General features: G+C 48.9%; 3 protein-coding genes across 3 annotated transcripts; 2 read left to right on the top strand and 1 right to left on the bottom strand.

The window, feature by feature from the left end:
- Positions 1-11870: 11870 nt before the first annotated feature.
- Positions 11871-38660, top strand: FAM53B (family with sequence similarity 53 member B). Its single transcript, XM_074159097.1, has 4 exons — positions 11871-12105; positions 15108-15159; positions 22054-22781; positions 38331-38660. The coding sequence occupies exons 1-4, from the start codon at positions 12037-12039 to the stop codon at positions 38658-38660; spliced, it is 1179 nt and encodes a 392-aa protein (XP_074015198.1). The 5' UTR covers positions 11871-12036.
- A 4335-nt stretch (positions 38661-42995) lies between these two features.
- Positions 42996-132334, bottom strand: LHPP (phospholysine phosphohistidine inorganic pyrophosphate phosphatase). The gene is made up of 7 exons (XM_074159052.1): positions 132192-132334; positions 118614-118801; positions 118050-118203; positions 114474-114537; positions 113211-113303; positions 104345-104436; positions 42996-45414 (listed from the first exon to the last, which is right to left on the bottom strand). The coding sequence occupies exons 1-7, from the start codon at positions 132305-132307 to the stop codon at positions 45324-45326; spliced, it is 798 nt and encodes a 265-aa protein (XP_074015153.1). The 5' UTR covers positions 132308-132334; the 3' UTR covers positions 42996-45323.
- Positions 132335-135783: 3449 nt separating this feature from the next.
- On the top strand, positions 135784-137860 carry NKX1-2 (NK1 homeobox 2). The gene is given in 4 exon segments (XM_074159127.1): positions 135784-135866; positions 135868-135947; positions 136052-136213; positions 137268-137860. Coding segments are annotated over 4 exon segments (918 nt in total).
- Positions 137861-141570: the final 3710 nt, after the last annotated feature.

The raw sequence follows: 141570 nt of genomic DNA, 5'->3' as shown, positions 1-141570 counted from the left end.
GTGTGTCACCAGTTTTGGTAATTTTCTGAATTAATTCTTGCTGGAGCGTGTCTTTTGGAAAAGCCATCCAGTGCTGAGAGAAAAACGGAGGGAGGGCTGAGAACCCACCGCAGTCATTTATTATGCTGGTGATTTATCGCAGTGATTCTTGTCCGTGCTGTTGGGGAAAAAATTGCACTTTGCCTGAATCTGCGTAGTTTCGAGGTCCCGCAGCACTGGGTGGTGTTACCTGCTCCCTCTGAAGGACCTGCTTGGCATCTCCTGAGGGTGGCCAGGTCCCTCCTGGGCAGTTACCGCTCTGCATTCCCCCCATCTTGCCCCATACCCATGTCTTCAAGCCCCTCAGTTACTCCTGGTGTCTTCTCCAGACCTTATTCAGAGGTGGCAGAAGGCTTCAGATCCCCGTAGCGGCCGCGGAGTGCAGTGCAAAGTGGCAAAACTGTCTCTTCTCCTCCTGGAGATCCCCAATTTATCCAGCCCACGAGCCCCGATAATCCATTGCACAGTGGAGGAGTGGGGGGACATGTTCCTGCCTTTGAGGTGAGTGTCCTTTAAGAAATTTATTTTTTTAAGGCATATCTTAACATCTCAGTTCAGAACTGTGCTGGTTCCTTCTCTCCATTCTGTATCGTCAAGTTGTTCTCCTCCGTATTTAACGCTCTGCCAGTGTTGAGTCACTTACACAGCACTGATTTTCCTGTTTCCTTCCCAATTACTGCCAGAAATATTCTGAGGCAGAAGGTGAGAGCCTGGTTTCTGCTGCAGCCAGTACTGCCCGTCGATTTGCACGTCCATTTGTGATGGGTCAGTTAAATAGTTACCCGTTTCTCTGCTCTTTAAACCAGTCTGTTTGACCAGCGCTCCCTTTTACCGTCAGGGAGACATCGAGTGAGACGAGAAAGCTCTTTTCTTGCTGGAATTAATTGTGGTTCCCGACTCTCCGTCCTTGGACTGAATCCTGCTCGTTTTGCCGGGGCCATCACATTTACCACCCTGTCTTCTGCCTGTCCTCCGGGAGCGTCGGCGGCGATGGCACGGGAGGCTTTTTGGCATGATCTTCCAAAATTTGAAGGTGTAAATTACTTGGAGCTGTTGTTTAAGAAAGATCTATATGTTCTGCCTGCTGGTTAATATCGTCCCAGATTACTCTTGACAACAAACTTGACCGTATCATTTTACTTTCTCCTTAGGGCAGCGTTGAAGTATGTATTGACCATTTCTCCCTTTTCTGCATCATTACTGCCCTTCTCTCCCACTTCGGTGTTGTCAGTGGGACTTCTTCTTGTCCTTAAGGTCTATAAAACCTCTTGTATCCTGTTTTCTAACAGAACCTGGTGTTTAAGTCGCAGTCTCGTGCATTTTTAAGGTGGTGCTGTGATTTTCGGGGACTTCATCATGATTTGCAAATTCTAGGATTCGTTAATTCCTTCACTCATTAGTGTAGCAAGTTGATAGGTATTCTTCCGTGTGATGAAGGTGGACATTTTTGCTGCCCTGTTTGTACTGGGAAATCGTTCAGATTTGCGCACTGACAAAATACCTGGCACGGCACCTTTCCCCATGGCCTGCTGGCAGCTTCAGAGCCAGGATGGGATGCAGCATTTAGGTCAGTTCTCCTTGGGATGCCTTTTCAGGAGGGGGCTTTGTGATTTGTTGGTGCCAGGGCTCTGTCCTTTGGGCTTCCCATTTCCACCGAGGAATCTATTTCTCCTCCTGATTTTCACCTGTGGGGTGGAAGGGATGTACAGAGAATATTCAAAGATGGAGAATCTTGGGGTGGAAAATGCAGATTTTTAAATTTATTTATTTTTTCCCCTTTACTGCATGTTCACACTGTCGTAAATGAGCTCGAGGAAGGCTGAGCAGGACAGAGTTTCTGCCAGCCCAAATAAAAGCGGGGACTGTTTTCATTTCCACTTACTTCTAGATAGACTTGTTTTTTCTCTCGTCTCCAAGACGGGCTGCAAAATCCGGGCTTTTATGGGTGCCAAACCATAGCGGGGCTCATCCCGCTGCGTGGGAATTGGGCCCCTCCAGGGAATGAAGCATCCCAGCGTTAGGAAGGTTGTCCTCTGCGGGTGTTACTTCTCCGTCTGAATGATCGCCTGGGGGGTACCTTGCTTTGGGACAGCCAGGAGCCGGGTCACAAGGAGCTGTACCCCAGGCTCACAGCAGCACGGGGGGAAAATATTTCACTGCCTGCCCCCGCCCCCCCTCCCAGGAAGGAGCCAAACCTGCAGTAGTTTTTGGCTTTACGTGCTGCTGACACCTCGCAGGAGCTGAGCGTGTGTTACAGCAACAGATTCTGTATTATTCCCGCCTCGCAAGCGTCTCCCTGCGATATTAAAAACACCGGCTGAAACTCAAATCCAAACCCTGAATGAATGACTCCGTGGAAAGGCTGCCGGGCGCGTTTCGGTGCTGCTTGGGCTTTGATTTAAATGGGTAAACATGGTGAGTGGGTGTTTGCTTTGACTCCTTCCTCCCAGCGAAAGGCTTCCTTTGAGGGAAGGTGAAGCCTCCAGCACCATTCCCCGTCTCAGCATTAGACCATTCTGCCCGTGGCTTGGTGTTGGTGATGCCTTCCCTGTGTACTTGGGACCCGTGCTGCCAGGCTTGTCCAGCAGCAGTGGGAAACCCCTGATTTCCCCGAATATCGGGGATCCCATGTGCCCAGGGCTCTGCTCACAGGTATGAATAACCCTCGCAGAGCCTAATTTCTCCATCTGGATGCGATGTGGTCATCCCACCCTGCTGGGATGATGCTGCAGGACATCCTTGGCTTTTGAAGGCATCTCCCCCTGCTTGTCCCAAACTTTCAAGCTCTGTTACCCCTCAAAGCTTTCCAAAATCACCTCCAGCTTTGACTGTACCAGGTTTATGTGTTGGAAATAGCCTTGCCGGGCAGCGGGTGGTCACTGGAGGAGGCAGGGTGGTTGCAGCCCATCCTCTCCTTGCCCTGTTGCCTTAGGAAGAGCCCCCTCATCCTCCCCATGCATCCCCCCATCTCCACCAGAGCTATCGACACCAGCTCCTTGGCAGCCCGTGCACGTAGGAGCCGTCTTCTGGTAACAGATTGTTATGTATTTAATGAACCCGAGGAAAAACAAGAAATCTGAAGGCTGCGGGGCGATACAAGTTTGCTGTTCAGTCTGCCAAATTCACGCTAATTCAGACAACTCACAGATGTTTGGCTCCTCATTCTTTGAAGAGATTTATGTGAGGTGCAGGACTCGGAAATTTATTCCCTGTGTCGGGGAGAAGGAGGTGGCAGCGTGAGCAAAGGTTTCCCGGCCCCGGAGGACTCCTTCCCTATCTCCATGGATGCATCGCTGCTGTTCCTTCCCCTTGCCAGTGCGATGTTGATGGCAACGAAGGGACAAACAGCAGGGAAATGTGCCTTTCAGTCACTAGGAGGATTAATAAAGGCTCCGGGTTCATCTTTCAGGAGCCGAGGAGCTCTTTAAAAGCTATTTCTCAGCTGAGGAATCAAACCCCAGAGATTGCCCAAGAGCAGAAGTACTTTGGTCTAGTGCAAACAGAGGTCTCAGAGGGTTTGCAGGTGACAATGGGCACGTGTGGTACCCTGTGTGGGCACAGAGACTGTCCACTGAAAGCATTTAAAACTCTTAAAATGTTGCCTACCTAGTTCAGGTAGATAATTTCAAATTTTGGAAGGTCCTAAGTGATCGTTTTACTGGCCTTCACGTGAAGTTCTGCAGTCTTGGGGTGTTTATCCACAAAGGGGCAGTGGTAGGAGATGATGCAAAGTCCGGCAGTCAATGCATACATCCAGTATTTCCCTGCTTTAAATTCAGGTATTTCTTTAGGGGCTGTCAGCCTCTGCCGATTCTCCAGCTCAGCCTTGAAGAAGGGAGAAATGTGACTTGCAAACAGTACCCAAATCTGTTCTGGGAACAGTCATGGTGTTCTCCTGGCCCTTGGCAAGCTTCCCTTAATTACCCTACGAGATGTCCCAGATCTTGTTCCTGCTTGGTCTGTGTGGTGGATTTCTGGTGGTCACTGATGAGTAGAAGGCATTTTGGTCGGCTTTTGCAGCTGCAAGATGTGCTTCTTGCTGAGACCCCAAAAGCAAGGGAGCAGGGAAGCCCGGGCTGGCCAAGAAGTCCCCCCTCATAACCCTCAGAGCTTTAGTATCCGGCTGTAAGTAGGTGGACGTCGTGTTACAGAGGTAGGTATTAAGATGGGTTTATTGTGCTATTTGAAATGGTTTATGGCTTGAGAAGTGAGTCTGTAAAAATGGCACGGTGGGGCTGTGTTTACTGTCTCCGTCTCCGACATTTCAGGCTGTTATATGGGAAAAGAATCTAAGGAAAAAACAAGAATTGTTTTTTTGTGTCTGTTTACTAGAGCAGCACGCTCCAAGCGGTAATTAAAAGTAAACCTGGACTCTGCTGGCTTGTTCAGCATCCCTCGTTGTGGAGATTAAGCAGCCAAAGCAATTCTCAATTCAGCAATTCCTCAGCTTTTGGGAGCGTGGCCAACACTCACAGTGTCTCACAGACCATTGCGAATTCTTGTAATAAATCTCACAATTGGGGGAAGGGGGAAAAAAAAAAAAAGAAAAGCAGAAAGGTGAGATGGTTCGTTGGACCAGCAGGCTGGACTGCTGCTGCCGCTTCAGCTGCCCTCCTCCAGAGACATCCCTTGGTCCAATATTTCCAGTATTCCTTGGAAATATTACTCAAAATTAGCAGCAGTCCCCTAATGAGGGGATTAGGCAGTGATTACAGGTTTGCTTAAAGAGAACGTGCCATTTCTACAGTTGTTGGGACTAAGAGCGTCCTGTAGGATAAGTCTATATGGCCCAGATGGCGCCGTGCATTGGCAGCGTCTGTCCCCAAGCCAGCGTGGCTGCTGGGAGGGCTGCGTTCCTGTGGGAGTCCCCTGGGACTGGTCCTGCTGGGGGAGGAGGATGCTGGGCTCATTGGGACTGAGCTTTGCTGCAGTGGGTCTGGGCTAAACTGGTCCTGGTGTTGCGATGTGCTGGGGATGCCCCCTCAAACTGGAGCAGCTTGTCAACCTGGTGGCCAACTAAGGAGTGACTCCTTTGAAGGTTCTCCACGTAAATTTATGTGTAGGCTGAATGTGCAATCAAGAGGTATTGAAGACCCTGTATTAGTGCTCAAAATATGTGTGTTCTTCTCTTTAACTACTCTGCATGAGTTTTCGTAGGGCGAGCTGGGTCCTGTGTGGTCACTTGGCACATCTGATGGGCACCTCTCTGCTGGGGACCAGCAGTTCGTGCCTCTCGCTTGCCAGTTGCTCTTTTGCAATGACTAATTTTGCTCTCTTCTTTTCCTTTTCAGTTGCCAGGGAGGAAAAGGCAAAGTCACTGCCAGCACCATTTTCTTCAGGCTAAGATATTGAGACAAAGCCACCTCTGCCCCTAGTTTGTCCCTTCAGTCCCTTTCTGCTGCTGGTGTGCAAGGCAGTCTGTCCCCTGCCGCTCCTCTTCCCTCAGAGCATGGGGCCAATAAACCTGATGTGTTTTACTCAACTAGATGGTGTGTAATTTTCCTTAATTGCTCATATTTCTTTTCAGTGAGAGCTTGCACGGTGATGAGGTCCAACGCAAACATGCAGGTCTGTATGTGAGCTTGGACTCCAGGCTCTCCCCAGAGGCTGGGGGTGTTTGGACGTGTGGTTTGGGGCCAGGGTGCTGGAGACCCTCTGCCTTGAGTGACTTTGTTGACCACGCACTTGGAGCCAGGGTTCGGATTGAAATAAGAGGTTTTAATTTGCTTAGTAATTAATTTATGGTTGTGGGCAGGACCCTGGTGGTTGTTCCTGGTAGCAAGGGTTGACCTCCCTAAGCCAGCCTGTATGACATCGTATTTTCTGTTCCTAAAATTCCTATTTCCTCTGTTCTGGTGGTGGTCTCTTGAGATGGGTGCTGTTGTGGTAAACCTTGGGCTCCTTCTGGCTGTGGATTTAATTAGCGTGGCTGTAGAGGTGGGTTCCATCCGAGCTGTCCTGCATGGGCAGGTCTGCAGCACACGGGAGTGCTGGGCTGTGCCGGTGAGAACCTCCATTCGTGCGTCAAGCTGTTGGTTGTAAGCAATGAGGTGATGCGGTTCTGGAACCTACGGAGCGACACTCAACTTCAACACAACCCGTTACTGCTTTCCCCTTTGCTATGCCGACCGTTAAAAATATTAAGCATAGGCAAGTCTTTCACTTATTAATTACTGCTGAAAGTGTGTTTTTATCTTGTTAGCCCTGGCAAAGTCCAGTCTAGTTGCAAGCAGGAGGCAGAGGAGGAGGTTTCTTTATTCCTTATCTTTGGTTGGTCATTTCTGAGGACCTGGAGCACGTGGTGAGCCCAAGTCCTTGCCGGGCAGCAGGGGAGCACCGTGCAGGACGCGTGGTCTCCTGCCCTGGAGTGCTTCTCCTGCCCCTCAGCAGGACCATGCTTGCCCTTCCAGGAGCTGGGGAAGACCCTGTGGAGGAAGAAGAGGTGACTGCAGGCTCAGGGCGAGCTGTGGCCTTTCTACTCCGAAGGCTGGGCAGCCTCTGGGGCAGCTCTTTTCCTCTAGACGGAGTCCCAGAGGATGATCCCGATGTGGCTGCATCCGTGGAAATTTTCTCCTTTGAAGTCACGTGCGCTGACTCATGATCCTGTTTACTCAGAACTAGTCCACGGGGCATTTTCAGAGCGTAAAGATTCCTTCTCGCGCCCTGAATGGCATCTTTCACATTTATTGGAGGTTTTTACCCCATAAATAAAATTGATGCTTGCTAATGACATGGAAGAGTGAGACGCTGAGCAAGGCTGCTTGAGAAGGGGGTGCAGGAGGCAGATGACTGCCTGAGCCAGGAAATGAGCCTACGCTGAGCTACATGCAAATGATAGGCTTCAAAGATTCTCCCAAATTAGTCACGCAATAAATCGACAAATTGAAGATGTACCTCTTGGCGTTGTCGAAAGCACTGATGGTGAGACGGGCTGTGCGACGAGGAGAGTCAGTGTAGCCCCCAATCCCTCCTAAGAAGCAGAAGGATGGGAGGGCACGGTTTTTAGTTTGGGTAGAATTTGCAGTGTGGTTCTCTGTAGAAAGCCTTAAACCCCACAATTTTCAATTGCAGTAACCAGTTTTGGCTATTTCCCCCCATTCCCTGTAAGTCACAGCGTTTGGAGGGAGTTTGGCTGGCTGCTGTGTGTCTGGGCTCTGCAGTGGTCTCTCTGTCTGCACGGAGAAATCAGGATGTGCGTGTCGAGGGGGGGGGGCAGAATTTCTGTTTAATTGCTGAGAGGGGGAGGGCAGCTAAGCCTTAGAAAAGTGCTCAGAGTTTGACCCGGAGGGATTAGGTTTGGTTCTTCAGACATGTGGGTCTAAACTGTGTTAAATAAACTCCATGATCGTGGCAGCTCTTCGCTCATCCCGTAGTTTTCTGCTCAGAGGAGGTGAGGTTGGCGTTTCCCACCCCCAAGCTGCATTTATGGCTTTTTTTCTCGGAGACCCATCTATACCAAACTGCTGCTTCTCTCCTCGGTTGTGTTTGTTGCTCCTTTGGTGGAATTTGCAACTTCTGAACCCCCCTGCCCTGGGATAAGCCTCGAGGCAGTGGGTGCCAGAAGATGCGCTGAGCCAGGAACTTTTCTTGCTCCAGCCCTTCCTCCATGAAGCACCTTGTGCCTTCGTGTAACATCGGCCTTGGCTCTCCGGAGCCACACGGCCAGAATTTGTGGTGTGGCGATGACAGGGAATATTTTTTGCTGAGCCAAACGTGCTCTGGGTTGTACCACGGTGTTTTGGAATGGTGCTGCTGGTGGCGATGGAGCCGAGTCCGCAGCTACGCCTGGGCTTGGGTGTTTGTCCTTCCTCCGCTTTCAGAGCTTGGGAGGGATTTGGAAGTGGCTGGAAATCCTCCACCCGGAGAGGGACGGGCAGCTCTGGGTTTCATTCCGAAAGTAAAGGTCAGGAATGCTTCCCTTTTCCTCCTGCAGGGATTTAAACAAACTTTCTGGGCAGTCAAAAGGGCGCCTGAGCACTTCTCCAGGCAGCGCTGGGGCATGGGGTAGGAAGCAGGGTCCTGAGTGGCTCCTTGTTTTTTCACTGAAGGCTTTGGGCAGCAGAGTTTAAATATTCAGCAGGGGCAGGTGATTTATATTCTGAGAGCGATCCCTCCGTGCTGCTTGCAAGGTGTATCTGTGCAGAATACGGCTCTGGCTTCTCGTTCTGGTGTGCCCTTTCTGCCTGTAAATAGGCTTTATGTCAGCGTGTGTGTCTGGAGATGGATTATTGGAGCTGGGTGGGGGTTGAATGTTTTCTGTACCGAGGGTGATGGTCCCACAGCAAGTGGAAATCTATGTGATGCTGGTCCTCAGTCGTCTTGATGAGGAGTTCTGCTGGGGTCAGATATACGGGTATGTGATATTGGTTACTGTTCAGGCTCCCTTCATCCCTTCATTCAGGCATCCAACAGTTTGCTAAATTCCAAGGTCTTTTCCATACTTTTCAGTGTAGCAGGTGAGCAGGGTATGGATGTAACTCGGCAGCTGGATGGTGCATGAATGGAGTTTGCTGTGGTAGCTCCAGTCATGGTGGGGAGTGGGACCTCCCTGCAGGGAAGGGCTGTTTGCCCGTGGTGAGCAGCTCTGGGACTTTTCTCCTTGCTGGGACTGTCCAAGGAGCTCATCTGTTCACAAACGTTGCCTTTCAAGCCCATGGGTGAAAGTTGGGTCATCTGATTTACTCTTTTGGCAGTGTAATTTTTTTCCAAGCCCAACAGGCAGTTGTTGATCCCAGGAGACCGTGTCCATCCCAGTGGCCATGGCCCAACCTTGATGGCAAGATGGAGATAGTTCCTTTATCTGATTGCAAATGAGGAAATACATTTCTTAAAATAATTAATGGTCCCCGAAGAGTATCTTTTTATTAGCGTGTGTGTGTAAAAGCCTCCAGTCTATAAATACACCCCAGTTTCCTCCTCAAAGTCAATAGGGAGAACATCCCAGCTCGGCAGAAGCCTTTCTGTCCCCCAGCACTCGTTTGCAGGGAGAGGACATGACGGGGCAGGACCGTGCCGGGTCACGCCGTGCGTCAGGAGCCCCGGCAGAGCAGGATGGGGAGCCAAAGATCACATTTCACCGGAAAGTTTTTCCTCTTTATTGCAGTTTCTCGGCGGGGATGGTTTCAAAACCCAACCAAGCGGTAGATAAAAAAACCCGGACCTAAAGATACGCCTCGGACCCGACGTTGGGTGGTGTTAACTGTCAGTTTGCAGGTGTTTTGTGGCATTCTCGTTAGGGTTGTGTTAATGGCAGGAGATGGGGTGGAGCAGGGAGAGGGGAGGTGCGAGGTGGTGTGTGCTGCAGCCTGTCCGGCTCGGGCAAGGAGCCCCTGCCTGTACTTGCCGCCGGTCCTGCCTGCTGGCTGCCCGCACGCCAGGGTGTGGGTAGGAGCCGGCTGCGGCGACGTTAATCATTACCTTAGGGAAAGATAATTATTCCTGGAGAAATCGTACCCTGTTAACGAGGAACCGTGCTTAACTGCTTTCGTGCTGCTCTGAACGCTTGTTTGATCTCCCCTCTCCGAAGCTGCTGCCGAACCGGCCCCGGAGTCCAGCCCCATGGCAAGCTCTGCATCGGCAACAGGGACAACCAAGTCCGGGGCAGATAAAAATATAAACTTTGGGTGTTTTTACTCCTTGTTCCTGTGCTTTTTCTATGGTGTGGCACAGGGGAGCAGGAGGGCACTGCCAGCTCTGCTCCAGGGGCTTCTCCAGCACTGGGGGGAGGCTGGAGCCTCCCAAAGAGCCACCTGCCCCACATCCTTGGGAGGGCTTTAAACCTTTAAACCCGGCTCAGCTCCCCCAGCTCGGAGACACGCACCGGGATCTGAGCACCTCCCATCCCTGGGCTGTTCACGAGAAAGAAAAGGAGATGGGGTGCTGTGTGGCTGCCATGGGTGCCACGTGTTGCTTATTTTCTCCGGTATTGCTGTTTCCGTGTTATTTGGTCCTCACTTCCACGCATGTTTCCTTTGTCCCCATCTGTCCCCTGTTACGTGCAGCCCTTTTTGGGGAGCATCCCCTTGCCTGGTGTTTGTTCAGAGCCCAAGGTAAGCAGCCATCCCCCCTGAACAGGACCTCCAGATTTTGCTGCGTACAAATATATTTGATGCAAAGACTATCAAAGTAGATAAATGTAAAATTCCCGTGGAGCTTATTAACAACTGTACAGTGATTCCTGGAAAACAGCTTGTCATCCCCAACCTGTCCCCAGCAAGGGCTTGAGGAGGCTCCTGAGCATACCCTTGGGGGGTCCACGTGCTATAACAGAGGTGTCCGAGCTGCCTCCAGGATCACTGGGGGGGGTTTGCAGCCCTCTGGTGATGGGCATGTTGCTGTGTTAATCAGCTGGTCCTCCAGCCACCCCATCCTCCCTTGTGTTGTGCTCTCCTTGCACGAACCCAGGCCATCCATACTATAAATGTGGGACCTCACAAATTATGTGTCATTTTGGTGATCTGAAATGCTTTACTTTTCTATTTGGCAGTTCCCATTTGGTTGTTGGGTTGCCCAGAGGTTTATGATGAAGCTACCAGTGAATTGTATATAAGCCCGCCGGTGTCCCATTAAGAAGCTGGAGACTGCACCAGGTGCCCTTGGGAACAGTAAATCTTTGGGAAATGTATTGATTCCCAATCCTGGCTTTGCACTCTGGGTGAACCTTGTCCTCACAAAATAATAGAAGGTGATTTTTCTTTACCAGCCAGCTGGCCTTCAAATGAGCTACTCATAACATCATCGCAAGGGCTAATCCACCTAAACACGGAAAAGATGATTTACGAGCTGGGAAGAAAAGCCGTATCAGTTTGTAATGAGGTTTAATACTTAGGCATATCCTCAAATATTGTCATTGAATGTTGCAGTTGGGTTTTGACTGCGCGTTACAAGATCAGCGTTTCATGCTCTTGGGATCATGCAAATGGTGGTTTTGTTTGCATTAACTGCAAGGCAACAAAATAGGAAAACGGGATTAGGGGAGTGATTTGGGGAAAACACTGATTTCTATAATCAGATTTGAATTGCAAGCTGTCTGCTTTTGCACGGGAATAAATTTATGGGAGAGGATGCCAGGAGGTGAGGCAGAGCTGGGCAACTTCTTGTGGGGTCTGTGGGGGGCTCTATGAGCTGGGTTGGCAGCTTGTTTTTTAATATGTGCTCCTCATTGTGTGGTCTTTAACTTTTCCTACTTAAAACTACCTGAGAAATAGGTAAGGATCAAGACTTGTAGTGTGTCCCTTAGGATTTCAGGGTAGGGAGCACTCTTCCTTGCAGGCAACTCTTTGCCTTGTTTTTTTCCCCAAAGGACTCTTCATGGGAATCGGGGAGTAGCTAGGGTGGGACAGGGGTATCCAAGAGATTTCACAGCCTTAATGATGCTGGAGAGGCTTTTTTTCCGCTGGACATCTGCTCCCCGTTGGTCTGGGGGCAAGGGCTTCTGTGAGATCAACCCCGAGGCTTTAACGAGCCCTTCTTTCAAAGCCTCAGTATCTTCAATAGAGGGGATATGAGTTCTCCTTTTCAAAGGGAGAATTCAGAGGGAGCTTTGTTTATTTATTAATTTATTATTTATTTATTTATTTTCCTGAAATGCTTCTGTCCCTCCGGATTGCCTTGTGTACCTTACGTGCTTCCAACAGCTCCTGCAAGTGCCCGTCCCGTGAAACACATCTCTGCTGATGGGGTGCAGGGGCACACCAACAATATTTAAGAGTCTAAAATAAATACTCATATGGAGTAACCGCCGTTGGGGTGTTTTTTGAGCAGTACTTGCCTCCCGCCATCCCCCCCAAGGTGAGTCCCTTAAAGCTGTTCCTCTTTCTTTCTGTGTGCAGGGAGTTTTCCACGCTCGGAGGCTGTTCCCAGGCATCCCCCGAGGAGCTGGTGGAGCCGATCCTTTCCCGGGGGAAGATGCACTGAAAAAAAGGAGCTTTGCCAGACCCCGGCTGCCGGTGCCCTTGGCCTGGACCCTGATGGACTCCGAGGCAGGACTGCATTACCATGGTGATGATCTTAACCAAAACTCGGGAAAACAAAGGTGCTGACTCCGTAACATGCAGGACTGAGCTGGTAAGCTTTGTGAAATCTTCATTCAAAACTCTTTTGCTGCCCAGAGCTTTGCCAGAGTTTTATAATGTGGGGTGGTTTTTTTTCATGCTGCGGGGCCAGATCTTTAGATGGTTTCTGTCACTGATTTCTACCGAGCTGCATTAATTTCCAAGGGGCAGGCGATTAGTAAATGATTGGAGTCGTGTGGCTCTTGCATACGTGAATTTCAGTAAGCACACAATGGAATAAACAGCAGAAAAATATAAAATCAGCATTGGGAATGACACGGGTGAGAAGTTGCTTCACCAACAGGGAACAGATGCTCATCATTAATAGGAGGATGAGCAAGTGGGGAGCGAGATTAAGTGGGAGATGGCGAAGGGCAGTGCTGTGGTGCTTAACAGTCTCGCTGGCAGCCTGGAGGGATGAAAATCCAACCACGCTGAATGAGCAGGCAACAAAAAAAACCTGAATCAGTGGCAACAAACAGACTAAATGATGCTACAAGGGGTGAGCGAAGCCATGGGGCTGAGCGTACCCATGGTAGTGGGAAATGAGGGGCCACGCATTGTTTGGGGGCGATGCTGGAGCAAGTGAGATGGGGGGAACAGGGCGGAGATGGGGGATGCTGGAGAGCCGTCTGAGGAAGCCCAGAGCAAGGCTGGTTGGGGATATTTGCTCCTCTGCCCTCCAGGAGAGATGGTCACAGTCCGAGAAGAAGTTAGACCAAAGGGCTACTCCTCGCGGGGTGCGCTGAGAACCTCAGATAAGGGCGTGCGGGAACTGGGCAGGAAGCATCTGGCAGGGTTGGCCATAAATGGGCATTTTAAGCATTACAGAAATATAAATGCTTAAGTTTGCTTCAGGATGATGAACTGTCCGGCTGGGCTTCCCGGGCAGATAGCGCAGCGTGCCGGGGCGAAGGCAGGCTGCCCTGGCAGTGCGCAGTGGAGGAGAAGACAAGCAAGCCAGAGGCAGCCTTAAATCCTGCCTTAAAAGGGTGATATTTGGGAAGGAAAGGATATTGATATATTATAAAAAAAAACATCCTTGCTTTTGGGTTGGCTCCTGCTGGGAAGGCGGCTGCTGCTCGGGACGGCGAGGGGGGGAACCTGAGCATCCGACGCCGGATCTGTGCCCCAGGAGGTGTGCGGAGAAGGGGGAGGGGAACTTGCTGCCAAGAGGTGGATGAGAAGTAGTTTCTTCTACTACTGCCATGGGAAGGGATGGGCACTGGGGTTGTCCGACGGTGGAGCTGTAAGGAGAAACTTTGCCCTCCTGTGTTTGCTGAGTGCCTCCGGCAGCTGTGGGGCTGGGTCAACAGTGGAATGATAGTCCTGGTTACACAGGCTGAATTGCCGGGCTGTTAAATTGGGGCAGATGTTCATGAGAAGTCTGATCCACCAAGGAAAGCAAGAATTTTTCCGTTGACTTCATGGGAAAAGCCAAAAAGGAAAACCTAAAGGAAATAAATGTCCAAGCTGTGAGACAGTATTGCCCACCAACGCTCGACGGGCTCATTTGGTTCAGTTCCCAAGTTGGTGTTAGATGAAACTCTTACGAAATGGTAATTACACTCAATATGAGACATACGTCATCTAAAGACGTTCCTCTCTCTCCTGCCTTTGCAGGCAGTGGCTGCTCTCCGGGGCTGGCATGCAGATGGGGGCTGGCACAGCCACTGCCTTCTCCAGGGCTTGTCCATCGCTTTGGCCACTCTTTGGAGACAACTCCCTGCCCTCACTGTCCGCTGATTAATTCTACCTCCTGCTTCATAAGCTGGGGTCATTAATTGTACCTTCAACTTCATAAGTTGGGGACATTAATTCAACCTGCTCCTTCATAAGGTGACAGAAATAGCCTGACTTCACCTAGAAATGTGGCACGTGCTTCAAAAAAGGTGACCAACCCTGATGTATCTTCTCCCCATCTGCACCCCATCATTGTTTTCAGCCTCCACATCCCTCTATATTCAGTATTTGCAATATGCTGTACACGAAGTGGGATCTTTTTGTTGGATTGCTCCGTACAGGCAGGTACAGGCGTTTCGGTATGTTATTAATATTGTCATGTGAGCAGGCAACGTGTAAAGCACGGCTCAGGAGAGAAGATGTGAACGTGGTGGCCTAACGCCAGCTAAAACACAGCTATGGCAGCGCAGATGAGCAGGGAGGTCATGCTGGTGCTTCCCCCAGATGGTGTAAAGCCTCGGCCAGAGGGGATGGTGTTGCCAGGAAAGACACTTCAGGAGCAGAATATGGATATTTTGGGGGATAATAAAAGAACAATTAGTATGAAAGCGTGTTTTTGCAGACATAGCTGAAATGGCATGTAGCTGCAGATGACATATTGATTTATTGTATATAAAACTGTCCGTGGCCATTTTTAGAAGTCTGATGATGTTTCTTACACTGTCAAGAGGAAAATTCTTGGAAAAAAACAATCAAAAATTATTTTGGAGCCATATACTGGCATTTTCCCCTATTTTTAGTGCAAATCAGCACAATCCAAACGCAGACTCCCCAGAAGTCCTGGGGTGAGGACACTTTGCCTTAGAAACACAATATATGTTTAAAAAAAAATACCCAAATAGCTGCTTTGTACCTAGACAGGAGGCCTTAATGGGCTTGGATGGGGTTCAGATACCACTGCTGCTGCTTCCTTGCCCAATCCAGAATTACTGCTGAATTGCAGCTCCCGGTTTAGTTTCTCTGGTATTTTGGGTCCTAGAGGTGGGGACCTGACTGCAGCTATTCCTGTGCGTAAGGACTAGGTGCAGGAATCATGATCTCCAAGCTCAGGCCTCGACATCAACTCTCTGCAGTGTTTAATTAAATTTGATTTCATTGAGGGAAGATGACCAGGTCTGTCCCTTGGTCCCTGCTGAAAGGGGACTGTGGTGGGTGCCCGAGGCTCTCCTCCCCACCGGGTGCCGTGTGGCTTTGCCAAGGCTGGAGGCAGGGTGGTTTCTGGTGCCCTGGTCGAGTCTGCGAGAAGTGAATAGTTTTTCTGGTTGTTTGCAGCACACTCCAAAGATGAGTCAAGGACCTACCCTCTTCTCTTGTGGCGTGATGGGTAAGTAACAGAAACTTCTGTCCGTATTTACTCCACCTCCGCTCCCGCTTCCTTATAGCCATGGGCGGGAGGATGTCCTGAATAGCTGGATCTCTCCAAAAAACGCTCCCCTGCAGACCCCAGGGTGAGCATCCACCCACCTGCCCTGCAAGGTGGGGATGGAGGAGGACCCACCCCACCACCCACTAGTAGTGGCCATCACGCCCGTGCCACCCTCCTTCTCAGAGGTGGGTGTCCTGCCCCGTTGCCATTGCTGAGGGAATTGCTTGTCTCCTCCTCCCTCCTCAGTGCTTTGATATGTCTGCTTATTTTTAAAATAACTCGTGCAGTTGAGATTATAAGCATTTTGGGTCTGTGATTGTGTTTGAGTATCCAGCCCATGGCCGTGGCTCTTGACTGTTTGCACGATGCAAGTAATAAATATCAGCATTATCACTAAAATGTTCTACAACTTGGCACAAAGTGTTTGGGCAGGCCTCAAATAATAAGGAAAACATCTTTTTTTTTTTTAGCCTTTGACAATAACCATGGTATAAGATGTTTAATACCTTTCACATCAGAGTTTGCTATCAATTTTTATGCTGAACTGCCACCGGAATTGATGGGGGATTGGTGCCTTGGTTGGTGATCCTGAAAACCTGATAGTGCTGGAGGATGTGCCTTTATATTCTCTTCTTTGGGTTTTGTAAGGGGGGGGGCAGGCACTAGGCAAAGTCTCAAAACCCAATTAAAATTGTAGGTCAAGTTTGAGCCAGGCTACTTGGTACGAAAGCCAATACTTTAGAGACAAAGAGGCTTCCCCTTTTCTTCATGGACACAACTCTCATTAGTGTTAATGGGAGCCGAGCACACGCATTGAGGGGAGATATTTCCCAAGCTCTCTGATAACTCCAGTCATTGCCAGGGGCAGGGGAAGATGGAAAGCATTTGGATTTTTTCAGAGGAAAGTCACAAGCTTCAGAGTCAAGAAGGGGTAGAGACAACCCGGTCCCTTTCTCCTGCCTGTCAACTATGAGTGAGGAACAAAGACACCCCATCAGATGGTCTTGTCTTGCGCTGTGGCACTGGCAAGCTCTTCAGCACATATGAAGAGTCTGTGCCTAATTGAAAAGCAACTTAAGAGCTTTTCAGTCATCGTTAAGAGCTTTTACAAAGCCTTCTGCATCTTTGTGGTGCTGCGCTAGTCTTCCTCGGCTGCCAAATTGCCCTCTTCTGAGGGTACTGAGTCGTACCTCGTTGAGCACAGCCTGTCATGTAATGGTCTTCGTCATGCCCAGTCAAGAGGAGCCAGGCTCTCCAGCATGCCAGGGCATCGGTTGCCTTGGGTTTAATTTTAGGCATGTTTCAAAAATTCTCTTCTCGATGTCTCCAAACGTGGGCTGGGATCACAGACCAATCCAGCATCAAAACTTGCTCTACATGTTAAATAAGTCCCATGGTTATAAAGGCACCGAATGTGAAACTGGGGGAATATTTCAGGTCCAAGGGCCAAGCCCCTGTCGGTGGAGAGCACCGAGATAAATTAACACAGTGAAGTTTGGACTGACAGTGCAGCCAACGGGAGGCAAAGAGGAGGAAGGCACGTTCATGGGGGGTGATGCCCCTCAATGGCATCCTGAAAGCACCCGCCTGCTGCTCTACCTCCCGATGCAGGGCTTGCAGGCCTTCTCTTTCTGAATTTCCCGGGGATTTCGGTGTTTTTTTGGAAAGCCACCAGTGCAGAAACAACATCTCGGTGCATGTTCAAGCACAGTCGATATGCAAGGAGAAAAAGCAGCTCAGGGAAAGCCAAGGAGGCGTAGCTGGAGAGGGGAGACCTCGCTGGGGGATCGCGTTGAAGAGCAGGGCACGTTTTGCTGTTGAGGTGGGGAATTTCCTTTTCCCTGTGCCCTTGGTGTGTTTATTCTCCAGCGGTAGGTTTGGGGGCTGTTGTTTTCCTTTCCTGATGAAGCAGAGCTCTGCGCATCATATTTTAATCTTATTTGTGCGATGGGAAGGCTCTATGGCACTGCCGTCAGCTAATTACAACCATTAAATTTGTTCCACATTTAGAAATCATCTCTCGAACATAAACAGGGGGCAGTGGAAAATGCAGGCTGCCTTTTCCCCTGTGCACGGAGATCGGGAGACCGAAATTCGACTTGGACAACGTGGGGGAAAAAAGGGGAATTGGATGCGCACCCGCGGGAAGAGAAGTGTTTGGGTTAGGATCCAAACAGAGTTTATCTGCCAAAAAGGAGAAGAAAAATTGATTGAAACCCCTAATTGCTTTACAAGTTGCCATAATAAATTATGTATTAATGTAAATTATTTCACGGGAAAAGAACGTAGAGGAAACTTGAGCAGAAGGATCATGCATTATGTATAAAAAGGAACTGTAAAAATATTATAGCAGCACATTTGTGTCGCTGTAGTTAAAGTTGTGTCAGCGTTTTGGTTTTACACCCTTCTCTGTGGTTATGAATGTGGACATTAAAATTTACTCTGTGTCACCGGAGGAGCACAGCAGTCGTTTAAAAAGCCTGTGACCATCCCAAAGCTGCCGAGGTGCCTGGCGTGATGCTCCTGCAAAACCTGGAGCTCAGCATTTGGAAACCTGGCTGGGATGCTCTGAGGATGGAGCCCGTTCTCCAGGGGGATGCTGTGCAAAGCTCTCGGGGGTATCTGGAGGACAACACCACTCTCCTTGATTTTGGGACTTGACTTCAGCCCGCATGCCCTCATGCCCTGGACCACTGGGCTTGTTTGAGGCCGTGAAGGTTGCACAGGAGAACAGATGGACATTGTATGGGTTGGTTTTGCCTGAAAGGAAATTTAGGAGTAGATAGTGGTGCTGATGGTGTTTGAGCAGGATCTCGGTGGTCGCAGGGTGGGTTGAGCCCTGCTCGCATGCAGGCATCTTCTGGCTTGTCCCTGAAAATAGGAGAGGGGGCGAAAATAACCCAGGTGAGGATGGCTTGGCAGCCAGAGCCTGGGACATGCCGGGGCTTGTTGCCACTTACCCAGCCCAGCAAGTCCTGCCAGCAAGGCACTAGCCTCGGGTGGAGAGCAAATGCTGCGACGGCCACTCTTCACCTGTACCCTGAGTGCTCTGGCTCTTTGACACCCAACATCTCTCTCCTGGAGCATCGCTGGCAGGGCTGCTCCATCCTCCCTGGGGTCGACGGCCATCAAACTGTCCCAAGGCTAGGCAGGGCAGTGGAAAACAGAAATAGTTCAGGTTTGGGTCCCCCTGAGGCTGGGCAGCCTGGACACTGGCAGCTGTAACCTGAATTTAATGCTGCTTTGCGCCGGTCTGAATTTCTTGCTGCTTCGTGCCTGGTTTGCAAGAGGTTTTAGGCTCCTGCCGCCGCGGCCAGAAAGGGCAGGACAAGAAATTCAGTCCTCCCCAGGCTGCCGATAACACCCCTCTGTGTCCTGGGGAGCTGGAAGGCTATTTCACAACCAGAGAGATGCCAGAAAATTCACGGCACGTTGCCTCACCCTGGAAATGCAGATTTGCAGATTAAAACGTCTCGGAAGAAATTTGCTGGGTGTGCTCATCAAGTGACTCGAAGTGTTTATTTTTGCGGTTTTAAGTTAAAATCCAAAAGGAAGATGCTATTTCATCTGAGGACGCTAACAGCCAAGAAGGACCTGTTTAATCGGGGGAAGAGCCCCTCGTGCCACACTTACATCATGCTCTGGTTCTAAATGTTCTCCCACCGTTTTTCCAATAGGAAAAGGCGAGTTTTCCAGCGAAGCAGCTCCCTCGCAAACCGGGGGGTTCTCATGGTGGGTTTTATGCTGGAACAAATTACTGCCTCGGGGTAAACAGAGTTGAGGTTTGTAATGTAAGAAAATTAATACACGCTTAACTGCAGCGGTATTAATGGTTCCACTGCAATTATCGTTATCAGCGTGCTCAGGATGTGAATCTTCATCTTAAAAAATTGAACCGAAAACCAGCTGTTTTTCCTCCATAAGGCTTTCCCAAGTCCTTTAATTACACCCTCAGCCCTTAGACTGCCCCATTTTCAATTTGTTTCAGGGCGGACTGTTTTCTGTTTGCACTGGAAAAAACCTATTTTCTGGGTTATCCGGCAGTTTGGGACCGATCGGGGGAGCTCGGGGGGGGGCAGGCTGTGCCAGGGTCCCCTCCCTGCCCTGCCAAAAAAACCAGCTCCCACGGTGCAAGGGGAAAAGCAAATAACCCCAAGATGGTGCTGGGGATAAAAGTGTGATTACTGGGGTTTTTTTGCAAGGTTTGGAAGATTTATAGCTGTTTGTGCCGAAGGAGGGGTGAAAGAGGAAGGTGTCCCGTATCCTCCTCACCAAGGCCTTTTGTACAGCGTGACGTCTCCGGTCGGAGGATGGTGGCAGCTTGCCATGAAAAATCAGCTTCTATTTCTGTTTCTTTTGTCTGCTGACTTGACCTAAGGAATCTCTCCGCTGGCAGCATAATAACGGGGGGGTCGGGGGGGGAAATAATAAAGATCTAAACATAGATGTAGTTGTTTAGCGCGGGTTTCTCGCTTTTCATTGTGTTTATTAAAATGAGGATGGCGGGAGCTGAAATGCTGGGCGGTTATTGAGGGCAGAGCCAGGCTGGTTGCGGCTGGAGCTGTTAAGGTGGCAGCTGGATGCAGGGAGAAATGGGAAAACTGGCCAAAAATGGTGTAGGGGGCCCCAAAATCTGACCTCCTGACTTGAAAATGAGCCTTGGTCGGAAGCGTTCTGCACCGTTGCATCTCCCCTATCAGGCTGGTACCTACAGCTGCGGGCTGGGTATGGCTCGTAGTTCATCCTTCAGTCGCCCGAGTAGAAAAACCCCAAACGCCCTAAAAAAAAAGTACTGCACGATTTAGATACGATCACCCAAAACTTCACAGCGACGGTTAGCCAGCACGGTTTGCCTCTGCTCACAGCAGCCGGCGGCACAAACAGTCAGCAGAGGAGCTCTGTCGGGTGATTACTTTTTTCCATTGCAGCCGCCGCCGGGGTTGTCCTACCATGGTTTTCCTGTTGAGCGTCAACAGCGTATCTGCAGAGAGCCCCGTTCGCCCGCACCGGGGAGCCAGACCTTGATGCTGCTTTGCTTTTCTTCTCCTTTTATTATCAGCGGGACCGTGTCGGGGAATGAGATCGTCACCCTTCATCCTCTCTTTGGACACGGTCACCAGGGAGATTCCTGACTGCAGCTGTAGCCGGGTTTGCAGTCTTCCACAGCCATATACGTTTCAGCCCGTGGACTTTGGAGATGCAGGTTTCTTGGAGTTTTACCCAGGCACCTCAAAACCCACCTGATAAAAGGGAGATCTTTATGCTGACCCCGAAACCACCCTCTTCTGCTGTGCTGCGTTGGAAGGCTGTTAATGCCAGCCAACTTTGCAGGGGGAGGAAGCAAATTCCCATGTAAACAAGCTGAATGAAAGAGAGGGGCAGAAAAGAAAGCCAGCCTGTTAAGTGATATGTTCCTTTAAATAAATGCTTCAATGTTATGTTTAGTGCAGAAATGCAAACAATTGGCTGTGCAAGGTACAACGGGGATTTTCAAGGCAAGCCCGAAGAGATGCTAAGCCCAGGTCGCTGCAGAACAGGGTGTGGGTACCTGGTTCCCACAGCACCTTGCCTCTCCTTGTGGGTAACTGGGCAGGGGAGCACCTGGCCACAGCACCCAGGTGGTCCCGCATTTGGGGGACAGAGGGGAGACGGGAAATGAGCCTCACAACAGGGACCTAAGAACAGCATCTGGCAAAGAATCGCTGGAGGTTTATCATGGGGGTTGGGACTAGAAGGTCTTTAAGGTCCACGGTTTAAGGTCCCTTCCAACCTAAACCATTCTGTGATTCTATGATCTTAGAGCTTATGGTGTGCATCGACTTTTGTTAGAGAAAGTATCTTTGGGTTGGTTTTGGAGAGATGCTCAGAGCCTTAGTAGGGATACAGTTTTATTGGCTTCATGGAACAATACTCTCATAGCACTTGGCTGAGAGCAGGACAGCCCAATGGGTGTTGGGATGGCTTTTGGTTTCCCGTAGGCTCTGATGACCTGTTGGTATTTCTGTGCCACAAAGGGCAGCTCGATGCCCGGGGTGCACTCCCCTTTCTGGTAGCACCATCCCAACCACTCTCTCTGATCTCTTTGCTGGTATTTTGTCCATCTCACCTCAGCAGTGAAGAAGAGCTTTGTGCTCTTCACTTCCAGTTTGTGTGAACCTCTCGGGCAATTTGGGGGTCGATCTTTTCTCCCAAGTAACAGCTGATAGAACAAGAGGAAACAGCCTCAAGCTGTGCCAGGGGAGGTTTAGGATAGATATTAGGAAAAATTTTTACACTGAGAGGGTTATCAAGCATTGGAACAGGTTGCCCAGAGCAATGGTGGAGTCACCATCCCTGGAGGTATTTAAAAGACAGGGAGAGGTGGTGCTGAGGGACATGGGTTAGTGGTGGTTTTGTCAGTGTTAGGGTTGATGGTTGGACTTGATGATCTGAAAGGTCCCTTCCAAGCTGGACAATTCTATGATTCGGTTATCAATTGTGGAGCCCAGGAGAAGCGGCACACATCTGAGACACGATTTAGCACAAGAGATAAGGCAATGGCCACGTTGTTTTATAATGCTGCATTTCCCTTAGCTAGTACAATCTGGATATTCAAAGGCATGTTTTTATCTTCTTTGAGCAGTTTTGCTCCCACTGTGATTATCATTTTGTCTCTCTCCCCATCTATGCTGCAGCAACCGCTCTGCTGGCAGTTCGGAAAACCATATTCCAAGAGTTAATTAATTTGTCCTGGAAAACATCCCATATGCTACTCTTTTTGTTTATGGACGTAGAAAGCAAATCGCAGAATTAATTAATGCTAATGCCTGTGTGTGTGTGTGTGTTGTGTTTTTTCCCTCCTTTCTCAACCAGAAAATGACAGATGGAGAGATCTCAGCAGGAAATGTCCACTTCAGCTGGAGCAGCCGGGCACCAGCATCTGGGACTGCTTGTCGGACAAGGGCGAGGAGGGCTCGCGCTGGCCAAGGGAGACGGCCACCACCTGCTCCGTCACCAACCTCATCAAAGACCTCAGCCTCAGCGACCCCCACGGCAACCCCGTGGCCCCCCCCAGCAAGCGCCAGTGCCGCTCGCTCTCGTTTTCCGATGAAATGTCCGGCTGCGGGACCTCCTGGAGACCTTTAGGCTCGAAGGTTTGGACCCCGGTTGAGAAGCGGCGGTGTTACAGCGGGGGGAGCGTGCAACGCTACTCCAACGGCTTCGCCACCATGCAGAGGAGCTCCAGCTTCAGCCTGCCGTCCCGCTCCAACCCCCTCTCCGGCGAGCATCCCGCCCTCGGCAACCGGCTGGGATGCCAGCCCAGGAAATCGGCAGCCACCGGCAGGCAGGGAGGAGACCGGGTGGACATGCAGAGGTCCCTCTCCTGCTCCCACGACCGGTTCTCCTCCTCGGAGTATGGCCCACCTTCAGCGAGCAGCACGCCCGCCTCCACGCCGGAGCTGGGGCGGCGTGCCGGAGGGCTCTCCCGGAGCCGCTCACAGCCCTGCGTCCTGAACGACAAAAAGGTGGGGGTCAAGCGACGGAGACCAGAGGAGGTCCAGGAACAGCGGCCCTCGCTGGACCTTGCCAAGATGACCCAGGTAAGAGGCAGGCGGTGGCAGCCCTGCAGCCGGCGATGCTCTTCTCCGCTTTGCTAAAATTCCTTTAGCATCCTCCCGAGGTGGGCCTGCGGTGGGCAGAGTAATGCGGGTGCTGCAGGGAAGAGCATCCTTCTGACCCCTTCCCCTCCAAATGGATTTCTCTAATAAATTCCCGCATTTCTGTCCCGTGCCGATTTTTGCATGCTGAGTCCACCGTGCCATTGTTTCCTCCTGGCACGCATTTCCAGCAGGAATAAGTTAAACCCCATGTTTTTGAGTTCAGGAGAGAGGAGCCCTGGACCTGCTGTGGCGAGGTAAAGGCAGCCCCCTGAGGCAACCAGCTCTGGCTCCGTCAGGAGCCCAGTTCATACCTCCATGGGCTTTACTTGCTCTTAGCCTCTGTAATTTTCCACTCTGGAGATGTTATCACATTTCATTTTCAGTTGCAAACACAGAGCACAACCTCCCCTCTTCAATCTGCCGCGCGCAGCCAGATAACAGATCTGAAGTGTGACTCGGGGAGGGTTCTGCCCCCCCAGTTCCTCTCTCCGGTGAGACCAAGTGACGGGATTTTAGCGAGAGCCAAAGCGAGAGGCTGCACTGAAGGACAGTGAGAGCAGCCTTTCCATTTCACTCTCCTAAAATTTCTCTTTCGGCAGTTTTATGATTCAACATTTCATTAGCATCCTCTGTCCCATCCCCTCCTCGCCCACCAGACCGGGCTGGGTGGCCGAACGCCCGGCGGTTGCCAGCACAACCAACCAACAAGGATCTCCACAACCAGGATCCAGCCCAAGGAGCCTGTGGAGCATCCCTGGTTTCCAGGGAGGAAACCCAGCCAGCACCCATGGGAGCGGGTGGATTCCTGAGGCAGGGATGCGCTGCTGGCCGTGGGGCAGCAGGGCTGTGGCAGGGTGGGATTAAAGCAAAGCCGCACAAGGGCCAGGGTTTTCGTAGCTCTTTGGTTATGAAAAGCCGTTCTGGCAGGCTGCTCGCCGCGTGGGAGGACTGGCACAGAGGGACGAGCAGGATGAGGCAAGTTACGGGGAGCATTCTTGCCTTTGGTGGGGCGGGCTTTCAGGGCGTGGGACACGGTCAGAGCCCTCCCCGGGATGGGAACACCGTGAAAAGCAGCTAATTCCTCGTGGGCAGTCGAAGATGAGGGGGATAAGCATGCTGGAGAAAACCCCACAGGTTTGGGTGTTCCCCCAGGCTGCTTTTAATGCCTCTCTAGGAACGAGACTGGAAGGTTGGGTGAGTTCGGACAAAGAGCTGAAATAATGGCAAGGTGTCCACGTGGCCACACGTCTCCTTTAGTCTGGCTTTATATGGGGTAGAAATGGCTTGTGTGTGATGGTCTTTGTGATTCAAAGCAAAGGAAAACCAAAGTGTCCAAACCGGGCTTTCCAGTACACCTCAAAGCGTTCACTTTACAGATGGGGAAACTGAGGCACGGGCCCTGCCATGAGCCCCTGGGCACCAACAGCAGAGCTGGGGACCGAGCCCAGGGGTGCTGGATCTGGCTCTGGCACCCGAGCGGTTAATTTTTTGCTTGTGCTGGTAACCACATGTGTTTATAGGCCTGAAACCTGGTGCCATAATCAAAATAAAAATAATTCGACCTGAAATAAATGTTTTCTTCATACCAGGAGGGATATTTAGGCCAGGCAGGAGGGGAGGGAGCCACTCCTGGAAGCAATTACATGGCCACATAACTGGGCTAATTAAGAAAGAGACCTAAATGTTAAAGTTCTGCTGGGAAGGAAAATGCATGGGAAAACATGGCCTTTAATTCCTCAGAATCCTGTTTTTGTCTCTTCTGTCTGCAATTCCCATAGCTCAGAGAGGGGAGGTGGTCCCATATCACCCCCCTTCTTATTTACTCCTACAGCACCAAACCAGAGAGGCTTCAGCTTTGGGCAGAAACCAAACCATGAACATGGTTGTTGTTGAAATAGCAACAAATTTTAAAAGCCACAGCACCATGAAAATCCTTCAGCTCTTTTTAAATGCCCGGCATCGCTCTGCTTTGTGCCCTCTTCTCCTTCAAACTGGGTATAAACCCAGCCCGTTGTACTCAAGCGAGGGGGTGACGAAGTGTCATTTAATTGTCCCCGGTGTCCAGAGGCAGGTGAGATGTGAAGAGGCTGGTTCCAAGCAAGGAGGGTTTGGGTACCAGGGGAGCCGCCTGGCATCTCCGACCACCCTTGTGCCCCTTAAAACGAGGACATCGACCATCCTCTTGTTCCGGTGCAGGGCTTGGCTTGCTTTCCAACTTCAGCTTCTTTTTATCCCTTTCCACCTGAAGCTCAAGGAGGGCAACATCCAACCTCTGAAATCCCAGCGGTCGTTCTGACAGCGTGTTAATTAATCTCGGGACAACGCAATCTCCTTCCTAGGCGCAGTGCTCTCTGTCTCCCAGCTCCAGGGACCATGTCTGTACCAGCAGGATGTGATCAGAAGTAGTCGGGGATCAGATTTTTCCGTGAATTGGGAGGTTTCTCAGAGGGCTGGTTTTCTTTTTTGGATGTGGGTGCACCTAAAAAATATGGGAGATGAGCCGTGTTGCACGGTGGCTTGGACCCCAGCTGTGCTGGCGGGGCTGATTTCGGCAGGAGTAGGTGGTTTCACCCTTTGCAAGGCACTGGTAGAAGCTGGCTGGGCATATTAGGTGAGAAAAATGGATTTTCTATAAAAACCCAGAGTTTGCTAGAGATGCTGTGTGGTGGAGAGACTCCTGCTTGGGTTTCCTCTCCCATGGTCTGGTGTGATCCTTCTCCAAAGGGTGCCTTGCTGTGGTGGTGACCTGGGGACTTGCCATCTCCCACCTCCGCGTCCGCCGCTTTCTGATATCTTTGTGTCGACATTTCCTGCAGGATTTGGGGTGTTGTGTGAACGCCTCGCGGCAGAAGGAACGCTGGGTTTGGTGGCTTGTCTGAGTCATCCACGGGAAGCCGAGCCGTGGCCAACCCTGATGTTGGCATGTGTGTGCTGGCTGAGCAGATTGCTTTCCTTCACGCGGGCTCTGGGGAGCTGCAAGGGAGACACAACACGTCTGTCACACGGCGACGGCCGCCCCGAATGAGAATTTGAAATCATCCCCAGCACTGGCAAAAGGAGCCCTCGCTATCTCTTGCCCGGTCTGTTTCCTGCCTTGTGAAATTTTGCTATGGTTGTTGCTGAGAGATTTTAATTTGTGTTAACACGTTTCCAAACACAGCTATCCTTTCTACAGATTTTTTTAAAGTGAATTATTTATATATATTATTTATTATACATATTATTTGTGTATCTAAATACATATATAATGTACAATATAATAATATTATACATATTATTTATGTATCTAAAATTTTATATATATTATATTTATATATATATATATATATATATATATATATAAAAAAAAAATTTTAGATAGGGCCACAAAGATAATCAGAGAGCTGGAGCCCCTCTGCTGGGAGGACAGGCTGAGAGAGTTGGGGGGGTTCAGCCTGGAGAAGAGAAGACTGCAGGGAGACCTTAGAGCCCCTTCCAGTCCCTAAAGCAGCACCAGGAGAGATGGGGAGGGACCCTTGATCAGGGAGGGGAGCCATAGGACAAGGGGGAATGGTTTTAAACTGGAAGAGGGGAGATTGAGATGAGATCTCAGGAAGAAATTCCTGAGGGTGGTGAGACACTGGCCCAGGTTGCCCAGAGAAGCTGTGGCTGCCCCATCCCTGGAGGGGTTGAGGACGAGGTTGGATGGATCTTTGAGCAACCTGGTCTGGTGGGAGGTGTCCCTGCCCATGACAGAGGGTTGTAACTTGATGATCTTTAAGGTGCTGTTAAACCCGAACCGTTCTATGATTCTATGATATGTATTTATTTATTTATTCAACCCCAGCCATGTTCACAGCAGTAAACCCAAGCAGGGGTAGACCTGACTGGAAACGGAGGATGGTCTTGTAGTGTTTGGAAATACAATTTACCATGGAAAGACAGGCACAAATGTCTTTGTAGTGTGTAAGCCATGGCTTATTATATAGTATGGCGTATAGCATATGGGACAGAGAGTAGTTTCTGTAGAACAAATAAGGTGATTAAACTACAACATGCCCTTGCATCTCCCCAGGGTTATGTAGAGCTCCCAATGATTGTGAATTCACCATGAATAGCTGTCTGCCCTGCGGGTGGGCCGTGACGGATGGGCGAGGGGGTACCCCCAGCAGTGGACACCAGCTTAGGATGGAACACTGGGTGTGCTTGGCAAGGAAGAGTTATAGAGAAGACTTTGTGCCTGAGAGACGCCTGTTACAAGAAGGGTGCTGAGATGCTGGAGCTGGGTACAAGGGACTATTCATGTTTCTCGCTGGCCGCCCTGGACAGACAGCACCATTCATGGGGTGACTTCACTGTCTTCTGAGGAGCACGTGCCTTTGCAGGATAGGGTCATCTACACCAGGAATCCCAAGAGCATCCTCCTGAAATGTGGATGGGTGGTTCTGGTGTTTTTCAGGATTAAAATCAGCTTCAGCCTGGGCTGGAGATCCAGAGGAGTGGGGTGGCTAATGGGGCTCTCCTGATGGCTGGTAACCAAGCTGTCTCCTGCCTTGTTTTCCCTTTCAAATTAAGGAATAATGGCCGTTTCCATGCATGAAGGAACTTGTACGCTCCCAAAGCTAAAGCAAACATCCCACCAGCTTGGAAATGTTTCAGGCTGGTCTTGACGCTGAGCGGGGAGAAGTTTCAAACTGCAGGATGGGAGAAGTGACCTCTCCTCTCCGACCACCCAGCTCTTTCCTCGAGGGGTAAAATTCTCTACATTTTCACACAAGAAGATTTTCTATTTAAATTTTGGCAGCTTTCAAGCTTGCTGGTGAGGGCAGGGGGGGTGGCAGTGATCTCAGTTGGCGGCAGCACCCACTCAAGCTGGTGGCAAATATTGCCAAAAGGTAGCGACAGGCGAAAAACTGGAGGTTTTAAATTCCAGACGTGTCCCAGGAAATAGTTTGCTCTTGATGTAACTTCTGAGACAGATTCCAGCTTCCAAGCCCCAGTGTTTTTTAAATAAACACGAATGAGAGCCTGCAAAGGTCACTTTGTGGCTTGGTGGGAAAAAGCCTTGGGTTCAGGATCAAAAGGAGATGACTGGGTTCGGAGGGTGCAGAGGACCTCAGAGGCCGGCTGGTTTTAACTTTGGTGAGACTATTACACATGCCGCCGTCGTTATTCATTGCCTTGGTATTTTTTTAATTTAAGAGCACAAGTAGTTGAAAAAAAAAATCAAGTCAGTATTGGAAATGAGGTTCATAATGATGTTTGCTCCTGGCATGAACTGTTAATGGGCTTTTTTTTCCTGTCCCTGCTCCTTTGACAAACAAGTCTCCATATTTGTTGAAGTATAGCAAACCTCCTCTCGGCTGGTGTCCACCAAGTGGCACTCGTTGAGGTTGCCCGCTGGTACAAGCCCAGGTTGCTGACGTCCTCCTGCCCATGATGCCAGGGAGGTTGCTTATACACTGCGAGGAACTTCATCCCTGAAGTATTTCTTTCGCCTTCGGAGATGTTTTACATCAGTTTTTCTCTATTCTGCACTAAAAATGAAAGCTTTTGTTGGGTGTCATAGATTGGCCTGGTCCAAGAGCTTTATGCGGTTCAAGTGCATATACTTTTAATGTATAGAGGGCAATATGTTGAGAGGAATGGATGCTTTTGAAGTTATGGCACTGGACTGGACCTCATATGCATCAGCTATGTTCCTGCCTCCTCTGCAAATGTCCTTCAAGCAGAGCTTCCTGCCTGTTTCCCAAATGGAAAAATGAAGGCAATGCATTTTTTTCACCTACCCCTGTCCATAAGCTCCTGAGGCCATGGTGGGATGTAATTTGGGTGCTACCCATGGCAATAAAACCTTGCTCTTAGGTAGCAGGTCACATCGCTGCCAGAAGTAGCATGCAACGAAGATCCATCTCCCTATAAAAGGCTGATTTGTTGGTGCAGCTCTGGGGTGACCATTTCAGGCAAGGTACTTCGGTATAGTCAGAGGAAGCTTGTAGGAGGTGATTTATTGCAGCAGGCTCTATTTTAGTTACCCGACAGAGCTTTTAATAGCAATAATGTGTAGTGCAATGACATCCATTGTTTTGATTTTACAGTTGAAACGGTCCCATCTGCCCCAGTTATGAAGTTGTGACTCATCAGACACAATGGGCTGAAAATAAATTCAGCTGTGGAAGCAGAAAGGGGGCCATGGCCAGGGATGTGGGCATTTCTGCCACGAAACCACTTTTCCAGCATGGGCTGGGACTTGTGTGTGTGGAAGGGCTCCTCTGGCAGCATCCTTCGCCTGTGCAAGGGGTATCTGAGTGCTGAAGGGTTCCATGGTACCCAGGGACCATCCCCTGCCACCCCCTGCTCCTGGCTCCATCCCCTGCTCCCAGCTCCATCCCCTGCTCCTGGATCCATCCCCTGCTCCATCTCCATCCCTGGCTCCATCCCCTGCTTCATCTCCACCCCCCACAGCGTCCAGAGATATGGGGTGGGGTATTGCACCCTTGTTCGCACTCACATGGGAGGACAGGGCTGGAAACACACACAAAGCTTGGCAGTGTCTGTCCCAAACACACACAAAATCCGATTGTGTCCCCAAGACACGCAACTGATTCACTGCGCGCTGTTTAACCATCTGGTGCCTGGGCTTGTACGCTGCACGGACCCAAAAACCAGCTCTTATAAAGCACTGAGATTCATCCTTGAATGAATCAACGTGCCCCAAAGTGGTGGCCAAAAGTGGTTGTTCACGTTGTTTTTTAAAAAAACACCCAAACCCCAGCACTCCAGGAGGTTTCTGGGGTTGCTGCTCCCTCCCACGGTTCGGGTGGATACACGGTGGCAGGACTTCCAGACGGTGGTCGGGTTTTTCTCCCCTTGAAGGTGTTTTCACATCTTCTGCCAGAGGGTGTCGGAGGCATTCAGAGGCTGGAGCAGGGTGCAGATTTTGGGTCTGCGGCAAAGCCCAGCGTGGCGGTGGGAATGGCTCCTTTGGGCACGAGGTGACATGGCTGTGGCCTCCTGGGGAGCCGGTGGTTCTGTAGAAAATATTTTTTCAATGCAAAATTGTAGTAGTGATGGTCAGCAGTTACCTGGGAGTCTCTTGCCTTGAAAAACTCTCCCAGAGCATTTCAGAAAGCAGCGCTAAGGAAACCAGGAGGGCAGCTCGGTTTCCTTTTCAAGGGAAAGATGCTCAGGGGTAGCCTGAAATGGAACTGGTGTCAGAAAAGCCATGTGTCCTTCAAGTCTGTGTTTCATTTGCAGGAAGCCACGGTGCTGGGTGCGACGGTGGGTGCAGGAGCTGTTATGGGTACATGACTCCAGATTACTTACTCCCCTCACATTTTTAATCCGTCTATGATTCTGTGATGCAGAGGAGAAGCGAAAGGCTGGGCACAGAAGGGCTGGGCAACCTGGAAATACAGAAATAAATAACACAGTAACGGCTCGCGGGGCTGCTTAATGACCCGTCCGAGCAAAGGGATTTCTCCAGCTCATAGCGAAGGGCTCGGTGTCTGTTAGGGAAAATATGTGCTCTTGGCAGGAAAGGAGGATTTCCTCCAATTATTGTTGGGAATGGGAATGGGCTGGGAGGCTGCCCTGGGACCGAGCCCCCACGCGCGGGATGCTGTGGGATGCTCGAGCCCCGGAGAGCATCACTGCTCTCTGATTCCATGCATAGCCTGCTGTATTTCTCCATGATTTCCAGGATCTATCTCTCCAGCATCTCCCTGGGGCTCCAACACCAGAGGGATTCCCGTCGCTGGGTCATACAACAGCTTTTTCTTTTGCATTTGGGGAAACCCACTAAACATCCTCAGTGTCACTGGGGCAGCTACAGAACTCCAAAGATGAGCAAAACTGTGAGTAAAACCAAATTAACTCTACAGGCTCCAAGGCAGCGTTAATACTAATGACTTAAAGCCTCCTTCTTGCTTTTTTTTCTGGTTTGTTTGTTTAATATTGTGGTGTGAAGCAACTTGGTAGGATAATAGATATTTCTGAGCCTGCTCGTGAAAGCTGTTTTTCACACCAAACAGAAGAAAAGCAAAATTATCTGCTAAAGCTGTAGATTTTCAATGCACCATCTCAGCGCTAGTGCCGGTTGTTGCAAAATTAGAATTGGGGCAATGTAAATATTATTCTTTATTAGCCGGGAAGGCAGACCCTAACAACAAGGGCAGCATCATGGTACCTGCCGGGGAGCCATCCCCTCCGTACAGCGGATGCTGCTGCAGGCGAGGTCTGCAGCACCCTGGCCTGCAAATTACTCAATGCCTCCATAGTTAAAATTTTTAAAAAAAATAAAATAGCGGATGAGCTTGAGCTCCTTGACGTGGCAACGGTGTGTATAACCCAGCTCCCGCTCTGCACCAGGCACACGGGCTCCGTTTGCATCTCATGTACCCCATAACTGCCTCCTGTGTTTTCCTTCCTCGGGTATTTCAGTCATTTCTTTTCCAACACTTCATTCATCGCTCACAGGCTCTTTCTGCGGGGGGAGAGGGTCGGTGTGAGACCCATGGCCTCCCCCCCCCGATGGCAATGTTGATTTTGGAAGCCGATGCTGCTGAGCTGCAGTGGTCGCCAGCACTGCTCGGGGTGAGATGGCCACGTCTCCCGCTTTTTGAGGAGGCCAAACAGCACTGAGCGAGGGGCTGGTGAGACCTGTCTGGGGTATCTCTACTGTGCTGAAGCTCAGGCCCGTTGGCAGAGCTCCTGAGATGCTCCTCACGGTGATAAAAAGGAGAGGTTGGTTATTCCAGCCTCAGGGCTGAGCTTCTCCAGCTCCCTCTCCATCTCCCTTCCTCCCCTTCCCGCTCACCGGGAAACCAGCCTTGGGGACACCAGCCTGGGGATGGAGCTGGAGAAGATTGTGAGTGCCTTAAAAGCAGTGGCGAGTGTTGAACCTGAGTGATGTCTCTGCCTGGCCTGAATAACAGCAGCTGCTGTAATGAAGTTCTGCAGAGCTTTAAAACCAAAGGGAACCCCTTATCCAGTCTCCAGCGCCCTTCTGTCCTCCTTGGCAGCACAGATGGCTGCTTTGTGTGACACGAATGCCAGGTAGGACTTTGCCATGATGCAAATAACCAAAGTGGCAGATAATGACCCAGGTTGAAGGTGTTTTACAGGAGATCATAGAATCATGGAATAGTTTGGGTTGGAAGGGACCTTAAAGATCATCTCGTTCCAACCCCCTGCCCTGGGCAGGGTCACCTCCCACCACACCAGGTTGCTCAAAGCCCCATCCAGCCTGGCCTTGAACCTCTCCAAGGATGGGGCAGCCACAGCTTCTCTGGGCAACCTGGGCCAGGCTCTCACCACCCTCACAGCAAAGAATTTCTTCCTGAGATCTAATCTAAACCTCCCCTCTTTCAGTTTGAAGCCAGTACCCCTCATCCTATCACTACATGCCCTTGTAAAAAGTCCCTCCCCATCTCTCCTGTAGCCCCTTTAGGGACTGGAAGGGGCTCTAAGGTCTCCCCAGAGCCTTCTCTTCTCCAGGCTAAACACCCTCAACTCTTTCAGCCTGCCTCACAGCAGAGGGGCCTCCTCTGGACCTGCTCCAACAGGTCCATGTCCTTCTGCTGTTGGTGGCCCCAGAGCTGGAGGCAGCATGGGGTGGGGGTCTCCCCAGAGCGGAGCAGAGGGACAGAATCCCCCCGCTTCTCCCTGCTGGCCACGCTGCTGGGGATGCAGCCCAGGATGCGGGGGGTTTCTGGGCTGCCAGCGCACGTTGCCGGCTCATGTTGAGCTTCTCATCCACCAACAGCCCTAAGTCCTTCTCCTCAGGGCTGCTCTCAATCCATTCTCCACCCAGCCTGGATTTGTGCTTGGAATTGCCCCGATGTTTGCCTCGGGGAGTGATTTAAACCCAAGCTGGGCTGAGCAGCCCCCAGCGGAGGTGACTTTGCTGGATGGGGATGGGGAGGGCTGGCAGAGCCGCATCGTCCCCGCACGGAGCAGCACCGCTCGCCGCCCGCTTCCCCCTTTCCTTCTGGCACCGGGTTTTTATTTTCAGCTTTTCAGCTTTATAGAGCGACTGTAGCCCAGTGTGCTAACGGGAGGTGATGACAGCTCGGTAGGTAGGGCTGGTGGTGCTGACAGCTCGTAGCGTTACACCTTTCCCAGGAAAATTGCGGCAATCACCTGGCAGGGTGGAAAAAACCAACAACAAAAAAAGAAGTGTTTGCGCAAAAGCCGTGATCACCGCGGGGATCGCGGTCCTGCTAATATTTATTCTAGCAGATCTGCTGGGTTTGCAGGGCCGTGTTTCAGGGAAAAGCTCGCAGCTGGGTATTTTACGAGGGGAAGAACTGTTGCTGAGGGATTCCTCCAGCTTGCTTGCTTGCTGGCGGGGCTGCCAGTCTCCAGCCTCCGTCCCCCGCGGGGACACATGCTCAAGGGGAGGAAGAACCTGTGGAAAAGGATGGATGTGGCTTTCCCAGCTTTTAACCTTGGTCCCCGCGTCACGAGCATGGTGAGATGTAGCCTGAGCTTGGTCACCACCGCGCAAGAAGGGCTTTGCTCTGGAGGTGGCTGCCAGCCCTGCGGCTCCTTCCAAGTGGCCAAAGGTTTCTTATTTGTATGTTTTGATGATTTTTCAGCCTCTTGCTTTACCAACGTCTCATTTTCTTCCTCTGCCTGAGGGATTGCCCAGTATGTTGGGGAGAGTTGGGGGAAGAAAAACCAGCACCACAAGCGGTCAGAAATGGGTTATTGTGAATAGAGGTGTTTTGGGTGGAAGGTACATTACAGACGCTCGCTGGATGAAGTCAGGATGGGCAGAAGCATCTCCCAAAAGCCACTTGTGTCAGATCTGGGAGGGTGTCTGAATTCTCACTGTTTCCTTGAGACTGACAGCATTTGAGATGCTGGGTACCCCTTTGGGCCTGGAGCTGAAGGACAAGGTGGTGGAGAGGCTCGGAGGGGACCCAGGGCTGCCTGGCCATGGGGAACAAGCGCCGCATTGTGCCACCAGAACTGCCCTTTGATCAATATCAATAGGGGACTTGACTGCCCAGATTTGCCAGCTCAGCACTTCAGCACGCGCTAAATTCACCCAATAAATAAAAAAATGAGCAAAAAAACTCCCAATGGGTTGAGAACAGAAGCTGTATTGATGGTGGTGGCTGATCCACTGCTGCTCCATGGTCAGCGCACACGAAGGTGGCTCAGTTCTCACCATCTTGAGATCACCCTTCCCCAAAATGTTCATCCCCACCCCCCTGCAGTGCCATCCTCTCCCTCTGGGAAGGTGAGACGTGGGATTTTGTGACAGCCAGTGCCTGTGAAAACTTGCTTTCTGAGCCGAGCACCAGCAAACGTGCGTCAGAGGGAGTCCCTCCGCCTGGTACCCACACATGGCCTTCCTCCACGAGCAGCCGCTGCAGCGCGGGAAGGTCGGAAGGGTTTTTCCATCCTCTTGCAGGGAAGGTTACAAATATCCCCTGGAACAACTCAAGGCTGTTTCGTGGAAAACGTTGGGTTGCGGCATGTGTGGATTTGAGCAGGGAAAATGAGGCTGTTGGCTTGATTGCCTTGCCAAAGTCCAATAAAAATGCAAAATTTCCCTTAAAGTCAAGTACATTCATGGTTGTTCTCCGAGACGTGTCCAAGCTTGGAAGCACTTTTTGTTTGGATGGGAAGAGCCTGCCGTGGACCTGTTCAGTCGCTCTCCAGGTTGCATACTCCTTCATTCATCATTACAGGCATCGCCCATCTCCTTCTCTGAAAGCGCCGTAGAGCATCTTCCATCCTCGCAGGATGCTCTAGCCCACCCACAGCAGCCCGGCATGCCCGCGCCTGGGTACCGAGCCCAGGGAAGGGCTGGAGCCAGGAGATGAGCTTGATTAGCAGAAGGCAAAAAATTAACCTTCTCAGAAGTGCCAGAGTTTTGTTTGTAGAAGGGATTTGCACTTCTGAGAGGGCTGTTGACTTTCAGGAGACGTAGGCTTTCAAGTGCCCAAATCACTGTTGGAAATGCGCTTGCAAATTTTTTTTTAAGTACTTAGAAAATACTTCTCCTGTGTCCTCAGGCCTTCTCCGAGTGCAGTGGTAATTACAAGTTGTCCATTAACCACAACGTGCAGATCTCTGCTTGAAGCTGTTACGCGTTCCGCGCCCAGGAGAGAGACCGCAATGGAGAGGCACGGCTTGTATTTAAAAAATGTGAGAAGGATGACGCGGGGACTGGGCGCAGTTGAGTTTTTAAAGGACAAGTGGCTGCTTTTTCACATGGGCTTGGGCGTTTGGGGAAGGTTTCAGGGACTGAAGGACACGTGGAATGTAGTGTCCGTCCCCCCCCCACCTCCCAGCTTGGGCAGTGGCCAACTTCTCCTTGGGCAGCAGGAACTTCTCCTTTCAGATCCGACAGCCTCTGCGTCATCTCCTGCCATGACTCGTTTTACCGTGGTGTGTCATTTAGCGCGGCGCCCAAAGCCTCTCAGCGACGCGTGGCCAGCGGGTACCAACGCAGCACAAGAACCTTGGATTTCCTAAGAAACCATTGGAGTGTGGAGTAGGTGGGGCTTTGACCCGCATCCCTCAGTGGGGACGTAAAGGGGTGATTTTGCTTCATTTACAGCCTGGGGCAAGATATTTTGGTGGAGTTACTCCCAGCTTACCTGGATTTGAAAAAAAAACAAACCAAAAACCTCAAGCAAATGTGCATAAATTCCCTGGGAACGCTGCTGAGGATGTTTGGATGAAGGCTGTGTCTCCAGGCTGTGTGTTTGGTCCTGAATTGTGCCACAGCAGACGCCGGCAGCAGTCCTGTCCCTCCATGTGACCGATGCTCTGGTGGGTACCGACGCTCTCCTGGTTACTCCGGCTTCCATCTGGCCCAGGCTCTTGGAGAGAGAGTGTGATGGAAGCAGCACCAGGGTTTGCCTTCCCAGAGGGTGTGATGGAAACAGCATCAGGATTTTCCTTCCCTCGGATACATGAGAGCAAGAAACCCCAAGAGCTCTCCTGCACCCTCCTGTTATCCCAGGCAACCCAAAAACCATGTTAGTTTGATGACATTTGTCTAACCTGTATCAACGGGGCCTGGTGATGAGGTTTCGCGGCTTTCAGAAATTAGCAGCGCTCCAGGATCTTCACTGGAAATACAATACACCCTCCTGCGCCCCCCATTTTGTGTCTTCGGCCCATTTTCTATCTCCCCACTTTTCCTAAACTGTTCCTCAGAGGTCACCTGGTCTGGACTTGCCACCTTCCTGCTGCTCCAGGCTCGCAAAGAGCTGCTGGTGTCTGTGTTTGCAGATTTAACCCCACCAGAAGGGCATTTCAAGAAAATACTGACTGATGCCAGGTGCCTGTGAAGCCTCTGGGGAATCCCACCTGGTCCGTATTTCCACCCAGACGTGAGCTTACACCGGTGACTTACCATGGAGTGTGGTTTTTCCTCCTTTTGAGTAGTTTTTCTTCATGTGCCCATCTCCTATAGAGAAAATAGAAGCCACGCATGGTCTTCTCATCACGGAGGTTTCAGTCAACACTAAAAAAAGGCCTTCCCGGAGATAGGGATCTTTAAAAGCGAGGAATCTCCTAACCCGGAGCCCTGGCTCGTTATGCTTCAGGTTTCCTACTGCTCGTAAATCCCACGCCAGGAAAGGCAACTGTAAGGAGCTGGGGAGAGCGCCGATGCTTGTGTGCTCATACCTATTTATTGGTGTGGTTTCTGAGGATTTTGGGGCCACAGATCAGGTGAGCATCTCCAGCAGAAGATGCCTTCCCCCAGGTATTTATGGGATGGACATTCAGGCCCGTTTCGTGGGATGTGGCTGAGTCAGGTGTCTCTGAAGTGACCATCACACGTGGCTCTTGTGAGAGGCTTGCACAAGCTGCTGAGATGCTCCACGGTCTTCTCCTGCTCCGAGCAGGCTCTCTGCCCCGCAGCCAGCGGGATGGCCACATTATTTCCATTGGCATTCCCTAATTAGGATTTAGTTTGCTCCTTTAAAAAACAGCCCGGGTAAAAGGCATGCCCCGTCAGGTAAGCACATTTGTGGTCAGACGGCATCTCCGAGAGGTTGTGTCTGGTCGGCTCTGAAGGGTTTGAGAATTCCTGTGAGCTCCTCGTCACCCTTGGAGTTTGAAATCGTTTTGAAAACGTGACAGTAGATAAAGTAGATCAAGTTTTTTCATGGCCAAGACAACCAGCCGTGGGGCCTCTTCATTAGCGAGACAAGGGACAGAGAACTGACCTCGCGTGGTCTTTAAAAGGGAGGACAGCCAGGAGCCATCACAGCGGAGGGTTCAGCAGCACACGAGCTCCAGCTGCTTAAAGAGGGGGCTGAAGTTTCTCTTAAAATGGAATTGTTGAAAACATTCATTTATTTTTGGCAGAACAGCTCTGTGCTGCCTTAGACGTGGGACTGGGAGGTGCGTGGGGTGGAGGTGGTGATGGGGCCGATCTGGACCAGGCTGGGGGTGTTTTTGGTGCCATTGCCCGTTGCAGGGGCAGGAGAGGCACAGGAGCTGAGGAGGGGGAGGTCGGGGTTTGCGGAGGGTGCCCAGCTCCCAGGGACCAGGTGGCCAAGAGCTGGGGGCTTCTGCTGCTCCACTTGCTTTCTGCTGGGATGGGGGGGCTCACAGGTTTGGGGGTCAGAGGACTCTCAGCTCGTCTTGTAGCTCATCACAGCTTTGGCATTCCCTCCAGTCCATGTCATAGAGTCATGGAATTGTCTGGGTTGGAAGGGACCTTTCACATCATTGAGTCCAACCCTTGACCTAACACTGCCAAAACCACCACTAACCCATGTCCCTCAGCACCACCTCTGCCCGGCTTTTGAATACCTCCAGGGATGGTGACTCCACCACTGCCCTGGGCAGCCTCTTCCAAGGCTTGATAACCCTTACAGTGTAAAAATTTTTCCCAATATCCATCCTAAACCTCCCCTGGCACAACCTGAGGCCATTTCCTCTTGTCCTATCACCTGTTCCATGGGAGGAGAAACTGACCCCCCCGGCTACACCCTCCTTTCAGGGAGTTGTAGAGAGCGAGAAGGTCTCCCCTCAGCCTCCTTTTCTCCAGGCTGAACACCCCCAGCTCCCTCAGCCGCTCCTTGTGAGACTTGTTCTCCAGACCCCTCACCAGCTCCGTTGCCCTTCTCTGGACACGCTCCAGCCCCTCAATGTCTTTCTTGTCGTGAGGGGCCCAGAACTGGACACAGCACTGGAGGTGGGGCCTCACCAGTGCCCAGTCCAGGGGGGTGATCACCTCCCCAGTCCTGCTGGCCACACTATTCCTAATACAGGCCAGGATGCTGGTGGCCTCCTTGGCCACCTGGGCACACTGCTGGCTCATGTTCAGCCGGCTGCCGACCAACACCCCCAGCTCCTTTTCCACAGGGCGGCTCCAGCCACTCGGCCCCCAGCCTGGAGCGTTCGTGGGGTTGGTGTGACCCAAGTGCAGGACCCTTGTGGAACCTCATGCCAATGGCCTCGTCCCATGGATCCAGCCTGTCCCTCGCGCCTCTCTCAGCTGCCTCTTTCCCTTTTCCTCCGCAGAACCGCCAGACTTTCAACAGCCTCACCTGCCTTAGTGCCGGGGCCGAGGAGGGCTCCCAGCGGCTCCCCGGCCCCCAGCCATGGACCACAGCCCCCCGCTCCCCGGAGGTGATGCCGGGCAGGACCCCCGCCTGCACCCCGGTCCCAGAACCATCTCGCTCCCGGCCCCAGGAACGCCAGGCCAGCAGGGACGACCTCTCCTGCGAGGAGGAGGAGGAAGGCGGCGGGAAGGAGGAAGACGGGAGGGCCTGGCGGAGCGGCGGGGCGGGCGCCGAGAGCCTCTTCCAGCTGGACGGCGAGATTGATATCGAGCAGATAGAAAACAACTGAGGAGGGAAGAGGGTCCTCTCGCCCCGCCAGGGTCGGGGGGGGAGATGCCAGCAGAGCCGTGGAGGGGTCCCCACCGCCGGGTTTGCGGGGTCCCACCACCGGTCCCCTCCTGCCAGCCCGGGGGGGGGGGACACGAAGCAGCTTTGCCAAAATTTCATCAGGTATTTAGAGCAATTTGTGTGCGCGCGCGCGTGTGTAAACCTTGAATTTCTTCCTAACTACTGTAGCCCGAGATCACCCAGGCGGAGGGAACCGCCTGCCCCACCGGGGGGGGGGGACACCAGGCGCAGGGATGGCCCAAAAAAACCCCTCGCATTTAGCGAGGAAATGGCTTTTTGCAAACGTAGAGTTGCGGCTGATGGGGCCGGTCACGCTCCCCCCGGTCCCGCCTGCGCTTGGCTGGAAGGGGATGCACAAGGAGAAACCACCAGCCGTGGGGACTGGGAAAAAGTGGGGGAAAACCCAAATATTGGGATGTGCAAACCAGGGGCGGCTGCGGCTCCTCTGCTCCTGCCACATCCCACGTGGCCCCCGCACCCCCCTGGCTCCCCACCTCCCCGGCAGTGCCGTGAGAAGGAGATCACAAATGAAGCGTTTTGCTTAAATTTAATAACGGTAAGAGCTGGATTTTTACTTTTTTTTTTTTTCAATTTTCCTGATGAGGAATTAAAGGGACCCCCCCCCAGCCCAGCGCGGGGCGGCATTCCCAGCAGCGCTCGGCGGGCGCTGCCCGAGGATGCTCAAATGCCTTTCTTCCCTGTTTTTTTTTATTTTCCTTCCCAGTCCCCTTCCTCAAACCCATCGGGAAAAAGCCCCGATCAGGCTCGGTGCCACCCTCGCTCGGGTTCCCAACACCCCATTTTGAGCGGGGCCAGGCCATTTACCCGTTTACCAGCCGCTGTGCCCTCTTTGCTACCCGAGGCACGGCTGCCACCCTCCTTTTTATCGCTCTGTCTTACTGTGAAGGGGCTGCGCCCCGGGCCACGCCGCGGGGTTACTTGACAAAATCAGCCGGCGAAAGGCTGAAAATCCAGGTAGCAGCACTGAAAACTTTTCCTGTGCCTTTTTTTTTAAGCACGGATAAAGTGGTGACCATGATGTTTGTACAATAGGAACTCCCTTCGGTAAAAATAAGCTGTCCGCTTCCTAACAGGTTTAGAAGGACACATATATTCTTTTTTTTTTTTTCTCCCTCTTTTATTTTTTTTTTTTCTTGTTTGTTTGTTTAAAGCTCTAGGAAAGCTGTACGAGTGGCTTCCAGCATCTTCTGCGGGTTCCCTCGAGCTCGGGGTTTACTTCCTGAGCTCTGCAAAAGCGAGAAAGGGAAGAAAGTCATTGATAACCAACGGCAATCGAAGAACGTGACATTTTTAACGGGGTTTGGCCCCGCCGTTGAGTCCGTAACTCGGAAAGGGCCGAGAGCCGCTGGTACAGGTTTCGTTCATCATTTCTGGTTCTGTTTAGTGCACTTTTCTCTGCGGTGGTTCGGGATGCGTGTGGCATCTCCCATCACGGTGGAACCCATCAGCTGTTATATAGCTTTATCCCTGTCCTGGCACCGCAGGGGTTTTGCTGGTGGCAGTGGCCACCTCCAGGCCGGGCGCTGGCAGGCAGGGCCAGCCCCAAATATTTGGGGAAGGGGACAACCAGGGATGTCTTTTCATTTTGGAGAACCTTCTGGCTCTTTTAAAGTGTCGCTTCCTGCATCGTTGAGAAGAAAATACACCCTGGCTTCATTTTTAGCCCTCCTGGAGTGGAAGGTGCTGCCTGTCTCAGCCCTTTCAGGAGGGTCCAGTGTCACCGGCGTTGTCCCAGGCTGTGGCCACCCCTCGGGTCCGTGTCCCTGCAATCACAGCACGGTTCTCGGCTTTGAGTCTTCCTGATGCTCAACACCTCCCACCCCACCACCACCTCCCCGGTCTCGGGGCACAGAGCTCCCGCTGGCCACAGGCACCTCCTCAGCTGCCGGCTCCCGAGTGACCGAAAAAGGGCAAATTCACCCAAATCCATCTCCGGCTTCTGCCGCAGAGCTCCGGGCGGGCTCTCCCATGGGCATCACCGGGGCTGTAATTCCTAAGGGCTTCTCTTTTCTTTCCAAGGGCTGCTACCGGTGCCATGCTCACTGCCCCCCCGTCTCGGTAGGAAGGTGACCAGTGGACCACTTGCCCAGCCGTACTGGCCGTAGCCGTAGCATTCCGTTTACATACAGCACAACCCATTTGCCTTATTAAATACGCTTCTCCAATGAGTCATGGCCTTATACTGGGCACGTAGCGTAGGCACAGACTACAGTTAGCGACGGTTTTGAGGCCACGGTGGTGTCCTGTTGGGTATTTGGTTGTTGGGTTTGTATGATTTCATGTACTTATTCTCAGTTTAAGAAAGCCTTACTTTTAAATTTTTTTTTTCTCTCTCTCTCTGTAGAGGTAAAACATTTGTGGATTTATATATATATAAATATATATATAAATAAAATAATTAAAAAATATTAAATATAATATAGTATGTGCCTCAGATTCAGGGGACATCCTGTTGATTGTAAAGTCAGAAAGTGGCATTGGTCCCCGTTACCCTGTGCCCGCAGCGGGAGAGCAGGGCATCCCCCCTCGCCTCGGGGGACCTGCTCTTGGTTTGTAAAGGACTTTACCTATTACACGGATGCTTTGGAATCCCCCTCCCTCGCCTGGCAAATTCCTGCCGGCTGCCGGAATGTGATAGTAAAGTCATATGCAGACAGGGGATGTTTTTCCTTGCGAGGCGGCTAAAACGGGCTCGTTATTGGGAAGAGACTCGGTGGTTTGTCCAGGGCATGACCCAGTGGCCATTTCGGGATGACAAGGAGCTGTGACAGCAGCAAAAAGGGTTCATCATCCTGAAAAAAAAAAATAAATAAAAAGGATTTTAATAGGAAAAGTCTTGGCACGCGCCCGGGGACATTTGCTGTGTTATTTGCAAGTGCAGCTCTTCGAGCCTGTTCTCTGAGATTACATGAAAAAAAAGACAAAAGGAAGTATTTGTAAAATAGATTGTAATTTTTCCACGTTATAGCAGAGCCTGTTGGGCTCATAAAGTTGTGTTTCAAGTGCGTTGTTTAAAAGCTCCTGGCTGACCGGGCGGACAGACGGACATAGGATGTTAGAGGATTGTAGCCGGTTCGTGGGTTTGATGTGCAAGAAAGCGAACGAAGAGGCTGGCCAAAAAAAAACCCCATAAAAATAAAAAAAACCCAACAAAAAAAAAAAGAAGAAAAAGAAGAAAAAAAAAAAAAAAGCCTTCTGAAGCTATGACCTGTAGTAGCCACGTCTCGCTGGCGATTGCACAATGTCAGCGGGACGCGCGTGTCCCCGGGGAGGGGCTGCCCGAGGTGCCCCCGCCGGTGCAGGCTGCCCGCTCCCACCCCCTCCGTGACTCCATTGCACTAGAGCAGCTCAGTCTCAGGAAATTGCTTGTTACTTTTACTGTGTAAATAAAGCTTCCTGGTTCAATAACACACACACCCCCCACACACCGGGGTCGGCGTCTCGCCTCTCTCTGCTGTCCCCGTGGCTGGGGTGGGGGGCACTGGGGACACCCTTGGGAGCGTACCGGCCGGGTTGTGGCAGCGGGTTGGGGTTTGATGGGGCAGAGCTGGTGCGGGTGCAGGAGCCCCACGGGCTTCTCCTCTCCTTGGCATCTCCATGGGAACTGGGTCCCAAAAAATGGGTGTGGGTTGGGAAAGCCCCTGGGCTGGGACCCCTCCATCGAGGTGTCCATGTTAGAAATAGTGAGGGTGTCCCAGCCTTGGGACAAAAAAAATGGGCATGGGATGGAACTGGCTGATCTTTAAGGTCCCTTCCAACCCAAACCATTCTGTGATTCTATGATTTAAGCGCCTCCTGCTTTGTGTTTAAGGACAGAGATAATGTCCCACTCCTTAAAAGAAAATCCAAACCCGAGCGAGGCGAGAGCCGACAGCAGGGGAAAGGCACGGGGGGGTGTCAAATAAATTCTTGGGGAAACGGGGCTATATCTCCCTACGGCCTCTGTGAACCAGAAAGGAAAACGGCTGCGTTTCCTCGAGTGAGCAAACAGTTTAAAAAGTTTCATGACAGATGGCAGGATGTTTATCTGCCTAAACTTAATCAGCTTGCAGCGATAGGCTTAGTGTACCAGAACAAAAAGGAAGAATTATAGGATAAAAAAGAAATTCTCGGTGATCCTTCACAGCCCCAACGTTCGAGCAGGGTCTGCGGCATCCTTCGCGTGCGCCCGGGTGCACGCACTGCTGTACACTTTGGCTGAACCGCTACCCAGAGGATAAAAAGATACAAAAACAGACCCAAAAAATCGCACTAAGGTCATTTTCCCAGATGTGGTTTATTTTATTATAATTTAATTCCTAGCCCCTTTCCCCCCGCTGTCCCCAAGGGGTGCCGTGCAGCTCAGCAGCCGGTTGAAAACAAGGGTTTCCAGCGCTCGCCGGCTGCTCCAGGAACACGGAGCATCCCTTCGGTGTCCTTCGGTGACCGGGGTCATCCTCAGCTGTTGGGACTGCTGGAAACATCCCTGGAATTATCGTTCATCTCCCGCTTGCAAATGCGAAAAGCAGTAGCTGAATGCAGACAGTGGCCAGAACACGCTGCCTCATCATGTGTATACATAAATATACATATAACACATACATAACTGTGTACCTTTCCCTGGTCCCATGGGAGGTTTGAAGCAGGTTAAGGCCCAAATAGTTTTATTCCACTCCAGTCTAAAGCACAAAGTCTTGCCCCAAAACCCAAGGGGGCGCAGAGCTGCTGACACGCTGGTTAAAAGGGGACTTTTGCCTATAAAAGGGTGACCCTTGGAAACACTGGCAAGCGTCAGTGGCAGCTCGTTTTAGCGATGCTGAGCCCCCTTTAAAACAAAAAAAAAGGACAAATCTGAGGCCTGATGCTCAAATGGAGCTTCACTTTCCAGCCCTGCACAGGCTGAGCCCTCCCTGGCAGCAGGACGGGGCTGAGCTGGGGCCAAACTGATGCGGTGGGTGCTCGGTGGGTGCAGGATCGGTCCCATGGGATGTTCAGGGAGCAGACTGGGTTTGTCCCATTCAGGCAGCCGCAGCCATGAGGGAGTGGTGTACCAGGTTTGGGTACCCAGCGGAACTGGAGGACAGCTTAGCAGTGGCTACCGAGAAGGAAACAAAAGTGGCTGAACATTTCCGCATAACATTTATCAAGCAGAATTTATAGTCGTGGCAGGAGGACTGATGGAGCTGGTGCTTTACACAGAGTGGTTCCCAGTCGGGACTGGAAAATTAAAGCCGGGAGCGGCAGAACGGGCTGGAGCCAAGCTGCCTGTGCTGGCCTTCATGGCAGGGCCAAGCATCCCTGCCGTGCCGTGCCAATCCCGACTGGAACACCCGCTGCCGGGTGAGCTGGAGCTGCATGGGGCACGGCTGGGATTTTAACAGGAAGAGGCAGGAAACCTGCGTGTCCCCCCCAGCAACGTCAGCCTGTGAGACCCCCATGGAGGGGAGGAAAAGCCCATCGGTCCCACAGCCCTCGCCAGCTTATTGACAGGACAAGGGGGAATGGTTTTAAATTGGAAGAGGGGAGATTGAGCTGAGATCTGGGGAAGAAATTCTTTGCTGTGAGGGTGGTGGGACACTGGCCCAGGTTGCTCAAAGAAGCTGTGGCTGCCCCATCCCTGGAGGGGTTCAAGCCCAGGCTGGATGGGGCTTTGAGCAACCTGGTCTGGTGGGAGGTGTCCCTGCCCATGGCAGCAGGATCTAGATGATCTTTAAGGTCCCTTCCAACGCAAAGCATCCTGTGATTCTGTGATTCCAGGCAGGGAAAAGCATTTCGGATCCTCTGAACGTCCCCGCCAGCACTGATCCGGCTGAACACAATGACAGAGGGGCTGGATCTACCGGATGGGGTTTATTCCCGACATGATGACGTGGTTATTCCGTAACATGCTGCGGCATAACTGCATTCCCGAGCCCTAACCCAGACAGGGGCTAATCACGGCAGAAACACGGTTACCGGCTTGCCAAGGGCACAGGGGCTTCTCCCCCTCCCCAAGGGTTTTCCTGCCACCCACGGCCAGAGGCACACAGGGGACCCCACAGAGCAGGGTTCCAGGGCTTGGTGGCCTCCATCACCCCTCAAGGACATTTCCCACCCCATCTCAGCCACTCCAAAAGGCACAGAAAGGGCAAGTTAAGCAGCAAAGCTGGTCCACGAAGGGGTGCCGGGTGACCCGTTTCCCATCCAGGGCTGGGTCCCTGGGGTGAGCAAAGAGTTAAAGGGGGCAGAGACACCCCCCCCCAGCATTGCTCGGGGGGAGGCAGAGGCCCCTCAGCACCCTCCGGGCTCCCCTTGGGCAAACAATCCGGGGAAGAGCCTGGCCATCCTGGGAGAGCCGGTTTCAGCTGTGCTGGCAGGGCCACGGCACCGAGGGGACGACGTTCAAGACATGCCGGAGGAGAGAAGGTTCGCTCTTCCCTTTGACGAGGTCAGTAGATCGTTTTAGTACCGTTAAGTGAAATATTTAGGCTTGTGGATGCTCACCACCCCGGGCAAGGCTGGGTCTGGGTCCGTTAGTGTCAGATGAAGGTGGGTGAGGATGGAGGGGCTGCACGGGAGGCCTCCTCTTCCTCCTTCCTCTCCGTGGCCCACAGCGCCATCGGTTTTACAGCTGCTGGAGGAGGATGTCAACTGCTTCGGCGAGGTTGTTCACATACGCGTCAGGCTTCACGTGGGGGTGGTTTTCATCGCAAGGCCTGCAAAGGAGACAGGAGGGCATGGCTGAGCACGGACGGGCTCCCAGCCACCCAACCAACCCATGTCCCCAGCCGTCCTCATAGAGCCCAGGGCAGCACCGAGGTGGCCCCAGATGGAGCACCCTTGGGTAAGCCTGGGTCTCACATTCCTCCCTTTTCTGTTTTTTCCCCTTTTCCCTTCTCTCCCTACCTCCCCCATACCCAGCTCTTTCCTGGGTGCTACAGTAGATCCCATCTCCTTGTGCAACTGGGCTGGGCAAAACTTTGCAAAGCCTCGTATGAAGACAACCTACATCGTTAACTAACCCAAATTAATGCACTGCATTTTACACGGCACTTCTTCATGCAGGCAGTAGCAGACAGGATCGCTGGGAGGACACTTCACTGCAAGCCTAGGATCCCACAAATAATTATTCTCCCACAGTTTTTCTCTAGAAATAGGTAAAGAAAATAAGGATTCAGTTCCCATCTAGAGACACTAAAGGTCCATACATAGAACAGGAAGGCTCTGTCAGGGTTTAATTTTGCAGGACCACCATCTTCTTGTAAATCTAACCATGGTTCTTTCAGACACTACCATGAAAAGGGTCAGACTCACCCTCCACCACGAGTCACCACCCCAAAGCAGAGCGGCTCGGAGCCATTTTTTTGCCAACGGTTTAATTAGAGGTACTGGCCTAACGAGGCGCAGATGCACAATCCCGTTTTACTGATTCAGCAGCATGGCTGGTGGGGAGGGGGGGAGCAGATGTGGGAGGCAGAAATTTTCCAAACCTCGTGGTCCTGTTACGGCTCTTGGGCTGAGAAACCCAACAGCTGCTGAAGAGAAAACATATGTATTTTATACGCTTAATGGTTTTCCTTTGGGAAAGAGATGAAAGCCCTAATGTCCATCTCCCAACTCTCTCGCTGCCTGTAAAGGGCAAACCTGTATTTAGCACGGGGCCGTTTTCTCAGCAGGGAAGATGCGTTTCCCATCAGATGCACAGGAGGCAGAGAAATTATTATTATTTATGATGTGCAGAATTTGGTGAACACTTGTCTGTACAAGTACCAAATGATTCCTCCAGTTCCAGCACCGAACTCCCCCAAGGGCTATTTCCTTCCCGTTTATTTTTCAGCCGTGCTCTTCAGGTCCGAGTACAGGAGCTCCTCGCAAAGGCACGGCCTCCCTCGGGAGCCCACACTGCTCAAGATTCTACCTGCTGCAAAGTTACGGTGTGCAACCAGGAAAAATAAAAGACACTGCTATTCAGCTTTCCTGGCGTCACCTGCGAAGCCATGTCTGGCACAAGGACGATGGCTTTGTGAAACAGACTCTACGTTGGTGCTGGCTGTCAGGAAAGCATCTTAGTTAAAAGGTGGGAAGTTATTCCATGGGTCTTTATTTAATTACCCAAGTTCTATCTTGTTACAGGGCTACGGTGCAATAAGAACAGTAATTTATGATGCTTTTTAGGTTTTCCTTAACTGAAGAAGAATTTAGGTTGCTGAAACTAATGCAAGTTATAATATACAATGGAGAAAAAAACCCTTCAAATAAATAAATAAATAAATAAATAAATAAAGCAAGTAAAAATCCAGTATGTATTCATCCCTTAGGTGGCGATTATTACTCACCCCCTGATTTAACTAAGAGGCTTTTATGAATACAGAAATACCTTTGGGGAGCATATATATATACACACACACACATATATACACACTAGTGACACCAGCCCCATGTCACCACACTGTCCCCACAATGGCCATCCCTATCCCTGGGCTGGAAAGTGTTCCTTCTTTCAGCCCGTGGCACATTTTGGAGTTATATTTTTGAGACATGTCATGTGTCTTAGGTTACCTATACGCCCATCGCTGCTAAGTGGGGGGAAATGCACTAAATAAAATTGTCTGAACTCTGCAGGAAAGCAGAGAACTGGAACAAAACACACTTCCCTGCTCCCTTGCCTTCTCCAAGGGCAGTGCTGAGGAGCTTTTCTTCCTGTCAGTGCCACCCCAAGAGCTGTTTCATGTGGCCTCTTCCTTTGTCTCGCAGAACGCTTTGGAGCACCCACAACTGCACACAAATAGCCAAGCGATGCTTTTTTCCTCCCCCCTCCTCCTTAGCTCAGTACTGCTCTTCTAAGCATCTGTCAAAAGGGAACTGCAAGCACCAATCCCCAAAGATACTAATGCCAAGAAGCAATGCTCCAAATGCAGCGGAACGACTCAGGAGCCCAAGTCTGGGTGCCAGAAGAGAGGCAGAAGGGAGAGCTGTGCCATAAAACCTCCGGGTGAGCCCAAGACGCTGGAGGATGAGCCCTTCTTCTGCCATCTGAAGAGACGTGGTTCTACTCCAGCCTCTCTTGCGGGGGATTTGGGCTGTTTCCCAGGAGAAACCCCCAGTTATTGCGAGTTTTAAGATGCCCTTCAGTAGAGCACTGCTCTGGAGCTGGGCCCTGATGTCCCAGGTGTCACTTTGGTGCGTCAAAGCCCAGGGCCACCGGGTGCATGTGGGAAACCTCAGCCAAGAGCAGCTCTTGCTCTCACGGTTTCAGTTTGTCTTCTCTTCCAGGGACTGTGACCCTTTTTGCATTGCCATCACAACAGCAGGTCCCAAAACTGACAGCAGAAGTTACTTTTTAGTACTTTTCTTTTTCATATTCCAGAAATAAATAAAAAAAATCCTAAAAATATCTTTAATTTGCTGGGTCAGTTTGAAGAATAAACTTGCATCGAGCTCACTTTAAGACAAACTCCTTCCGATTCTTTTCTTTTTTTACATGGGACTCTGGTTGCAGAGAAGAACATAAATCAAAATGACAGAAAATTATATTCTGCAGCTGAATATTGAGCTGTCAGCAGTCTTGGCCAGCACACAAACTCGCTTGTGAAAAATCAACTACAGCCTTGGGAAATGCTCTCTTCAGCAAAGCAGGACTCCTTGGAGTGGCTGAGCACCACCAGAACATTTTCCAGCCCAAGTTGGCCATGACAGCCTCCTGCTCCCTCTGGGAAATGTGGCACTTCATTTCTGCGTTGCCTGTTGGTGGCCACTTTGCTGGTATACGAAGAGGTCGGGGAAAGAAATGGCTTAGCACAGGGAACCTCTGAAATCCGGGGTGGTCCTTCTTGGTCTCTACTGTGTTGTGAGGGCCCAGGGATACGTGATCTGTGCCTCTGTGCACGGAGCAACGGTAGCAGAGTATGTTCTTCAAAAGAAAAAGCCATCCAAAACAATCCGTACATTACAACACATTAAAGATATGAAGTATCTTTAGCATGATGCAACGCCGACAGAGTTCTTGAGGCTCGGTAGTTACTCACGTCCATCAAATCATCCTCAGGAGATGACTAAACATCCTCCTCTCCCCAGGACCATTCGTCACTGTCAGTGCTGCAGGAGCTGAGCAGCTATCTATAGTCCCGTGTGCTCCCAGCCAGATCCTACGCCCATACTAAACTGGTTAGTTCAGATCAATGCTTCACTCTGAGACATCAAGGAAGCAGCCGGGAGCTGCAGGAAACTGGCTCTGCAGTTTTAACTCTTCACTAGGTCACTTGGTAAGAGGAGCTCCGGCGTGGTACCAGGGCTACTGACTAGCAGAGAGTGATGGCTTCCTCCTGGTGAAGCATAAAGCCAAATCCCAGGTCATAAGAAACCGTGAAAAATCAACTTCTGCAAGAATAAGAAGGTTCCCTTACTCTCTGGGTCAGATTTTCACTTGGATAGGTCTGTTCTGACAAGCACAATTCCCTACACAGACTCAGCTACCAGGCACGGTCTTGAATTGCCCCGACCTGCAACGTCATCTTCTGCAATGGTTCACCTAGATGCAGTTAAGTATCTGTGAGGGACGAAGGGATCTACGCTGGTTTGCATAGTCCTTTGCAGGAACTACTGGGAGTCTTTAAAGTGAATGAACAAATATTCTGCACCAAAAGCAGCGTGGCCAGCAGGGAGAGGGGTGGGGATTCTGCCCCTCTGCTCTGCTCTGGGGAGGCCCCCCCCAGTGCTGCCTCCAGCTCTGGGGCCACCAACAGCAGAAGGACATGGACCTGTTGGAGCAGGTCCAGAGGAGCCCACGAAGATGCTGGGAGGGCTGGAGCCCCTCTGCTGTGAGGACAGGCTGAGAGAGTTGGGGGGGTTCAGCCTGGAGAAGAGAAGGTTCCAGGGAGACCTTAGAGCCCCTTCCAGTCCCTAAAGGGGCTCCAGGAGAGATGGGGAGGGACTTTTTACAAGGGCATGTAGTGATTAGATGAGAGGTAATGTCTTCAAACTGGAAGAAATTTAGATCAGATATTAGGAAGAAATTTTTCACACTGAGGGTGGTGAGACCCTGGCCCAGGTTGCCCAGAGAAGCTGTGGCTGCCCCATCCCTGGAGGGGTTCAAGGCCAGGTCGGACAGGGCTTGGAGCAACCTGGTCTGGTGGGAGGTGTCCCTGCCCAGGGCAGCAGGATCTAGATGATCTTTAAGGTCCCTTCCAACTCTACCCATTCTATGTTTCTATGCAATAGATGCAGAAGAGACCATTGCCAGGGACAATATAAAAGGATGTCCCTAAAAACACAGACTTTGAGCTAACCCTTTTATTTCCCAAACCAGTTGGGATTCTGGGTTTAGTCTGTGGGTCAGGGTGGGCAGAGGATGCTCCTCGCAGCCAGCTCCGACCAGCGCTCTCAGAGGGGACCTGTTCTGCAAAGGGAACTGGAGCTGCAGAAGAAAAACACATGGTTGGATGCCAGGGGTGTCCTGTTAAACTGGGAGCCAAACACCCCACCGGGAACAAAGAGGTCTGAGCCCCAAACCCTCACGTCACGCTGTCCTAAGGAACTTCACGTACCAGTTGGAATGACTTTCTCAGCGCCTCGCTTGTGCTCATTTCCAACAAAACATATGGAGAACAAAAAGGAAACAGCTGAATTACTGCGCGGACTAAATATTTAGCAGATAAAAGCCTGCGTGGAGGTAGCCGACACAGAGAGTCATGGCCACGGGGATGGAAACAGCCCCAGAATCCAGCTCAACCCGAGACCTGTTGAAACTTGACTTCAGAGACTCCCCAGGAGCAGATGGGGATTGATCAACGCACGATTAGTATCCCAGGTTAAAATTAGCTTTTGCATAGTTCTTTAAAAATAGGGGTGGGGAGGAAAAACACCACGCAGGGCCAAAGCAAGGCACCAAAGTTAATTTGAAAAAGACAAATGATCTCACATTCCAGCCTGCAGAGCCGCAGTCATTTGGCAAACCTGATCAGTAGCGCAGCATGTCCCACCATCCCTGACCTTTCCAGCAGCACGGCATTCCAGGAGACAGCAAACCCCATCCCACCAACTCCCTCTCTGTTTGTACAAGGGACCTCTGTGCCACCACACAGGCTTCTCACTACCCCCCCGGTCAAACAGCATAGACTCCTGGCTGCATAAAACCAGATAAAAAACCCTTGAAATCATTTCTCCTGAGATCGTATTCTTCAGGGGCTCTTACCATGGCTGTAAAATATGTGAGACAGAGTTTAACAAGATTTTTTTTATGAGGAATGTAAACAGACACTGTAACCTTTGCTAGTTTCTTTGGACAGATGCAATAATTTTACTCGGTGCCACAAGTGAAACTCTCTTTTTTTTTTTTTTTTTTTTTTGTGAAACTTGCAATTAAATCAGTTTGGCACCGATAACCCAAATAAATCACAGTGAGCGACAGCACCCTGATGGGCAGCTGATGAATGGCTGAAGAGCACGTTTCCTGACGTTACGACGAGGGACAAACCTGCACCGAAAGCCAATAAAGGCACCCCATGTTGGAGCAGGTCCCAGAACTTCAGGGAACCCCGTCCCTGGACCCCGTATCTCATGTCATGCCCAGATCACACCCAGAACAGAGAGGCTTTTGTGGTTAAAACATGAGATTTTGGAGAGCTGCTGTGCATGACCCAGGGCAGAAGGTTTGCCCTCACGAAGCAGCCAGCACCTTCCTTTGCTTTGCTTTGCTGTCATCATTTGGGAAGATGCTTTTCTTCAGGGAGGTGGCCACCATCAACAGAAACTCCTAACCACAAGCCATGCGGCTGAGGATGCCTTCTATGTTGCTGCAGAAGTCGGTGGCCTCTGGAGATGACCTCCCCATGCCATCTCCTCCTGGCCATCACGCCTGCCAGAGCTCCAGGAAAGCAAACCCACGTCAGAGCAAACCTGCATCCCCCACTGCTCTTCTCTTGCCTCCCGGAACTGTGCACGCAGCTAATTGTGTTTAATTGCGACTCATTTAAATTCAAGCATCCACAAACAGGTAAAAATTAACAGCCAAATTGTTTGCTGACATCTGAAGGAAGTCTGTGGGCTTTCTTCTTAATCATTCCCACTTATGTTAAACTGCTACTGTTTTAACTGAGCAGAATAAACCGGCTTAGGGACAACACTTCTCCAGGCAATAGACAGGAAAATGCTGAGATTGAGGGGACAGGGAGTTATCTTCCTGCATAAATTACCTTCAAAAAAAAAAAAAGCTTGGCAAATGCTAGTAAACATTCCCAAGATCTTTGTTTTTCTGAATTTCAAGGCACTTCCTGGGGTGAACACTTGTACTTTCCAAATGCACATGTGCTGAAAATTTAATTTGGAGTGCTGTGGTAATTTGTTTGTTTCTAATCAGTTGGCTGTGTGCTGATGTTCCAACCAGTGAGCTCACATACACAATTCCAGAAATAACTGCTTAGAAGAGGATGCTGCGAGTACTGGTAGGGCTAAAATAGGTGCATGGGGGAGCACGTGGTTTGCTCTACCAGGTCTTCCACCAGATCTTCCACCAGGTTTTCTACTAGGTCTTTTTAAACTGGCACTCACAGCGCTGAGATCCGATGCAGGACATCGCATGGGGGAGCAGGGAGGAGATCAGAAATGGTGATCATAACCGCACGTTCAGGGAGAGCAAACAGGGCTTTGTCAAAATAAAGAAGTAAAAGGAGCAGAAGTGACCAGGACAGATCACAAGCTGGAGGCCAGCAGTGGCAAACTTCTGTGGATTTTGCACGTAAAGCTTGGGAAAGGGGTCAACACAAACATTTCCAGTACTTCTCTTCGCAGGCACGACCCTTCCTTGTGCCAGCTGCAAGTTATCCCTTAAATAATCCCAATTTTTGCCATTTCTGCAGGATATACCACACGAACTGGCCGTTGCACATACAACGCCGAGGAAGCGGATGACGCAGGCAGCTGTTCTCCTCCACCCATCCCTATTTATTTTCTGTCTCAGGAAATACAGCGCATGTGAACGCACCAGATTAAGAGTTTTGGAGATTAAAAGTCCTGAAAGTGTTTTCACAGGCTGTGGATAGGACATATACAGATTCATCCACATACTCTGCAAGTGAGAAAGAGGCATGAAGAAAGGCAGGATGACAATGGGGAGATGTGACGCGAAGTTCTGCCGTCGGGACAGAGGGTACTATTGACTAAATGCTCTCACCAGAGCATGAGATTTTAATAGAACTGACTTCTTTCCACCACCTCCAAAACCCCTCATGCAAAAATGCACTGGAAAGTCAAGCTGGTTTGAACAAATATTTGAACAAGCAGAACACTGGTGTTCAGGCATCTGGGCAGCAATTTTCCTTGTCAAAACTGCAGAGCTCACTCATCTCGTAAAGCAAAAGCAGTTCAGCAGGCGCCAGGCATTAAAAGCGTGCGTACCAGCGTTACAGTGGAGCAGAGGGAGCAGCACACATACCTGTTCTGGTTTTGGACTGGTTCCCAGCCTGTCCCTGAACACACACAGCCTGGGGACAGCCAGCGTTGCAGGGAGGGATGAAACCTGGTGGCCGTCAGGATGGTGGGACACTCAACCAGCTCCTTTGGCCACATGGAGCTCTGGTTCCTTCTCTGCCCATCCTGAAGGTATCATATGGGCTCTGAGCTGAGACCCGAGCTGGTGCCATCCAACCTTGAATCCAAAGGTTAAGCCATCATGGCTCAAAAGTCAGTCTTGCTCTGTGCTTGGGATGATGGATACTTGATTGGACTTCTCCAAGAAGCCTCAGGTAGAAGGGGGGTCCTGACTGCCTTCCTTAGCCTCACAGAAACAGTCTTAATCCATCTCATGCAGGGAGGGCATGTTGTGAAGGAAGTATTTGTAATATATGTGCAACAAATTCTGTTAGGCCAGGTGATACAGCTAGAAGAAACAGACAAACTTTTAAGAACACAAAATGTCTCACCAGAGGGAACGGGAAGCCTCCACAGAGGTGCACATTCACCCCTTGGTCACCTGGGTTTCCCTCATCACGCTGGTCCAGACCCATTTCACCCAGCGTTGTCTGTCTGAAAGCAAGATGCTGTGCTCAGGCTGGTCATCTAAACCTCTTCAGGAGCCTCCTCCGGAGAACCAAGAGGTCCTCTGGAGGGGAAAGGGAAGGGTATTCATGCCATGTCCATCCCATCTTCTTAGATAACAAGTCTGGATAGGAAATATCCTCTGGAAGGGATCATTTTTTCCTACTGACTGTATTTAAAACGGATGAAGAGCTCATACCCCAGAACCAGTTCTTTGACAGTCAGGGGTAGGTGCAAAGAATCTGGTCCAGCTTTTAGATAAAGTTTAAGGAGATAAATCCCATCTCTTATGTTACTGCATGCTGGAAACGATCTGTGTACGCTGGGTGTGTTTGTGTGAGTCTGATGGCCCCTGGGTTGGATCGGGGTGGACTGGGGCACAAGAAGCTCCACACTGTACATACGGATGCACCCAGTGCTGCAGTGCAAGTACAGCACAGCTGCTTTCCATAAAACTCTCCCTCTCCCCCTCCAAAGTTAAACGCACATTTGCTGTTTACTGAGAAAATTTGAGAACTGCCCTTGCTTTGCCAAACTATCCCCTCTAACAAGCACCGTGAGACTCAGCTCTGCCTGCTTGGATTAATTATTGATGACCTGCATGGCTTTGCCAAATGACCTTACTCAATTCAGTAGAAAATAATTTTTAAATGCCCCTGAGAAAGAATTCGGACATAAATATTTTCTTTGTGCATATATACAGACGTGCATCTTAAATGCAATCAATGCATTAGCTATTAACGGGACTTAATACTGCAGGAGAGTGGGAAAGATTAATTTCAAGGGCTGAATTTGAAGCTCTGTGGCGCTCAGGCACCTTACTCTGGTAGGTGCTTTTAAAGCCCTTAACCTAAGAGAATATTTCATTGCTTTCCTTTAATACATTGCTTACAAAATCCATATGAAACACGTAAAACAAATGCTGGCTTCTGCATTTGCAAAGCATCGCATGGAGCTTTAAGTTGCACAACTCTGGCAGACCCAGATACCAGCAAGAAAGGAGCTTTGCAGATTATAAAAGAAAGAAGTCTTAATTTCAGATTTCGAATGCTCGTTTGAAGTTTAATTTAAAAAGTATCAGGCCAAAGTTGCACCGATAATGTAACCCTATAAACAAGACACTCAAAGATATTAAAGAGACTATTAAAAGACTATTTCTCACCAAACAAGAATCTGAGCTACCCTGAGGAGAATAATATTTGTCTTCAGATGATGCTCACTACATCAGTCTTAATTTTAAATGTGAATGAAACTATGAGACTATCTGTGCCACTCCCAGGAAACCCAAGCAGACAGACACACATGGAGCCAAAGGGCAGGAACAGCCAATTCACGCACGTGTTGGGAACCTGTCCCTCCCTGCTCCAAAACCTTTCTCATACGAGAAGCCAAAAAAGCACCTACGTTGGAAAATAAAGGCTCTCCATCTTTGGCTGCAGAGTTGCTCAGCCTGGACAAGGCAATGACATGGTCATGCAGCAACCCTGGCACAGCGGGACCTCTCCATGGGGTCTCCATTATATATATATATATAAAATATATAACTGATATAATGAAAAGGAATACATATTTGGACTAAAGGCCAGGGTTCAGCCTCAGCTTTGAGTCAGTGCATTATTTGTGCCTTCTGAAAGGGCTCGGAGCCACCTGAGCAGGCAGAGCCCACCAAAATAACTCCTCAGAAAATTCTGCCCCTTCTAAAGCAGAAACTTTGCTACAGTTATTCCAAATTATGGCTCACTTACTGAAGCCAATGAGATCTTTATAATCTACTCTTTGGAAGTTTGCATGCTGTGAATGTCTATCCACCTTCACTTCCATGATCACAGTGCCAAGGAGATGAGACTTCATTTGCCCAGGGAATATTTTTACCAATATCTTTTTTACCAATATTTTACCTATAGGTGTATCCACACAGCATCGTTCACATTGAAGGCAATGAGCTTTTGGCCAAGGGAGTATCCTTTTCTATCTGCATGGTGCCTACAGCAACGCAGCCTTCACTTGGTGACGTTGAACTTCTACCACAATGTAATTTTCTTCTTTTAAATAACGCATTTCCATGGATTATTCTGAACTTCTTCCAGTGGCTGTTATAAAAGCGGGGATTGCACGAGGAAGGGAAGGGGCTCTGTGCATCTCCCAGACAGCAGCTCCTTCTGCTCCTCCGGCACACATCTCTCCAAAGGTAGTGGCCCACAAAGCTATTTATTTTTCCGAGCCCGCATCAGCTGCCCAAAGGGATGGAGCTGATCAGCAGCTTTGCTTTTTGCTTTGTTTCAGCGATGAGAAAACCAAGCCCGTCCAGCAACTGAGCAGGTACTGAAGTAAGCCCTGTGCCTGCAGCCTATGGGCTACCGCATGGGGCTGTTGGGCTCTTAAATCCAACAGAAACAATTACAATCCCATACAGACCAGCAATAGGAAGCCCACATTGGATCCCTTTTCTTTTTTAATCGGCAATGGCGATCTTAGGCTCGGCTACCTCCCTCCAGAGAAATGCAGGATGTCCTCTGTTGATGACGTTGACAGAGATGGGACATCGTTCAAAGAATGATGACATGCTGCATTTACAGACCGCGCTTCGTCCAAGTATCTCAAGCTCTTTGGAAGAGCAGCAGGAAACGTGTAGCAGCTCTGCCCTGGAAACGTGCTCACTGCAGCTGCTCAGGGAGCTGGCAGGGACGGCCGCGGCGTCTTCCTTCTCCTCCTGGCTCTCTTCCACCTGGTCCGGCATCGGGCAGGAGATGGGAGGGAGGGAGAGCATTTTTCAAGGTGTCAAACCACATCTACATTTGTGCTTAAGAATGGATTACGGCAAGTATGCTAAGCTGACATTGTTAGTGTAAGGATTAAATCCCCGGTGCTCCTGGCGCTCAGCCCTCTGCTCGGACCAGGAGAATAGTCCAAGGTTTATACCCACTTCCTTCCAGCCTTGAGTTACGGCTCTTCAGACGAAGGCTGCTGGTGTGTCCAACCTGCTGTGAGCTACAGCCACACACCTGGTGCAGATTCAGCGCGAGCCCTTGGCCCCGCTGAAGTCTTCCAAGAGGTTTGTTAAATACTAAGTCCCAGTCCAGTCAGCGGCGATTTTCCTCTACATCGTCAAATAAATAATCCCAGATTTGAAACAACTGACTGATGAGATATTTAAAAGCTGGGCAGATGTGGTGCTGAGGGACATGGTTCAGTGGTAGTTTTGGCAGTGTGAGGTTGATGGTTGGACTCGATGATCTTAAAGGTCCTGTCCAACCTAGACCATTCTATGATTCTACGATGAATACTTGGGTTTGAGCAGTAAAGCATTTGGTCTGTGTCCCGCACTGAATTTACACAGCCTCCAGCATCCTCTTCTCCATTGATCCCTGGCTGCCACTTGCATAAACATAGTGGCTAATAAATACTGTGGCCACCTCCAAATAGCTTCTTTAAATTAGCTTGTGTGGGACTGCCTAGGTGCTTCCCATGGCAGTTTATTGCTGGCTGTTACTCACACGTGCAAACCACAGCCCGAGACCACATAATCATCAGGACTCCAACATTACTATTTCCACACCGCACTTATCACACTCAGAGCAATGTCACCAGGCACCACCGCAGCCGTCACTTTGTTTTCAGACCCTACCACATCCATCCTCGCAAGGCTAAGATGGTTTTGAGTCAGTTCTTCATGAGCTCCAAGACCTAGAGGCCAAGGATCACGCTGTGCAAGGTGCCCAGAAGAGTTGTAAAGGAAAAGGGGGGTCCTGGGGCAATGACACTCCCCCTCCAGTGCAATGCATGATGCAAGATTCTTCCATTGCAGGTGTTTGACCTCTCCCAAGGGAAAACTGGAAAAGTCTTGCAAGTCATGGGAGAGCACTACAAATGGCCTCAGAGCACTCGTAAGGCTATTGCAGCAGCTCAGCTTCCACTCTGTTCTACCAGCTCAGGGACGGTACTCAGTGTTTCTTAGGATCAGACTGAACTTGGTACAATTCTTCAGTGTTAAATCAATAAAAAAGTCTTACAGTTTTAAAACAGAGGAGGAGAAAACCCAAATAAACAAGAACAGTGGCATGGAGACTGCTTTACCGTCTTGGTATCCGTAGTATTTGCTTTTATCTGATTATTTCTGTTGAGACTAGTTTCCTCCCTTTGCATCAGCTTCAAGTGAAGAGTAATCCTTTGGAGAATGAAAGGCCCATAATACTGGTTTCAGCTGTGGACCTGCTGCTTCTGCAACCCAACCTGGCTTGCAATGAAGTTTATTTACATAGCACGCTTGATACCTTTGAGAAAATCTACTACTTAAAATACTTCAAAGGATCACTTTGTACTGGAGGTGGAACAGCCAAGAAGACTGTATTCTCTGCACATATTACTAAATTCTTAGAAGGCATCTTAGGGTGGGGATATCTGTGAAGTTAAAAACAACCCAACAAACCCAATCCCTTTCAAAGTTCATTCAAGACAGCACAGAGAAATCTGTGGAGGGCCAGTCAATCCTTTCTGCTGGCTTTTCCCCGTCTACAATGAAGCTGTAGCTTGAAATGTAGGCTTGGTGTTTGTGTGTGTTATGTAGGTATGTAAATATAAAAAAAAGAAATTCTTCAAACAAACTAGTCAAGCCCTTGTGTGGAAAGGACTTTACTAGATCATAAAGAGGGAGATTTCATCTTCATTAAGTAAAGCATTAAAGGAAATGTTCTAACTTACAGCACTATACATTAACGCTCGGCAACGTAAGGGGTTTAATTGCCTGTTACTTTCCCACCATAAATTACTACCTGCAGCTAATGGAAAACCTTCCTCCAGAGCTGCTCCTGCACCTCACTCCCCTTTCATACATTCACGCTGGATGGAAACAGCAGGGCAGCCTGGACTTCTCCAAAGCCCATACAAATGGGTTTGTCTTGAGAAAGCAATGACCATTTAAGAATATTGCACGTATTTGGTACAAGCTGTTTGAGTAGTTGACTATATATGCAATACTCGCAGGTTTTACAGCTGCATACATCTGAATTTAATAATTAGCCAGTAACGGCTGAAGATGTCCTGTAGTGACCTAATGCAACAGTGGGACAGGATGTCTCCATTAACACTCTTTTGTTTGCACCTGGACAAAATCCATAACCAAATACATGCACAAAAATTTTTCACTCCTAAACACAAGTTTGGGATTTTCCTCCAACCTTCAAGTCCTACCTGTGTCTTCTTTCTACATCCTCTTGCATTTTATAACATCACTTTAAAAAAAAATGCCTGAGATGCGCACGTGCCCCCAGAACAGCTACATCCTGGTGCCTGCAGGGAGGCATTGGTGGGACCATGCTTTCCTCCATGTTCTCTCAAAGTCCTGCCTCATAACAAAGTCCATTGGCCAGCTTCGTTCCTCTGTAAAGTCATGTGTGAAATCCTCTTATGGGTCACAAGAGCGGGTAAATCTCGAGGAAGAGTGATTACCTCCAACCCAGGCTGAAGAATCCCAGTGTGAAGAAAAAGCGCTGAAAAAAACCCCTATCTAGGTGTCCTTCTGCTGCAAAAACCTAACAAAATATTGATTCAACATCCAAAGAGGGGGCTGAAACCCACAGGTTATGTAAATCCTCAAACCCAGGGGTCTGCCATAACTTTGGTTATGCTTCAACAAGTCATCTTCCAACCTTCCCTTAAACAAAGTAAAAACATCTATGTCTTAAAATAGCCCTCTGAAGTCACCAGGAGGATAAGCTGAGTTTTCTCTCTTGGGCAGTAGTGAGTTGCCATTCCTGGGTGCCCCATGGGTGTGTATTTCCCACGTGCCTGTACTCAGAGTGCTGGATTTCTAGACAACATGCTTTTGATACGGACTCTGATACGATTTGGTTGGTAGTTACCTATGCTTGATTAGTCATTAAGTCAGTTCAGACAAGCTCCCAAGGCACCGCAGGCAAGTTGCTTCCTACCTGATGGGACCCATGGGAAATAACACCCTCAAGGTGAAGTTATTTACAGAAGAAAGACATGGACCTGTTGGAGTGAGTCCAGAGGAGGCCACAAAAATGGTCAGAGGGCTGGAGCCCCTCTGCTGGGAGGACAGGCTGAGAGAGTTAGGGGTGTTCAGCCTGGAGAAGAGAAGGCTCCAGGGAGACCCTATAGCCCCTTCCAGTCCCTAAAGGGGGCTACAGGAGAGGTGGAGAGGAACTTTTTAGCAGGCCCTGTTGTGATGGAACAAGGGTTAATGGTTTTAAACTGAAAGAGGGTAGATTTAAGCTAGATATAAAGAAGAAATTTTTTATGCTGAGGGTGGTGAGACACTGGCCCCGGTTGGCCAGAGAGGTGGCGGATGCCCCATCCCTGGACATATTGCAGGTCAGGTTGGATGAGGCTCTGAGCAACTTGGTCTGGTTGAAGATGTCCCTGCTCACTGCAGGGGGCTTGGACTAGATGATGTTTAAAGATCCCTTCCAATCCAAACTATTCTATGATTCTATAACATTTATGCAGAGTAAACTGTGGTTTTCAGGCAATTATCAGCAGATCATAGTAAATATCATGGTGAAATCATGCGCTACTGAAAATTATTTGCTGATGAAGACAAGCCTGCTAAACCATGCGACCATTCACACACACAATTTTAATAGCAGTTGTTTCCTCCCCAGGAAAGGACACCACCTTCGATAGAGTGATGTCTCCATTGCCGTGTAGCTAAGGCAACCCAGCTCATTTGCTCTCCAAGCTTGGTAGGCTTCCAGAAGACAATGCAAGGCAAACCCACCCACTTGATAAGCTCTAACGAGGCTGTAAAATGCAAGCACAGCTGGGAGCTGCAACCTGTGCTGAGCCAGCCCTGAGCCCAACCTCTGTCAGCGCCGCTGCCGGGGTCCCCCCGGAGCCGGGCAATAGCAGGGATGAGCACCGCAGGGCTACCGGATCACGGGCTAGCCAGCCCCAGCCCCTCAGCAGCCCACCTGCACCCACAGACCACGGGGACTGTGCTACACAGGGACCATCTCGCCTTCCTGAAGGCTGTCCTCCACAGGGCTGCTGTTTCTAGGCCATCAGCATGATTGAAAAACAGGCAGAAAAACGAACCTTTGGTACCTTCCTAAGCTAAATTCAATAGCTCCTGCCCAAAACAACCAATAGATGTACAGAGACCACCTCTTTTCAGCCGACTATATTCTGCTGAGACATTTATACTATCCACCCAGCAGCCATTGCCATGCATTACTGCACAGGAGGAATAAAACACTATTTAAGGTAGCCCACAGGTATTTTCAGACCACTGCCACCCTGGCACACTGGCAGAGGTGGGCATCAGAGGCTGGAGACAGCAACTTCACTCAGGGTAACAGGGCAGGTCGCTTGAAGAAGCAAGAAAAATTACCCATCAGAGAGATGCAGAAATACAAGGCAACAGGAGATACTATTTAGATATAAACCCAAAACAACAAGCCAGAATCCCAACCACTTTCCCAAAGGATTAATTAAGGCATCCTCCTCCCAGCCCCCATTCAGAAAATCTGGCTGGAAACTAAGTAACAGCAACTGTTTACCCCATTAAAGCTCTGCAGGGAATAAAAACAGCCTCCTAGAGCTTCCCACAAATTCGGGCAAGATAAACATCTTTGTCACAAAGCGTGAACCTCTCCGCTTTTATTGACAGGGACAAGAGAAGCGGCAGAGAACGGGAGCTGCTGAACCCACCCTCTGATTAACAATTAAACACGTGGAGAGGGGAAGCCTCTGGGCAGAAACGCCCTCCCCATTGATTCATAGAAAACCTTCTCACGTAAATTAGCCATCCCCTTGATTTTAGTGCTCGGGCATGCCCTTGGCGAAGGGCTTCGAAGTCTGGCGGGGGTCCAGAGGGCTGTAGGTAGGCCTGTGTCCCCCCTCGCCACAAGCACGTCCTCCCATGGGGACAAGCCCTCAGGGTCACCCAGGATGCCTCCGGGATGCCACGCTGCACGGGATCCCTCCCTTTGGCTTGAACTCGCTTAAGAAATAGCTAAGGCACCCTGGTTTTGCGGGCACGGGAGGCACGTGGGGCCCGTGCGTGGATGCCTGGGAGGTCCCCAGCTTCCTCGGTTGCCACGGGCTGGGGTCCAGCAACACCCACCTCGGCCAGCGATGCCGTCATTGACGCTGGTGGATGGAGGCAAGCTCAGAATCGGGTATTCTCCCCACGAAAGGCATTACCTAAAACCAAAGGGCCATTCGCGTCACCAGCCCATCTCCCTAATTAAAAGCCGTGAGGCTCCGAGCTCTGTCTGAGCCAGCGATCCATCCTCCCGACACAAAGTGCCTGCAGAGACGTTGGCAGAATTCGTCTGACGCTGCCGAGGGCTTCGTTTCGCCCCCCCCCAGACCTCCTTCCTCCTTCCCCCTGCAGAAAAAAAGCTGTGATTGAAAAGTCCTGGTCCTTGGAGGGAGCGCTGGTTTTTATCAGACGGTAACGATGAGTACATCATGAAATCATTTAATAGTTTCTCATTAAATGCCTTGCTGGTGAGCAGGCCTGATTTATGAACGGTTTGCCGTGGGTATAAATAAGCGGCGCTTTGCTTGTAACACAGCTGGTCAAGAAAATGAATGTTTTGTTTTCCCCAACCTTTGTACTCTCCCTTCCTCTGCTACTATGGCAAAGCTCGAGGCGCGTAACCTGACCGCTCTCGGGGAGAGGACACACGGCCGAAAGCCTCGCACGGGCTCAGCCCACAGCGGAGAGTCCAGCTGGCCCCATATATATATATTAATATATATCTATACACCTCCCTGTTTCAAAACAAAACCCCAACCGAAGCGCTTACCAGCAGATTCACCTCTTTTGCATTTGTGCTGGAAGTCTTGCTGGAACTGTGTATCCTGGCAAGCTCGGGTCCAAGAAATACTGATATATTTAGCACTGCTGCTTAACTTTCCATCTTTAAAAGCCCTTTTTCTTTTGCGTCCAGGGAACAGGACAAAAGCCACTCCAGCCAGATGAACATCCGTCTTCAGAAGAGAGGAAATATGAGGCCATTGCGACACCAGACAGTGGCCAGAGACACTTTTTCATGCTTATATTAACCATGGCACCTAATCCTAAGCAAACACTTCATCAGTTGCATAATGTTTTTTTTCAAAAGACCTTTTAGTCCCAGCACAAGGTGTACGCTGTGCGTGTGACTGAGCGCAGGGAAAATTGAACTTTCAGGGTAGGCAGATGTTGAGGAGGCTTAGGAGAGAGTCGATTTACACAAGGACAGAAGGGAGGGCTTTGCAATCATATGGTTCACATCTGGAATTTACAGGCATGATAATTTTATAACCCTCTCCTTACAGTTTTGAAGCGGTGCAATATTGTCCTTCGCATCCCAGCCTGAGCGATGCTTCCTCGCTGCTGCAGGACCAGGGCTGCAAGAAGCATCCTCCCGCGTCTGACAACTTTATGTGACGCCGGGACTGCACACCCTGTTGTAAAAAAAAGCTCTGGAAGCTTGGAGAGCCAGCGAGGTGCATACGGGCACTTGCATTTCAAAACGCAAAGTCTTAAAATCCAATAGGAAGACCCAGTTTCAGTCTACTTCTGCTCACAGCAAGTCCCTTGATGTCTCATTCAGAGACCCTTCTGGTGGCTTTTATGGTATATATGAGCCTTTCTTCATAAAAGCCACGTTCTAACGAGTTTATATATTTTTTTGCTGGTTGAAACTAAGAAACCTCTTACTCAACCAACAATTTTTCATGTGTACATAATACGCGAAGCTGTAAAATCCCTGCAAGGAGAGATCCTCAGGCAGGACTCAAAGCACTGAGACAGCCGAGAACAAAACAATGTGGAAATCACCTCCGACCATAGCAGGAAATGTGGAAAAGATTAAATCTCTTTTAAGATTAATATTTTTACATTTCCACAGACACAGCCCCAGCATGGCCACAGCTGTGTGCCCCTTCCAGGCACTAACTTTGTGCGTGGACTCCCAATCTGCCCGAAACCAAACCAGCAAGCTGAGTTTAGCCACATAGCTGGAATCTAAACCCAAAGAAATCAAGAGCATTTCCTTGGGAGGCAACACAGATTTTGGCAACTGCTGTTGAGCTTTTAAACATTTGAAAGTAATTGCTAATACACAAAGAAACGGGAATCGAGGAGAATTTTCCCCAGGTTGGAGAGCAGCATCGGTCTATTGAAAAGCCAGGCTCAGTCTCACATGCCCTACACAGATGTCCCCGAAACAGGGACAGACACAGACACACAGATGCACTAGCATTTGTGTTACTCATTTTGAATGTCTGTTCCTCTGCAGAGGAAGAAAATTCATATTCAATTATCTCCCTTTAAAATGATACATAAAGCAGGAAGACAATGTCTTTCGATAGGAAAAATTTATTGGACTAATTTATAGGGTATATTTATTCATAAGACAAATTTTTGCTAGGCCTGGTGATGAATCAAGATGAATCTGACCTAATGACTCTGGCTCTTCTCTCCCACTAGTTCCTGTCTTGATAATTAAGAGGGATTTAATTATTTCTTGTAATTTAGTTATGCAAAAATATATCAATTTTGCAGAGGTCATTAACTCCAGGGTTTCCACCGAGCCATGCTGACTCCAAGGCTGATCCTGAGTTGATGCAGGTCCAAACCTCATTTTTCCTGGTATGATCCAGTGTTTCATTTTATTGCTGTTTGGGTTTATAAGAGATGAGGGGAAGGAAGAGAGGACATGGAGAACTGACCCCTGCCTCTGACACTGGTGTGTGACCTCAGGTACGTCATTTCGCCTTTCATGTATGGGTTTCCACAGCTGAAACATGAGAATAATACTTTGCTCATTATAAAATTCGGTATGAAAAAGCCAGATTTAAAGAAGAGTGAGGTGTTTCCAATGTCTTTAAGTGGGGATAAGACTTAGTGATGGATGAATCTGTGGCTAAGCCCTCAAGCAGGGGCTGGAGGATGGATCAGTCACAAACTGGGAAGATGCTCTGGCCAGCTGGGAGTCATAAATGGATTTTGGCATCTACTTCAAGAGTGTCAGGGCTTCACCTTTGACGTCTCAGAGCCTCATCTGTAAACCAGAAATAGCGGGATTTCTATCTTTCCATTCCTTCTCCCAAATACAGATTTTGTGTTCTTCAGGCACAGACAGTGTCTTATCTAAACCGCTTGGTAGGAACCTGGAGGAATTACTGAAAGGCAATGAAACAATCCTACAAGCACCAAAACTAGAAATGAGAGGAAGGAAAATGAGAGAGCAGGAGGGAGAAGATGTTTGTGAATCAGCGCTGAGCCCTTTTGGGCTGGAGCAGCCCAAAAATTGTGGGCACAGCAATTCCAGTGAGCAATTTGTCCATAAAGTATGGGCCAAATTCTGGCCTCTACCACCCATGAGCAGCTTCCTTTGACTTGAGTGGGAACTGGTCCCACGCAGCTGAGAGCAGGATTTGTCTCTCCGTGTGAATGTCTTGTAGGAAAACAAAAGAGGGAGGAAGAGACCTCTTAGATAATCATCACAGAAATGATCTTGGCCTTTCTAACACCGCATGTAACTGATAAAAAAGCCCTAGAGCTGATCTCTGCCTCATGACTGGATTTCTGCCAGCATAAATTTGGAAATTTGGGTTGTTTGCTTGTGTGCAAGGATGTTCCCTGCACAAAGTTTCCAGATAAATATGTATCTGAGAAAGCAATGGCCCTGCTTTTCTTCCAGTGCACCAAGTCTTGGGTCTGCAAAGCCACATCCCATGAGTGACTGCAGGGCTCTGTGTAGCCATCGTGGTCGCCCCACGGTAGATGCTGAAGTCAAACCCCAAAGACTTGTGCTTGACACCCACGTTTAATGATATCTTTGTGACCTTGCACAAATCAATTAATCTATATCGCAACTTCAACAGAGCAAAAATAGCCAGCCTTCAACCGCTGGAGACCTGGGAATGCAAAGCAATGCACTGAAGAAAGAATGCTCTGAGCATCACCTGAGCATACTCCAAGTCCCCTGTTTCCCACCTGACCTGTCCTGTCATTTCCATGTTCCCTCAAGGCTCCAACATGCTTTAGAGATGTCTGAAGGGTTAGGATTACGATCACACCAACCGTTCTCCTTCCTTCTGGTTCACCTCCTCCTGTGCAAAACCCCTGGACCAGCAACAAATCAGTGAGTTCCCCCTGGACAGGGGGATGGGAGCAGCTACTCCTGAGAGCCAGTACTTACCCTCATTGCCGCCAAGGAACCGCACTGCTGCCAGGAATTAAAAGTAGCCAGCCCTTCCTTGCTTACTGTAAATATTTTGCAGAAGGTTATTACAGCCCATTTCAATCCTCCACCCTGGAAAAAGCTTGTTGCTCCTAAGGCAGGGGCAATCAGACTCCTTCTTCCAACATCTCCAGCTTCCCTTTGGAGTCCCTCTGGAGAAACCCTTCCTCCAGCCTTCAAAGGACCATGACCAACAGTTTGAGAATCCCTCAGGGAAGCGGTGGCTTTGGCTGACAAGAGGTGTCCAACCTATGCTGGAACAGGCCAAGCCTCTTCTTGCCCAAACAAGTGACTCACAACAAGCAGCCGACGCATAAAGAGTTAAAACGAAGAGTTCTGCTAACACTTAAGCGTTACAAATCTTTTCAGTTACAATAAATTATTCAGGAGATGTCACCCTCCCATCAGCACCATCTGAGCTACATTTTTAATAGTTCTGTGTGCTGAACACGTTCTGTTATAATATCAGTGATACCACGGCTGCGAGACGAAGAAGGGGGAAACACAAGCACACCATGGAACATGAAAGACTGAGCTGCTTTCTCTCAATGGCCACGAAACACGTGCTGCCCAAGGCGGAGGAGGGAACAGTGGTGCCAGTTACGTTGCAGAGGAGTAAAACCAACAGTAAAACCTCAGGAATCACAGAAGCCTCTTTTTTTTTCCTTCAGAACCACTACCCTGCCCGAAGGATAATTCACCCACCACCTTCCTCTGTCTTAGGTCTTAGGTGAAGGAATCCATACTGTGGCTCCACCAGATTTTTCCAGACATAAGCTGGAATCAGGGTCTACCCTCAAGGTAGCTGGGGGTGTTCAGCCTGGAGAAAAGGAGGCTGAGGGGAGACCTTCTCGCTCTCTACAACTCCCTGAAAGGAGGGTGTAGAAGTCCCTTCCAACCCAGGCAATTCTATGATTCTATGATTTCAGCTCCTATGCACTCCAGTCATGTCCACCTCCCCAAACCCTCCTCCCTCCCGTCCCCGTTTCAGTCCCAGAACATAGAGGAGAGGAAGAGGACCAGGTTTCTCACAGAGAAGCTGTTTGGGGCAAGGTAACCCCAAGACAAGGGACTCTTGTCCTACCAGTCAGGGGAGAGTGGCTATTCTGGAGTGAACCCAGATTTCCATGCTTCTTACTTCTGAACAGGAAAACAATTTTGCCCCTAGTATTTTCTGCCTGCAGCTTCACCTGGTTCAGGTTTTAACCAAGTGAGAAGGAGACAATGAGTATCTGCAAGGCTCTTGTAAATCAAAGGACAGAAAAGGGACGGGGATATGGGAGATCCTCAGCCTTCTCCAGCAGCGTTGGTGTCAGACTTACAAAGCGGCATGTCAAAACTGAACTTGTGAAGAGCAAACACCACCTGTGTCTTCTCTCGTCTCACAGGTGGGAACACCCACCAACACAAGGGCAGCGGCAGCTCAGTGGGTCTGGTTTGCTCTCAGGCATAACTCGCTAAGGTTAATTGGGGTTTGGGGTGTTTTGCTGATGGTGGTTCACCTAAGACAGACTAAGAAGTAAGAGATGGTTGTTCAGGTCAAGAAAGCAGCATGTGGAGGATGGAAGAACGGACCAAGATTTGGCAGGCGTTATGGAAAAAAATGCAGACTCTTGTTCATCGCTCAGAGGTAAAGACGAGCATGAGGCGTGAAAGCGCTCTGGATGCCCACAAACACTCCCACTATTCACCCCGCCATCTCCTTGGGACTTGAAAGAATTCTGCAGAGCCAAAAAAAAAATGCTGCGGTCACTTACGAGTGGGCTCAACAACTGACTAACCAGCAAAGAAAAGCCCTACGTGCCCAGGCTGGAATGAAGAAAATTCAAACATAAATACGTTCAAGTATTGCTTGAGTTCCCCGGGGAGCGGCAGAACAAACGTTTGCCAGCACGGTGACTTCTGGGGGTGAAGCACGTGCCCAAAGGAGAACCGAGTGACGCCACCAACCCGAGGGAACGCAGGAAGGGCACCAAAGCCTGAATGTACAACTGAGCTACAACCTCAGAGACAACAACGCTCTCTACCATGTGAAAAAGAGAACAGCAGCACCCTGCGATAAAGCCAGAACTCCATCACTTTTTCCATTTTGATTTATGCCTGCTTCCTCAGCTGCAAAATAGCTTAACTCCACTCACCTAGGGCAGACAGATAGGTTTCATCTGCCAGGGTTTCCTATCTCATAAACTTGGGCGCGAGGAGGAGGAGCTGGCCCTGTGGCAGACGTCGTAAAGGACGATCAGCATCCTGGAGAGATGCCGACCAACAGCAATCGATCACCCGGACCGGAGCGCCGAGGATACAAGCGTAGGCTGAAAGTCAGCTATTGTGTGGATGCACCTACAGGGGAACACTTGGTGGAATAAAGATAACGAGGAAAACAGGAAGCCGGAGCCTGTTTGCCCAAGGACAGTGATTATAATAGTGTCTATCTTTATAGCATACAATGGACATTCCCGCAAGACTGTCACGTGCCATGAGGAGGAACATCTGCAGAAATATCTTTCTTTGGATGCCTGGGAGAGTGAGGAATCCTCATCCCATCAAGTGTGAGGAGATGACCTAACGGGGTTACAGGAGAGATGGAGAAGCACTCTTGATCAGGGAGGGGAGCTGTAGGACAAAGGGGAAAGGTTTTAAACTGGAAGAGGGAAGATTTGCATGAGATATTAGGAAGAAATTCTTTACTCTGAGAGTGGTGAGACACTGGCCCAGGCTGCCCAGAGAAGCTGTGGCTGCCCCATCCCTGGAGGGGTTCAAGGCCAGGTTGGAGGGGGCTTTGAGCAACTTGGTCTGGTGGGAGGTGTCCCTGCCCAGGGCAGGGGGTTGGAACTGGATGATCTTTAAGGTTTCTTCCAACCTGAACCATTCTACGATTCTATGATTCTATGAACTTTTTGGTGAGGATAGAACTAAGCCCCTGCACGACTGATCTCCCCACGGAAAGCACATTTCTGGGTGCCCTCCAGAAAGTGGCTCCTTTGCCTTGTGGCGTTACTGCCCACCCACTCCAGCGGTACCACTTGCTCCCTGGGAGGCTGAAGACACTTCTAGGTATTTCCAGACCCAGTCTGTGTTACCTCAGGAACTGCAAGAAAAAAGAAACCTGACCACAGCACAGCAGCCAAAGGTCCAAAAATGCAGTGACCTTGTGAATATTGAAGGCAGGCCCAGCCCAGAGCAATTTGTTTTGTTTGGAGACACGCTGGCAGTGGCTACATTAAGAATGCATGGCCTCTAATGTGGAACATGTGTTTGGTGAGAATAATAAAGCACCTGAGCAGGAGAGTTGGGGCCGTTGAGCCTCCTTCCCTCTCTTGGCAGCAGAGAAATTGCTTTCTGGTTTACGACTTGGAGGGTGAGAGCGTGATCAAACAGGTGGGCTGGGAGGTGCGAGGGTTTTATCCTGACGTCTGTCCCCAGAAAGCAGGCATCAGAAATTAAAAGCATGGGTGGGAAAACGACCGAGAGCGACGGAAGCAGCAGGATTCGGAAACATCAGCAAAGCTGGGACCAGGTCCAAGCCAGTGCCCGCTTTGGCCAAACCCTGCTTTTGATTTAAACCCCTAAAATCAGTTGCTGCTAACCCTCTGGGTACTCTCTCAGGGCAGATTTTTTGGATTATATTAAATACTCTGATCCACTTCAAGCATCCCATGTGAGATGGCTACAGTGGTGGCTGGGATTTGGGGCCACCGATGGTCCCCAGCGAAGAGGGCTCCCCCAGGGACACCCAGACCCACAATCCCAGGAGATTTTGGGGTAAATCCAGCCTGGCTTTAGCCCCCTCCCGTGCAAAGGTAACCCCCGCGCCAAGCTCTTCCGCTGGGGAGGAGGAAAAACGATGCTCGGGCTCAGGTGCCTGCCCATTGCATGAAGGTACCAATGTGGGAAGGGTTAAGGTGACCGCAGTCACAGGCTTGTTTACCCTGCACATTAGAGAGGGGTAGGTTGCTGTGAACACGCTGATCGATATCTCCCAGCTGCCAGTTTAATCAGGATTAAGTGAGCAGCTATTAATTTCGCTCTTTTCCAACAACGTTTAGCCACCGTGTGAAAACGCTTCCTCTATCACAAACAAATTAACCTCGATATCATCTATCCAGACATTTTTAAAGGACTGAAAAAAAAAGAATCTCAAACCAAAACACTAACAAGAAGGGCCAAGACCAATAATCTGGCTTTAATTAGAAGTTTTCCAGCGAGCAGCTCGCAGGAGAAGGACAAAGCAGCAGCAGGGGGGGGTTTGCTCAGAGCCAAACACGGAGCTGGGTGTTGAGATGAAGGCTGGGTGGACACGTGAAAAGCCACCTTTGAATTCTTCAGGTGTGGAAATAGTGCCATGTGAGGTGCTGGGACCAGCAACCAAGTCCTCAAGGACCCTTCCCAGCCCATGGGGGCTCCGAGACCAGTGTCAGAGCAGTGCCCGAGGGCAGAGATACCTCCTCGGTCTGGATGTGGCCAGACGTGGAGGTATCACCACGGCAGGAGGGGTTCGACACTTTAGACACGCTGTTTTACTGCTAATGAGGCAAATCCTGCAGCCCTGGAGCGTCCACCCCTCCCAGCAAATTTCAGGAAATATTTTCACATGCTGACCCGTGCAGTTTGTGGCTCACCCGCAGGCACAGAATATTTATATAGGTGCAAACTGCTTCACTTCTGAAACGCTTCCACCTTTGGCGAGGGGTGGCCAGCAGCCCCCCCTGGCCCGGTGTGCAGCTACGCACCCAAACACACTGAAGTCATTCCCTTTGGACTACGCCGGAGCTCTTTGGTATTAAACTCCCCCGGGCTAGAGATGACAGATGCTTGCGGATCCACGAACAAACGACCACAGCACAACAGCTCTCTGAGGAGCCAGCTTCTGCTGGTTTGTCCTCCTTGCCCTAAAAAGTCTTTTATTCTCATCCACGGTGTGACTCATGGAGGAAGAGGACACATCCGAGGAAGCAGGGAAGCAAGACAGAGAGAAGCCCAGCTCAGAGCTTTTGTAAAAGCCCTTTCTCTTAGCTGTCCATTGCAAAGGCACCAGAAGTTCTCCAAAGAAAGGACAACAGAGGGGGCTGGACTTTCTTTCCAAGCTTCCTCTGAAATCACACTTGGCAGAGCTGCCCCAGCCTGTTGAAAGAGCATGGGAACGTGCATGGCAAGAGCTGCTCTCAGGTTGGAGCTCTCTTGGTTTTCCTAAGCCATCTGGGCTCTGATTTAGCTTGCAGAGATTTAGTTTGCAGAACAAGGCCCCAGAAGTCCCAAATGAAAAGTCAGCTCCTGACCCAAGGGTTCAGCTTGGGGTCGATGGCAGAGGAGCAGCTGAAGAACTTGGTCTTCAATCCTCCCGGTTAATGGTAGCGGGGAATGGCCTTTGCCACCACCAAGGAAAACCCACCCGACCCTTTCTCCTTCCCCAGACCCCCAACTCCACTGCCTCCTCTAGCTGGAAAATTTATGCTACTATTTCTCATCTGCTGGAAAAGGAGCGAGAGACCCAGTGCAGGCGGAGCTCAGGCAGCTGATGAGTTTCCCAGCCCTGGGTTATACAACCCTTCTTCTGGCCAGCAGAGGAAGGCGGTGTTGGAAACGTTGGTGCTCTCCATCCATTCCTGAACCTGAAGTCCCACCTGGATTAAGTTTCCCACCACCATGTCCAACTGGTGAGCAGCCTTAAACCACACGATGCCAGTGCAAACACCATCTGCTGCAAATCCCCCATTCTTTATGTAGCTCCAAAGCTTCAGGAGATGCAAGGACATCTTCCTCTCTCCTTTCTCCATAGGGACCCAGGGGTCCTTGAAGAAGGGAAAAATTTTGACCACAACTCACCAGCTGGGATGAATTCTGTCCTCGTGGATGCTACGTAAGCCACAAAGACAGGGCCATAGGGTGGGGAATCACGCCATGCTCGGTGACAAGTCTCTTCAGAGCAAACCTCAAAGGTCTTTCACTGCAGAGCTCTGCTTCCTTCCACTCCGGTCCCCACAAACCATCTATGAATTGCAAAGTGACATCCAGCCCTGATTAACAGATGTGTGGCACTGGGCCTCCACCCTCCCCACTTATGTCAGCAACTACTTTGATATAAATTGAACGGAAGAGCCATGGCTCAAATCAGGCCAAATCAAGCCATATTTAGGCCAGAAGAGCGGCGATTCGAGGGAGGCTGCCACGTAGCAGGCCAGGTTCAGATAGCACAGATATCAAGCCAGCTCCACTGCGGAGGGCTAAAGGTTCCTGGTGCCAGGCAGGACCGTGGATAAAATTATGCTTTCCCAAAACTGGACATAACCCAGGTGCCAGCGCTGCCGCTGGGAATGTTAAAAATAAGACTTTGCGCTCTTTCTTTAAAGATCTTAGACAGTTTAACAAACATTAGGGAACTAAATCTCTGGGCGCTCCCAGGGCACAATATAAACGGGCCGGGATATCCAGCGAGGCCGGTTTAAAAGTCCCAGCAACTCTTTCATTCGTTTTACCGAAAGGGAAACTGAGGCCCTGAGGGAGCCGAGGCAACGTCTCCTAATTTGAATGCCTGATGTTAGGCAACTCATCCACATGAAGAAATCATTTACAATTTTTACAATTTATGGTTTTTTGGTTTTTTTTGTTTTTTATCAGCTTAAAGTATTACAAGGTTGATCCCCTTCCCGACAGCTTGGTTTGGCTGCATTATGTTTCAACACTTGGATTTTTCCCACAAAAAACACCAAAAGAATATTGCAGAAATTGGACCGTGCGCCTGCATGTGCTTACACACACCGAGCCTTGAAAACGGCAACACCGAATAAGTATTTCCCACAAACACAAAAATTCCCTTTGAATCATTAAAGCTGTTATATAAAATATATACTTACTACTGCATAATTAAAAAAGCCTCTGCAACTTTAATGCATATTGCCCTTGATCATGTGGAAGCAAGAAAGAACAAAACCATTAGGAGCTAAATTATTCTAGTAGCCTATTATCATAGTGTAATCTTATTAAAGAAAATTCACGCTGGTATAGCCTCTTATCTCCTCCACTTACAGAAGAGCCATGTGGTGTATTTCTGAGTGCACAGAGATAATAAAATTATCGTGAATTATGCAGCTCGCATATGGAAAAAGGATCATCATTCTGTCCCTTCGAGGAGGGATGCTGCTTCTTCTCAGGGAGGCGAAACCAGCGCTACCCAGTTGCTCAGCATAAAGGGACTATTCATTATTATCTGCAGACAAGCAATTCTGGAGAAGATCTAGGGGCTGACAGTGGAAAAAGGCACAGCTTGCTGCCACGGCTGGGCCAACAGCCTGTGCTGCTTGCTGGCCACAACAGCTTCCATCACATCGCTTGGTGTGGATGTCCCTACCTGCCCACCCAACAACGCATGGAGACCTGTGCCACCAACCCCAGGCACCACCGGTGCGTCCACCAATACGGCAACACAGGCTGGCACTTGTGTTCTCCCTCCAGTGGTCCCTTCCCCATGTGGTGTGTCCCAAGCTGATGAGAGATTTGGGTGCATCACTCGGAGGTAGATGCCCCAGGAGCCCAGGCACAACAGAAGGCCAAAGCAAGGTGTCAGCAGATGGCGGGGAGCAGACCTGGCCCTACAGCTCCACCTTCCACCAGAAAACCACTGTGCACATCTGGCCAGAGCTGACCACACCATCATGGTCTGGACCAGCCCATGCATCTCCAGTGCTGTGTCCAGTTTTGGGCCCCTCGCTACAAGAAAGACATTGAGGGGCTGGAGCGGGTCCAGCGAAGGGTAGCGGAGCTGGTGAGGGGTCTGGAGAACAAGCCTTATGAGGAGCGGCTGAGGGAGCTGGGGGTGTTCAGCCTGGAGAAAAGGAGGCTGAGGGGAGACCTTCTCGCTCTCTACAACTCCCTGAAAGGAGGGTGTAGCCAGGTGGGGTCGGTCTCTTCTCCCAAGCAACAGGCGATAGGACAAGAGGAAATGGCCTCAAGTTGTGCCAGGAGTTTAGATCAGATATTAGGAAAAATTTCTTCATGGAAAGGGTTATCAAGCATTGGAACAGGCTGTCCAGGGAAGTGGTGGAATCACTACCCATGGAGGTACTTAAAAGCCATTATTTAAAAGCAGACGTGGTGATGAATGACATGGTTTAGTGGTGGTTTTGTCAGTGTTCAGTGTTGGGTCGATGGTTGGACTTATGATCTGAAAGGTCCCTTCCAACCCAGAAAATTCAATGATTCTATGATGCTCATACAGCCCCGTCCAGCTGAGCCAGCTGTTTGGGAAGAGGATGGGTCACACCACGAAGCCCTCTGGGTTTTGGTGTCTTTGGGCCAGCTGCTGTCTTTCCTCACCAGCCTCTACAAATGGAGTTTAGCTGGTCACCAGTTAGGGACACACAATATAGAGCTTCTAACCTGATTTAAACCTCGGGAGCATAAGGGAGAAATGCCTCGCTTCCCTCATCATCTGCTGCGAAGGACAAGCACACAATTAAAAGTTTTCTGTAAATGTTAATTACAGTGGACTTACTTAGCTAATGACCAATTGATCTTTTGATTGCATTAAGTTTGTAAGTGTAATGAACTTAACTGAAGTACGGATTACAATCTTGTTCTAATTAAAGCAAAAAAGTGTAACATATATTAGCCATCAGAAAGAGTTTTAATGGCTGTTTGGGGTCAAATTGTTGAAAATATTAATGTGTTGTCTGAAGCCTGCAGCACTTAATTAGATTCTTCATCCAAGTGGAATTCATGGTGCTTTAAATGGTGCACCAAGATAAGATTTTCCTGTGCGCTCAGAAATAGCTGGAATTTAGAACTGGCCCGTTACTCCCAGTGCCACCCCTCCTCTGCTCCCCAGTTACGAATCCTGGTTTCCTCAGTCCCCTCCGATGCAGCATCTCGGGGAAGAGCTGAGAAAAACTTACACTTCTGAACCACTCGGCGCAAATGCCTTTTGCACATCACTGCAGGAAGAGCTGCACCGTTTGTCACCCGGCTCTTGGGCACAAGGTGTAGAGCAGGGAGGTCATCGTTACCTCTTGCAATAGATTGATAAGAGAGCAAATAACACATATTGCTGCCAGCAGCCATGGGGAAAAGGTGGTTAGTGTTTGTACATCGAAGCAAAGCTCTGATCAGGGGAGTAAAGCAGAGATCAAGAGACCACAGGGATGAAATCCCAGGAGTCCTGGAGGTCAGGAGTGAGAGGGGAAGGGCTTCCATCTCTTGTCCTTGCTGTGTTGCAGCTCCAGCTCTCGCCTCTGCAGCCCTAGGAGGAACTGACCTACTTAAATCCCACTTTTTAATGCCAAACGAAGAGGGGATTGGAAACAGGACATTCTTCCTGGAAAGCACTGGACTTAATTTCTTCCACTCCTTTGGCAGCACCTGTTTCTGCACTTCTTTAAGACAAAACACACAGCTCTTTCCTATTTTCTGGATGCTGCCCAAGGCGGGAGAATGCTGTTTGCTGTAGGTGATGTCTCCACCCAGTTCCTACCAGAAGCGACACGTTTGCAGTCAAAAAGTCACTCAAAAAAGGCTCCTGAGGCCTCTCCAACCACAAAAAAACCCCCTATTTTAAAACAACTGTGATCCCTTTTCTCCCATCCATGGCCTTTGCTTGTCTTCATTAACCCTTCCTGCAACGGTGTTGTTTCTAAACCACCTGGAGATGCTTGGAAGGACACGGGGGAAATGCAAACTTATGTCCAAAGGGGAGCAAGGTCCCAAAACCACCGGGCAGACCTGGACAGTTAAAGCACCGACAGGCTGCTGCATCATCTTTATTTACATTTGGTGCCAGGCAGGGCTTGCTTTTTGAGAAACAGCCCAGCTGGTGTCATTGCTCCAGGTGTCCCCAGTGTCATCAGGCCAGACACGCTGCTGGACACCCAGCAGAGACAGCTGGTGGAAGGAATCCGTTTCTCTAACCGGGGTTCCTCCAAACAGACAAAGTTGTGGGAAGAGTTGGAACTGTGCAACTGGAAACGTGAGGAGCGGTGGAGAGCGGTGTGAGAGCAGCAGTTGCTCAAAGACAGGGCTGGGGAGGAAAACGCGTGAGCGCAGGAAGAGCTTGTGGTTATGAGTCAAGGTGTCACATAGCAGCATGTGAGGTGACGCTTGGGTCTGAACTAAAGGCTTCCTGCCATCAAAATATCTCATTTGGGTCACACTCGAAGTAAAACCGCGCTCAGCCCAGCCAGGCAGTAACACCTCCCCTCCAGCATACGACGGGGATGTGCGACTTGTTCCAAACAAGGCTGATGGTGCAAATCCTTCTGGCCTCGGTGCCACAGCACCCACCACACCGCACTCACACCCCTACCCATACGTGTCGTGTCCCCCCCCCCCCCCGCCCCAGACTGTGACACAGCAGTTTATCGGTATTTTTATGACCGCTCCGGTCACCTCTCTCAACCCAAATCACTGCCTGAATGGGGAGTCTGGGATCAGTAGACCCCATCTCACCCCATCCTGCCACCACCCCACTGCTGCTGAGCCCTCTCACAGCAGCGTCACCGCATCTGCGAGCTTTTCAGTTCCAGGATAATCTCATTTCAGACAGCCCTAACTGGGGCTGTTAGTACAGACTTACCAGTTAGTAACTGGTGTTTACCCAGCATATCGAGTCCTCGACTGCGCACACCTGGGTGCGCCCTGCATTAATAGAGGGAGGAGAGCTTACACTAGAATTTGGAATTTGACATAAAAATCCTGCTTGCCTGATGTACAAGTCCATGGTGTGAGTTTAAAATCACAGAATCTTCATGGTTGGAAGGGATCTTTGAGATCATCGAGTCCAACCACAAAACAAACAAACAAACAAACAAACCCAAAAAACAACAAAATACCACAAACAGACACAAACCAACAATCTTGGGCACTAGAGCATGCCCTCAAGTGCTATGTCTACACGTTCCTTAAATACCTCCAGGGATGGTGACTCCACCACCTCCCTGGGCAGGCTGTTCCAGTGCCTGACCACCCTCTCAGTAAAGTAATTCTTCCCAATATCTAATCTAAACCTCCCCTGCCACAACTTTAGACCATTTCCTCTGGTCCTGTCATTATTCCCTTGGGAGAAGAGGCCAACACCCACCTCTCTACAACCTCCTCTCAGGTAGCTGTAGAGGGCAATGAGGTCCCCCCTCAGCCTCCTCTTCTCCAAACTAAACATGCCCAGTTCCCTCAGCCTCTCCTTGTATGACTTGTTCTCCAGACCCCTCACCAGCTTGGTGGCTCTCCTCTGGACACGCTCCAGCAGCTCCATGTCCTTCCTGTAGTGAGGGGCCCAGAACTGAACACAGCACTCGAGGTGAGGCCTCACCAGTGCCGAGTAAAGGAGCAAGGCAGAGAGGGTTTGAGCCCAGCGAGGGCTGCATTGCAACCATCACCTCTGAGAAGAGGTTTTTGTTGAGAGGAGACGTCATACTCCAGGAGACGCGCACCGGGATACAGGCAAACAACAAGAAGAAGAAAGGAAATGTCAACTTAACAACGGAGCTACCTTCAACACTTCCCTTTGCTGGGCTCCTTCGCTTCTGGGATGTAAAAGAAGCCTCAAACGCACATGAGTCCGCATTTCTCTATATACAAATAGTGCCAAATAACTCCGGAGAGAGCCAGGAGAGTTCCCCGGCACACGGTCGCGGGAGCACGCTGCAGCTAAACAACCTGAATGGAAGTGATACGATTTGCTGAGAAAACGAAGCTGTATGTTCCCCCAAAAGCCACAGATTTTGCTCCTGAGGTTTCTCTGCAATAAATCCCATTAGCGATAGGATTTACATGTTGAGATGGTAAAGCGGGGTTAAGAAAAAGATAACGCAGATGCTCCTTCCCCAGTCCCCAGCTAATTTTCATGCAAGTCTGGTTTTAGATAAAAGAGCCTTCCACGGGTTTTTGTGTGAGAACAGTAACGCAGGGCGTTCTGAAGGGCTGCAAAACACCGCTCTGGTGGCTAAAGCCGCCTGCTTTTTGAACACGCATCCTCCAGGAGCACAGCAGGGAGCGGGGACCTGCCTTCAACACCTCTGCTGCCAGACCCAGTCTCTTCCCCAGGACCTTTCTCCAGTTTCGGGGCAGAGGACGGGATAAAATGACTTAAAATGAAGCCCTTACTTGCTAATTGCATTTTGTACCATCAGTGGATTATTCTGAGAACCAAGCAGGAGCAGACGAATTTATTCTGTATTAAGGCTACTTCAGGGAGTTATGGTGAACGCTGAACCCCACACAGATTCAGCAAATCTTCCCTTTTTCAACAAGATACTTGAACTTGCCCTTATCTTAAGGGGCAAGATTAAGGCTTTGTTAAAGCTCAGCACGCGCTTAAGTGCTTCACTGAAAACAGATGAGCTGAAAAATATCTTAAAGTGTTTAAAAGAGCTGTTAAACCATGAATTGCTGTTTTCACAGACCCATAACTAGATATTAGGAAAAAAACAGAAAAGAAAAGAAAAACAAACAAAGAAAAGGAAATCCACTTCAGCTGAGATAAACTGAACCTGGGCACATGAACTTAGCCCAAAAAGTAAACACAGCCACCTCACAAGCTAAAACGAGCTCCTCCTTCCCAAGAGTGTCAAGTATTTGTGAAACAGGAATATGAGCTGATGTTTCTTTTACTAAAATGATGAAAATAATTAAGTTCCCTGTCCTTCCTGAACTGGGGAGCCCCGGAACTGGATGCAATGCTCCAGATGTGGCCTCATCAGGGCAGAGGAGACCAAAATGTAAGTCAAGTTGCAGGAATTAGGTTGTAAAGCAGCATCCTCCAGCCAGGTCTCGTGCTGCCTTCTCCAAAACAAGCAGGTGAATTTAGCAGCATCCTCCAGCCAGGTCTCGTGCTGCCTTCACCGAAACAAGCAGGAGAATCTTCCGGACTTCCCTGAAAGCAATGGGCAAACCTACGAAACACGAGGTGAGCCCCTCAGCCTGTGGGACAGCAGCTGGATTTTTTTGTAAGCCAAATATCAGACTCCCTTGCCGCCCTTACGTAGTCTCAGCACAAAACCAAGCCCTTCTGGCCTTGCTGTTGATCTATATATGAGCGCTGTGGAAACTGGATGAGGATAACTCAAAATGGAGCTGCTCTTGGATGGTTTCCCTGTGGCTTTTGCAGAGCAGGGGCTCCTTTCAGCTTTTCCCACCAGACAGACTTTGGCCCGTGCCTGGGACAAGGCTTTTCCCCTTCCCAAGCGATGGAGAGGCTCCCCCTCTCCCTGCCCCCAGCCACCCCCCCCCCCAGCTCTCTGAACACCAGAATGCAGGATTTTGTTTGTGTGACTATAAATGGCGAATTGCATAGGCCAGAGAAGGATTATTTATTTATTCGTTCATTCCTCAGCGCACGCAAAGCCAAATTCTGCCCGTCTCCTGGGACTGCACGCGAGAGCTAAGGGCTGCGGACGGGTCACCGGGGGGGAAGTCCCCAGGTATTGTCGAGTGGGTCATTTTATTGTGCAAATAAACCTTCCTGAAGCTACAAATGAGGAATATGTTTAGGACAGAGGGTTTACCATTGCCCAGCAGCGTTCTGAAAGCAGCCCCACCTGTCACTTCTCAACAAAAAATACTAATAGTGAGACTTCAGGTGCCTGCCAAATCTTTATGCATCGTGTCATAAAGTGCCGTGTAGAGAGGCCCCTCTCATCTCCCATTTCAAGCGCTCTTCTCAGCTTTTCAGCTCCTGTAACCAAAGATAACGCCTGAACGGTCCCAGGCACTCTGATCGGTTCTTGGAAAGCATCAGGTTGGTTTTCTTTCAACCTCATTCCTCTATTCCCCCTTCTTCCAGCAATGCCTGTTCCTCAAGCTCTGCTCCCCTCATTCCCAAGGAACAGGATAACCGGTAACAAAGTGACCGGCACCTTTTGTCATTGTTCCCTGTGAAGGAAACTCCTCCCTGACACCGCAGCGCTGTGTGACACTGGGCAGCATCCAGGTACCATCACACCCGGAGAACACGGTCCAGCTTCGCCCTTGTGAAAGGGCTTTAGTTGCTGATGTCAGTGGATTTGCACCCACTTACACCCTGGGCTAAGTTTGTGCCTTAAATTTATGATGCTAAATTTATGCTTATTCCCTCCCTCACCCCTCTGGAGCCTGGATGTTTAAGAGGAGCACCTCTGGACTGCTCGTCCCGCAGGATGCTGTTTGTTTCCCAACCAAGAGGAAAGCCAAGGGCACATTTGGAGGTCCCCAGGTGGTCCTGGCCCTGGTGGGCATCAGCCTGACAGCCCCTTGCAGCCTCAAAGGTCCCCCAGGGCACCAGCACCCACTGAAAGGTGCCACCAGTTCCAAGACCATTTCTAGCCATGCAATGTGACTATGCCACCAGAGCACTCATTGGCCCGGCTGAGCCTTCTGTTTGCCATCTCGAAGCCCTCAGGAGGGCTTAATCCTGTTTTCAGATCTAATTCATTACACAAATGCATTATCCCACTGCAGATTTGCTTTTTTTTCTGAGCTCCAGCAAAGCTCTGTGTGAGTTCTCTCTCTGTTAGACAAGACTGTCGCAGTGGCCTTGCTCTGAGCACAGATCCTGGCAGAAAACAAGCCCTCTGTCCTCCAGCACGTCTGCATGTAGGCTTGGCTGCTCACCCCAGGAAACACAACACACCAAAAAATGACATTATGTGCTTCCCCTGCACCACACGACTGTGCTCTCCAAGCCCTGAGCGGTGCAGGAGACACCACGAGCTGCCACAGTGCAGGAGCCTGCTCTCCTGCACGGCCACCAGACCTTCTCGAGGCAGGTAGAATCACCACTTCACTTTGCATCCTGAAGTGCCTTGTTATCTCCCCAGGGTGAGAAACTCCAGCAGCATGGGTGGCTATGCAATAGCCTGCTTTTTACCCATGGCCTGATCAAAATGAAAAAGGAAGACAGTCCACAGAGAGCCTTCTTCTGTTTTCTGAAAGCAGAAGTCTCCAGGACCCTTGCAAACTAAGGAGTCACCCCAGTTCCTTCTCCATGTGCTCCCAGCTCAGGTTCAGCCCTGGCTGCAAATGCTCAGTCAGGCCAGGAACAAGCTCATCTGCTGGCCCAGGGCATCTGGCGAAGGAGAACAGAGCCCCTCTGCCTCACTCCCACCCTCCCACCACATTTTCAGGTCCCCCAAGCCCCTTCGATATTAACGATATCGATGTGGCAATCCCAGGCACAAATACAGGTTGGGCGGAGAACGGCTGGAGAGCAGCCCTGAGGAGAAGGACTTGGGGGTGTTGGTGGATGAGAAGCTCAACATGAGCTGGCAATGCACTGGCAGCCCAGAAAGCCAACCGAATCCTGGGCTGCATCAAGAAAAGTGAGGCCAGCAGGTCACGGGAGGTGATTCTACCCCTCTGCTCTGCGCTCGTGAGATCCCACCTGGAACACTGTGTCCAGCTCTGGAGTCTTCAACACAGGAAGGACATGGACCTCTTGGAACGGGTCCAGCAGAGGGCCACGAAGATGATCAGAGGGCTGGAGCACCTCCCCTATGAAGACAGGCTGAGAGAGCTGGGGTTGTTCAGCCTGGAGAAGAAAAGGCTCCGGGGAGACCTCATAGCAGCCTTCCAATACCTGAAGGGAGCCTACAGGAGAGCCGGAGAGCGACTCTTTGTCAGGAAGTGTAGTGACAGGACAAGGGGTAACAGTTTTAAATTGGAAGAGGGGAGATTTAGATTAGCTATTAGGAAGAAATTCTTTACTGTGAGGGTGGTGAAGCACTGGAACAGGTTGCCCTGGGAAGTTGTGGATGCCCCATCCCTGGAGGGGTTCAAGGCCAGGCTGGATGGGGCTTTGAGCAACCTGGTCTGGTGGGAGGTGTCCCTGCCCAGGGCAGGGGGCTTAGAACTCAATGATCTTTAAGGTCCCTTCCAACTCTAACCATTCTATGATTCTATGATCAAGCTGCACTCTTCTTCCATCCATACTAAACAACCACCTGTGTGACACAGAGAGAGCCCATCAGGCCTCAGGGATCCCTTCTTGCTTTGTAGATTTATTACAGGCATTACACCTTTGTTATAATCATGTTTGGGATCCTTCCTCTCTGTAGAGGCAGGCTCCTGCTGGAAAAGGCAGGCAGGACCTCTTGCTCACTGGGTGTTCAGGACTGCTTCTCTGATATCCACTTCCAAAGTAATTGGAAGAAAATAACTATAAGAAAGGATTTTTTCAGGGCTATGCAATTCTTCAAAGCCGGAAGCATATGAACAGTCAAGCTGAAATTGAGCATGCAACAGTTTAAACCATCTGAAAGTTAATTTTTCCATATGGCATCAAAAAGAAACTTGCTCACCCTCTCCAATCTCATCTCCTTTTGCAAGGGAATTTCTTGTCTGGGTGAAGAGAGAGAGTTGCCCTGGTCTGGGCTGTGGAGCAGAGGAGCCGTGCACTGCCTGCCACACTGCTCGGCCATGGACCGGAATGTCACACAAGGGGCTAAGTCCTGCCTGCCACCGGCTGAAGCCAAGCTTACCTCGAGCCGGCGAGGACTGAAGAGTTAAGCCCAAGGTATATATGGTATCTATGGCCCAGCAAAGAAGGGAAGGCATTTTTTTTCCTTTGAACTTACAAACAGAGCAGAAGAGAAACCAGCAGGAAGAAACTCCATTTCCTTCCTTTTAATTGAGAATAGATCCATAAAATCCTGCTAAGTCTATTGGCTAATACAAGCACTGGGAGGCAGCTTAAATACACTTCCCAAGGGCAGGGTATGTTACAAGCATTACATTTAAAAGTCACCAGGGTCTAAGTTTAAAAATAAAAACTACACGTATGTTCCCTCCTCCCAAACTTCAATGGAGCCCCCTGCTCCTCCTCATCTCCTCCTGCTAATGTAGAGAACTCCATTTTGGAAATGCTCCCAAAGAGAACAGAAATAATGGCAAGTCAGTGACCAGATTTTCAAATGTGATGTGTCAGCTCCGGCACAGTGGAGTGCCTGATGTGCTAAACCTGCTGGGCGCGGGAATTCCTACAGGTGGGAGTCGAGAAAGGGGATTTCTTCACCTCCAGTAGAGCAACGACTTCCAACAACTATGAGGTCTATTCATGGTTTATAAAGAAAGAAAGAAAAAGTAGATCTTTAATCTTTGTACTATGCAAAAAAAACCATATATATGCAAAAAAAGTATTTGTATAAAAAGTAAACTTATTTCAGACATCAAAAACTGCACCTGAAGGTCTACGATGACTTTTCATCAATGCATTTTCAATGCATTTTTCAATGTGAGATTATGGCTGAATAACCAAACGCGAGCGAAAGGCAGGGAGCAGCACTCACTCGGTCCCCACTGCCGGGTGGGAAACCAGGCCCCACGTTGGCGTATGACATTACGCCACAGGTTGTGTCACTTAGCGCTGGAGCAAAAGAAAAGCAACACACAGTTTGCTTTTTTTAAGGTTCAGCTGCTTTAAGGAGCTTGCTTTTTTTTAAGGAATGGCTGCTCCAGCCCTCCCTGTTGGGAAATGGGACTGTGGAGAAACAGCCCTCAGGAGCCAGAGATGAGGAGCCAGGTTGGGCAAAAGAACTCGCTGTCTTTGATGCCATCTACTGGAAATGGCTCCACGACCTGGGACCTCCTGCTTTGCTGGAGACTAAAAAATTACAGCTTGTTCCACCGGGGAGCTGGACACTGCAAGTGGGATGCAGGCTTGGAAAGGCTGCTGGACCAAAGTGATGCTCCCACAGCATCCACAGATGCCACAGGACTTCCAAAAGTGCAGCTGAGGTTTTCAGAAACGTGGCGTGCTGGTCCTGTGAGCCCGCAGGTGTCCAGAAAAAACAGGTGGGAAGGCAAAGCTCAAGAAATGAGCACTCCTATGGGAAAGGAGGGCAAGGAAGAGGGAATTCCCGGCTGTAAAGTTCAAGCCACAGGAGATTATGGCCCTCCTAGGAGGGGAAAGGAGGGGCAGAGCAGTTTAAGGCTTCCATCGCTTCCAGCTACAGTCCAGTGAGGGCACCAGTCTCTGAAATCAGACAGAGCTGGGCTGTTGCCCCTGAATGACAAGAGAAGAGAGATTTGGACGGTATGTCTGAAATCCCTGGGATTTTCCCATGAGGATGGACCAAACTTCATCAAGTCACTCCACGGCACCAACGAGGTTTTCCTCCCCACCCACATGCTTTTCGGTGCACCAGACAGGCTTATTATAGGAAAAACGAGGCTGATTTATCTGCTTACTTCACATTTCAGTTTTTCTGATGCTGATGCTGTTTCCCCCCCAACAGGCTGGTCAGATGCCACACTCTGCAACAGCCCCCGCACTGTCTGTGGTACCCAATTTACTGGAAGATGCTTTGTGCAAACACTCTACAAGACACAGAGACAACATTAAGGTGCAATTTTGAGTCCTAACTATTTTAGGAAAGCATTAAATACCATATTTAATCTCCTGGGGGGATTATTTGGGGGGGGTTCTGCCTTTTCTTTAAGAATCCCAGCAGATAAGATGAAGACTGGGCCAGAGTTGTGGGTTTTTTTCTGTCCCAGTAATTACGATTTGCAGATAGGAAATCCCTGCCAAGTGTCCTGACTACATAGCAAGCACTGGCTCTGGATGTGGAGCCAGCACTGACTTGGAAAGCAGGCCCAGCACTCTCAGTATAAAGGACATTTCTCCCACACCGTCTTCTGAAACGAGCTTGACAACACAGCGACAGCCACGTGGCTTTCTGGAGAAGGTGGCCTGTCTTCTCCATCAGAGCCTGGCCACCCTAAGGAGGACATACCCTGCCCAGAGTCCTCCCGCGGTTTTACAGTCACATAGTGCTGTGCCTTTGGAAAGGTCCTCTTTTCCTCTCGCTGTATGAAAGATCCAGAAAATAAAGAGAGAAAAAGAACGAGCTACCCAGGGGAAGGAGAAAAGGCGATGGCAAACGACACGCAGTTGGTATGTGAACTGCAAACTCAGACCAGATAAACTGAAAGAACAAACTTTTCTCAAACCTCCTGTAATTACACAAAACTTCCCTGCTATTTCTAAGGGCAGCAGCCCAACAAGGCAGAGGAGAAGCCTGAGCTGCCAGTAGATCTTCACATTTCCATGGTGCCTGTATCTCCAGTCCAACAAATACACAGTCCCACCAGCTGGCCCATGCATTGCCGTGCCAATAGGTCGGTCTTTATCACTATTTGTTGTTTGTGCACAGCCTGGACATACAGCAGAACCGAGAGTTTCCAAAGGGAGTAACAAACACGCCTGAGAAAGTCACTTATTTGGAAATAAAAACCGTTAAACCAACACAGATCATTAGGAACCCATCTGGGATTTGTGTGACTGGTGTAACTCCAAAGTCCACCTTCACAGAGGACGCCCATTGCTGGTGAGGGGCTCGTTCTGCAGGACATCTCTCTGCTGAAGGGACATCGCAGAGGACAGTGTCCCCAGGGAAGCAGTGGGAGCCCACCAGGACCCCCAGCACCTTCCTGTCCCTGCCCAGTCCCAGGCTTCAGCAGGGACCCGCAGCGAGAACAGCCCCGTTGCATGCAGTTGCCTCTTCTTGCCTCCCAGAACAAAGCATAAGAAGAAAGGCAGTCACATAAATAAAGAAACAAATAAATAAAGACAGGGGTGGTCGATGCCCCATCCCTGGAAACATTCAAGGCCAGGTCGGACAGGGCTCTGAGCAACCTGATCTGGTTGAAGATGTCCCTGCTCATGGCAGGGGGGTGGACTAGATGGCCTTTAAAGGTCCCTCCCCACTCAAACCATTCTGTGATTCTATGAATCTGGGGCAAAGAGACAGAGAAGGTAAAAAAAATGAGGAAAATGAAAGGCTGAGCAAAGACTGCACGTGTCTGAGATGCGGTAAGGAAAGGGGTTGACTGAGTGAAAAAAAAGGCAAATTCAGTGTATTCTGTTTACGGGGCCACACGTATCTCGGTTTCACAGGTTATGCTGCCTCCAGCGTTCCCTGGGCGTCTGCCACAGAGATCTGGGCTGACTCTCCACACAAAAAAATGGGATTGATTAACTTCTGTCGCACTCTAAGGGATTTCTATAGGCGTATGTCCTATACATTTGCAACGCAGAGATCTGGCCCTATTCCCCGCAGAGTAATTGCTAGAGAAAACTTGTTGTTTTACTGCCTAGTCCATCTTCTAGGAGTTTCCTATAAAGACAGCAGCTCCTGGATTTACTTGGCAATCAGCCACTTTCCAGATGACGGCCACCTGGGATCCAGTGAGTTTTCCAACCAGCCGAGACAACACTGAACAGGGATGCAGTTTGTGCTCAATCCAGTCAAATCCCGTATCCCAGCCCTCACATCCAATACAGAAATACTTCGGCAAGACAGTAACATTCTCGGCTGCTTTTCATTTCTGGCCACGTCCTGCCATTTTAATGGCTGGTCCCATCAACGTCGCCTGCCAGGCTGCCTCGGAGGAGGAGAGGAACGGCCGGTAATGGAGAGAGAGCACTGAAAAGGCCAGGCTGAAGTGAGAAAGATGCTGCCAATTACTCTCGTATTCAGGTTGTTTCACGTCTCCGGTGTTTGCAGTACCCTCGCAGAGGGCTGTGAGACGGGGTTTCTCTCCAGACGCTCTCGCAGGACCGTGGATTTTTCCATTCAGAAAACGCGGGTGCACGTGAGCTGGAAGAAGCACCGCGGCTTTTCCATGCATATTTCCTTGAGTGTTGCTCTCTTGGATAAAGCCCACCTGGCTGTGTTTTGCTGGGAGTGCAGCGGGGCCCTGGAGCAGAGGCTGGGCTGGTCCGGCGCTCTGCTTTCAGCCCCGGTTCCCTCTCCTTGGGAAGTGGTGGAATTGTCATCCCTGGAGGTACTTAGAAGATGGGCAGACGTGGTGCTGGGGGACATGGATTAGTGGTGGTTTTGTCAGTCTTAGGTCAATGGTTGGACTCGATGATCTGAAAGGCCCCTTCCAACCCAAACAATTCTATGATTCCACCTACAGAGTCCAGTGATGGTTTGGTGTGCTTTTCCCCCAAACCTCTTCCCCACACCTTTCCCCCAAGCTTGTAACACAGTCTCGTTCCTCAGACAACGTCAGGAGGGCCAGTACAGCTCGTTACGGAGGCACTGTGGGGTTACAGCATCCTGCTCAGGCTTTCCCTGGGTAGGGATGTCTGCGAGATGTCCCCTCACCATACAAAGGGGACCATGCAGGAATGGCTCAGCCATCAGCAGCAAGGAGGTCCCTGCTCTGCTTCAACCCGTGCAGCAGACCACCTGGGAAGGAGGACAGAAGAAACGCACGGGTGGGAGCGATGCCAGCATCAGACAGGGGACTGAGGGAAGTTTTCGGTTGCCCTGGTTTGCCAGAGATGATTTCTGGCCCCCAGGACAAGGGTATATGACATTGGGCACTGCATAGGAGCAGGCAGCCAGCAGCACGCTGGCGTCAGGAGGCAGCTGGAGCTGGTGGCACTGGTGACATGCTTGTGTGCACCCTCACCAAATCTGGCAGGAGGAGCACCGAGGCTGGGGCTGGGACAGAGATCTCCACCTAGAGATGAAGGAACCAGGATTTGGGCTGCTCACGAAACCTCCGAGGTGAGCCTGAGCGACAGCGCAGTGACCCAGGGCCAGGCAGGGACGGGCGCTGGGACCACACTGGGGAGCTGGGCTGCAGGAACCAGGAGCAGCAAAGCTGTTTATCCATTCCCATCAGATCCAGTCGCTCCTTTTCATCCAGGAAGCATCTGTCTGGATGAAACGGCGCTCTGCATTATTATTCAGCGTGGGTAAGTTTTAAAGGTTTATATGGCAAACTCCACCGCTTCCTCTTAATTGTCTTTCTCTTTTGGTAACAGGCTGTGCTTTGGCAGGGACAAAGCCCTTGAGAATGGCCATGTTAGTACACAAGTGTGTGGGAGGAGGGTGCCAGAAGAAGCAATTTTGAGCTAAATAATGCACGCTGCAGCTGGAATGGAGGGTCCAAGGCACTGACGGAAGGGGCGGAGGTTACTCCATCCCTGCCTCTGTGACCATCCTATTTAACATCTCCTGTAAAACACTTCCCAAAACTTTCCAAGAGGCTCTTAGAGCAACTTCTGAGAAACCCTGCATTTATGGGACATGAAAACACTCTCCCGAGACGCGGTGCAGAGAATATTGCCACAGCTTTTTTTGTCGCTGAAAGCGATCCCAGGTCGGGATTTCAAGAACATCTCTGTGTCTTGTGACTGGGGTGTGCAGTGTTTTAAAAGTAATAAAAAAAAAACCAGGAAGAAAGCGATACGTGTGGGAGTTGTGAGACCTTTTTCAGCTCTTTGGGAGCGACGGGAAAGGCTCCCAACGGCTTCAGACAGGGAAGGACCAGACCCACATGTGCGTCTCCAGCCTGACGAGGCTGCCACATACGGATGGATGCCTCATCCACGGCCACACTGGAGCTGCTGTAGTTGGCAGCATGAGCCAGAAGCCACTCTTAAACCTGCCTCTCACTGACAGATACCCAGCTTCTATAACTTTTTGCCCACGCTGCAGCAGGAAAACGGTGAGATACAAAGACCTCAGGAAGCCGCTTTGATTTCCTAACACCTGGAGCGGCTGTCGGTGCTCAGGTTCAAGGAGCTGCCTACAAAAGGGCTGAACATGGAGTGGAGCTGGCACTAAGGGTATTAGACCTTCAGGACACATGGCGGGGGGTACATTTTCTGTTGCTGTCCCACCATTTTCCTAAGAACATGCAAAGATTCCCTCCTTCGCTTTGCTCAGGCCAAAAAGCACTGGTGTTCCCTAATAAACCATCAATCCCACATCGTTTGATACTTTACCCAAACTCTTCAGGACTTGGATATATGGAAAAGGGTGAGTCAGCCACCAAGGTGATGGGCAGGCAGGGACAGCCCAGCACAGGAGATGGGAGCGCAGGACCAACCAGGGCACCAAGGCTTCCTGATACATCTCCAAACACACGTTCAAACCCCTCTTCTCCTCCTGCCTCCCCAGTTACCCAGTTCAGACAGGCAGCCTGATCCAATTGTGCCTTCAACAGCCGCCAATTTCTGACAGTGGTTTAAGAAAATGTAGGAGACTTTATATTAGAATTTGTGCCCCGGAGGAAAATTGCCTTTTAAATTTCATTAGTGAGAATTTGGCTTGTGTCTTGAAGCACAAAGGCTTACAGAGCTACTGAACCCCTTGGACTGAAACCCTGAATGGGAAGGAGTCAAAGGAAATTTTCCTTCTGTCTTCTTTGGACCGATATTTTTACCTTTCAGGGTTTGTTGTCCGGGGTTTGTGTGTGCTTATAACAACTCTAAAATCCCACAGAGCTTTCAAGCTGAACGGGAAATCAAGGCTGTGCGTTTCAGCTCCTGCAAGGTATGCTGGACTGGAAAGGACACTTACTTTTGTGGTAAGAAAAGAGTAAATATTCAGCCGAGAGGCAGCACAGCTCATAAACCCACAAACGCAGAGAGGCCTAGCACTTACGAACTCGCTTCAAAAAAGACCAGCAACAATTATTAAACCCCAGCCCAGGCATTTTCTCCTCATTAAATGATGGCAGCAAAAGGGCTTCCAGGCCCACAGCTCTGCTCCTTTGCCTGTATTCATTTTCCTGGATTCTGGATAACCTCTTCTCTTTTTTTAACAAGCCCTGTATTGTCCCAAAGAGATTTTCCTTCCTGTGCTGCTATTTCAAGTTTTCAGTTTCGGTAAGACTTTAGGATGGACAGCTGATAACCGTGACTTGTCATAGGGAAACTGCCATCAGCTTTCCAATTCCAACCTTAGCTGCACGAGGAATTTCTGGATACATATTACCTCTCCTCACATGGCGAAAAAACCCTAAAGATATGCTGGAAAAAATTAAAAATTGGCAGTTCCTGAAGAGGGGATGGCAGGAGCTTTGTTCTTTTCCCAAGAGTACCGACAGCTAAAGCTGCCTACAAGGGCCAGGTCCTTCTCGCCTGCAAAGCAAGTGGAAGAAGAGCGTTTGGCCTGACTCCGGATGATTTCTGGCCCCTGCCCCCCTGCGCTCCCATCTGCATTCGCGGTTCCCATGGCCTCCGAGCGGTGACAGTGAGAAGAAGCAGAGCAGCCCACGGGCCGCGCGGATGAACTCCCAAGTATTTAGATTACTGAACTGCACCTCCATAAATCTCCCCAGTCCTCTGCCGCAGGAAAGGGTCTGAGGTGTTAAGTAAATAGATAGTAAATTTCAGAGGATTTGGTAAAAGAGGATTGTTGTTACTTTTCCATTCCAAGAAGACTAATCTTGGTTATAATTATCCCAGCTACATCCAGCCTTTTCAATAGCTCCTACACTGATAAATGAAGCGTTCGCTCTCACAAATGCCTCTCCTTCCCCTGATGTGTGCAATGTGTTCCAGATGGATGGAGAAACCATTTTTTTTTTCTCTTTTGCACTTGCTGAGCTATTTCCAGGCGCCCGGTGGGCCAGAGCACCAGCAGGTGTAAATCAGCAGAGCTCCGCCGATTTACTCCGCTCCTTGCAGCGGGTGAGAAACCGGCCCCCTCTATTTCTAAACTTAAAACAACTTTATTGCACATAGGTGATCTTCCCTGAGCAGCCTTCCATAAAAGAGAGCAGTAAGAAAAAACCCCACCAGACAAACACAAAAGACGGTACTTGCCCAAATCACTTTGGGCGGGCAACGAAGACTGCCAGCTCCTGGGAAAAGCCACTTTAATTAGGCTGATTTAAATGCAGACAGGTTGTTTTGGAGCCTTTTCTTTCCACTGAGGTCTTTGTACCCACTTTGTACAAACAGGAGTTGGCCTCAGAGTCCTCCTCAGCCAAAATCTGTCCTTTTGCTCTGCTAACGGGAGCCAGGAGAGAGGGAAGAGCAACCCTGTGAGCCCAACCCAAAGGAGCCCGGCCCCTCTGACGCCTGGTGGAGGGAGACAGGGATGCTTTTGAGATGAAGGAGGTCAGTGCCGCCCGGAGGAGGAGCGTATTCTCCCTCTGCCCAACCGTGCCATTCCTCCGCAATGCCCAGGCTTCCCTCTGGGCACTGTGATTTCTCCAGCGCCTGCCTGGGGCCAGCTGGGAGCCCATCTGCAGCCGGGCTGAGCCCCCACGGATGCCCCCACCGTGGCATTTCCAACATAGGTTTACACATAATGCTGAAGTACTTTCCAACTAAGCATGCGAGCCATCGACCCTGTGGCCAGCGTTAGTTTTAACCTCTGTGCCTCTTCGCGTACAGTTAAGGCAGGATCTCAAAGCTCCGCTCTGGAAATGAACGCGTTAATGCTTGTATTTAACTGCCAGAAAGACACAGTAGAAAAACCCACACGGAAATCAGTGACTGGTGAGGGGAAAAAGTTGCTCTGTAAGTCGCATGCCTGCTCTGTGCAATGGGGAGACGAGGATTTGGTGTGGGCAAGGGGATGTGAGCATTTCAGTAAGGACTGCTCCTCAGAGCAAATGCACAATATGGTTGAATTCATGCTGTAATGGTCTTTTAACACGTAGTATTTTTATCCGGATGTTATCTGACAACTTGTGCTACGTGCAGCAGTTGCTGGTCATCACCCTGTGTCCACCAGTACCTCTGGCCACCCAAGCCTGCTCCCTCTTCCCTACTAAGTCCCCTGCACCCATCTCCAACTCTGCCAGTGAAACCACAGGGTGACCATCTAGGGATGTGTTTTCAAGGAGATGCAGCTTTAAAAGCTTGTGCGCATAAAAATACAGCTTTGTACAAAACTACTGTATCATGAAGCTCAGGGATTGTCGAGAGCTGGGTGGTCAGTCATGCCAAAATCTGCAGGAAGGGACTTTTCAAAGCAAAAGTCCACTTGCTTTATTAAAAGCCAACTCCCCACCTCTCTACATAGTTTAAAGGCGACAAGGAAGCCAAGTGTTTGCTAGCCCATCTCAACCAGCAAGGAAAAATAAAGAGCTCCGTCTGCAAGAATAAAAGCCAGCCCTTCTAGCGTGTGCCCCTGCTTTCGTTTATGTCAGCTCCATTAACGCCCCATGAAACGAGGGGTCTGCAATGGAGCTGCTGACCTACAGCGGGACCGGCATTCGCCGCCGGCGTACACGAGATTTATTCCAGCTGTTTATGTGCCTGCCTTCCACACAGTTACTAAACAGTTAGGCTGCACTTAATAAAAACTACCAAGGATCAAAAGGTAAACCGTTTCACAGTCTAGTTGCAAATAGAGATTTGTCTCTCGGTCAGAGAGGCTTCAAGCTTTTGCATAAAAAATGGGGAAAACATGGAAAAACTGTCCAAGCCCTTCTCCAGGGCGTATACTTAATCCTAGTGTGGGAAGTCAGTTCCCGACCCTACCTGGGCTGTCATCTGCCTTCCATGGGCCCAGTCGATGCCAGTGAAACACCTTTGCAACCGCAGCCTGGTCATTTCCCAGCAGACAACCAGAAATATCATAGAATTATAGAATGGTTTGGGTTGGAAGGGACCTTAAAGACCATCTCATTCCAGCCCCCTGCCCTGGGCAGGGACACCTCCCACCAGACCAGGTTGCTCAAAGCCTCATCCAGCCTGGCCTTGAACCCCTCCAGGGATGGGGCAGCCACAGCTTCTCCGGGCAGAGAAGTCTCATGACGCTGCAGCCGCAGGGCCCTTCTTCCCCGTCCCTCTCTCCATCCCCTGGGACGCTGCCAGTTCCCAGTTTGTACTGGAGGAGACAAGTTCCTCACTGTAGGAATTTCCAGAGGGCTACGTGGGGCGGGACGCAGCCAGCAGCGCTCGGCGGTGCCAGATCAAATTCAGCCGCTGGTTTTGGATTTGCAGTTCCAGTTTGCGGAGGGTGGGAGGGAGCTTGGAATGGTTTTCACCTTGGCGTGAGCTGCCGGAGCTCCGTGCCCAGCAAAGCAGCCGCCGACAGCCTTTAAAAGGGGCTCCAGAGCTGCAGAGCCCCTTCACCTGCCACAAAGCCCGGCTTTGTTCGAACCCCGGCAGGTGTTTGCGGCTGAATTCACGTGAACCGTTCATCTCGGCTGTTGGCTGCAGGACGCTGAAACCAGGCCTAAAAATAGGAGGATGCCTGACCCTGAACTGCAGGATTTTCACTCCTAACCCAGCCTGGCACCCGCCCAGGGTGACATCATCTGGAGGGGAAGTTGGAAAAGCTGCCAAATTTCGTCGCTTCCCGCGCAGGAGTGCTAAACGCCTGTGTCAACGGATAATCAGGCGGCACGTTCGCCGTGGCCGTGAATCAGGGGAAGAAGGGAAAGGGAAAGAAAAGACCTGAAGATGGAGGAGCAGGACTGCAGCTGCATGTCGGAAAAGGGTTTTGGGAACGTTGTGTGTGTATAACTCGAGGGGAGACGATAAGAGCAAAAAAAGTCCCATTCACGCACAGCCTGTCCCATAAATATCACAGCTTTGCTTCCTTTCAGGTGTGCTAAAAGATACTGAGCTACAGTCAAGGTTCTGACCATCAGCCCACCCAGTGATATCTGGCGATATGAGTCATGGTTGTGGTATGAGTTTGCGTGATTTACACTTACAAGCGCATAAGATGCTCATGGTGGCCACGGAGGCGGTCAAGATGGCCAGGTACTGAATGACCTCCCTTGATTTCAGCTCTCTGGTACTTGACAGCAGCTTTGCCCGGGCTAACCTGCAGGGATGTGATTCAAATCTGTGCTCAAGTAGCACAGGTGACCTTGCTACTGTTGTTCTAAACCCAAATTGCCTGAACCAAGTTCCTCATATTTCTGTGCTAAGCTTCTTTGTCTTCTTTAACTGTGATACTGTGTAAAAGATGCAGTAGGAAGTTTTCCTCTGGAATTTGATGTCTTTTTCCCTCTGGATGCCGCCAGGCGATGCCTGTGCTCATCCTCTAACGAGGACACCTTTACCTCGGTGTTGATGAGCACACGCTGGAGCTCGTAGCCCTTTTCAGATGGTGAGAGCTAAGGGTGATATTTAGACAGGGTGTCTCCATTATCTATTTTCCTTCTGCCTTTTAAATTCTCATTACATATTTATAATGCTGTTATAGCAAAGACGCCTAAAGCACAACCATGGGCAGTGTTTGGTCTCCGAGTCCCAAATGAAGCTGAAAAAACTGCTGTTGCTCTGTAAACACTATGTCAAGAGCTGATTTCACGCGTGCTGCTGAGCATTTTTAACCCAACAATAACGAAAAGAAGGGAAGAATTTTACCATATCAATGTCTAATCTAATATGAAACCAATGGATTTGGTTAGCGACTGAGAAAAGCGTTCAGACAGACCAGCCCTTCTTGGGCTTTTCATGCTCTTACATCATCACAGCAGCGAAGCTCTGCCTACAGACAAGCCGCTTTATAGACATCTGCCGCAGCACCAGGCGCAGACGAGCTGCTCTTCACTGCATCAGCCTTTGGGTAGGATTTGCCTGACTAAGCACGAGGATATTCAAACTTAAAGGGGGGAGATTTAGATTACATCTCAGGAATAAACTTTTCCCTCTGAGGGTGGTGAGACCCTGGCCCAGGTTACCCAGAGAAGCTGTGGATGCCCCATCCCCGAAGGTCTTCAGAGCCAGGTTGGATGGGGCTTTAAGCAACTTGGTCTAGTTTGTTGCTGCTGGAATCGGGGCAGGATGACCCACAGCCCGTCTTTCTCCAGGAAAACAGCCACTGTCTGCAGCACCACACACGGCCGAGCTTCCCACCAAGGGACAGACTCCATGTCTCTGCCCATGTGTAGACCAGCAGCGGTTACAAGGGGCTGGGAGCAAGTGGAAGCTGGAAAGGCAAAGCTGACCCCCTCTCCTCCCCGTACACCTCAGAGGGCACGCAGAGTGCGATTGGGAACGGAAAAGCAACCCAAGCTGTGAAATGAAAGCACCCTCTGGCATAAGCAAGATTCAAGAAGCACGGCCAAGATCACCCTCCAAAAAGACTGGAGTCAGTCCCCAAAGGTGCCACAGAAATTATACTCCCATAGGGAATGGTCCTACGGATCAGGAGCAGAGCTTTAGACCCAGCTGATCATGAGGGCCCATATTAGACTCAAAGCAGAGTTAAGAAGAAAAGGCAAAAGCTTGAGTCGAGCTTTTGCTCGAAGAGCAAAAGAGCATGGGAAGAGCGATGGTGCGTGCAGCAGCTGCAGCTGGGGCTCCCCGGCCCTGCTCCCCACCACCCCAAGGTCCACCACCGCTTTTATGGCTCGTTTGAAGACTCGACACAGACCCCCTGGAAACAGCACCGACCCCTCGTGCTGAATGGGCTCATCTTTTGGCAACCTGTGAGGGTGAAGGGCTGAGGTGCAACTGTAGACGCTGTTGACAATGACTGAAAACCACAAACAAGTAAGAATCGTCGTTGTTTCAGGGCAAAGTGTGAAGATGAGTCACGTCCCAGCTGCAAGCTGTCATCATTCCCAGCAAAGAGCACTGCCCAGCGCTGGTGGGGGAGCACAGCTCCTCACCCCAGCCCCTTTTCTCACATTGCACCCTTACTCCTGCCACAGTCATGTATGGACCCACTGGAGTTTCCCAGCGCTTGTAGAAGACCTAAAGCTGGCACTGCTGGGTGTCTTGTTTTTAAGTCCAGGCAAGTCGCATCGTGCCTCCTGAAGGGGACGAAAATCAGCCACCAGCCCAAGCCCAGCAGAAGCAGCCAGAGGGGCAGAAGTCACAGAATCACAGAACGGTAGGGTTGGAAGGGACCTCTGGAGATCATTTAGTCCAACCCCCTGCCAGAGCAGGGTCACCCAGAGCAGGCTGGACAGGAACACATCCAGGTGGGGTTTGAATGTCTCCAGAGAAGGAGACTCCACAGCCTCTCCGGGCAGCCTCTTCCAGGGCTCTACCACCCTCATGGGAAAGAAGTTTTTCCTCATGTTGAGATGGAATTTCCCCGTGTTCCAGTTTGTGCCTGTTGCTCCTTGTCTTGTCACTGGGCACCGCTGAGCCGAGCCTGACCCCATCCTCTTGACACCCACCCTTTAGATATTGATCAGCATTGATGAGGTCCCCTCTCAGTCTTCTCTTCTACACGTTGAACAGACCCAGGTCTCTTTCTCTTGTGAGGAAAGGCTAAAAGTCCCCACATCTCACAGTGTCTCCCTTGGCCGGAGCAGGCTGGCAGCCCCACTCCAAGGCACCTCAACGACCACCCGTCTTCTGTTATCTCTGCAGCTGCTGCAGAAGCCACACACCTGCAGCAGGGCCACCAGCGCGGCTCTGGGACCGGTGGTGATGGCTGGTGGTCCTCTGAGAACATCCCACCTCTGAGTACCCGGCTCCCCGACAACTGCATGGCTACATCCCCAAGCGTTCGGCCATATGAACGCAGGGGCCCCCAAGAGCAGAAAACACACCGGGGACTAGCCAGCCACTCTGGGTTTAAAGGAAAAAAACTTGAACATCACAAGATAAGCCTATCACTGACCCACCAGCATCCATGGGCCATGTAGGACAGCATCAAAGCATGACTATTTGGCTGTTTTCTGCTTGCAGGGGGCTGGCACAAGGCAATTCTGCACCGCTGCTCCCAAGCACGTTTACAGCATGAACAGGAGCCCAAGCCAGGAGATTAAATTTCAGATACTGAACCACTTTGCTCCGCGGGAGTTACATCAGTGGCTGCCTTGGCCCGCCTCTCTCTTGTTTGCTTCTCTCTCCCTTTGGAAACGCCACTCTGCTTTGGTTTCATCCATCAGAGCAGTCCCCCTCCTGCCAGGCTCCCCGTGCTGCTGGCTGAGGGGATACCATGCACCAGGCGAGCCAGGATGACATTTAACTAAGGGGAAAAAAAAACAGGCAGAGAAGAGGAACCCGCGTTTTTAAAAAAGGAAACCTCTAGTGAAACCACAATTGTGCAGCTGTCCCAGCTCTGCCATTTCTGCAGCACATTTCAGCAGGCTCATTAGCAATTTTACGGAAATAAAGTAGTTAGCCCTTGGAATGGTATTCATCATCGCTGTCAAGCCTTGAACAAGCTGATGCAGCTCAGAGTTCTGCAAGGGTCGAGCGTTGAGAAACACATCTGTGCTCAGCCAGCTCCCAGGACTCCTTGGGTCTGGAATTCTCCTACTGCTGTGGATGCCCCATCCCTGGAGCTGTTCAAGACCAGGCTGGATGGGGCTTTGAGCAACCTGGTCTGGTGGGAGGTGTCCCTGCCCATGGCAGGGGGGTTGGAACTCAATGATCTTTAAGGTCCCTTCCAACCCGAACCATTCTATGTTGCTATGATTCTACTGCAGCCATATGCTGGCACTGAGAAAAGGCCCCTAAAGATAAAAATAAGCATGGATCTGCTCCCTGTCCCACCTTGGGGACTGCTCGGGTTCACAGCAGGGAGGGAGGCTGGGGGTCTATCAGGAGCTAGAGGTGGCCCTGCCCAACCAGGAGCCCCTGGGTCCCCTTGGACAGGCAGCTCAGGTGCCTGCAGTTATGACAGGTGCTGTGAAGGAGGGGAACACACTCCAGGGAAACCCTGGAAAGCCCCTCAGCTGCCTCCTTTCAGGCAGCCCGGCCACCACCACCTCAGGTCATGAATGATGCATCTGCCGGGAGGAGAGACACAAAAACACGTGGGACAAGCAGCTGCCAAGGGCTCTGGTGTCACTCACGCAGACGCACATGGCCATGTCTGCTGGAGGAAGGCTGCCAGCCCAGGCTGGCATCTGCTACTGAGGCATCGAGGCACCAGGGCAGAAGAGAAGAAAAACAAAACAGCCATTAGCTTTGGATGCTTTTCAGAGAGGGTCTGGAAGTGGTTTTGCCCCACACATGAAGCCCACCTGAGCCCCATGCCCTCCCAGGCCCCAGTGTCTCTTGCAGTAGCTGGCACCGGTACCACCACCTCCTCTTTCAGCCCTTTATTTATCAACTTCAGGGGAGAAACGGAAACCCCTCTGGCAGCCGCCTCTGCTCCTGCGTGGGCTGTGTGGACGTGAAGTGAGAGGGGAAGCAAAACTGCAGCACAGGCTGATGTGGTCACTGCCATCTTGATTAGCAAAATGCAAATTGCTTCCTTTCCAAAGTGTCTGAGATGTGACAGCTGAGGAGAGTAGGACCGTTAAGGAAAAGCCGGTCATCAGACGGGTAGGGAGCAGAACTGGTGAGACATTTCCTCACTGACCTGACAGATTTCTCCCTTATTTGTCCTTGCCCCTACTCCCATCACAGATTGATCTCTTTTCAGAGAGTCTGATATTCAGACTAATTTTTTTCAGAACAGCACATGAGCAAACATACAGCACCCACATGGCTACATCCGGAGCACGCTCTGCTTCCTCAAGGTTTATTATAGCACCAACCAATAAATTAACCTGCCAATAAAAGAAAAAAACAAACTTCCATTTCTCTTTTAGAGCGAAGATAATTAAATTTACACATTAGCTACAACATAGCAGAACTCTCTATTCTCCCTTGCTCCTTTCAGGTGTGTTTTAGCTCAGGTATCATCTGCATATAGAACAGAATAGAACAGAATAGAACAGAATAGCTCAGTTGGAAGGGACCTACAACAACCATCTAGTCCAACTGGCATTTCTAATATAAAGCAGTAACTTTACTAGAAAGCAAACACTTGGCTACGGTCAGTTAAGAAAACAGAAATACTCAAGACACAAAAGATGATGCTTCAGAGTCAGAGGGTAAAACCTTCTGCTTCCCAAGTTCAATACTTAATACTCTAAGTTCAATAACATATTTCCAATGCAATAGGCTATTTTGCGTTGCAATTGGCTATACCTTATGCTGAAAAGTGGATGTTTGGATACTAGCAGCATCCTACAGCAGCAAGAACTTAAACCTTCTCATCGGCCGCTCATTCCTAAAGCACCAGATCATAAAGCTGTAATTTCTGTGTCTGGATATTTGAACGCACTGGGAAAATTTAAGGCTGTCACCAGATGAGTCTGTGTATGCTAAGGTACTGCAGGATTTACTCTGAACTCCCTCCACAAAGCTGAGTCAAAGATCAGAGTGACCAAATTGTGGTCAAGAAATCGATAAACACACGTGAAGGTCCTCACACGGACAGAGCAAACCGTGATTTCGATGTGCAATAAACAGTGAGTAAGACTATGCCTTCGGATTGCCTGCAATCAGCTATCAAGCTAAAAAGAAAAACTTGCTGACATTAGATTTTAATAAGCACTGCTTAAGACATTAACATGAATTACAACGCAACTTTTTATAGCGTTATAGGTTGGAAGTATTTCCATTTAATACTGGAAACAGGCTTAATCATCAGGACCGTGAGGCCATCAGAATGCCTCTGGTTCTGTGTCAGCACAAAGGGAGTGCCTCTGCCTCCTCGTTAACATCAGCGCATCCGGTGTGCTCCACCGAGACCCAGGAGATGTGAACAAACTCATAAAACTCTTCGTCTTGGCTGGGGTTAGTAACGCAGCGAGCGAGAGAGCGAGGGTGGAGGGATGCTGCTTCGCTGCAGAACAGTGAGAGGTTACTATTTCTTTGCAAAATGTGTCATGAACTAACGCAGTGACAGCTGTGAATTTATCTATGGGTGGAAATCTTTCTTTTTAAGAACAACTCTATAACTTCATTTAGGAGATTATTAGAAAGACCCACCCTGTTTTTCTCAATCCTCAATCAGCTGACAATGGCAGCCTAAAAGACCTTTCCTCTGCTGCAACTTTTGCCTCGATTGTGTCTGGATTTTCCTCCTGGCAAGCCCATTTCCTACAAATCTGTACAAAATCTGTGTGTTTTCTTCAATCAGATAAGAGGAACAGATCACAAGGCACTTTATTAAGAAAGTCGGGATGATTATTCTTGGAGGGTAATTATAAAGTGAGGAAACTGAAGAGCAGCAACATGAAGTAACTTGACCCAGTTCTCCCAGAGAACAGCGGCGGAGCTGGAGAGAGATGGTAGCTCTTGAGGGCCTCCATCCCTCTGTCCTCCATCCCTGGGCTGTCATAGAATCATAGAATGGTTTGGATTGAAGGGGACCTTAAAGACTATCCAGTTCCAACCCCCTGCCCTGGGCAGGGACACCTCCCACTAAGACCAGGTTGCTCAAAGCCCCATCCAACCTGGCCTTGAACACCTCCAGGGATGGGGCCACAGCTTCTCCAGGCAATCTGCCCCAGTGGTCCTTCATGTCTGCATCAAGGGAGCTCAGGGATGCTGCAGTATCAGCCATGGCCACAAAACAAATTCCCAATCAAATGAAAAAAACCTCACATGGACACTGAGAGGGGATGAACCCCATACTGCCTCTGAAACCATTTTGGAGCCCACAGGGGAAGAGGAGCAGTGGGTGCCACCGGCATGAATACTCCTGGCTACCACCAATGGAAAACTTCTTCACTTGCAAATCAAGACCTGTAAATAACAACAAGGAGAAAGGGGTAGGTAATTCTCCTGCCCTGCCAAGAACCACCTGCAATTTGACGCACTGACGCACCTGAAAGTCGTTTCCAATTTTACAGGGAGAGAGTTGGAAAAGCCTCAAAGTAATTTTTCTCTGCTTTAACTTGCACGCTGCAAAGAGGAACAAGGATATTACGCAGCGTTGCAGAATCAATAGTTATTGTGGAAATTATCGGTTTGATGTCAAGGCCAATTAGCTGCAAGTGGAATTAGCACATACCCTGTGCGGGAAGACAAGTACATGTTCTTCCCTAGATGGGAAAGATGTTGGCTACGCAGAGCCTCCATGCAGGTGTGCACAGAAACTTCATAATTAGCATCACATTTCCCAATGCTGAGAAACCTCACACCAGGTTCTTCAGCGCACAAGAGTCTGCAGCAATGACCTGACCTGTCTTGTAGAAAGGACAATTGTCCGTGCTTTGTCACCCCACGCTGGAGAACCGTGCCGGCTAAGATAACTCAGAACACCATCTTACCCCTACACCTTTCCATTACTGCCCGGACTTGAGCCAACAGAAATTTTATTCCACGTTGCAGCTAGGATTTATTGCCTTTCATGGGCTAATCTATGCCATGCCTGGTTTGGCTACTGAGAAAGAGCTCAACGCTTGAGATTCAGTCCTGCTTGAGGACTAAGGGCTTTAGAGGGGAAAATAAGCATAGATGCAGGCGTGAGGAACATGCAAAGCTTGTCAGGCTGAAGGAAATCAGCTGCATAAATTTTACTAAACTTTAAAGATCCAAAAGAAGTGAGACAAAGGAGCTAATTTTCAGGACCTCCATGCAAAGCAGTGTAAAATTGGACGTTTTTGCAGCAGCTTAATCCACACTTAATCACACCCTGGGAGCAGTCAACACTGAAGAAGACCTTGCAGAGCCCAGGGAGGGAGGCAGCTCCAGGGCTCCCCCCTTCTCCTTCTCCTCTGGACCTCCTCCACTTGCCTGCAAAGCCAACCACCCCTATTCTGCATCCACAAAACCAGTTCCTCAGTTCAGCCGGGGGGGTAGAACTGGCACCCATCACCGCTGTCACTGAGCAACACAGCACAAACACCACGGCAGAGGAAGGCTCCTGCGAGGCTGTAGGCTGAAGTCAGCTTCCTGCACTTGGCTGGGGCACCCCTACCTCCTGCTGAAACCTCCACATCAGCAGATCAACCCATTTCCCCCATAAAAGGCTTTTGGGGCCAAAGGGGATTTTCTCTTCCAGCTTATTAAAGCAAGTAAAATGCACCGAGTTGCTTTGCAGGCTGCGATCTGCACGCGGTGGCTGAAGTCCCTTTGAAATAGAATAAACAGTACAGTAAACCTTGCCCCCTGTGTCATCTTTTGCGCACAACCCTTGGTGGGCAGCAGATCTCAAAGATGTTCATGCAAACTTCACAACCCCTGTAATAAGGAGAGCTGCCCCGAGCACACCCGTGCAGCGGAGGTGACGGCATCTGCCAGTCGGGGACAGCATTTAGGTGAGGATGGAGGGGTACAACAGACCTTCAGAATGCCTTCACAGCAAGAACTTGTGCAAAAAAAAAAAAAAATAAATTTCCATGTATCCAGCAGTATGCTGTGAAATGCACCTGCAACAATTCCTTGGGTTAGTTCCTCTGTTATTCTTTGTTTTATTCTCAAATCAGCTCTGCATCCGTTTTGCTGAAGTGAGACCTCATTGTGGTGGTGGAAATGGAAAAAAAAACCTATTCACAGTTGTAGGAAAGCAGAGACAACTCAACTGGGGGGATCACCTGAGCTTCCAGACTCTCATAACTGAAATCTGTGGAAATCCCACCGCGCCCACACTCGGTGTCCGTAACAAAACCCTGACACCTTTGTGCTTTTACACTTACTCTGCAAAAAATCGCCTCAGCTTTCAGGGGAGGTCCCGAAGCTGTGGCCGATGCTGAAGTCAATGTACTGGTGCCATCCAGAGGTACTTGAGTGTAGCACACAGCCCGGTGTCAGCAAGAACCATCATGCAAGAGAGGACCTATGCACAATCTTATAAATCAGACTTGAAACTAAAGCCACCAGGAAACAATTACATTTTCTGTTATTTTCAATTTCCCTTGTCCATCAGCTTTCAGTCACTTGTATTTTTCCATCTCTCCCAATACTCACTGCGTGTTTTGATCTTCCACGAATACTAAACCAGTCAGTCATTCTCAAAAATACCTACATCTCTGGCCTCTCTTGGCAAACGAGCTATTTCATTTTACTCACAATTGCGAACAGCAGGACTGGCACCACATGCTCAATTTAGAGAGATGCTCATCTGCATTTCACTGCCACACAATAGTCTATGATTTCAGGTAACAGCCACCACACACTGAAACGGGAAATCTAACAGTAAAAAACAATCTTTTTTCCCCGTCTAGAACAGCCGATGGCTCCCTTTTAGCTGTAAAATCATGACTCAAACTTGACACAAGACGACGGTTTTCCAGCATACGATTATACATATTTATGTGTGTGTATATACAGTTTATGTCAGTTGCCTGAACAGTTTGGATGCAGCATCACCTGTGGCATATTTTGATGGGCAAAGTATGTCACAGGAGATACTTGTTCAGCAGCAAAGGTCTAATTCTCCTCTGTGTGCAGAGCCACCGCCTTCACTGACACCCATCTCTCTTTGGCATCAAGATGTGAATTTACAAAACTAATATCCTATTAATAACAAAGTAAAATCAACCGCTGAATTCTTATTTTCTCCTTTAGGAAATTAATGGGATTACACAGATTCCAGACAAATAATCCCAACAGCACCAACAAACTATATACTTACTTTAATCCTTGGGATTTTTTGAGCTTTATTGAGACAGATAACTGATTTTGAGATGTACTATGTTAAAGATGCAAAAATAGCTAACTGCAATACACTTGTATCTGTCTTTTTTTTTTTTTTTCCTCAGAAATCATTACCCTCCATAAGAATTAAGACACTGGTTATTATTTTATCACCTTACACAAACTAACAGGAGCATTGAGAAACAGACTGGAAAACTAACAAAATATCTTTTCAGATAGCCCATGGCAAGTACCATTCTCTCGTGTGGCATCCCTCCCCAAAAGAGCATCCTTCTTTTAGTGTCTCAGTATTTGAAAATCAAGAAAAACTGTAAAAATATAAACTATGTCAAACGACAGATGGTGTTGCTGAACCATCTACTCCAAAGAGGCACGGTTATGGTGAAGAGGAGACGGTGAAGAGGAGATTTTGAGTGTTACGGAATCCAAACGTTAAATGTAAGGACCAATGTCTGCACTGCATTTGGAAAGTCACCTCGAGCTGGCTTCAAACCTAACCTGGCCTGAGCATCAGCTGGTGGCTTCATTTTCCACCAGGCACCCTGGACCATGCCCTGTTTATAACCGCACTCAGGTCTCCTGTTGGCAGCTACAGGGAGGTAGCTCTTGGGTCAAGATCATGGAGAAACCTGCACGGAGAAGGCTTTGAAGGGTCATTCAAAACCCTGAGGAAGCCTGTGTTCTGCTTAGATAGGGAGTGGAGAAACAGCTCACGCGTTGCAGACATCTCAGTGCCGAATCCATGTCTGGAGGAAACAGCAGACATATGGAGTCCTTCCTAAAGCTGTGAGACATGACCCAGGGAGATCACTGAGTCGACAGTCTAATTTTAGAATCTCAACCCTGCTAGAAGCTTCAGACACGTCTCCTATCGAGCGCACAACACTTTCACGCAGCAGCAAAAAAAAAAATTAAATAAGCAAAACCCAAGAAACACACCAGTTCTACGCACTGAGATGAAAAAATTACAGCAGTAATTTAACAGAAAATATTTCTTTAAAAGATGAGAGACAATGTGTCCTCCCCTTCCTGCTACTTTCATACAGACAGTGTTTTCCCAAAAATGCATTCCACAAATGAAAATGTCATCATCCGCCCAACCGCTGCACTAGGAGGTGTTTGTTGGGACAAGTGGAAATGTACCTTGATGGCAAATTTGTGCCACCAAGGGGAAAAGATCTGGAAAAGGCATGGAAAAAATCAGCTCTTGCGCTTTCGCTTTGAATGCACACCAGGTTCCAAAGCACAACTCCTTTTCTTTTAGAAATTAATGCGTTGTAAGGAAATTAGAGTCGTTTGGCAGAGAGGTAAACGCAAAGATGACTACTTACACTTATTTCCCCTCTTTCCGCGCTTGCCCCCAGGGAGTGCACTGACCTGTACTTCCCTGTCCGCACCTGCAGAGCTCTCATCCCGCACCGCTGGGCACCGCCGACATCGTTCACAATATCGTCTCCGATCATGATGGCCTGTCAAAGCGATGAAATACAGAAAAGCTGGCGGCGAGGGCAGTTTATTTCTGCCATACGTCACGCGCCCCTGACATAACAAACAGCTTGATTTGATGTTTAATACTGCCATCAGACAAATTAAACAAGATAATATTGTCATCGTATTGATTAAAAGTCATCCCACCCCGAATATAATTCATGCCGTGGCTCCTCGAGCAATGTACTGGTGCAGCACACACCGCACAATTTGTAATCAATCACAAAATCCAAAGTGATTTGGCACAGTTCAAAGAAAACGTGGAATTTTATGAAGCTAGTCCTATTCTCTTCCCAATGACGCATTTATGTTATGCTCCACACAGTTTAAATTAAGCTTAACTTTTTAAACACTTCCTTAAAATTGCTATTCTAAAAGCCAGTCAAAAGCTTAAGCTTCTGGTCACTGAGATATGTAACTTCGCAGAGTTTGATCCCAACCCGTGCTCAGGCTGATATAGAAATTTGGAAAGTCACTGTAAAATCTAATTAATTTATTTTTGCATTATATGATATATGATATGATATGTAGCATGGTTTGCATACAGTCAGCATAAGTCTATGCAAATATTAATAAATTCAATTCAGTAGATTACCCAAAAAATGTAACAGAGAAAAGACCTTCTGGCTGCACTAAGATTTGTCTGAGCATCTGATGAAAATATGGAGCATGAACACTCACTTCAGAGTTCCTGTTTTAGTTAAAGACCTTTGTTAAATCGAAGTGTATCAACCAAGAGGTTGGGGGTTTCTCATTACCAACTGCAGCTTCAAAATCTCAAGTGCTTATTATCATTCTGCATTAAAAATTATTACATTTCTTTTATTCTTCAAATTTAAAAATGGTTGGGGGGGGTGTCATTTTATAGTTTAAACAAAACCCAGCATATATACAAAACAGTAATCTTCAATTAATAAGCAAAAAATCAACTTTCAACCTTTCAAAGGCATTCTGGATTATTCCAAAGAGCACAGAGGCAGCACCTAAAACTGGGGAAACGCATCAGCTCTGAAAACATGAAATATCCAGTTTATCTACCCGGTTTTAAAGTGTGCTTTTGCACCTTCTGTATCAAAGTTGAACTTTATATAAAATACATTAATTAGTTGCATCGTTAGCCACTCGATCTTCATCTCATTGACATACCCTCCTGCCTCACAAATCTAACTGCCAGGCTCGCACAGCAATCGCACCTTGTGAGACTAGAAATTCCTACCTGAATTCCCCTTCCTTCCAAGTACTTTTGATTATTTCCATACCTGGACATCAGATGCATGGAATCACTACGCAAAGTGTTTCTTTTCTTACTAAATTAATTGCTGTTATATTATTACTAAAGCAAATGCCCTTATATTTTGTGCGGTTTGAGCTTTTTCTAGGGTCGGTTGTGATGGGTCCATGTCCCACGTATGGGGCTGGAGAGGTTACAAGGCACATTGCCAAAGGGGACCAGGGTTGCCTTAGCTGGTGGCTGGGTTACCGAGTCTTTTCATACAGCTGGCTGCAGTTTTAAGGACAAAAACATATAGAAATTCCGTATTGCAGGTGCCATTCCAGTTACCAATTTTGCCTGATATAAAACCCTCTTCTTCCTTTGCCTTCCCACAGAAGCACCTCTTTTTTTATACAGCATATGACCATACAGGAGTCAGTTCATCCTCTGTGTCACCCACACTGCAGCTCCCACTCCGTAAGCAGTCTGCTGGGCAGGACTAAATCATACATATCGAAAAATTCTAAAATTCCTAAAGCTCCAGAGCTATTTTTATTAATCATCTAATTACAATAAAATCCTCTCCCACTTATTACACAGCATGTAAAGGAAATCTCAGGATATACCTAAAGCTCCATCTGGAGAGAAGATTTTCTGAGAGCATTCATGAACCAAACTGAGCTACGAAGACGTGTATCTGGAACAGCTTCAGCTGACAAAAACTAAATCCTCTTTTAAGTAATGCATCAGGTGGGTGTGCAAGATTATAAATAATAGGTACCAGCCCAGTTTATCTTCCTTGTTGTCTTAAAATACTTTTCACATGAGGGATAATCATCATCCCTCAGGTGATGGGGCATAATAGGATGCCCACTCAAGTCACAGAATCATGGAATGGTTTGGGTTAGAAGGGACCTTAAAGACCATCTAGTTCCAACTCCCTGCCCTGGGCAGGGACACCTCCCACTACACCAGGTTGCTCAAAGCCCCATCCAGCCTGGCCTTGAACACCTCCAGGGATGGGGCTCTTTGTCTGGTTCTACATTGAAATTGTTTATTTTGGAATAGTTTATAAACGCTCACCCTTGCGTCACTCTGCCTAGGAGAGTCACCGCTGTGGCCAGGCTTGGAGAGCCCCTTTCGGGAGCAGGGAGCCATAAGGACTTGTGGCTTATGGCCTCAGGGCTAGGGCAACTATGCCTGTGGGGAAGCAGCAGCAGCAGGCTTTGGGAAGGGTGGCATTTCCAGCAACCTGCTCACAAACCGCTTCAAAGCCACCAGACGATAGAGGGCTCAGTCTTTTCCATCCTTTCACTAATTGGACCGTTTTCCTCATGGAAACATGTGTGTTCCTTAATAAGATGCCTTCCCCCGTAGATAGCTCATCGTTCCTTACCCCTTCTCCAAACAAGCAATGGAATGGGGAGGAAGTGATGGGTTAATTTTAAATAATTAGCAAATAAAGCATGCACACACAGAGGAAGAAAACAGAATAATCCCACTGTTAGATGCAGAGCTGCAAAGAACCTGGCAACACCGCTCCCAGCCAACCACCGCTACCAATTTCCCCCCAAGCTGCTTTGAGATATTAAATTATTCTCAACTTTAATAGCTTCAAATCCCTTCTTCTTATGAAATTCCTTCCAACGCTTCCCCGAGGGGAGACAGGGAAAGGGGGATACCCCAGGAGCCTCCTGCCCTCTGCCACCCGCACGCCCTTTGTGAGCCTGAACCTGGACGTTCAGGATGAGATTTCCGATGCAAAGGCAACCTCAGTCCTGGCTTCTCAAAAACCTTAAAAATGAATTTCCTCTGAAAAATGGGAAAGGGCAGAGCGGGGCAGCCCCACCAAGGCCTCGCTCGTTTGCTGGGGCTGTATTTTACCTGGTCCAGGCAAGTTTTCCTGCAAGACGCCCGGCAGCTCTGCAAGTGCGGCTGCGGATGAGCGGCGATGCCTGTCCAGGCCAGCTTGTGGCATACGCATACAAAAATGTACTCCAGCCCCCGGGGATTTCACAGATTTACTATCGGTGAAGGGCAATAATCACTAAAGGAGGAGCAATTATTCCCAAATCATTTAGGATTTAAAAAATCATTGGCAAGAAGATAGAGGTCAAAAGGTGCGCTGTCAAGGGAAATAAAAAAACTCTACCTGTCAAACCTGGGTTTAACTTCCTCTCTGACTGCAATACGGTAAGAAGAGAGAGAAAGATATAAAACTGAAAGGTCACATACCCACTGAAAGCAAGAATTAAAAGATCCCCGGTCGTGTTCACATTTTACAGGGGGATCACACCATTAATCTGTTCAATTATTCTGCGGAAGTTGCTTTTTTTTCAGATCGGTTAAAAATTTACCAAAAAGAAGGGTAAAACGCAGCAAGACGGTCTCTCTGGTTTTACGACAAAACATCAAAGAATTAAAATGGGCGTATTCATATTTTCCTAATCTGTACAGCTGGTGAGAGATGGTGCGTGTGGTTGTACACGTGCAGTAAATAAAGCACGTGTGCCAAAGCTGAGCGAAGCCACCGCTCTTGAGGAGTTCCCATCAAACCCAACCCAGATCAGCAGGGAGAGCAGAGGAGATGAACAGGACCTCCAAGAATTTGGAGGTGGGAAGGGAGAATATAATCCCCACTGGACAAACGCCTGTGCCACCAGAATAACCGTCATGGTCATCAGCAATCCTACTGGTGATGTATGGGCCACGGAGCCAGAGCTGAACAGAGGTGGAGACTGACTCCTCTTACCCACAGAAGTAGCCAACATTATTAAGCCTTCAGAGATGCTGGCAGGGAGGTGAACAGGGTACTTAGGTACTTTTTCTCTGCAAACAGTTTTAATATTCACTAAAATCACAGAAAAATTGTGATCAGAAAAGGAATTATGGAGTAAGAAAATCACAGAATCATAGAATGGTTAGAGATGGAAGAGACCTTAAAGATCATTGAGTTCCAACCCCCTGCCATGGCCTTGAACCCCTCCAGGGATGGGGCAGCCACAGCTTCTCTGGGTAACCGGGGCCAGGGTCTCACCACCCTCACAGCAAAGAATTTCCTCTTAAGATCTCATCTAAATCTCCCATCTTTCAGTTTAAAACCGTTCCCCCTCATCCTATTGCTCCACTTCCAGATCAAGAGTCCCTCCCCATCTCCCCTGGAGCCCCTTTGGGGACTGGAAAGCAGAGGTAGAAAGATAAGATGACAAAGTGAACTAGGCAGAAAGACACCCATTTCTGTGGTACCCAGCCACGCTCCTGTTGCAATGGGACAGTGCAGTGTTTACTGGGACAAGCTCTTACGGTACTTTGGAGGCTGAACTCTATGGAGGATGCAAATAAAGAGATGCACAGAAGGAAGTGTGCGAACTTCAACAGAACATTTAACCCAGTGAAGACTTTTTAGAGTCAAACATATTTATGCCTAAGCAGATTTTTGCTTAATAACCTCAATCAAGTTAAATGTGCCACAGACATAAGGAAATAAAACTTATACACAAAATCTTGACTAATGTATTAAACCCCTTTACACAAGAAATATGATACATTTATTTTTCTCCCTGTTCTCCTTGGCCCAACCAGTAATCTCCGATGCTTTAGTATCCCATATTACTCTTAATTATGTTTCTATCTTGGAACTACTACCTGCGCAAACATCAAACACGCAAAGGGCATCACATGTGGCCCTGGACCTGGGAGAAGCTCTACAACAAGGTAGGTGAAACAAAGAAATCCATCCAACCTCCAGGTTCTTCCTACGACTTCCCAAGGCTGCAGTGCCAGCCAGGGCTCAATGAGCTTTCGGCAGGACTCACAGCTTGAAAATTCCCTCAGCCACTTCACTCTTCTTTCAGAAATGGAAAATCTTCCCCCCTTGTGGCCGGTGAGAGGGAAAGGGATGCTGGCCCGGCGGCAGGTCCTTCATGCCACTCTCGGGGTGACCTCCCCGGCGGTCCCTCACGCGCCACTAACTCCCCCCTGAGACTTGCAGGTGGCAGGAGTGGGAATTGGTTAACTACCGGGAGTTTATGCACTCCAGTATGACCTGCCATAACTCCCATTGAAGCAGGACAATTTGCTACAGAGAGAACTTTTTATGATTATATAAAACTACCGGAACCTTAACATTATTTAGGTTTTATTGTAAAGCTGTAAAAATCATCCACTGTTACAGCTGCCTTAAAACATATGAATTAGGCATTTCAGTAACCTTTAAGATGTGTTATTCTTTGTCATATTACTGAATCATAAGATAGGTCTGGTTACCTCTAAGAGGTTTAAATTTCCAATCTATTAAAGTAATACTGGCAATCTGTTATTTCTAGGCCATTGAGGAAAGGTTAAAATGAAAATTGGACTTTGGGGAGTGCCTCCTGTTCTAAGTGCAGGCTGAAAACATCTCAGCAGCAGAAGGCAAAGTCAGGGTCTCGGTAAGAAGCAGTTATCAAGGGAAACGACTGGTGATAACTTTATTGATTAAAGCAGCTTGAGAAATTTAAGATTCGCCACTGTCTAGCATTACTGTGGCAAGACAGCTTTATTAAAAAGGTATTTTTCATTAAAAGTCGGGTGAAAGAAAATTGTAATATGTTTTCAAAAGCACAGCTCATCTAAAACGGTTTAATGATGGTATGGATTAAATGCATTCCACAGGTGGAATATATTATTGGCAAACATTTTACAGAAGTAAAGGCAAGTGAAACCAGTCCTTGTCATGTCATTACAAATGCAGAGAAGTATAGCTCATTCGGGAGACAGATTAAAATGTAATACAGTGCATTACTAAGGAACCTATTGAACGGAATATACTGAGTTTTTATTATTACTAGGGGTGACAAACTAAAACAAGCTGCAAATCCTTCTCAAAAGAACTTTAAACTTGCAAGGTCAAGCACTCAAAAGTTGGGAAAAGATGTTAGAATTGAGGTAGTTTGCTATAATTTGTTCTGCCTACGCATGTGCATCATGATCCAGGTTTTAACTCCAGTAGCACAGACTATTTTTTCCATAGTCAAAAGCAGGAAGCGACTGGTGCCATTATGCAGTGGTGTCTGCTGTGCTCCTCCTTGGCTCCCTTCATCTCAAATCTCTCCAAATACAAAAAGTTACACCTACAGACTACACACATTACTACAACAAATTGAGGGCATTTAACACTAGAAACTATATGGAAAAAAACCCAACCCTCTGTCAAAATATAAAGTTAGTCACTAGTAGCACTATGGCAAACAGCAGAGAAGGAATAAATAATCTCTGCTGGGGACTATTACTGCTCTTCTGTACACAAAACAAATCCTCCTGAAGTCGAGGAGAACCACTTGCCGAGGCTCACCCTGTGGGACCATCTTTAACACCTTGGTGATGCATTAAATCCAATTTGTTTCCCAGTGCAGAGTTTCTGAGACAGGAATTCTGGTGTCCTGTCGCATCCCTGTAACGATGCCTTCTCGCGGTGCCATGGGCTGACACGGTCCTGGCAAAACAGTGTCTGAGGACAACTGCGCTGTCCCACCCGTGGGAAAGGGCAAGTAAAGCCAGTACGCAGGGACACGAGGATAAAAAAACCCCAAATCCCCTCTTCCCTCCTACTCCCATATCATTTCTGATATAAGCAGAAAGGAAACATTAACCTTCATGCATCTGATTTAGACAAACAATATCCAAGGCCTGAGCTCTCTGGGGTTGGGTTTTTTTTTTTCCCTTTTGTTCTTTTTTCCAGCTACTTTTTCTTCAAATGCCATTCTGTGTCTGAAATGGATTTTTTTTATTTTTTTTTTGGTTTGTTGGTTGGCTGAATGGATTGAATAATTGCCGTGGCTGTACCTGGGATATTACGTTCAGGCTGAGCTATCTTGTTACCAGGAGGATATCGACAAACGGAAGGGAGCACAGAAAAGAGCTCTGCAGCGGGTTACGGTGCAGAGGGACCGAGCCACAAGGGAAGCTGCTGAGGGCTAAACACACCGTTTTAGTAAGAGACAACTACTGTAATGATAGCAAGGCTAGAGATAATTGGAGGGAGAAAATATCCAGGAAAGCAAGCAGTTATTTTGGTTGTTACCTGGAGTAAAACTAGAAATAAGGAGACGCAGTTTAAAAGGGAAGGATCCCAATGAGTCTCAGAGAAAGCTGCCTGCCCACGAGACCTACTCGTCTGTGAACACTGTCCCTGGGGCACTTCCAGAAGCCCAGTTGTTTGGCTCACTGAAAACTACTCTGGACAAAACATTAATAAACATAGAGCAGGGAACACTCCTGCACGGGGAAGGAGATGGATTAGATGGCCTACTAGGTCTTTTCCATCTCCCCACTCTATAATAAAGTAAAACCCAAGCACGTACTGAATTACAGGGCCATAATTTCATCTCCAGGCTCTGGGGACCTACAACCCACCCAAACTTCACTCCTGTTGTTTATAATGTCACCAAAACACCCTGATGGAATTATTACCCTGTAATTCACTGCTGTCTGTGAGTCATCTCATACTCATCCTTATGTCCTGTGTGACATAACAAATCAATAAAGAGGATCTGGGCACAACTACAGAGAGGGGGGGAAAAAGCAGGCTGTAATAAGCAAGTGGGGAGCATCACACATTCAGCGTGTTTCTGGAAAGCGTGATGAATCTAATAAAACAGGAGGAGTTTCGGGTTCAGTCAGTGCTTCCTGTTCACCTAAATCAGAAAGTGTTTTATTTCTGCTTTTCCCTTTTACTCAAAAAAAAAAAAAAAAAAAGGTAGCCAGTGTGAAAGCAAAGGAAAAGAATAACATTTTGGCTGCCATTCCACCACGCTTCAGCCTCCAGTTGGCAAGCGGACTGCCAGGCGTTGGGGCACCTCTCATCTTGTGAGATACAACGTCTTCCATAATTCTTTGGGAAAACTAACTTTTGTCCTTTTGTACTGTTTTCGTTAGCCTCCAAATAAAGGCATTTCACAACAGAAATGCGTGTTCTTTTGAACTACATGGTTTGGGAGGAAGGGGAGTAAGAAAGCACAACACAACGGTATAAGTAGGAGAAACCACAGCAGAGAATGGAGTGATGTATGGAAGACTCTGAATTGGGTAGAGGTATGGATGGCACAAGTCAGAACAAAGACAGACTGACAGGAACAAAAACAGAAATAGCAGGCAAAAAGAACCCTCCAAAAGCAGAGAAAGCCCTTCAGGAGGGTAACAAATACACACAGGGCAGAAGAAATTCAACTGATCCCCACTTGCTTGTATTTACCCTCTTGGCTGTCAGTCCTCTTTTGTATACTTCACATTATTTGATAGGGGGGTTCTCGCTCTGAAATATTCTTCCAACCATTTTTCTTTCATAGGAAGACCTTGAACATAAATATTTCTCTGCACACTGGGTACGGAAAAAAATACTTGCATATCCACCCAGAGTTTACCATGTCCTCCTGGCCACGTTCCCTTCAACCTCCTCTGTAACTTTCCATGAAAGGCAGCAAACCAAAAAAAAAAAAAAAAATAAATGCATCCATGGGCATAACTACATGGCACAGCCAGGAGTCACAGCATCAGAAACCTTACCTCTTGTGGTGGGACTCCCATTTCTGCTAAGGCTGACTCAAAAAACGCTTTTGCTGGCTTTCCCACTACCTCAGCTTGGACATCACAAGCATACTGCAAAAAAAAAAAAAAAAAAAAGGAGACACACACAAATAATGCTGATCAGAAAAGGATTTGTTCAACTCCATACTCCAGTCAGTTGTTTAAAAAGTACGTGATTACTGATTTTTGCCCTTAAATTCCACAATGGATTAGCAGGTGAAGGTGAATATCGGAGAATTTGGATACAGAAGTGTTTAATGTTCTCTGGCAGGAGAGAAAGTCCTCCTGAACCATCCCAAGTTACAAACCTTTTACATTCTCCGAGAGCAATCTTCAGGCTCAGTTCCAGTACTGCTCATTTTTGTAAGAGCACTACTCTTAAAGAAATAGCAAATATCCTTCATATGAAATGATCAAAAGTACTGGAGGGCTTTAAAAGATGTAGAAGGTTTCTTCAACCACCTGGAGTATTTTTAATGATTCAAGTGACCAGTTTTATTTTCCTGCAACTAAATATCAGTACTATGCTGAAAAAGGTGTTTCCTAGCTTGTTCCTAGACAACTAGAAGCCTGAACTTATCTGGTAGGCAAAAACTCTCCCCAAAACTCATATAGATACAAATGAATGTGCTACAAGAATAGAATATATTATATCCACGATCTTCTGTGCTTGTATACTACAATACTTTGCTTTATTCTCTGCATTCACTATGTATTTTTTCATCTCCCTACAAGCCTATAAAAGAGAGAATAATGATTCTCTCCTTTTCTCACCCTTAGGTTGGCTTATCTATGGGGTTCCAGTTCTGCACAGACTTAATCAGGCTTAATAACAGGATTGCACTTAAGTTTCTTGCTGAATAAGGGCCTTTTGCTGTACCCTGTTAAGGGCAAGGGCTGTGTTAACAACGCTACACCAAACATAAAACGGACCTTCAGTTTATCCTGGGTATCTTGCAGACAGTACTCCATGCTTTTCTTTTCTACCTCTTTCTTTCAAGGGCCTCACTTCCAATAAAGGTACCACAATGGTAAAAGTTCACATTTTAAATAAAATAAAAATCATGAACAAAGCCAGAAAACAAATGAATCCACCCGTCTTAGAATGCAGCAAATGAGTTTCAATCTGTGGAAACTTCCTCCACCAAGGTGAGTAATTACAGAAGATGACCCATATTTATACCAGTTACTCTTTTAACAAGGTGCACAGAGCGAGTAAGCATAATGCAAGCTATAAAATACCTCTAATGCCTTCATATATGCTCCAACATCAAGTTTCAGACCATCAGTTTCTTTATAGTAGCGTCTGGAAATGAAAGTGATAAAGTTTCAATGAAATGAAAACGTTGGCAGTTAAATACAAAGAAACCACATTTTATTATTTCTGTGCCTATATAGATGTCCATATGGCTGCAACAAAAAGTCAAGTCATCAGAAACTCCGGAGCCTTAATTTAACACCAGGAATTAAGTAAAGGGCAGGCTCAATACCGTGCAACGCCAGGGAAAAGATCTCAGACCGGATGCCCATCTGGCATCTGGGATACAACTCCACCAGTTCAAAGGGATTTCAACCAGCTTATATCAAGGATGAACTTGGCCTGGATTTTATTGCATAGAGTACAATCAAGGACAGCAGTTACATTGCTCTTCCTTTAATCAACGATGGAGACCCCTTGGCAGCTACAAGATGAGGGCTGGCTCCAACCAGCAGCTCTAACACCTTCTTCAGTAGATCTGGAAGGGGGCCCCAAATTGACCGTCGTTGCTTGTCACCAGCCTCCCACACGAGGAAAGCCAGGGCACTGTTTATCAGGACTAAGAAAGCCCTCCAATCTAAATTTTCTTCTTTCTAAAAATGTTCCTATTGCCGTGGGTCTCAGAAAATTAGTTAGCATCTTTATGGTGTTTTCTGGAATAGCGAGTCACATTAACGCAGGTCTTCCAAGCTCTCCTGTACAGAGCGAAGACAGGTTTCTATATGACAGGAAAAAAAGGTGGGATGAGCAGTCAGTTAAGATTTTATGCCTTATCCTTCTGCCATTTTCGATTATTCAGCACAGCCTCTCTTTAAAATGACCACTTGACCTTTGCTAGAACAGCCATTAACCTTCTATAGTCTAGCGTAAACAGCTTAATTTTCTGACAGTGGCATGACAGAAGAAATTACAAAGCCAATTCCCACTCTCTGCCCAAAACAGATGCTAAATGTAAATCATTCCATTTTCAGGAGGAGGGCATTCTGCTTCAGTGACTCTGACACTTTCGTTTTCTATGGAATGAACTAAAACTTCAACCAAAATCAACTTATTTGCCCAAGGCAGGCACCTTGTTAAGGTCCACCCAATTACACTGATTCTGCACGTTAAAAACGAAGCTGGCTTGTGGCTGGTATTTGTACGTGGCCCTTGGCATCAACGAGACTTCTCTAGTTAGGAGAACAACTGATCCAATTCATAATCTCCCTTCTTCAAGTCAGAGAACTTGTCTACCAGAGAAACTCATTCAGAACTCACGCTCACATTACCTAAATGATCAATCATTAAAAAAAACATACGCTCATGGTGAAAACTGAGCTCAGAATATCAAAAAAAAAAAAAAATCTATATTTTTAAATGAGAAATAACATTTCCAAAAAAAAAAAAAGTGGGGCTGTTTTAGAGCTGTCTACAACAACAGACGAACAAATAAATAAATACCTTTATATGCAGAGGGTATGAAGGCAGTTTTGTATTGATCACGTTGCAGATCTTAAAGGTTGATTCTATATTTCATTTTGAGAGATAGTATTACATAAGGCAAAACTTCATTATTTTATGTGCTGGCGGCTCAACATTTTCTCCTTATCCTTCTAACTGAGAAACAGGAAGGAGTTTCCACCCGTTTTGTAGGATCAGCGTGTGAGTGTCAGGTAAGAAACACAATGGATTTAACTGCTCCTTCCCACTGATAAGTTCTACCCGGCTGGATCAATAACCCACAAACTAAGGCGGCTTTTCATGCCCATTACGGTCCACTGAAAAAAGTTATCATGACAATGTCCTCAAGCTAAACACACACAGACTTTTTTAAGCCTATACATCGCACCCTTGGAATCATTATGAGCCCCTCCTGGACCAACAATTGGACCAGGACCTAACAACCACAGATAAGAATAACTCCTTCAAGGCCCTTGGGATTTGTCATTTTTCAGTGCTGGCATAAATAACCTCCTGTTTAAAAACCTCAGAATACATCTAACTGAACTGTTTTTAGGAAAACATTCGAATTCTGTGGCTGGATTATCCCTGCGTGTGAAAGCAGCAGGTCAAAATTTACCTTTAATGTTCGGAGAATAATTAAAAATGTCCTTTGATACTCAAACTATCAAAACAATTGATCTGTCACTTGAAAAGCACAGTTGTTTTTGCAGGTCTCACCAGCCCAGCCATTTCTCAGTATATCCTTGAGATCTCCCCTTAGGTCTTCTTGGCCACCACATTTTACTCTCAGCCAGAGGAACATCTACTCCCATCTCCAACACAGTTTGGGTGGAGTTTGGCATCTTGAAGTACCCCTTAAGCACCAAAGAGCGATGTATGTCACGCAGGCCATTAGCCACATGCAGTACCACATCTCAACCACTTCAGAAGCGGGCAGGATTCAAACCTGGAAGCAGAAATCCAGCTGACTGGTGGCTAAAAGAGAATTTTTGGACCACCTGATCCTTCTCACCATTAGTAACTTCAGGATGCTGGAAGATCAAACTGCATCACAAATCCACACTAACAGCCCTTTATCCAAGCATGGCCTGTTGGATTTTTCTTGTTTGTTTTGGGTTTCTTTCACTATTAAAATAATTAATTTTCAGTTCAGACAGGAACACATGGCTACAGGCAGCAGTTAAACCAACAGTTCGCATCTCTGAGACCTTGCAAAGGCAAAGACAAAAAGACAAGCAGTGCCTATAATCCTACTGGCCTCTTGCAATACTCATTCACTTGAGGGTCGCAAACATCAAAATCCAGACTCTCCATGATTTCCATGGGGTTTTAAAGAGACTCTCACTTGCTCTTCAAGCAACAAATGTCCTTTCCTAGTGGCTTACAAAACTACAGCTATTTAACACTCCCACCGCCTCCTGCAAAGATGTGGATTGTTCCATCAAGGTCTATCTCGCTCTTGAACATTGACTTTGAGGAGCGGGAGGCTGGTGTTTGCTGAGCTCATACACCAGGGTGTCTCCAGGCTCTCTAAAGGCTGTTACGATGTCCTCCTCAGAGGAGCAGTGACATTTCTTACCCTCCAGCACTCAATGAAACACACAACTGCTTACTCTGCACTGTCTACAGCAAAGAAGACCACCAACAGCTGGAATTGAAGGGATGCTTCATGCAGCACCGTAGCACCAGAGACCCTTCTGACCAGTGTTTTCAAAGTCAACTGGAGGATTCGGAGTGGCAAATTCGGTGACTTCCAGTGCCCTTTGCAACCCTGCATCAGCAAAGGGCTGGACTGTGGCCCCTGGGGAGCATCCACACTACCTCCTGTCAGAGACCTATTTCACTGTAATCACCTCACTTTTCCCTCACACCCCTGGAAAGACTCTGAGTAAGTGATTTGGCACAGGAGGCCAAGTTAGGTGACTAATTACCCATTCAGGATCCTTTATTAAGAGATACCTGAGTAGATCAGCCTCCCAGTCCAGAAACAAAGATTAACTGCTTAAAAGTTGGTAGTGTGAACACCCACACTGATATCTGGCCTCCATTAAGTATGAAGACACTGGGGGGAATTAAAAAATGTAGAGATTTGAGGAAGAAAACAGTGCTTAACTCACCCTCTGCCCAGGGAGATCAAAACAGGCTTCTCCATCCCAATCAGGACTCGGAAAGCTTCATTAAGGTTTGCATAGGTGAAGTTTTCTGCTGCATCACCGATAACCACGCAATTTGGGTTTGCTTTATCAATCTCAGCAAATTCAGGGACAAGATCTACAGAAAAAGGGAAAAAAAAAAAAAATCATTCACAAGCCTTTTTACCATTTTAGATCCCACTGGAACTGATGGTTTTCCCCCAGATTTGGGTTTCCCTTTGTTCATTACACAACATATTAAAAAATAAACAAATCCAAGTCTGAATAAGCTCTTTTCAGACCCCTCTATTCCTGTCTGGATCCTGTTACTCATCTGTCCTACAACAAAGAGCAAAATAAACCATTTCCTGCCCTTTCTTTAGCTCCCACCACCCACATCTCAGTGGTTCATTAAACCCAAGCACCTACACCACAACTGGGAGCTTTTCCCCACAGGAGTTACGGGAATTCACTGCTCTATCCCAATCTCCCACATGTCTCTGGGCTGTCCCCCTGCGTGTCCCAGCACATGCTGCAGCATTGTCCCACCGTTGTGCACGAGCAAGTGTGGCCTCAGGCTGCGCTCCTTCAAAATGCGGCAGGCTGCTGGGGCTGGGGCAGTCACTTCGGCCACGGAGATGTCAAAGCCCATGCCCTGGAGCTTCTTCACGAACTTCTCCCGGGTCGCTTGGGTTTCGTTAGTGCAGAACCGCAGCTTTAGACCAGATGCTTTGATCCTGTTGAGTAAAAGCAGCATATAGGTTAACCAGACATAGAAAATGAGCTAAGAGTATCAGTTTTGCTGTCCCACACCTAAATTGGACAATTACGATAAAAACGCAAAGAGGAAGTGCCAGAATAGGAGCAGAATCCCTTACTGTGATCAAGACACACCTAAAATATTGATTCTGGGCACTACAGAGCCCCTGCCATAGCATGTCACTGCCCTTCTGGAGTAGAGAGCTAAGCTGAATACGGCAGCACAGGTGATGCCCACCATCCCCAGGGTACCACACTCTGTCAGGCACACACTTCCCTCCACATATCAAAAACTCCAAAATCCAGTTCTCTTTCTTTAAACCAGTCCGTGGATGTAGACACACACACGATCTGAAGGCATTGCACAGCCATGAGCGAAGTAACTGGTGTGATGCCACTGGCTATTAAAATTTCTGATTAAAATTGAAATGCTAACCCATTTTAACCTGGATTTTCTCCTTTCCACTTACTGATGACCCGCTGCAGCGACCTGCTGGAGACAACAGCAAGGCTTTGCGCTTCTGCAGACACCAAGTAAGATACCAGATAGTTGCAACGCTGCTTATATCAAAACTAGGGTGGCTTCAGTCACATTTATCACTTAATCTCTCATAAAACACCTGTGCTGTTACTTGGTGGGTAATCCTGAAAAATACGGTACTTCAACCCATTCATTAATAAATGTTTACAGGTGAATGGCTTCTGAAGGGAAGAAAACATGGTCCCAAGTGCCCAGAGCCAAGGACGTGGCTCCCGTGGATCAGTGCTCTGCAATCTCACGCAAGTCCTCTGCATCTCAGCCGCTTTGTTTCCCCATCCAAGCTGTGGTGACCTGCCAGGGATGTCACGAAAAGGCCTCTTCTCCAAGGATAAGTTGTCAGCTATTTGGAGAACCAATGTACTTCAAATTAGAAACACTGAAAATATATCACAATTTTTTTAAAAAGAAATGTTTGCCAAAAGGACTGCCACTCAGCTCCTCAAATATATTAAAATGCCTAATTTTGGTCAGTTTTGTGTTAATTTGTACATAATAATCTTTGAGGACCTAAGCTAATATAGTTTTAGATACTTAGGGGCTAGGTTTATGAATTCGTATTAAAATATTATTACATTTCTCCGTGTTAGGGTGAAAAAGGACTTTTCTATTAGGAAAGCCCTAATTGAAGCTCCTGCATTGATTCTTAAGACAACAAAATGTGGTGGGCTCCTTTTCTAGGGAAGAGGATTCCAATTGGTTGGTGCAAACACCAAAACCACCTCGAGGTAGTGCATCGATGACGAACTTTCCACCAAAGGATTCTTAGAAATCAGGTCCTGACTCAGACAGCCCCTTCTGCTCGTTAAAAGTGCGCATCAGTGTCTTCTTCAATAATGCAGGTGATTCATTTCTTTCTTATTATTTGTCTTTCCTAATCATAGGTATGTGAATTATCAATTACACTTAGTGGTTAATTGCCCTTCATAAAGATAGCTTTTCTATTTTAAATTAGGCAGTTAATATATTGTAACTAATAGCATCCACTTGTACATTATAAATATATCTTCATTGATTGGAGCACTGAATGTGAGATTCACTCACAAGTTAATGAAGCAATTGAGTGAAGAAGTGCAGGGTGTACCCAGGGAATAATTATTGTTAATGAATTATGATGTGACCTTCTCAGAACAATGAACAATTGGTGTGACAGAGGGATGACAGTATTCCACATCTGTTATTCGAAACACGGTTTCGGCTGTAGTTAAAAAGCAAAGCAGTGTAATTTGGATACCTAACAAACTTTAATAGAGTGTGCCGTGTTAAAAAAACAATCTTATTCTAAATGCAAAGCCTATCTGCACACTCTTAGGGAAAAAATCCCGTGCTTCAGGACTGCCTGGAAGCAGAAATTTGTTGAATAAGAATCTATTCTTTCTTTTCCTACAGGTCAATGAGATGAATCCAGGAACAACACAAAGCACCAACTTGCACCGACAAACAAGCCCCGTCACAGCTCAGCTTGGTGAAAGAAAAACTCAGTTTTTTCCTATACTACAAGTTTAACTTCCTTCTCAGAATTTTAGATGAAAAATAGAGTTACACTTCTGAAAGGCTTGACCAACGCAGGAGGAGTCTGGACACATCCTGGACTGCTTCACACCTTCGTGGCCAGCAGCAATTACCACCTCAACAAATGAGCTCAGTAACTGCTTAGGATCGGGTGAGATTTACAAAGAGTTAGACCAAACGGGTCAGAAAATGGGAGCCCTCTGGTCAGAAAAAGGACTCTCAAAAATATCCTGGAACACTAAACAAAAGGAAAACCATCAAGAACTCCAGAGAAGACTTAGTTCTACAAAAATACCTTTTCAACGAAAAGCTAGCTTTTCCTTCAAAGTTAGCATCTCTACAAAGACCCTCTGCTAGCTCTCTGCCGAATCCTTGTACAACAGCCACACTCACCAGGACAAATCCATCCCTCGATGCTCAGCACGGGGACCATGAGCCTGCAGGCCAGCATGCACCAGCAAACAACTATTAACTCAGAGCTCAAATAATTAGGGAGAGCTTTTAACAACGGCTCTACATGGGGGAAATCCTGGCCCCACTCGTGTTCACAGCAAAACTCTCCTGTTTTCACGGTCAGGTTTTGCAGCAGGAGGAACTAAGAGATGCCTTGAAAGCCTCTGTCTAAGGGAGGGGAGATGCTTTGCAGTCAATAGTCTGATAGAATGAGGAGTAATGGTTTTGAACTGAAAGAGGGAGTTTTAGATTAGGTATCAGGAAGAAATTCTTTCCTGTGAGGGTGCTGAGACCCTGGCCCAGGCTGCCCAGAGAAGCTGTGGCTGCCCCATCCCTGGAGGGGTTCAAGGCCAGGCTGGATGGGGCTTTGAGCAACCTGGTCTGGTGGGAGGTGTCCCTGCCCAGGGCAGGGGGGTGGAACTGGATGATCTTTAATGTCCCTTCCAACGCAAACCATTCTATGATTCTATGAATACTGTACCGGAGGCACCGCTGAACTGGCCAGTTTAATGAGAAACCTCGAGCTGTGGAGCTGACCCAGCCACCACTGTTCACATTTTACGAAGCAAGTTACTGCAATTTCTTGTCCCAGCAAACGGGAGGATATTAGGAGAAGAATAAAGAACGAAATTCTTAACATGATGCCTTAGGAGATAAAGAGCAAGGGATTAGAGATCTGCAAGTACAGAAGAATGAGGCAACAACAGATGAAATACACGACACATTTTATCAAGATCTCCAGCGTATTACGGATTTATCAGCATCTCTATTACAAAGCGACGGCACACCCAGGAAGCCCAGTCAATCAGGGTTTCAGCCGACCTTCCATACATTGAGGGGCTGATAAAGATCCCAGTCAGGCTCCAGAAGCACCAGAGATCGATCCCAATTAGAGCATAAGCCAAGCAGGGGGACAGGCAGCGCCACGCTCCACGCCGTGGGGACTCTGAACGGGCCAGGGAGCTGGGGACATCCCCAGGCCACCCCATTTAGGGCCATCAGCAGGCTCACCATCGGATAAATCCGCTCCGTTTCCAACATGATTGCTGAAACCATTCCTAATGCCCACAAGAGGAAGGGGGAAACTTGAACTTCACCCGCGTGCAGGGAGCTAGGCGTGAAGGGGGAACAGCTTCTGCCCTTTCGGGGCGTCACAAAGGGCGAACTCGGCTACAAGCAGCTCTGCGGCAAAAGAAATGTGTCGGAGCCCCTCTCAGAGGGGAGGACTGAAGGTGCAGGGCAGCAGGGAGCAGAGGACAAGTCCAATTGCACCCATCCAGCTGGCCCTGCTGCCAGCACCGGCCGTGCTGAAGGCGCAAAACAGACTCTGAAGCAAAGGAACAAGTCACAGAAAAAAACTTCCAAGCCCCAAATTATAAGAGGATGGGAACCCACCTCAGGTGGGTAACCACCTTACCCAACAGGTGGGTAAGGAGACTTTCTAAGCCTTTCCATAGGAGGGATTTAAACCCACTCCAGACAGAAACAACCGCTTGGTCACCCCAAACTATCCCTAAAAATCCAGAACTGGGCACGCCGTGAGCCCTCATAGAGGGGAGAGATGGAAATGAGGTTTTTAATTTCAGCCCCTCACGCTACGCCAGCTCTTTGAACTGACCTTTACCTCGTTCTGCCGGAGCAGGACACGACGCTGAGTGACAATGTCCCACCATGCAATTACCGTGCGTCAGATGAGCCGGTCCCTTACAAATCACCTCGAACTTTACACATCTGCTGGCTGTCAGCATCTGCCAGGCTCACTCACCCGAAAATAATGAAAAAAACTCTCATTATTGTTCCATAACAGGTAAAGTGTTAGGACAATTATTAGACATCCTGACTGACCTTGTGCAGACTTAACCAACTGCCCTTGCCAACCTTTACAGGCAGCCTTTGGGCATATAAAACACAAAATCCCTTCTTTTAGATGATGTAAAGGTCGCGACACCAGTAGGAAAAGAAATGGCCACGGGATCTAGGCTGGAAGCCATCACTCCTTAAAGTCACATTGTCCTGCACACGGCAGAAGCAACCAAGGACACGGTATAAGGCTAAACTTCAGACTTTGGCCACTCTCTTTTGCTGGGAAGGTTTTTCCTAACCCAGGAGCAAGAACCTGTGGCCACCAGGTTCTGTGCAGAGGCAACAAGCCTGAGCTTGGTGACTTGTCCAACAGCAACTTCAAAGGGGTTTGGAAGAGCGCTGGTTATGAGATTTCCAGAATGGGCTTTTTATCCTGATTTTTTTAATTTAATTTATTTATTTAAAAGCAAAGAAAGTGTGCTAAGCACTTACGCTATTTGATTCTTGCATCAGCCGACAATTATCAATGTAAACTTGTCAGCATTCTAACACTCTCTCAGAAACACGGGGAAATAACAGTATCAGAGAGTTATTTACCTGCAACCAAACAAAGTAAAACCAGGAATGCCATCCTTACACCTGGGCAGGGCTAACACTTGCTTATTGCCCTCTGCAAGGGCCAGGGTGCTGGTGCTACAGGTAAAACATTGTCCGTGAAGAGGGGATGAAACCGAGCCAAGAAAAAAATAAGCATAATGGTCAAAAATAGAAATTAGTTGCCTCGTTTCGAGGTCAATGCAGAAGAGAGTTTGAAAAGAGCAGAAATGTATATCACTTCTTTAGCCTGCCTGATGGAGAACCACAGTGCATGATATGCAACAGCCAGCACCTAAAAAATCACACTCAAAATGATGAATAAAATGGATTTTGGAACAAGAGATCAGGACTAGACCAGTAACAGTGGGTAAAATCTCATCCAGACCACAAAATGGTGAGTGATCAGGGCAAAGGGAGATATCAAAATCTTCCGTGCCCTCAGACACTACCGACTCGCAGGCAATGGGATGTTTTTTCCACTGGCCACACAAGTCTTCCTGGCTGGCCCTGCCACTGACGGGGAGTAAATCACCCGGCAGGTCACAGGCTGCTCTACACAGGAGGCAAAACCCCTCTTCCAGCCCCTGCAGTGAACAGGTTACATCTCAAAGTGTCAGATTATGTTACGTTTACGAATTAATGCAAATCCCGAGCCTGATCTTGCAGGCTTTTCCCAGGAGAACCTCCCACTGCCGGAGCAGGACACACACCTGAGAAGGGGATGCAAAAGGGTTTTCTGGCTCAGTGCTGGCTGAAAGCGATGAACCCTTCTGGGCTCCAGCTGTGGAAACGCCTGTGTGGGGGGCAGTACATTCCCTCTGCTTAAAAAGTGTATTTGTGGCAATAACGTATTAAACTTTCTCCACAAATCTGCATTCATGCTATTTTAACAGCAAGCATTTTTCATCTTTACTTTCAGCTTCTGAAATAACACCAAGCAAAATCATTATTTCCAAAGTCCGAAGGAGGCCAGCCATAAAAGCCTTCCTCCATCCTTCATTCACTTGGCCAGTTTTTAACAGCACAAACCTCTCTCCATTCCACAGAAACACTGAAAATCCCTGGTGTTTTGCTCAGCGGGTGTGATGAGATCAGAGGAGTGACCAGAAACATCCCCCCCCCCCCCCCTTATGACAAAGTGACCTTGGCTTGTTTTCTGGTCGGTCCTTCTCCATCCCGGTGCTCAAACCTTCCCATCCCTCTGGTTTCTTCCATCCTCGTGCTTAAATCTCGCTGTCGCATCTCTGCTGCTACTTTTGTCCCCTGATCTCCTGCTGTTGCCACACACTGATGTCCTGTCATCGGTCCCGAGGACAGCCCAGCTCATTAAAGTTCCCATTCTCTGGTGGTCCAGCTTTTCTGCTCCATATAGCAGGGCTAGCCTGACAAATCCTTACGTACCGTGCTTTTTTGGCCCCGCTCCCCCTTGGATTCTTGTGTCTGAAACTCATCTCTACATCTGCTGTCTCACGAGCACAATTTCCTCTCCAGACCCATATGGCTCACCTCGCTCTATATATAGAAGTGGATAATTTGGAGGGAATCCAAAGGGATTAAAAAAATAGGAGGGCATTACCTTTGAACGCAAATAAAGGCAGATTAATCGGCACATGTGAGGGAGCCACAAGGAAAGAGGCCGATGTTATTTAAGGGTGGGAGAGGGTGAAATGAGAAAGGGTTCCGATATAAAACTAAAGACTCTGGAAACACCACTTTGAGACACTGTTCGACAACGAAAACTGAAAAAGTCACTAAATTGTAGTTCAAAGTAAACTTTAAAAACCTACCACCTTTATTTAGGTATTCCAACAATCCAGAATTTTTTCAGAGGGAGGAAGTACTGAAGTTGTACCTCAAAACAAATACAAAATCTGTATTGTCCCGAATTCTCTACAAAAGCTGCCTTTCTCTGATGCACCGAATCCAGCTGCATACCCAAAATACTGAACAAATTACCCGATACCATAAATCATATTCCACCTGCCTGAACAGAAGGGTAGACAACAGATTTGTAGACAACAACACGCCACAACAATGAAATCTAGAATTAAGGATTTAATAAAAAAATAATAAATGCTTTTGAAGTGAATCTGCAGAAAGGAAGCACAAAGCAGAATGTAAAAGAAATCTTTCTGGTCCATTATGTTCAGTAACAAGATGCATTGAATCAGTGCAGAGTAGCAAATTAGTTTAAAGTATTATACTTAGAAATCCCAGACTTTAACGACATGGCAGGAATTGAATCAGGGCTTCGCACCTCGTCTTGCAGAGGCCGGCTGATTGTAACACCGCACCAACACAATACCGAGCACGGGTCAAACATACAAGTGTATTTCGGAACAAAAGTGAACTATTAGACTTTAAATACTTGGTAGCTCTCCACTTTGGAACTGTCAAGAAAAAAATCTGAACTTTAGGGATTCAGTTGGCATGAACAGGTCTGGAATGTATTTATTTGTATTAAGCAAAACACTATTATGGACAATACAACAAATCATATTCCAATAGCTTTCATTCTGTACCAAAAGCAGCTGGGGGTTTCTGCCTCTGAAGCTACTAATTATTCCATTTAAATGTCAGTCAAAACCAAGTTATCTTTGTCACTGTCAAATTCTTACTCTGTATACAAACAGCACCTGTTTGTAAATAATGAATTCTGTTTTCAGAACAAGAAAGTAACTTACCAAAAGGTTCCATTTAGCCTATTTTACAGAGAAAGAATTCATTCTCACATGCTTTGCTTACCTACTTCAGAAAGTACCAGACTATTTCACTGCAATAGCTCAAAGATTAAGCTGCTTTCCAACAAACTTTGTGCGATTTTAATCTGGAAGCGATCGACAGCTACTGCCAGCACATCACTTGCAAAGACAGCATGGAATCTGAATGGTAATACTGCTGAGGAGATGCAAAGAAGCGATTCTGAGATTCCAGGCTGAGTTCACCAAACATGAAATATGGGGGGGGGGAAGAAATTGCTACTGTAGTGGTAAACTGAGACAAATCTCAAGTTCTAAAGCACAGAACGAGGCAGTGTGCTGCTCACCCACTTCAGGGATTTATCAGCGTTCATAGAAGGGAGCGGACAAACAATACTGTTAGGTGGTAGGTATCACTGCTGTATGTTCTATTCTTCTTTATTGGTAAATATTTGTATGGCACATAATTGTGCCAATAGACAGTAAGTAGCTCAAGACCCTAAAGGTTAATGATGTTTAAATTACAAAAGTGTAAGCATTTACTCATACAATTTGTGTAGAGAGCACTTGGAGTACCCACAACTTCAGGGACAGAAATCTTTTTAAAATAATAGTGGACGTTGCTTCTTTGGAAAGCAAATATGGGTTCGGAAGGTCCACTGCTCTCAGAAAACTGAGGCCGTAGCTACTGTGACAGACCAGAGTGGAGCTGTGACAACTCCACACCCTCTGAGGATCAATTCCTGGATCTCTTTCCGGCTCTCCCAGTGAACAGCTACATGACTATACAGAACTGCTTCATCTTTCTGTGTCTCTGCTGCTCCAAGAAGGGCAGGTGACACCACACTACCCTTCTTCGAGATCCATGGACAGAAAGCACAAAGAGAGTCAAACGCAAAGTCAAACGAATAGATATTTACACAAGAGTTTGTACGGTTTATTTGAAAGTCTCTTTCTAGGAGTAACAGCTCTTTTGCTACTGCACGTCCTGAAGGCACAGCAAGCCTTGAAACTCTGGATATTTGCACAGCCTGTGCTAAGCCACACTTCGGTTTCCTTCTGTAACAAAGATTTCCTATTCCTCGTTGCACACACACTTTCAGATGGCTCTTTGTAAACTCCTAACTGTCCCACACGAACCCCCGCACGCTGAATTGCTTTACGGTTCCAGTTCCGCTTATTCTCCTTGCAATCTTCGCCTTGTTAGACTCTCCAGGTATTTTGTTTTAACACGACTGTCCAGCTGCTCCACAGCCTCCCTGCTCCTCAGATTTCCGTTGCTCTTTTCAAGAGCTCTGTAGAAAGTTGTGCTAACAGATGCGCTATACTGGCCAAACAACAGGATGTTGTAAATGTCCAACTACTGTGTGCTTTTCATATGGATATGCTAATGGGCACGCTATCAGCACAGGGCTGTAAATGCAAATAACAGAGCACAGGCTGAGCATCTTTTATGGGTGTTTAACCACCTTCTGTCTTGTAAGAGACCAGCTCCCTGCTATTTGTAAGATAAAAAGCGAATAGCTCACCTCGTGTCAACGCTGTGTAAATCAATTAAAACAATAAGAGCACAGTACACAGGCACTGTTAAGGCTGGCTCCAGAAGAAGCCTTTAAGTCACCGATGAGCTTTCTGATCTTGTCCATGGGCTTTCTGATCTGCTCCACAGCATCTGCCAGTTAACCATACACACTCGGAAGAGATGCGTTTTACTTGACTCTTGTTATAAGGATTTTTTTAAAAAACAACAACAAACATGCCACAGTAAACTAAACAATCAAGAAACATCACGGGTCAAAAGTTTTAAATGGCCAAATTATCTTATCAAGATGCTTTTGGATTTTCTAGTCACCCACCACTCCCATATACCCACCTAAAGTTAACAACAACAGTCACCGGTGGATTTAATGACATTCCTGGCACCCTGGCTGTGGGTTAAACCAGGGGTGCCAATGCCCTCATGCACACGGGTGCCTGTCTGCCACAGCCTGGCCGAGTGACAAGAAGGATTCGGATTCACCTTATCATTACTAGGGCACAGAAGGAGGTCTGCTCTGTGCAACACATACTTCTGTGCTTCATCCTTTCTGTGCTTCACCCTTTCTGCCTCCAATTCCCTTTCGGTGCACACCGAACCCTAAGATATTTCACAGGTAAGACTTATCAGAGATGCAGGTATACTAGCTATAAATAAAACATTCCCAGTTGTAACGCTTAGTGCTTCATCACAAGTTATATCACTTGGAGAGTGACTACTGACACTTGTCTCTACAGCACAGGGAAGCGTGTAACTGAATGTCACCTTTTTCAGGATGTTTCAGTGTCCATCAGCTTCTTTGCTCATTTTTCCCCTCCATATGATTGTACTGCTACCTAAAAACAAACAAACAAGAGAGAACTGCCCCCCCTACAGCCATCATAAATGCAAAATAGGCAAATTCTGCTGGCAGAAATTACATTACTACTCTCTCAAATAACTGAAATAACAGCATCACAGAATTTGGCTGAAAACAACCAAAATAACGCAACAAATACAGTTTTAGAGGAGTTAAAATGGCTTCAGTCATATGAAGCCAACAGCAAATGAAAGTGTTTACTTATGATTTTTATTGGTGTGTACTATGTGTTGTTACATAGAGTTAATTGCTGTAATGGTGTGGGAGATGATGTAGCAAGACAATCTGAAGAGAAGAGGTCAGCCGTCATTATGAGAGTTCATATCTATAGTATGGTATTTAAGACTCTTATTGGACATACATAAGCACTAAGATTTTAGACATCTCTTTTAGCAAAAGAGCATATAAATTTGAATTAGTAATAAAGTACCCAGCTATCTGCAATTATGATTCTTTAATTGAATCAAAAATGAATTAATTAAAAAAGGAGCTGCTTTTAGCTTTAACCCATCTGCTTGAAACCACCGAGCTGTACTATGACGCAGACACAAATATTAATGACCAACTGGCAATAGGATAATGAGTCAATAAAGATTTTAAATGGTGTGAGCTAGAACAATTACCAACCTAATAGGCAGATAAATAAGGCTACTTGACTTTACCCAAGGAAAATGTTTATTCTTAAACACTTACATTGAATGACCTGAACACAATGCGTTGGTTTGGTTTTTTTTCCCTTCCTGGCACTTTTCCATACTCGCTTCTGCTGTCCCCAATTTCCACTGCTATGACCACTGTTTCTCCATTGCTTATTGTCGTGAAACTCCTCGGAGCCCACATATGCTGAAAACAACCATCATGTTCCCATCACACTCACAATGAAACAAGCCTCGTGCATGGAGCTGCAGAGAAGCCCCACAGACATTTCCAGTATTTCAAGAGAAAGCCTGGAATATCTTACATTTAGCCCAAGGCCGGAGTTTTACTGTTGTTTCATCAGCATATTTCTGACATTGCTGTAAGTTGAATTGCAGTTTATGTTGCCTCCACATGGGAGTTTTCAGCAAATGCAGTGACAAAAGTTATTAAATAACAGCCTGCAACTCAATGGAAAATAAAGTTTAAAAACCTAGGAGGAAAAAAACGAATATGTCAAAAGCATCTGGCAAAACGTGATGCAGATACTGTTGAATATGTCCTGGTTTTTAAAGGAATGATTTGATTTCTGACAGTAATTACGTCACTGTTGTTATTTATGTTTGGTTTGGCCATGCCTGGAGGCCTCAGCTACGATCTGGGCTGCCCTGTGATATGCACTGCACAAATGTGGTGTATGCGGCGGTCTCAGCAGAAAGTGCCAGTCGGCAAGAAATGAGGGGAGGGTGGTAAGACACATACTCCTCGAAGACGGAGAGCAGGAGGAGACTCCCCTCCACCGACAGATTGGCTGGCACAGGCATCAGCCCTGGCTTCAGTGGGAAGCAATATCACCAGGACAATTTGAGCGAGGCAAGAAGGAAACCCAGGGAAGTTTAATCCTGGCAGCGCCTGCCCCTTTGCAGTCAGAAAACAGGCTGCTCTACACACCAAGGAGAAAATAAAGGCTTTTTCTTGCTACAAACCTCTTCTCTTAGGATCTCTCTTGAATCCTGAGCCTGTAGCATAGCTACGGAAAGGCACGAGAACAGAAACCACACTGAAATATTCCATAAAGAAGACAAAGAGGGATGGGAACAGAAGTCATACACGATCCCATGGAAAACCCACGTGCCACAGGATTTCAATACAATGTCTTTATAAAAGCAACTTTTCCCTCTGCCCAATTTCACCAAATTCCCTCAGAGCGCTGCTCTCCTGTCAGCCATCCTGGCACCTGTGGCTCCCTCTTGCTGGCTGGGGCCAGCTGGGCACCACAAACGGGCCAAGAACCTCAATAAGCCTTAAACTCACTTCAAACACTGCTTTTTGACAGCGCTGGAAGCTCTGATCCTGCAGATGAAAACAGAAGATTCATCCAGTGATACTTTATGTGCTCGCTACATGTATTTCAAGAAACATGAACACAGATATCGTTTAAAAAAAAAAGCAGCAAAGACTTCTTTTATTATGAGTGCACCTGTTCTCCAGTTCTGCCTTTTCTGTGGTGGTTCCACCAACACTTAGGCACGTATTTAGCTGCATATGATTAATTTTAGTGATTTCAGTATTTCTTCCTGTGTATCTCCCTGCTCAATAAAGCACTCGCCACAAGTGTGTCTGTGCTGCGTGGCCCGTCCCAGCGGACAGAAGCCTCAGAGGCACTGGCGAAGAAGGCTCTCAATGTTTCACACCAGCTCAGTATTTCGACATTTAAAACATTTCAAGTGGGGTACACGCAGCAGCACTTGCCACATGAAACAGATCTGCATTTTCTGCAGCAGGTCAGTGAAACATCACATAGAGCCAAAAGGCTCTTCTGGAAACCCACAACCTCCTCCAGCAGGGCAGAGCCACAAATCAATACATGTCTTTAAACAAAGATGGCCACATTGCTCTCCTCTGGCCTCATCCTGCTCCTCTGGTCAAGCAGGGCCCATACAGACACACTGGCAAGTCAAACAAATTAATTAAAGTTAGTTAATTTAAATAAATGAAATCCCTGCCTGTTTCGCAGTGATTACTTAGCTTGTGTTAACTGGATTATGTTGCCCAGTGAAAAGCGAGGGAGTTCATTACCTGTGGGCACTGGCGAGTAACTCGCCACAGTACTTTGGTTTTGAGTCACTTTATGAGCCGGGCAATCATTAACTGCAGCACTGAAATTCTGCTGGGTTGCAAGTTCTCTGTAAGAAGTCCCAGCTAATTTGCCAGCAAAGCCAACCAATTTACAGAAGCACCATGCCAGTGCAGCTGGTATTTTTTAAGTGATTACTGGGAGGACGTACCAGAACTCCTACATACTGGCTGCTCCTGCTACAGGTGCAACAACAACAGTAAAAACAAAACCAAGCGGGATGGGATGTGCCTGGGGTGCTCCTGCCTCCTTTCCGCATCACCCCAGGGCCGGCAGATCCACAGGACACTCTCAGTGCTTAAACACACCTAGAAAACACCAATGTGCACCAAAACGTTCGCTTTTGCGGTCCCATCCCACTCTATACAGCAAAGAGGGGGGGCTGCGCAGTCGGGGTGGTTTTAAACCCCGATGGCCTTTGGGGGTAGCTCCAAAGCCCACACCACATGTTTTGGGGTGCCAAGCCCCCCCACTCCCCTCAGGCCGCCAGCCCCGCCTCGGCCGCCGCCGCCGCCGCCTCCTCCTCCTCCTCCCCCGGCGGGGTGGGCCCGGGCCGGGCCGTACCGTGCCGTGCCCGGCCGAGCCGCCGGCACCCACCTGCGCACCGCCTCCACCGAGCCGGCGATAGGCACCCCGCCGTCGCCGCCGCTGTCGTAGAGGACCCCGCTGACATCCAGCAGCAGCCCCCGCACCGCCCGCGCCCAGGCCGCCATCTCTCCCCCTCCCTCCCTCCTTCTCAGCGAGCCAGGCCGGGCCGCGGGCGCTGCTGGGAAATGTAGTCCGAGGAGGGGACTGGCTCCGCCCCTGCCCCGCCTCTCATTTGAATTAATAATTTTTTAAAAAAAAATACACCTGAGACTGGAGCCCCTCTGCTGTGAGGACAGACTGAGAGAGTTGGGGGGGGTTCAGCCTGGAGACGAGAAGACTCCAGGAAGACCTTAGAGCCCCTTCCAGTCCCTAAAGGGGCTCCAGGAGAGATGGGGAGGGAGTTTTTAGTAGGGTCTCTTGAGGTCGGACAAGGGGTAATGGCTTTAAACTAAAAGAAGAAAGATTTAGACTAGATATAAGGAGGAAATTTTTCACCTTGAGGGTGGTGAGACCCTGGCCCAGGTTGCCCAGAGAAGCTGTGGCTGCCCCATCCCTGGAGGGGTTCAAGGCCAGGTTCATCCCTGGGAAAAAAAAATCTATCCTCTGAAATATACATGTCACCTGAGTCAGATGCTGTGGAAAGTAAAGGCAACATACGAGGAATAGACATATATAAGGAAGAAATCTTTTACGCTGAGGGTGGTGAGACACTGGCCCGGGTTGCCCAGAGAGGTGGCAGATGCCCCATCCCTGGAAACATTCCAGGTCAGGTTGGATGGGGCTCTGAGCAGCATGGTCTAGGCAAAGATGTCCCTGCTGATGGCACTGGGGTTGGACTAGATGGTCTTTAAAGGTCCCTTCCCACCCAAACTATTCTATTCTATTCTATTCCATTCCATTCCATTCCATTCCATCACATCACACCCTGTACCACCCTGGGTGCCTCCGTGGGTCTGCAGGAACTGAAGTGGGCCAGGATTTGACCCTTGGGGAACGAGGCACTGATCCACACAGCAGCAGGAGCCTGACGAGACCCACGTCAGCTCAGCCGAAAAGCTGACGGGGCCGTGCCCTGCCTCGATGGTATCTTCTCATACGTGCCCAGCGCTTCATAAAGTGAAGCGAGAAAAAAGTCACTGGCTTGTCATATAAAGAACTGAACCGATCCCCTGCGTTTTACAATCACGGATAAGATTTTATCAACGGTGTTCCAGCTTTACAGATAATATTGTTTTCTCCCTCGATAAAGTCAGAATGCTTTCGCATTGCTAATACTATCAATAACGTGCCACGACTCCCAGAATATTTAAGGAGCTGCAGTGGAATTACAGTCCACTTTGTTTTAAGAAAAGCAGAGGAGCCTTGGCAGCATTGATTTGCATCACCGTTTCCGGAACAGCCTCCGGCTTCTCCTTAAAGATAGTATCTAAACTGTGAAATTCATTAAATAGACCCAGAAATGGATCAGGTTATTTAAAACAACATCACTAATGGCGCAATATCTCAGCTGTCTCCACCGATAGTGAACATTGTCTTGGACAGTGTTATCAGTCCAGGACACCCGCTATGAATATTGATCCGCAGCTTGTTACAGCCATCACTTGCCGTCAGGACAGGTCAGGGTTGAAACCCACCTCGCATCAAAGCAATTTAAAGACAGCACTCGGGCTGAATGTTAATGCTCAGGCTGGGAAACGGACCAACTTCAAACAGACTGCTAAAACTAATCCATGAGCGCGTGCCTTGCCGTGTGTCCCTTCCTACAGGCGTGTCTGTCTGTAGCTTGGTGTGCACACACGTGTGAAACCCATGATATCCAAAGATTTCACTAGTTCACAAATTAATCTCGGTGCTACACTTTACCTTCTCAGCTCCTGCAGACACGACAACTCAAACAGAAGTATTTGGAGTCTCACATAGATCAGATTAGATTTTTTTTTTTCTTTGAAACATAAAAAATCTCTGGCACTGCCAAGGCTTGCGAGCATTCTTAAAATAGTGAGCCATGCACTTAATTACCGTATGACAATAGTTATGATTTCTCCATATGATTTGAAAGTAATATTGCGCCACAAAAAGAATCGTGTTTCAAAAACCTTAATAGGATATATCCATTTTCCATCATATCCATTTTCTTTACTTGATCTCACTTCTGAAGCAGGCTGTCCAGCGCCCACAACCGCTCCCCTCCCCTTCCTTCTCCTTCTTCTGCACTTCAAGGAACTTTAAATACACAAGCAACACTTGAGGAGCACACAGCAGTGTTTTCTAATTCCCACTGCCTTTATTTTCATGCAGGGAGCATCCCCAAAACTAAACTTTATTGGTCTGTAGCTCTAGTGTGTGAACTCCTCAGGGCAGAGCTCCCTTCTCTTCTACACGCGTGCAGCATCCACAGGCCAGTGCCAAATGGGCTCTTGGATGCTGCCACCACATAATTAACACTAACAATTACTTGTAATCACATCGCCCTGCACATCTTCATCTCATCTTCCTGCTCTCCCGTTATCTTAAAGCCTACGCCTTTGCAATGGCAAACAGAAAGCCCAATTCTGCTGAGGCTGAGACACCTGTAAAGAGGAGGGGGGCTGTGGTCTGCACCTCTTCCTAGAATAAAAAGGAATAGGAATTTTAACTTCCTAGGAATAAAAGCAGGTGGAGTAGCAGATTCCCACCCAGGGCTGCCTTCCCCGGCCCCCTCTGGCTGAGGGCTGCCCCATCATTTACACCTCGGCCTGATTTGTGGCACCAACAAACACAGAACTGCAGGAGAGGGGAAAGCTTCCCCCTGAACGGGTACAGACGTACAGAAACCCATCGCTACAAGTTTTTAATAAGCACGGCTGGCTAGGAGTGGTGGTGGTCATGGGGCTGGTGCAGGCCAGAGAGGTTTCACCTGCCATTGCCTACCCTGTCCCAGCTACAGACAAGGAGGCATTGCCACTCTGGGCAAAGAAGGTTCATCAGGGGGCTGCTCAGTGGGGCAGGTACTCCCCCAGCACAGCCGTGCCTCAGTTTCCCTGCCTATTAACCAGGAACGGTATGAACACCACGAGCGAATGGCAGGACTTAGACCCAGCCCTTGGCCCAGAGCCTGACCCAGATTGACCCTGAGCTGCCCCAAAATGAGAAGCTGCTGGTTTCTCCCTGAGGACCACGGAGCAGTTTCACATCTGAAACAGCGGCCGCTGGCAGAGGGAGCGCTTCAAGCCTGCTCAGCGCAGCAGGGGGATGCAGGAGCCCCCCTCTCCTCTCTGGGTCCCTCTGAGACATCAGGCTCGCCCCGCTGGACCACCACCCAGGGGCTGCAGGTGGGTCAGCGGAGGGACAGAGGCAGGCGGTGGCTCTCTGGACCCCGGGGGACAGAAGCCGCCATGTGCGGTCGCATCCCTGCGCTGGCAGAGGATCCGGGTCTGGGTGCCAGGGCTCCGGACCGGCCCCCAGCCCACCTCGCCGCGCACCATCCCCCCCCTCCCACCCTGGGGCGGGTAACGGGAAAACCCCGTCGGCGGGAGGTTGGGATGGAGGGATGGAAGGATGGAAGGATGGAAGGATGGAGGGAGCCAGCGCGGCGGGGAGGGGGCGCGGGGGCGGCGTGCCAATGGCTGCGCTGCCCCCTCCTCTGCCCCCACCCCGCCGCCGGCCCCTCCGCCCTCCCCGCCCGACCCTCCTCCCCGCCGCTCACTCCGCGCCGTGCGGCTCGGGAGGCGGCCCGGCTCCGCGCCCGGCGCAACCCTCCGCCGGCTCCGCGCTGGGAGCCAGCAGGTCTCCGGGAAAGCGCGGAGGGCTGGGGGGGGGAATGCCGGAATGCCCGGACCGAGGGGCCAAGGCGGCCCCCATCCATCATAAAATCTCCTTCTCCATCTTAGACATCCTGGATCCCCAGAAATTCAGCAGGAGACGCGAAGCGGCCGCGGGGAGCCGGGGCAGCGCCCCCCGCTCCGGCGAGCGGGAGAAAAGTTTGGGAAGAGTTGAAGTAGGAAAAGACGCTGCTGCTCCCGGCAGCGGGAGGAATAAACTAGAGGCACATGGTAGGAACGCGCTCGAGTTTCTCCGGCCGGCGCTGGCGGGGCGAGCAGGTGGAGGAGGCGCCGGCGGAGGGGGACCCTCGGCCCCCCGAGCCCGGCGGGGTGCGCTCCCCGTGCGGGGCTCCCGCAGGAAGATGGAACGGGCATCGCGGGGGGAATGGGGTGGGGACGGCGACGGAGCTGGAGCTGTATTTTAAATCTCGGTGATGCAGAGGGAAAAGTTCTCCGTGTCCCGTCCCCCCCCCCGCCCCGGTGTGCGGAGCATCCTCCGCGTCCGAGGAGGACGGGGCATCCCCGGGCGTGCTGCCGCCCCATCCCGGATCCCGGCGGCTCCCGCCAGGGCACCCCACGGGGGGTTTCCAACCCCCCCCCCCCCCGGGGCGGGAGGGATAGGCTGCCCCCGGCCGGCCCTGACCGGGTAATTGCTCAGCCCGTCCCCACCGGAGGATGCCTTAGCTCCCGTTGATCGATATCCTATTACCGACTCCCGCCTATCTCCTGCCCGCAGCTTGCAGGTGCCCACTTCAAACCTCCTTCCCCTGGCCTGATCCTAACATTGTTCGATTAAAACTTACCTTTAATAGATGACATCTATCGATCTGGCCCTCGCAAATCTGAAACTCCATTAGCGCGGGGATGGGGGGTGGGGGTGGAGGGGATGGTGGAGGGGGAGGGAATTTATTTCGCTTCAGAAGGGGACTTTAATAACTTCTTTTTTAATTGGTAAGAAATCCATATCGACGGTTCCCCCCCACCCTCCGCCGCGGATGCGATGGCACAGCGGGGAGCGCGGAGGGGCTCTTGCATGGCGGGTCCTTTATTTTAACCGGTTGCCCTCATTCTATCACGTTTTGGGGGGGGGGCAAGGGAGGGTGTGATGGAGAAGAAGAGCCGGGTTTCGAGGGGTGATGGAGAAGAAGAGCCGGGTTTCGAGGGGTGATGGGAGAAGAAGAGCCGGGTTTCGAGGGGTGGCGAACGGCTGGGCGAGGGGCGGGAGGAGGATGCGCGGCCGCCCCCCCGCCCTGTCCCCCTGACGAGCCCCGCCATCTCCCCTCAGATGCGCACTCCCCGGAGGAGAGCGGCGCCGAGGCAGCGGGGCAGGAGCGCGACGAGGCGGGTCCGGCCGGGGACGGCACCGGGAGCGGGTCCGGGACCCAGCCCGCCGCCCGCCCGCCCGCTCCGGAGGAGCCGGGCTCGCCGCGGGGCTCCCGGCGGCGGCGGGCGGAGGCGGGGTGCGGCAAACCGCGGCGGGCGCGGACGGCGTTCACCTACGAGCAGCTGGTGGCCCTGGAGAACAAGTTCCGAGCCACTCGGTACCTGTCGGTCTGCGAGCGCCTCAGCCTGGCGCTCTCCCTCAGCCTCACCGAGACGCAGGTGAAGATTTGGTTCCAGAACCGACGCACCAAGTGGAAGAAGCAGCACCCGGGAACCGACGGGGCGGCCCCCGCAGCTTCCCCCGCGGCGGCGGCGGGGGGCGGCGGCAGCCCCAGCCCACCGGCTCCCGGCGCTCTCCCCTTTCAGACTTTCCCGTCCTACGCCGCCGCCAACCTCCTGGTCCCGCCGGCCTCCCCCTTCCCGCTGGGCGGCGGAGCCTTCGCGCCTTTCCTCGGCCCCGCGTACCTCGGCCCCTTCTACGCCCCGCACCTCTGAGCCGGGCCGGGGCGGGGGGGCGGCGGGGCCGAGACCCCCGGCCCGCCCGGCCCCCGGGCACGGCCCTCGGCCCTGCCCAGCGGCTTCGCTCCTGGTGGTTGCATGGCGATTTGAAGTGTAAGGTGGTTTTTTGGGTTTTTTTTTTTTTTTTTTTTTTTCCCTAGTCGTCGCAGCAGCATGTTTAAGGTACATACTTGGAGAAAAAAAAAAAAAAAAAAAGCCACTGGATTTTATTAGCACGTTTGAGATGTAATTACAGGCACTGGAGATGGGAAAAGTAACCCTCTTTACACATGCCTGACACTAATTCCCTCCAGATTCTTCTCCGAGTTGCTTTTTAAAACACTCCTCGTTGCCGTTTGGCTTGCCAGCACATGTCTCAAACCTGGAGAGCTCGGGAGCACTCGTTACTGTGCGGTTATCCGGGTGCTGGTACAGGCCGCTGTTTCACATCCCAGGGATGCTCGCCGGTGAAGACGTCCCCAGGCCCTCCTTTTGCTCGTGGGACTCGCTTGTGCCCTGTTTGACCCACGTTTCATTATCATTTCTGACTTCTGAGCTGAAAACCACCAGGTGTCCAACCTGGAAGAGAGTTTTTGTCCGAGGAGATGGAGGGAACCGCAGCTCCGTGTCATCGGGCGACGAACAGAAAATCTGCCCGGTCAGTGGGAAAGTATTCAGCTGCTGCTAATGTCCGCGGCCTCCTCTGCATTTCTTTCCAGCTCATCCCCAGTGACTTCAAAGGTTTTGGATGAGATGTCTAAAGATCATTCTTTTTGCAGAGAACAGTTGTTCTTGCAATAACACAGCATTAGCGCCAAATGAGGCAGAAAAGAAAACATAAATCAGAGAAAATGATTACATTATTCATTGCTTTAAAAATGGGGCATTTGTGGTAGAAAATAAGTAAAACGCCGAATTTCCAGCATGCCGAGACCTATTTTCCATAAGAGAGAAACACATGCTTTTTTTTTTTTTTTGCTTTTTGGAGCATTTGTTAGAAAGGAAAATCACATTTCATCTTCATTGTTACAAGCACCGGAATGAAAAGGAATTTTAGCTGGGGGCTTATCCGTCCCCGAACGGACGGGAAGTAATTGGTTTAAAAAAAAAATATCTGTCTCATGCAGTTTCACAAATTACTACAACACGCTGCTCAAGACTGTATCCCCTCGGTCTCTTATGATGCTTTAAAGTACACATTAGCTCTCCAACCAAAAAACTTAGCTCATAAATCCTATCTAGCTCTTCTTGTGTTTGTCTAAATAAAAAGGTTTTTTAAATTATTTCGTGTTGAATTGTTTTTAATTGTACTCGGACGAAGCGGTGTTTGCTTCCTGGACAGCTTCCCTGCTGGGTAGGGTTCTCAACAGTGCCCTGTGTTGTGTGCCAGTGGCTGCGGGGGGTACCCCACCTCCTGTGGGCCGGCCCCGAGGAGGGGCTTCGCGGGACACCCCCCCGGCAGAACTCACCCTCCTGACAACTTCCAGCTTCGCCGGGAGCAAAGGTGTGAAACCCTCAAGGGCTGGCCTGGGGACCGGTGGCTGGCCAGTGGGCAGGCTCACTGAAATTGCCTACAGCTGCCTTTCCACACCGGCAAGGTCGTCTTCGGTATCTTCTTGATAATTTGCACAGCTATTAATAAAATAGGAGGTTCGCCCCAGGTCACGATTTTGGAAGTCAGAACTATTGCATGCGTGTATTTACCTGCAGGTTAATTGAAGTAACTTCTTAACTCTAGTTTGATGTAAGTTAGAGTTACAAAGGACTGGGGTCATTACATGCTCCGGAGCTGCCTTGTTTGCTGGTCACTGAATCATCAGTCCCGGGTGTCTGAGCCATCAGGATGCAGCGCTGCTCACAAACCCGCTCTCCATTTCTACCTGCCTGGAGTCAGTCAAGGTCTCAAGCCCGGCAGGAAGGGAAAGGCTTTCTCGCAGGCTCCTCTAGTTCATTTTCCCTGCCTCAAGTTAGGACCTAAGTCCTCTTCACCTCTTTGTGGCCTTCTGCTTGTGGTTGTGATCCCTGTGCATGCAAAAACCGGTTCTTGACTTCCTTTGGCTGTCACTCTAAGATGTTCCCAGAACATGAAGCGGTTGGTCACCTGCAGAGCACTGAAATCTCCGGCGGAAAAAAAGGCTGGTGCCATGTCATTTGTCATATGATTAGTTCTCTTCCTTAAGAAGCGTAAATCGTAGGAAAAAATACAGAACATTACCAATCAAAATAACTCATAGTATAAATTGTCTCCTCCTTTGAGATGCAGTTTTGCTGTTCATAAGCCTTTTCAAGCTTCTGTGAGTTGCTGGCAATTTTGCCTTTGGCAAAACTATGTGAGCTTTATAGGAAATCTGAACACTTGATTCCTATGCAAGAAACGCCAGCCCCTTTTCCACCACTCCGTTTGGTCACTTCTATAGTCCTGGATTCACGAAAAAGGTTAGCAATTAATTCCAGAGAACATAAGAACTGTGGTTCCCACTTTGCATGGCTTGCACCTTGCGCAGGACTGGAAGGCTGGTGCATAGCAATAGGACTGCAGATTTTGTGGCACTGATCCCAGGCCACTAAAGATTTTCTGGCCAAAAGTTTCCAAGCCCATTGGTCAGACCCTTCCCCTCCTGCTTCATTGCCGGGGCGGCTGCTCGGGTGGGTGATCTCTTTGGCTTCTAGTTAGGGACGTGGAGACTGGCTGTTTATTAGAGCTGTAATTCAAGACAGCCTTGGAAATAGCAATTGCCGTCCAACACCGCATTGTCCAGATTATGCTATTCGCACTGGTAACACTTTTGGAAATGCCCCACTGTGTATCCATTATCTCTAACAATTCTGAATACAGCAGTATTTTCAAGCACAGACAAAAATTGACTTTACTCACAGCTCAATATAGATGTTAAAGGGAATCACAAGTAAGTCCCATGTGTAAAAACCAAAAAAAAATGCATCTATATTAAATTAAAATAGTTTGGAATTCAGATGTTTCAGGGAGAATAGGAATGTCAGTAGCCTCCCTCATTCCCACCATGTTGTCCGTAATAGCAGTGTCTGCAGTGATCTGGCACCAACGGCTTGGTTTCAGCCTGCCCAAACTGGTGACTACTGGGTCATGCAGCCCTAGGTAGAGCTTTGCTTATATTCTCTGCATTTCTATTCCAGAATGTAACACGGCAGGTAGGGCACGGGGCCTCAAATCTCACCCTTGGCAATGGCAAGTACTTGGTGCTTAATAGGATGGCAGAAAAGCATATGGTGTGTTTCAGCTGTAGAAAAGGAAAGCTCTTGACTCATAGAGTGTTCATCTCTGGACAAAAAGCTTAATTCTTGTTTTTTACCCTCTCTCTGCACAGGCAGTATTAGTGGTCCAAGAATCTCAAAAGAACTTCGGAAATCAATTTACTTTAACCTGATAATGAAAGAATTATGTGGGGGAACACCATGACATCACAGTTAGGGAAATGTTAGAAATGTCAATTTAACTAGACTTTCAGAACCGTATTTAAAAAAAAACAAACAACTTCATACAGTTGGGTTTGCAAAGGCTGAAGAATAGACCGAACAATTAAATACACTGAGGAACAAAAGATAAAATATATTTATTGAAATGTCAGTGACCAAGCTTTTTTCCTGAAGAAAACCAATATGATTCTTTGTGAAATACATGACTGGAAAATTAAACTGAAGTCTATTTCCTCCTTCCCTCCATCCGTCTT

This window comes from Numenius arquata, chromosome 15, assembly GCF_964106895.1.
Source record: "Numenius arquata chromosome 15, bNumArq3.hap1.1, whole genome shotgun sequence".
Classification (NCBI taxonomy): Eukaryota; Metazoa; Chordata; class Aves; order Charadriiformes; family Scolopacidae; genus Numenius; species Numenius arquata.
This window is presented reverse-complemented; position numbering and strand designations above follow the sequence as displayed.

Coding starts and splice junctions, on each gene's coding strand:
- FAM53B (XM_074159097.1), top strand. CDS start 12,037: ATGGTGATGATCTTAACCAAAACTCGGGAAAACAAAGGTGCTGACTCC. Junction 12,106..15,107: donor TAACATGCAGGACTGAGCTG/GTAAGCTTTGTG, acceptor GGTTGTTTGCAG/CACACTCCAAAGATGAGTCA. Junction 15,160..22,053: donor CTTCTCTTGTGGCGTGATGG/GTAAGTAACAGA, acceptor TTTCTCAACCAG/AAAATGACAGATGGAGAGAT.
- LHPP (XM_074159052.1), bottom strand. CDS start 132,307: ATGGCGGCCTGGGCGCGGGCGGTGCGGGGGCTGCTGCTGGATGTCAGC. Junction 104,437..113,210: donor TGGGAGTCCCACCACAAGAG/GTAAGGTTTCTG, acceptor TCGCTTTGACAG/GCCATCATGATCGGAGACGA. Junction 45,415..104,344: donor GTGCGGACAGGGAAGTACAG/GTCAGTGCACTC, acceptor TCTCCTTTGCAG/GCCTTGCGATGAAAACCACC.